General features: G+C 56.5%; 7 protein-coding genes and 1 non-coding gene across 30 annotated transcripts; 4 read left to right on the top strand and 4 right to left on the bottom strand.

Annotated features, from left to right (window-relative positions):
* Positions 1 to 1,597: 1,597 nt before the first annotated feature.
* Positions 1,598 to 8,420, bottom strand: ERF (ETS2 repressor factor). 3 transcript variants are annotated; one of them, XM_045838291.1, is made up of 5 exons: positions 8,249 to 8,413; positions 3,941 to 3,983; positions 3,688 to 3,851; positions 3,133 to 3,248; positions 1,598 to 3,025 (listed from the first exon to the last, which is right to left on the bottom strand). In XM_045838291.1, exons 2-5 carry the CDS (start codon positions 3,959 to 3,961, stop codon positions 1,743 to 1,745), a joined length of 1,584 nt encoding a protein of 527 aa, XP_045694247.1. In that variant the 5' UTR covers positions 3,962 to 3,983; positions 8,249 to 8,413; the 3' UTR covers positions 1,598 to 1,742. The 3 variants fall into 3 exon arrangements, with proteins under 3 accessions (XP_045694247.1, XP_045694246.1, XP_045694248.1); XM_045838290.1 differs by lacking the exon at positions 3,941 to 3,983 and having other exon boundaries at positions 3,617 to 3,851; positions 8,249 to 8,420; XM_045838292.1 differs by lacking the exon at positions 8,249 to 8,413 and having other exon boundaries at positions 3,617 to 3,851.
* A 7,785-nt stretch (positions 8,421 to 16,205) lies between these two features.
* On the bottom strand, positions 16,206 to 16,307 carry LOC123818269. The gene has a single exon (XR_006785601.1). It is a non-coding gene; the product is annotated as a U6 spliceosomal RNA (small nuclear RNA).
* A 683-nt stretch (positions 16,308 to 16,990) lies between these two features.
* CIC (capicua transcriptional repressor) lies at positions 16,991 to 43,529 on the top strand. Of its 7 annotated transcripts, none has more exons than XM_045838216.1 (21): positions 16,991 to 17,085; positions 20,277 to 23,081; positions 34,641 to 34,790; positions 34,875 to 35,109; positions 35,190 to 35,319; positions 35,415 to 35,597; positions 35,680 to 35,845; positions 36,654 to 36,856; positions 36,953 to 37,175; positions 37,600 to 37,703; positions 37,918 to 38,137; positions 39,225 to 39,412; positions 39,835 to 39,956; positions 40,054 to 40,220; positions 40,323 to 40,613; positions 40,704 to 41,029; positions 41,283 to 41,563; positions 41,662 to 41,816; positions 41,893 to 42,024; positions 42,314 to 42,445; positions 42,536 to 43,529. In XM_045838216.1, exons 2-21 carry the CDS (start codon positions 20,288 to 20,290, stop codon positions 42,901 to 42,903), a joined length of 6,570 nt encoding a protein of 2,189 aa, XP_045694172.1. In that variant the 5' UTR covers positions 16,991 to 17,085; positions 20,277 to 20,287; the 3' UTR covers positions 42,904 to 43,529. The 7 variants fall into 7 exon arrangements, with proteins under 7 accessions (XP_045694172.1, XP_045694169.1, XP_045694170.1 ...); XM_045838213.1 differs by having other exon boundaries at positions 37,918 to 39,142; positions 40,707 to 41,029; XM_045838214.1 differs by having other exon boundaries at positions 37,918 to 39,142; positions 41,665 to 41,816.
* Positions 43,530 to 44,424: 895 nt separating this feature from the next.
* On the bottom strand, positions 44,425 to 47,562 carry PAFAH1B3 (platelet activating factor acetylhydrolase 1b catalytic subunit 3). 3 transcript variants are annotated; one of them, XM_045838254.1, is made up of 6 exons: positions 47,531 to 47,562; positions 46,455 to 46,834; positions 46,185 to 46,274; positions 45,478 to 45,594; positions 45,277 to 45,399; positions 44,425 to 44,750 (listed from the first exon to the last, which is right to left on the bottom strand). In XM_045838254.1, the coding sequence occupies exons 2-6, from the start codon at positions 46,527 to 46,529 to the stop codon at positions 44,463 to 44,465; spliced, it is 693 nt and encodes a 230-aa protein (XP_045694210.1). In that variant the 5' UTR covers positions 46,530 to 46,834; positions 47,531 to 47,562; the 3' UTR covers positions 44,425 to 44,462. The 3 variants fall into 3 exon arrangements, with proteins under 3 accessions (XP_045694210.1, XP_045694211.1, XP_045694209.1); XM_045838255.1 differs by lacking the exon at positions 47,531 to 47,562 and having other exon boundaries at positions 46,455 to 46,545; positions 46,652 to 47,033; XM_045838253.1 differs by lacking the exon at positions 47,531 to 47,562 and having other exon boundaries at positions 46,455 to 46,545; positions 46,827 to 47,033.
* On the top strand, positions 47,507 to 50,903 carry PRR19 (proline rich 19). Of its 3 annotated transcripts, none has more exons than XM_045838250.1 (4): positions 47,507 to 47,640; positions 48,705 to 48,755; positions 49,688 to 50,312; positions 50,399 to 50,903. In XM_045838250.1, the coding sequence occupies exons 3-4, from the start codon at positions 49,694 to 49,696 to the stop codon at positions 50,854 to 50,856; spliced, it is 1,077 nt and encodes a 358-aa protein (XP_045694206.1). In that variant the 5' UTR covers positions 47,507 to 47,640; positions 48,705 to 48,755; positions 49,688 to 49,693; the 3' UTR covers positions 50,857 to 50,903. The 3 variants fall into 3 exon arrangements, with proteins under 3 accessions (XP_045694206.1, XP_045694207.1, XP_045694208.1); XM_045838251.1 differs by having other exon boundaries at positions 47,559 to 47,711; XM_045838252.1 differs by lacking the exons at positions 47,507 to 47,640; positions 48,705 to 48,755 and adding an exon at positions 48,998 to 49,064.
* Positions 50,904 to 52,739: 1,836 nt separating this feature from the next.
* Positions 52,740 to 60,529, top strand: TMEM145 (transmembrane protein 145). 3 transcript variants are annotated; one of them, XM_045838262.1, is made up of 15 exons: positions 52,740 to 52,900; positions 53,635 to 53,709; positions 53,825 to 53,902; positions 53,988 to 54,074; positions 54,167 to 54,268; positions 54,368 to 54,452; positions 54,564 to 54,635; positions 54,747 to 54,815; positions 55,105 to 55,185; positions 55,266 to 55,344; positions 55,494 to 55,587; positions 56,408 to 56,511; positions 56,980 to 57,100; positions 59,061 to 59,267; positions 59,754 to 60,529. In XM_045838262.1, the coding sequence occupies exons 1-15, from the start codon at positions 52,781 to 52,783 to the stop codon at positions 59,991 to 59,993; spliced, it is 1,614 nt and encodes a 537-aa protein (XP_045694218.1). In that variant the 5' UTR covers positions 52,740 to 52,780; the 3' UTR covers positions 59,994 to 60,529. The 3 variants fall into 3 exon arrangements, with proteins under 3 accessions (XP_045694218.1, XP_045694219.1, XP_045694217.1); XM_045838263.1 differs by having other exon boundaries at positions 56,339 to 56,511; positions 60,209 to 60,529; XM_045838261.1 differs by having other exon boundaries at positions 56,339 to 56,511.
* Positions 60,530 to 61,033: 504 nt separating this feature from the next.
* MEGF8 (multiple EGF like domains 8) lies at positions 61,034 to 101,724 on the top strand. Of its 5 annotated transcripts, none has more exons than XM_045838302.1 (41): positions 61,034 to 61,868; positions 67,400 to 67,563; positions 67,809 to 68,015; positions 68,887 to 69,067; positions 69,148 to 69,236; positions 70,036 to 70,451; positions 70,874 to 71,019; positions 71,151 to 71,273; positions 73,280 to 73,434; positions 73,751 to 73,870; positions 74,242 to 74,386; positions 74,467 to 74,630; positions 76,340 to 76,540; positions 77,268 to 77,468; positions 77,863 to 78,099; positions 78,865 to 78,983; positions 79,069 to 79,200; positions 79,310 to 79,423; positions 79,909 to 80,157; positions 80,657 to 80,856; positions 81,190 to 81,400; positions 81,492 to 81,741; positions 82,273 to 82,405; positions 83,828 to 84,075; positions 84,155 to 84,265; positions 84,420 to 84,538; positions 84,878 to 85,085; positions 85,592 to 85,772; positions 86,324 to 86,487; positions 87,261 to 87,405; positions 88,160 to 88,391; positions 89,510 to 89,633; positions 89,764 to 89,977; positions 90,242 to 90,456; positions 94,286 to 94,493; positions 94,647 to 94,806; positions 95,137 to 95,329; positions 95,822 to 95,992; positions 96,084 to 96,214; positions 96,693 to 96,825; positions 98,992 to 101,724. In XM_045838302.1, exons 1-41 carry the CDS (start codon positions 61,682 to 61,684, stop codon positions 100,258 to 100,260), a joined length of 8,370 nt encoding a protein of 2,789 aa, XP_045694258.1. In that variant the 5' UTR covers positions 61,034 to 61,681; the 3' UTR covers positions 100,261 to 101,724. The 5 variants fall into 5 exon arrangements, with proteins under 5 accessions (XP_045694258.1, XP_045694257.1, XP_045694262.1 ...); XM_045838301.1 differs by having other exon boundaries at positions 89,761 to 89,977; XM_045838306.1 differs by lacking the exon at positions 76,340 to 76,540.
* A 3,860-nt stretch (positions 101,725 to 105,584) lies between these two features.
* CNFN (cornifelin) lies at positions 105,585 to 107,866 on the bottom strand. 5 transcript variants are annotated; one of them, XM_045838266.1, is made up of 5 exons: positions 107,728 to 107,837; positions 107,008 to 107,189; positions 106,457 to 106,567; positions 105,893 to 106,029; positions 105,585 to 105,798 (listed from the first exon to the last, which is right to left on the bottom strand). In XM_045838266.1, exons 2-5 carry the CDS (start codon positions 107,042 to 107,044, stop codon positions 105,709 to 105,711), a joined length of 375 nt encoding a protein of 124 aa, XP_045694222.1. In that variant the 5' UTR covers positions 107,045 to 107,189; positions 107,728 to 107,837; the 3' UTR covers positions 105,585 to 105,708. The 5 variants fall into 5 exon arrangements, with proteins under 5 accessions (XP_045694222.1, XP_045694223.1, XP_045694221.1 ...); XM_045838267.1 differs by having other exon boundaries at positions 107,008 to 107,186; positions 107,728 to 107,777; XM_045838265.1 differs by having other exon boundaries at positions 107,008 to 107,221; positions 107,728 to 107,765.
* Between the last annotated feature and the right edge of the window lie 7,551 nt (positions 107,867 to 115,417).

Below are 115,417 nucleotides of genomic sequence, written 5' to 3'. Positions count from 1 at the left end.
CTGTGTGGCTTTGGGGAACTCCTTCCCTCTCCGAGCCTCAGGCACCTCACCTGCAGTGGAGTTGGGCTGTCATGAAAAGCACTTCCACTCAATTTCTCCAATTTTTTCCATCTCTGATGGGAGGTGCCCAACCTGGGATTTGAGCTTGATGAGCTCACCTAGATCCAACCATCCTGACTTTGGGAGGAAAACTAAGGTGAAGAGCTTCCAAGACACACCTTTTAAAGTCCTGGCTGGTCTTAGGACCTTGGGCAAGTAATTAACTGAATCATTGGCTGCTACCTCATTTGATGTTTGGGATCAAGAATCACAGTTCCTAACTACTAGGTCCTAGATACAGTGGGTACAGTAGGTCCACCAATAGCCATTCTGATTAAGCCAGTCTTGTCTCAACTTGGTGAAGGGTAGTCCCACATGGTTCCATGGGAAGATCACTAGCGTCCCTTGCAAGGTCTACACTTCAACAGACTGCAGGCCTGTCCCCAAAGGACTGGAGACTCAAGTGCTATAAGGAAAGTGATGTGCTGGAAGGCCCTATAGTACACAAGGAGGTCCAGGTCTTTACCAGAGCCTGGGAATGTGGATAGGAATTCAGAGGCAAAGAGGAAAGTCATTTCAGGCAGTAGGTGAAGATTCTAAGTGCTTTCAAGGACAAGCAGCCCCCACACGATAGGAAAGCAATCACATGGTTAGAGTATGCCCAACTTTAATCAGGCCCTGGGGGCAATGTGCCCATCAGGTCAAAAGATCACTTCCCAGGCCTGGATTTGATCCATTCAGGTGGGGTTAGGCACTCCGGCCATAGATGCATTGAGGAGTCAGTGCAGGCCCATCCTTCAGAAACCTACACAGGCTATGGCTCTGCAGTGAGAAAGATCACTCCATCCAAAGGTCCAAAGTTTTATTGTTTTGAATACATTCTCCAGCAGCCCCCAACTTTCCTCCCCCCACCCTCCATCCCCAATACAGAATAAGGCTTGACCACAGACCCCCCCCACCCCAAGGGGCCCCAGCTGGGAGGCAGAAGGGGCTTCCAGTTTGGTTTCAGGGTACACCCTTCCCACCCTCCCACCCGCCTGCCTATGGGCTGGTCCTAGGAGCAGCTGGGGGTGAAGGGGTTGGACCAGTGCTGGGGTGAGGAGTGGAAGAGGGATAGCAGGCACTTGTAGAGATTTGTGGCCTATGGTGGCACCCCTCACCCTCCTCTGACCCCCCACCCCCCCATACACATGGAATTTTTGGTTCATCATAAATGTCCATCCCTCCCATCGTAACCCTATGAGGTTAGAAACCCAGGCACTCATGGCCCCTGGAGGGGCAGGGAAGGCTGGATTTGGGCTGAGAATGGCTGGAGGTGGACAGGGAGGCGTACAGGAGGCACAGAACAGGGAAGGAGACAAGGCTTTACTTCCTAAGTGATTGTAATAAAAAAGTTCCTGGGCATCGAGGCCAGAACCTCAATTGATATATAAATTCCCCAGAATGGAGCTGGCCCCCGTTCCCTCCCCACAACCACCACTTTGCCTGGAGCTTAGAAACCCACAGAGATGGGACAGCCCCCAGCCCTGGGTACCCACCCACCCTCACAATTAAAAAGAAATTAAGTTTATACAAAATACAAGGAAAGGAAAGGGAGGAGGCAAGGAAGGGACTAGAGCTGCCCTCACCTCCAGGACACTGGGGAGTTAAGGCAGCAAAAGAAGCACTGGGAGTGGGGGAACGGGGTCCCCTGCCCATAGCCCTCAGGAATCTCGATGCTCCAGAGAGAGCTGGGCTGTGGCATGCTGGAGGTCAGAGCTCACCCTCCTTGGGGTGAGGGGACCCCCAGCCTCCCCGGGTCCCTCCCCACGCACCTTCTTGTCCTCACCCTCATCCTCAAGGCCCCCAGTGGGGGCCCCACCACCACCCTCCAGGCGACAGTCTTCACTCCAGCGCCGTTTAAAGCGCAGCTTGAGAGGCATGCATTGCGCAGGCCCAGGTGTCTCGCCGGGCTCAGGCTTGGGAGGTGCAGGAGGAGCACGAGGTGTCTTGAACACCTCCCCGTCTTCCTCATCCTCATCGCTGATGTCAGTCACCTCCACCTCCTCTGACTCGCCTTCTGAGATTGGCTCCACCTTGATCTGTGGTGGTGGAGGTGGTGGGGCCAGTGCCCCTGCCCCCTCAGCCAGCCCACCTGTGCTGCCAGCACTGCCAATGCTGCTGCTCGTGTCAGCGCCTGCTGGAGCCTTTTCCCCAGCTGCCCGCTGCCGACGTCCCAGAGGGGGTGGCTGGAGCTTAAACTTGAATGGGGAAGAAGAGGAGGACGAGGCCGAGGAGGGGACCGGTGGGGTCTCAGGTGCCATGGGCGGCAGCGGGCACTTGTCAGGGCGCTGGGGCTGGGGCACCACCAGCCCAGGGTAGTGCAGGAAGGCGCGGGGACTGAGGTGGTAGTTGTAGACGCTTTGGGTGTGGGCCTGTAGGTACCGTTTCATGTCCTCAGGGCTGAAGGAGAAGTGGGAGCCTCCCCCTGAGCCACTGGGGCCCCCGCCACCACTGGGATACATAGGGCTCAGCGTAGGTGAGGGCGTGTAGGCCAGGTGGGTGGGCGTCATGGGCAGGGCCGGTGAGAGCTGAGGCGGTAGCAGAGAACCAGGCCCGGCCAAAGGCGAGACAGGAAAGGGGCTTAGGGGCTCAGGGCCACCCCGGGGCCGGGGGTAGACACGGAAGACACCTGGGTCATGGGGCAGGCGGGCCAGTGGGGGCCCACGGAAGGCACCCAGCTCCGGAGGGCCTGGAGGTCGGGTGCGGGGGTCCTCTCCCAGTGGCTCCTCCAATTCTGAAGTGCCATCGCTACAGTCACTGACTGAGCCACGGCCCAGGCGTCGGGCCACCACAGCCGAGAAGAGGGAGGATGAGGACGAAGGGCAGGCCGACGGTGAGCGGGGGTCCTCAGTGGGGGACAGCACCTCAGAGGGTGTTGAGGGAGGGAAGCGGAAGTGGCTGCCACCCGATGGCACTGGAGGGGCACTCTGGGGCACTGTACCCCCTGATAAGAGAGAGGAGACATGGTGTCAAGGCCACTGGCCTAGCCTGGACATACAGACCAACCCCTCCCCTCCTTCAGAGGCCATGCCTGCCAGGTCTGGTACTCACCAGCCAGCCCCACATCAATGAAGGGGTAATTAACCAGCACCAGTTTGTTGAAGTTGAACTTGTAGGTGAACCGCTTCCCCTTGGTCTTGTGCAGAATGCGTTTGTTGTAGTAATAGCTGTGGGTGTAGAGACACCATTGGGTGGTCAGTCACAGAGGACCCAAGTCTGGACCCCCATATCATGACATGCCTTAGGTGCTGCTCATGAAGGGAGACTGAGAAACCTGGGCCACGAAAGAGAAATCAAGTACCCAACTCCCTTTAGATCTGGGGCCAGACTAGAAGCCACACCCAAGACTGCATTCTCTCCGCAGGACACCTCTGTGTAACAAACAGGTTTAGAGAAGGTTTAGGACTTGCCCAAGGTCAAACAGGTATGATTTGGAAGAGCCAGGAGTCAAGCCCAAAGCTTATTCCCACGGGTCAGGGGCTCCCCAACTGGCAGGGAGCTGTCCACATGTGCCCAGGGGCTCCGTCCTCCTCACCGCAGGGCCCGGCTTAGCTTGTCATAATTCATCTGGGGCTTGCACTTGCGGACACCCCAGAGCCGGGCCACCTCGTCGGGATCCTTGATGACAAATTCCCCGTAGTCCCCCTGCCAGGCGATGACACCCTGGTACTCCTCCTTCCGCAGCAGCTCCAGGATGAAGTGCCACAGCTGGATCTGCCTCGAGCCAGGGGACGACTCGGGCTTGTAGGCCCAATCCGGGAAGGCAAACCCTGGGGACAGGAGGCAGGGAAGCGGCCCTGGGTGAGAGCGCCAAGTCCAGGGCTCTGGGTCCCCTCCCAGGGTCCACCTCCTATCCCACCTTCAATGTGGGGAAATCCATCTGCCTTAAGCCAAGTCAAGACCTGTGTAGGCAAGGGAGACAGTGTGTGTGTCTGTGTGTGAGGGGTCTAGATGGGGGGGGGGGGGGGCGGGGCGGGTAGGGGGGAAGCTGGAGCCTGCTCCAGCGACACCGGGAGAAACAGGAAACCGACGGCGGCGGGTCCCGGGGCCAGTGCCAGGGGGCCAGGCACCAAGCCAGGCCGACGGGCAGGGCTGCCAGTGGGGGAGGGGCAGGAAGGGGCACACGTGGCCAGACTGGTTGGGGCAATAGCCCCCCAGATCCCTCTCACTGCCATTCAGGGCCAGTCATACTGCCCCCCCCCTTCTGCAAGTTCCTCTGGTCCCCTCCTAGAAACATATACTGTCTCCCTCCCAAGACCAACCAGAGCCCTTACTCCCACCCCAGGACCCGAGAGGATTTTTTTTTTTTCTTAAAAGGACCAGGAGGGGTGGGGTGGCTGGTTGACGATGAGGTCAGCGCTTACACACACAGAAGCTTCTGTCTTCCCTGGAGAGTGAAACCCAGACTGTCTGAGACAGGCCCCCCAAGCCCGGACCCTCTGTGCTGTACTGCCCTCCCCAGACCTGGGCACATGGGCCCAACCTGGCTAACAGGCCCCAACCCAAGCCTCAATCTTGAACAAGCACTGCTCAAGCCTTTCTCCTCTTCTGCCTTCTCATCTTCAGCTTCTTCCCTGCCCACCTGCCCACCCCACCCCCAGCATTAACCTTGGATAGAGGTTGGTGGTGGGCTGGCAGGTCCCTGGAGGGGGTGGGCAGCCTTGGGGGGGAGGAGATGGGGGGCTGCGGTTGTTGTCATTTCCCAAACCCCCGGGTAATCAAGGACCATCAATAATTCAGCACTAGGCAGCCGGTAATGGAGGGTGGGAGGAGGGAAGGGAAAGAAAGGAAAGGGGTGGGGGGAGGCAGGACAGGGGCCTTGGTGCCACTAGAGGGAGAAGGCCAAGGTAGACAGCCAAGAGTGGGCGGGGTCCCAAGCCCTAGTCAGGCTGTGTGGGTCAGCCTCTCTCCAGACTAGCCCTGGCTCAAGCCCCAGCTCAGGCAGGTACCAACCAAGCCTGGGGCAATGCTAAGACTCCACCCTAGTCTGGAATCCAACAGGGGACTCCTCCTGGGGACACAGGGGATCAGCAGTTCCTGCTCCCACAGGGATCACCTCTCTAAATCCAGAGCTGACTCTCCCCCACAGGGATACAGCTCCCCCTCTCTTCACCAGCATTCTCCTCAGAGTCCTCGCCCCATTCAGAAATCCCAGCCTCAAACCAGCCCCTCAGGGCTCCAGGGATATAACCAACAGCAGACACCAACAGACACTGCTCCATTCAGAAGTGACAGCCCCTGAAAACGGTTCCCTGGACCCCTAGCATCCATAGCCCCATCCTTCTCTCAGGAATCCAGGTATTCACTCCATTATACTCACCCTGCTAGAGAACCCAGGCCCCAGAAACCCTTGGGAACACAAGTGACCAAATCACTAGCTCCATGGACCCTCCAACCTACTCCAAAAAGCTCCTGGCTCCACCAGGGCGCCAAGCTCCATGTTCCTCCCACCTAAACTAAACCCCAATCTGGCTTTCGAACCCAGGGCGGGGGGGGGGCAAAGTCCCTGAGACATCAGTCTGGGGTTGGAGGGGTGTGCTGACTTCCACCCTGCCCCCCAAATTAAAGCCACCCTTTCCAACCCACCCACCCCAGCCTCCTTGTCCCGGTAACCAGGCAACGTGTGTGCAGCGACAGTCCTGGGAGCGGGGGAGCAGGAGGCTAAAAATAAACTTTGCAGAAGAGAAGGAGTGAGAGAGACTATATGCAACACAAAGGAACTCGGAAAGGAGGTGGGGGACTCTGGAAAGGCCTCAAGCTGCATACAAGGGGCTGTCCCAAGCCCCCTTGGGAAACACCCCCCCCCCACAACCCTGTTCAAGGGCCAGGACCCTGGTTCGCACTCCTGGCAGAGACCCACCCCACTGCCAGGCCCACCCCTATACCAGCTTTCCTCATAGGACATGGCATACATGAGGGCCTGTTCCCAGCTTTGGGGGGAGAAGGAAGAAGGGAGGGTGACGTCAGGGTGTTTTCAATGGGGCTCTGTTCCCCAGGCCTTGGAGCCAGGAGCCAGGCACGGGCAAGGGGAGTAGGGAGCGTGTGTGACTGTGTGCTGTGTCTGAGTCCACGTGCTTAAATCAGAGAACCACCAGGCCTGTACCAAGAAAGCTTAGGAGTGCAGGACCTCTGGAGCATGGGGGGACAGTAGCGGCAGGGAGAGAGCAGCTGACACTGAGAGGGGTTCAGGACCTTGTGAGACAGGGTGGAGAAGCAGCAGCAGACAGACAGGAAGGGCTGTTATGGCGGGGTCCCAGAAGGCACACCTGGGTCCCACAGAGGCGGAGTAGAGATTCTCCCTGACAAACTGGAAACCGGGGGAAGTGAACTCCCGGACACTCCCCCACCACAAGTTCACTTGACTGTCCAAACTTTTTTTTTAAGGGACTAGGGGGATCGGAAGGGAGGGGTAGTGGTAGAGGAAGAGCATGCTGGCCTCCTGGGGGGGGCCCCACCACCTCCCCCACTCCAGGCAGCCCTCAGTGGCGCCAGAGCCGGGAAGAAAACAGGAAGTGGGAAACAGCCGCGGCAGGAGAGAGGGGCCGGGATAGAGAATCGGATGGAGGGGCTAACAGTCGCCGACCAGGAGGCAGAGGAACCGACGCACCGACAGACGACCAGGAGGCCATGCCAGGCCCCCATGCCAGGCCCCCCGCCCCTTCCCCCAGCTGGAGAACCCACACCCGGCTCGGCCCCAAGACAGGGTTGGGGGAGCAGCCCAGCCGGTCCCACCAGAGGAAGGCCCGAAGCAGGGAGGGAAAATGAGGTGGGGTTGTCTGTGGGCCTGGGCCCACTCCTGGAACAAGGGGAGTCTCCTGCTGCCCCCCAAAGCCCAGCGGCCCTGGAGCCCGTGAGAGCGGAGAGATGTGGTTTGCACGTGACTGACCCTTACAGCACTCCGCACCCCTGCCCCAGCCCCCCTCCTCGGTCCGGATCCCTAAGGGCCATCCCTGAGCGCCACAGCCCGACTCCGAGCCCTTTAAGAGCCGCCCCCACCCGCCCTGCGGGGGGGGGGGCGGGGTGGGTGGGCCGGTCGGGGCACACACCCGCACACAGGAGCAGAGCCGCCGCCGCCGGGGGAAGGAAACAAGTTTGAACAGCGGCGCCCGGCCCCCTTCCCCCTCCCCCGTCCCCGCCCGGGGCCGGATTCCGACGGGGTAGACGGGCGGGGGGCGGCTGGGACCCCTCCCCCCAGCACGCCCAGGCGCAAAGTCCAGCCCGCTCTAGCCCGGGGGCCGCGGGGGAGGGGAGGGGGGAAAGTCCGAGTGGGAGGGGGGTTAATCCCGCTGCCCCCCGCCCGCCAACCGAGCGGGGGAGGGGAACCTTGGCCCCTTAAGGAGGAGCAAGTTGGCGGGGATGAGGGGGGCGGAGGGATAAGACGGCCGGTTGAAAGAGAAGAGCTGGGTGAGGGAGGGGGTAAGGGGGGAGCCTCCGTGTCCACACCACCTTCCCTACTCCGCTCAACCCCCAGCCCCCCTCGCGGCGGGAAGAGGGTACCCAGGTCTCTCCTGAACCACCTTAAAGCCGCGCGTTCTAAGGTCGGAAACAAAAAGTTCCTTTTTCGAACGTTCGGGCTGCGCTTTGGAACTTTGCGACTCCGCGCGGGCGGGGGAGCGAGGAGCCGGCGGAGACGGACGGGGGAAGGGCAACGTAGCCCGAACCCCGAGTACGGGATCCTCACTCACGCCCTCCTCCTAAGGCCATCCTTGTCCCACTCTAAGCCGGTGCAGGGCACGCACTGCGGTGAAGGTCACGGGCCGGACCGCGCAGCACGGAACCAGGGATAGCGGGCCCCGTGGACATCCCCCCCCCCACGCCCAGCACACGTCCCGGCCCCCAGAGTGCAACGTGACAGAGCAGCGGGGAGGGACCCCGCCACCTCGGTTATCCCGGGAGTGGGGAAGCCCAGCTTTCGGGGTCCAGACACGGAGAGGACCAGGACTCGCAGTACGTAAACCACTCCGCCCGGAGCCAGAAATTGGGGGGTCCCATGCAACAGCCCCCCGCTCACGCCTTGAGATGCAACAGGTCTCGCGTGCTTGGGGGTCCCCCAGAACTAGGGATCACTCGGGTTCGTCCGGAACCCTTCAGCCCCCCCCCCCAAAGTTTCTCCGCCTGGTTTCCCAGGGCAACAAGTCTCCCCCACACGTGCTGCCCCCGCCCCCACCTGTGTCCGCCGGGGTCTTCATGCTGGGGGACCCGGGGCGAGGCGCCCCGACTCCGGGCCGCAGCTCCCGGCGCCCGCGCTGCCCCGTCCCGTCCTGTCCCACGTCGGTCGGGCCGCCCTCGCCGTTTCACCCGGCCTCGCCTCTCAGAGCCTCTCCCCTCCCCGCCGCCGCCTCCCGGGTTAATATCGCACTCCGGGGCCGGGACGCCCACGCCCCCCGACCGGCGACGTCACCGCCGCGTCGCCATGGAGACACTGCTCCCGCCCCCTCCCAGCGCACTCACACACTCTCTCGCGGGCGCGCAGCCACTGAGGACTGGCCGGCTCTGGGCTTAAAGGGGCCGCGCGACAGGGGAGGAAGGAAGGAAGGAGGGGGTGGTGGTGGGATGGGGTCCCGGGGGTCATAACCCTTCTTGGAGACTCCAAGTCTGCAGATAACTTAAGTCCTCGACACTCGCGACCTGCTGCCCCTCCTCCTCTCCTGCCCACTGCGGGATCCAGATTTTCTTTTGGGAGCCAGTAAGAGGAAAGGTGGTACCTTCTCAGGAAAGGGGTCAACAACTCTTGTAGGGAGGAGGCAGAGACCTTTCGGGAACAGGCAGAATCTTTTTTGCTAGGGGGATGGGGACGACCGGGACCTCGGAGGATGATCAAGACCACATTTCCCAGTCTGGCTTTACCCTGCCCACCCCCCCAACCCTGAGTCTGAATGGGGGCAGCTTCCAGAGGTGGGGTGGGATTGGTAGGAAGCATTTCCCAGCATCGGAAATGGGGAGGCGGCTATTCCCTCCGCTCCTCCGGGGATGGGGTCTTGGCCTTCCAGATAGCCCCAACCCCAGCTGGGGAGGAAGTGACCGAAGAGAATGCATTCGGGAGCTCCCTCCTCCATCCCCAAGCTGCAGCTGTCCTGGGGACACGGCTGACACCGGAGGTACCCCACCTCCACCCTCAGGGCCGGGGGTTCCGGGGGTGGGACCAGGATGCGAGGGGGCGAACCAAGTAGGAACAAATGTGCTCCCAAGGGGCACTGGGGGGTCGCCAAGAGAGAGGAAGGCAGGGCTTAAGGATGAAGGCCAGCGCGTAGGGACGTGTTAAGTCTCTGTTCTCCGCAGCCGGCAGCAATGCATGGAGCCTGAGGCTTAGGGAAGCAGGAAATCAGAGATGATCAGATGGCTAGCCGGAGCTGGCAACAGGGTAGAGGACACATAGAAGCAATACTCATAGGCCAAGCCTGGAGGCAGAGTCTAAAAAAGACTCTGAGGTACCAGAAGACGGGAATATGGGGGACAGGGTTGCTCAGAGAGGCTGAAATCCAGAAGATGGGCAGGGAGAGACAGGCTACAGTGAGGGAAGGCCTGCAGGGTCTGCTCTGGGTTCTTAGGGCTTCAAGTCTAACCTCTGTTGCTGGGTTCCTAGCTGTGTTACAGCAGTCCCTCATGGGTGCCTCAAAAGTCTCAGGCCTCTTCCTTGGAGAGACCAAGGACTCCAGGGAAGTTCGAGCCCCTGGGGAATTAATTATGTAACCGCGCCTAAGGCCAGTGCAGCTCCCCCAAGGATATTGTAACCCTCTGGGAGGTGTGTGGTCCAGCAATCATCATCATCACTTTTTATTTATTTTCAGAGAGAGAGGAGAAGGGAGGGATAAATAGAGGGAGGGAAATATCAATCTGTTGTGCCTCTCCCACCCCCTGCTGGGGACCTGGCCAGTAACCCAAGCATGTGCCCTGACAGGGAATCGAACCAGCAACCCCTTACTTTGTAGGCTGGAGCTCAATCCTCTGAGCCACACCAGCCAGGGCCATCATCATTGTTTTTATAGCAGCTCTCAAATTCCTGGGCTCATGATGTTGGCCAAACACTGTCTGAGGCATCATCTCATTTAATCCTTACAAAAGTCCAAAGAGGGGAATTATTATTGTTATAACCATTCACAAATTAAGAAAATGAGGCTCAGAGTGGAAGTCAGTCTGCTAAAGTCCTACAATCAGGAAGTGTTGGAGCTGGGATTCAAATTCAGATCTATCCAATTGGAAACCACCACCCTTAACCACTAGGCTTTAGTACCACCTTTCCTGCTCAGCACCCCCCCCTTAAATAAATATGCTAAATTTCAAAGATAAGAGCCTTACTGATCCCTGCCCTCCCACCAGCAAATCAGACACCTGGGTTGCAACCCTAACTCTGTACTTCCTGTCTATGACAGAGCCAGTGTACCTCTTTGAGCCTTAACTTTCTCATCTGTAAAATGGGGATATTAACAGAGCCTACTGGACCAGGTTGTTGTGAGAAATCAGGACATGAAGTAAGTATGCAATAAATACTGGTTATAATTATTAGTAGAGTGAACTATATATTCCATGGATAGTGTAAGCACCCCTCACCTTACACTCCAGCCGTGCACACTGAACACACAGCATTGACAGTGGGAGACTGCTTATTGATGGCATAATCCCACCCTGACCCAGTTGGGTGACTCAATCCCAATCCCACTGCTTCTGTGAAATACAGTCATGGATATTGGGCATGCCTCATGGGAGTGTCTGAACCACCACACACAGAGGATGAGAGTCCCTGGTGAAAATATCCCCTGGGCAGTGTGACCTCTGGTGGCTGGTGAAAACCTGTCCACAGATATTACAACCTCTTAGAGGTCCATGTGACTTCCACATAGAAGTGTGGACCCTCTTGGATAGTTCAGTTACTTCTTGAACACAAAGAGTCACCCCCAGGGAAGGCAGACCCCATCATTACTACATGAACACCCACATATTGTGAACTTGTGTTTAAAACTATTCGTCACCACTGATTCCTTGAAGACATACCATGCAACCATGGCCATATCAACTCCAGTGACCAAGGGGACCCCATCCCCAGTTCACTATGGAAAGCCTCCACGAATCCCTCTGGGGCTGGTGAAAACCTCTCACAGACCCGGGACTAGCCTGTGATGAAAAGTGTAACACTCCATGAAGAAAACAACTCTGTCTGAATAGCAAGGACACCCCAACCTCCCACAGACCTAGCAGTCCTTGTTCCCATTTATTGTCCTGAAACAGATAACATTTACCCTATTGTCAGGCTAAGGCATGGACAGAACCTGTCCCCGCAGAAGTTGCAACTATTCAGACTTCACTCCGGGAAATTGTGGGGACCATAAAAATCATAGTCACAAACCACCCACCACCCCTGTGAAAGATAATGAAGTGTTACCCACTCTATGAACATTGAAATTCCCTTAGAAATAGTGTGACCCATCCTATAGAGAGAGTATAGCTACCTAAACAGGTGTGACCACTCCAAACAGAAGACATAAACCTGGGATGGTCTCACCCTTCTGCATCTCTCTGACCTGAAAAGCTGAAGGGCTCCAGGACTCAGTCCCAGGTCCTCTTCTCGTTATGTACAATCTCTATGCTGATTGCACCCAACTGTCTATTCAGGACTCTCCCCTAAACTCCATCTCACACATGGAAGTACCTCCCCCCACCCATTTTGCTGGTTGCTCAGGCTGATGAGGCTGAATACCTTAGAGTCATGCTTGACCCCTTTCTCTCATCTGACATCCAATCTGGAGGGAAGTCCCATCAGCCCTATCAGCAGCCCTATCATCAGCCCCATCAGCCCCGATTTTAAGATTTCATTTATTTATTTTTAGAGAGGGGGAAGGGAGGGAGAAAGAGAGGGAGAGAAATATCAATGTGTGGTTGCCTCTCATGTGGCCCCCACTGGACCTGACCTGCAACCCAGGCATGTGCCCCAACTGGGAATTGAATCAGCAACCCTTTGCTTTTCAGCCTGCATTCAATCCACTGAGCTACACCAGCCAGGGCTGCTTTCAGCTTTTTAAGAATCAGCTACTTGCCACTTTCACCACCATACCTGTGGTCTGGGGTCTTCTCACTGGTCTCCCTGATGCCACCAGCCCCTATACTCTGTGCTCCGCCCACAGCCAGAGGGGTTCTAGTAAATCAGAAGCTGTCCAAACCTAACAGCTGTCCCTCTGACCACTAGGAGTAAAAGCCAACTTCTTGCAGTGGTCGACAATGCCTTTCCTCCCCCACCTCACTTCTTACTTTTCCCTTCATCTCCAGCTTCTTGGCTATTTCTTTTATTTTTAAAAATGTTTATTCATTGATTTTGAGAGAGAGAGAGAGACATCAATTCATTGTTCCACTTATTTATTCATTCATTGGTTGATTCTTTTATGTGCCCTGATAGACCAGGGATCAAACCCAAAACTTTGGTTTATGGGGATGATGCTCCAACCAACTGAGCTACCCAGTCAGGGCTTGGCTATTTCTTGAACATGCCAGACGTATTACTGCCTCAGGGATTTTTGCCAATGTTGTTCCATCTGCCTGAAAGGCTTTTCCCGCAGGAGTCTGTATAGCCCTGTCACTCATCCCCTTCAGGTTTTTACTCAAAAATCACCTCCCCAATAAGATCTTGCCTGACCTTCCTAGACCCCAAGCCCCTTTTATTCCCTATTTTTTGCCATAGTCCTTATTCTCATCTGACATGTATTTCCACAGTGCATTTGTTCATTTGAATCTCTCCTCTTTAGTGGCAGTTCCAAGAGGGTAGGGATTTTTTTGCCTGTTTTGTTGCCTGAAGTATCCTCCAAGCCTGGCATGGTGCCTGCTGATCTATGAGGGAATAAGCTCATCTTTGGACAGTGAACTCCCTACTCCCTATACCCCAATGTGATACCATGAATGTAGCCCCAGACACACGGAGACACCCTTGTGGACAGCTGATGCCAGCACAGCCCCCAGAAGTCTGAACCCGGATGTGAATCACATAAATGGGGTATGCTTACCCTACTGAGTGTCAGCTCCACAAAAACAGGGGTTTGGTGTGTTTTCTTCACTCATTCATCACTGGTGCTGAGCCCCTGGTCTGCCATAGAACAGGCTGGTGATACATATTTGCTGACATGAACTGAGTAGACACACAGCTGGTATCACCCCACATCATAACCCATACAGACAGTACAGTGTCCATAAATGATATAAATGCCCACATACAGTGTGACTCTCACGTGGACAGTGTAAATCCCAAATACACAGTGCTCAAAAACAGCATGGCCCACAGAAAGCTCATACAGATGGGGTAACCCTCATAAATGACATGAGCTCCATGTAATACAGTGCAACGTTCATAAAATGTGTGAACATCACATAACAGGGAAACCCATATAAATGGTGTAGACCTCAGGCAGTGCGACCCTTGTAAGCAGTGTGAGCCCAATAGGTGGGGAGACAGCAATAAACAACATGTGACCCCTCGAGGCATATTCCCTCATTCGTGTGCTCTACCACACAAACAGCATAACTTCTTCAACATTTTGTGAATTCCTCTGTTAATAAGGTCAACTCCCATAACATGGGTAACACCACCCCCACAGCCATATAAACAGTGTCACTTCCATCAGCAGTGTGACAGTATGACTCTTCATGTGAATCAGGGAGCCCCATGGTTGATACAGCCTCCTGCAGTGTAACCCATGGACATTGTGCCCCCTGCTTGGGTGGGCCACTCGGTGAGCAGTGCGGACTCACCAATGAACGCAATAAACCCTAATGTCACTATGTCTGTTTTTTCCTTAACTTAAAAAAAAATGATTTTAGAGAGAAAAGAAGGGAAGGAGGGAGAGAGAGACAGAGAAACATTGACTGTTGTTCCACTTATTCCGGCATTTACTGGTTGAGACTTGCACTATCCTGAATGGGTATTGAACCACAACCCCAGCACATGGGGACATTGCTCTAACCAACTTGAGCTACCCAGCCAGGGCTCGCTATGTCCATTTTATTAATTCCTGGATAATGTAGCCCTTTCCCATAGACAGGGAGAAACCCTACCTTCCATGTAAACCCCTGGACCTTTGTAACCTTCAAAAATTATTCCCCCCCCAAAAAAATCTTAGTGCTCCCATAGAATAAGTTACCCAATTCCCCTTCAACACAAATATATTAGGACAGATGGCTCCCTGAAGGGTGGTATAGGCTGCTATGGACAATGAGGCCCTGAATAAAGGCAAACAAATGGTGAATTCCTGAATGGCAGGGATTTCCCAAGGCCCATGCAAATCAGCACTCTCATTCATTTGGCATCTACTCTATGCAGGGCCCTGGATTCACATCTCATGTTATCCTTACCTCAGTTTTATGGGGAAGGTACTCTAAGGTTGCCCATTTTACAGGTTAGCAGATTAAGACTGGGAGAGGTTACAGGCCCAATATTACAGAACTAAAAAAAAATCTTTACAGCTAGGACATCAAGCACTAGACTATAATGCTTCCTGATGGATTGATAAGTGCCCCACAGATATGCCGAACCCCAGAATCCTCCCAAAATACAGCACTACCACAACTACCATGGCACAAACCAACTAGGACAAGGTTATGAGTAAGATTGTCACAGCATAAACTTTCTTTTTAGAGAGGGAGGAATAGAGGGAGAAAGAGAGAGAAGTAAACATCAATTTGTTGTTCCATTTTTATTTATGCATTCATTGGTTGCTCCTGGTACATGCCCTGACCGGGGATCCAACCTGCAACCTTAGCATAATGGGATGACACTCCAACCAGTGGATCTACCTGGCCAGGGCCAGCACAAGCTATTTAGGTAGCAATAAACTCCTTATGAATAACAATAATTGCAACAACAGCTAATATTTTTGAGGATTTATTCTGCTGGAGACACTATACTAAGTGTTTTACATTTGTTAATTCACTACATCTTCATAACAGCCCTAGGCCATAGGGTTTTTTATTTTTATTTTTTTATTTTTAAAAAATATTTTATTTATTTATTTTTTAGAGAGGGAAGGGAGGGAGATAGAGAGAGAGAGAGAAACATCAATGTGCGGTTGCTGGGGGTTATGGCCTGCAACCCAGGAATGTACTCTGGCTGGGAATCGAACCTGGGACACTTTGGTTCCCAGCCCGTGCTCAATCCACTGAGCTACGCCAGCCAGGGGTTTTTTTATTTTTATTTTTAATTATTCCCTTACAGATGTAGAAATTCAGGTACAGAGGGATTAAGTGACTTGCCCAAAATCACACAGCTGGGAAGAAGCCCAGCTGGATTTGACCCCAGCAGCCTGGGTAATCCTGCGTTACCCTGCTTCCTGAAACATCACCCCCCAGCACCACAAATGACTGTGATTTCTATGAACTGTGTAACTAAATTAAGAATATTTTATCTTAATTTTCCAGAGTCAGGGGACAGCTCCCTGTGCACACCTTTCCTAAATGACAGGGTAAATAGGCCTTGGACAGTATGAACTCCCATGGATGGGTCTCCCTCATGTATGGTGAAACTCACCTGAGCTGTGGGGATCTCTGGTGGACACCATAAATACACCACAGCCAGAGACAATCTGAACAGCTATCAGAGGCCCCCTTCACTACAGCAGAGTGCTTCCTAGGCAGGGTTAGTTCCATGGTGGACAGTTCAGACCAGCCCACTAATAGTCTCACTCTCCTTCACACCTGATGCAAACTGGGTAACACAAAACACCATCCTAATCAATGGAAACCTCTCCCACAAGGAAAGCTTCTATAGGCATTTTGAACCCTTGGCCCAGAATGTATCTCCCCATGCATAGTATAATCTTTCATACCCATGACAAAGTTACAGGAACAGTACATATCACCATGCATGGGGAACTTTCTGTGGCTTCTGGGAGCCCCTTTTGTGAAAGCACAAACCACTGCCTCCAAGGGTCTACCTTAGTGGGCAGTGGGAACTCTCCAATGAGTGTGATTTTCCTCAGACTCAACACTACCCAATGTGCACAGTACACTCTCTCATGGGTAGTGCTAATGTAACAGACAGTATGGATCTGCAACAGGGCTGGGTGCATTTTCTTCACACCTGGTGTGAACCCCGTGTTCATACTGGGAACCCAACACAGGCAGCAGAAGCCTCCCCCACGCCCAGTTTTTTTTTAAGTATGGAATGCTTCACCAATTTGTGCACCATCCTTGAGCAGGAGCTAATCTTCTCTGTATTGTTCCAATTTTAGTATATATGCTGTCGAAGTGAGCACCCGAGCCCCAGTTTTTATTGCTCTCCATACCGTCTATCCAGGACAAGTTCAATTTGGAGAGAGTATGGATGTGCTACAGACAGGTTCACACCTGGTGTAAAACCCATATCTGGGAAGCAGGAATCTACTACTGACAGGGCATACCCTTTGCCTCCCCAGTGTGAACCCACCCTTAAAAAAATATAGCTCCCGCAAGATGTGAACACACACAAAGTGTAGCTCTTCACGGAATGGAATGCGGTGTGAAGCCCGAGGAAGTGCTGCATTTCCCCATCTCGTGACCCCCATGCGTAAGAGAGCCGTCAGAAAATTGCACCGTCCTTAAATGTCGAAGTCTTGGAGGGAACTTGTCCCCGGGAGCCCCAAGTCTCAGGCCGCGTGCGTTCACTACACGGCAGCGCGCGCCGCCTAACACACATACGCTCTCTCCCCTCCCGGTGGCAACAGGGCTTTCTGCGGGGCCGCGCCAGACTTTCTGAGGCTGTTGATTGGTCATAGTCCCGCCAACCAACAGCCAATCAAGCGGGAGAAAGGTGACATCACTCTTTCTCCTTACCTCCCCCCACCCCAAACTTCCCTACACCCGACTACCAGCAGCAACAACCCGTGGGGGAGGGGCAAGAGAGTAGAAGACGGTGAGGTCATTGCACCGCCCCGGCCACTGCTGATTGGTTGCAGGGCTTGCGGGTGGCGGTTGGCTGTCCCTCGCACCTCCCCCTCGTGCAGCTACCGCCGCTGCTGAGAGGAGCTACCAGCGACGCCAGAGCCGGCAATCCGGGTGAGTCAGGGCCCTGGGTCTAAGATGCTCCTGGCGTCCAGTGAGAGTCACGAAAAACTGCCCTTTGCGACTTTTTCTCTTCCCCTGGGTTCTTTGGTGCTTCAGGCACTCTGTCACATGGGAGTTGTAGTCTGCCTTTTACTGTCGACTATGCGCCAGAGACGTAAGAAGACTACCATTCCCATCAGGAATTGCGACGAGCCGGTCAACAAATGCTCAGGCCACGCCTTCTAAGCCTGCTCATTGGAGAGCCCGTCCATTGGCCCCTCCTTTTTGCATTTCATTGGCTACTGTCCTTAAGAGGGGCTGGGTTCCGGCTTAGATTGCAAGGCGACTGGGTACTGTATTCGTCAGTCGGCACTAAAACGGCTTTTAATTGTTCAATGCTGGTGTCCATCACTTGTTGTGGGGCAGGGCTTTAGGCCTATTAGGCAGTCGTAGGCTCAGGTTGGTGTCGGTCCCAGAGGGAGGCCGGTCTTGGGCCTTGGCTCCGCCCTCTAGCGCTGCCTTGTGGGCGCGATTGGTCTTGGGAAGCGTCGCTCGTTGTGGAGAGGTGGAGCTGGCCAGGCTGCGAATATCTATTGGTGTAGGACGGCGCCGGTCAGCGGGGTTGTGACCGCTGATTGGCTGGCTGCTCCAGCTGTTGCAGGTCCATTCACCATTTTGTGTGTTGGAGTAAAAAAAAGGGAGAATCGAGAGGGAGAGCCGAAGGGGGGGCGGGGAGGGACCGGACCGGACCGAGCCGGGGGCACGGCCCCCCGCCCCGAAACCCTGCGGAGCCCAAGGTGAGGGGCAGGTCCAGGGCTGACTTGGGCCGGGGGTGTTTGGGGTACTGGGGGCCGAGAGGGGACAGGTGGCAGTAACAAGGAGGGGGTGTACAGGGGAAAAAAGGTGGGTGGGATGGTGGGGAGGAAGGACAGAGTGGAGAAAGTGGTGGGTAGGAGTCAGGACAGAAAAGAGGAGAGGGTGGTGGGCAGAGAATGGGTAACAGGAATGGAGGGGTGACAGGACTGGATCAGGGTGACAGGGAGAAGGAGGGGACAGAGTTGGAGGGGATGACAAGGAGAGGTGATGGGGAGAGAAGGTGGCAGGTTCAGAGATGGCTGACAGGAGAGTGACTGGAAGGAAGAGGTGACAGATAGATGAAGATGGCAAGGTGGGGGGTGACTAAGGAGGGGGCCTAGGGGCTTTTGAGGAGAGAGGTAGGCATAGAGGTGGTGACAGGATGGGAGAGAGAATGGCAGAGAAGCTGGTGCCAGGAGGGCTGATGGGAGCAGAGGGCATGAGACCCTGAAGAGCCAGGGCCTGGGCTGGCCTGGGCTTCAGGAGTTAGTGCTCAGATTCTGGGGTAGGTGGTGGTGGGAGGTGCCGGTGAGGGCCAAGGGTGGGAGTTATCCAGAGAGGAGTGGACAGGGAGAGAGTAGGCCCCAGGGGAAAGACAGGGGCTTGACTTCTGGGGTGGAGAGGTTGGGCAAGGCAGCAGGGTCCAGGGGTACTAGGCAGTGCTGTTGTAGGCCCAGATCGAGTATGCAGAGGTTTGTGTTTGGGCAAGGCTGGGGCTGGATTTCAGTCCCCAAGTTAGTGGTACAGCAGGTCAGTGGACAGAAGGTGGAGGTGGCTGCCCAACTCTTGGGCAGTTGGGTGCTTTCCTCAATGTGAGAAAACCTGGCTTCTCCAGGCTCTGCCTGTGAGGACTACAGGATTGGCTCGGGGAAGAGTCAGCCTGGAACTACAGGGTCCACAGGAGCAGCAGGCCTCAAGTATGAGGTCAGAAGTTCCTAAAGACTTGAGTCAGGGGTGCCTTTGATTATGTTTGGTTTATGGTCCTGGGTTCCTTCTAAACCCCACTTCCCCAGAGGCCCCCTTTCAGCTTTTCAGGTTCTCTTAGTCACTTGAGAGTAAAGTTTTTTCCCTTTTCTTTTCTCAGGGCAGCTTGAAAGGGGGCGGGCAGTAATGACTGTTCAGGAAGTGGGTGAGGTTGGCCTGCTGGGCTTGTCCTGCTTTCTTTGACCTTCTCCCACTTACCCCCACCCCCCGGAGTCAGGGGACACATTTTGGGGTCAGGGGGACCTGGCTGGCTCAGCCACCTTGCCAGAGCTAGCCCAGCCAGCCCAGCGAGGGTGGGGATGCAGATAGGCCAAAAGAGGGGGCTGGGCTTGTGGGTATCACGCTGGGTGCTATGTGGGGAGGAGCAGGCTCCCATCCAGTGGGGCAGCGAAACCCTGGGGTGTAGCTCTGTGTCCCACTGTGTGATGACGTGTGTCTGTGTGTGTGTTTGTGTGTGTGCTCATGCGCAGCCCCATGGTAGTGCTTGGTAGGAGCTCTTGCCCCAGACGTGCCCCTGCCTGCTCTGTGCCAGGATCTGGAGAGATGGCTCCACCTGGCAGTCCCAGGGTACAGAACAGACTGGGCAGCCATTCCTCGGGACTCTCAGCTGCTCACTTCATCCCACAATGCCTGGACATACCAGGCTGCTCAGAGGGGTAGAGTGGGGGGGAGGTGGAAAGAGGCTCACATCACAGCCCAGTCACCTCCCTTTCTGTGACTGTACCTGTGCTTGTGCATGTGTGTGTGTGAGTGCGTGTGCTCCCTGGCCGGTGACAGTGCAAGGAAGCATGCCCTCTGGATCATGTGACAGGCGGCACACTGAGATGGTTAGGAGGACAGACTCTGGAGCCAGGTTGTCAGGGTTTAGAACCTAGCTCTGTTTTATAGCTAGATGAATTTGGACGAGTTGGGTGATCTCTCTGTGCCTTAGTTACCTTAAGTGTGAAATGGGGTTGTTAGTAGCCTTTACCTCTTAGGGCCATTGTGAGGATGAAGTGGGTTAATAAAGGCAAGTTCAGCCCAGGAGTGGCACAGAGTGAGTGGTCCATTCGTGTGAATCGTTCCTGTTTCTTGCATCCCTTTGGGGCAGTCAGAGTATGTGCCTGTGCATGCTGTGTTATCTGCAGAGGGAGCAGGTGTATGCGGGTGTCCCTGAGGAGCCACAGTGAACAGCTCAGGGAACATGGGTGCCACTCTGTGTCTGGGTGCTGGCCAGGGGCCCATTATGACTTGGGGATAGCCAGGAAGGAGGCCTCAGGGATCATGGAGGCAGGGGCCTCTGCAAGTGGAAACTCTTGGGGGTGCCAAGTCTGAGGGATTCCTGAGTTGCTCCTGATGACCACTGTCTGCCTTCCACCCTGCAGGTGGAGAAAAGATGAAGCCAATGAAGAAGGCATGCACTGGCCTCCCAGGTCCTGGCAGTGGAGGCAAGTCCCCACCAGCTACCAGGGCCAAAGCCCTGAGGAGGCGAGGGGTTGGGGAGGGTGACAAGCCAGAGGAAGAGGATGACGAGGTACAGCAGCAGCCGGGCCCAGAAGAGGCTGAGGAGTGTGAAGAGGAGGAGGAGGAGACCCAGCAGGGCTCAGGGGTTGAGGGGCTCCCCCCAGAGCTGCACCCTGATGACCTAGTCCCAGGCCCTGCTGAGGACCCCAAGGCAGAGGGTGAGATAGGTCGTTGGGAGCCCCCCCTCAGCCGGAAGACAGCTACGTTCAAGTCACGAGCACCCAAGAAGAAGTATGTGGAAGAGCATGGGGCTGGCAGTGGCAGTGGTGGAGCAGCTGGGACCCCAGATGAGCCAGCAGGGACCCCTGAGGATGCCGGTACCCTGGGTGTTCCTCCACGGCCACTCACCTCTGCCCGCTCCTCCTCCACTGACACAGCCAGTGAACATTCAGCTGACCTGGAGGATGAGCCCACTGAAGGTTGTGGGCCAGGCTCCTGGCCCCCAGCTGGCACCAGTGGCAGCTATGACCTGCGGCAGCTGCGGTCCCAGCGGGTGCTGGCTCGGCGTGGGGATGGCCTGTTCCTGCCGGCTGTGGTGCGTCAGGTACGCCGAAGCCAGGACTTGGGCGTGCAGTTCCCTGGGGACCGGGCCCTGACTTTCTATGAGGGGGCACCTAGCAGTGGTGTCGATGTGGTTTTGGATGCCACGCCGCCACCAGGTGCACTAGTGGTGGGCACGGCTGTCTGTACCTGTGTGGAGCCTGGTACAGCTGTCTACCGTGAGGGTGTGGTCGTGGAGGTGGCTACTAAGCCAGCTGCATATAAAGTTCGCCTCAGTCCTGGCCTAGGTTCCCAGGTGGGCCCACCAGCCACCCTCCCACAACTGTCACAGCCATCACATCGTGAGCCAGAGAAGGCCATATGGGTGGCCCGCTCCAGCCTGCGTCTGCTTAGGCCCCTCTGGGAACCTGAGGCCCTGTCAAGGAAGCCCCCCATGGGCCCTGAGGAGGAGCCGGCTGAACCAGGGGCTACCCTGCCACCCTGCCCTGCTGCCCTGGACTCCAAGCAGCCTGAAGATGCTGAGGTCTCCAAGATCAGCTTTGGTGGCAACCTGGGGGCTTGTGAGGAGGGTGAAGAGAAGCACCCACCAGCCCTGGGCACCCCTGCCCTCCTCCCACTACCCCCACCCCAGCTTCTTTCTCCACCACCCAAGTCCCCAGCCTTTGCAGGCCCAGGCCGCCCTGGTGAGCAGCCTTCACCTTGCCAGGAGGGGAGCCAGGGCGGCAGCCGTAGCAGCAGTGTGGCCTCTCTGGAGAAGGGCGCTGCTCCGGCCACCCGTGCCCGTACTCCACTGACAGCCGCCCAGCAGAAGTATAAGAAGGGCGATGTGGTCTGCACGCCTAATGGAATCCGAAAGAAATTCAATGGCAAGCAGTGGCGGCGGCTGTGCTCACGGGATGGCTGCATGAAGGAGTCTCAGCGGCGGGGCTACTGCTCTCGCCACCTATCCATGCGAACCAAGGAAATGGAGGGCCTGGCGGACAGTGGCCCAGGTGGGGCCGGGCGGCCTGCTGGTGTGGCAGCTCGGGAGGGTAGCACTGAGTTTGACTGGGGTGATGAGACATCGAGGGACAGTGAGGCCAGCAGTGTGGTGGCCCGTGGAGATTCACGCCCACGCCTGGTAGCCCCTGCCGACCTGTCACGCTTTGAGTTTGATGAGTGTGAGGCGGCAGTGATGCTGGTGTCCTTGGGCAGCTCCCGCTCAGGCACGCCATCCTTCTCCCCGGTCTCCACGCAGTCGCCCTTCTCGCCAGCGCCCTCACCCTCACCCTCGCCACTCTTCGGCTTTCGTCCTGCCAACTTCAGCCCCATCAATGCATCGCCAGTCATCCAACGTACTGCTGTTCGTAGTCGCCACCTGAGCGCTAGCACCCCTAAGGCAGGCGTGCTAACGCCACCAGATATGGGTCCCCACCCACCGCCACCCGCCCCCCGAGAACGCCATTCCTCTGGCATCCTACCCACCTTCCAGACCAATCTGACCTTCACCGTGCCCATCAGCCCTGGGCGGCGGAAGACAGAACTGCTGCCCCACCCAGGGGCCTTGGGAGCCCCTGGTGCAGGGGGTGGAGGAGCCACCCCAGACTTTCCCAAGAGTGACAGCCTGGATTCTGGCGTGGACTCGGTGTCCCACACACCTACACCCTCTACACCAGCCAGCTTCCGAGCTGTATCACCTGCTGTGCCCTTTTCCCGCTCCCGCCAGCCCTCACCGTTGCTGCTGTTGCCCCCACCTGCTGGCCTGACCTCGGATCCTGGACCCTCTGTGCGCAGGGTGCCTGCTGTGCAACGGGACTCACCTGTTATTGTTCGCAACCCTGATGTGCCACTACCTTCCAAATTCCCTGGAGAGGTGGGCACTGCTGCGGAGGCTCGAGCTGCAGGACCTGGGCGGGGCTGTCGAGAGACCCCAGTCCCCCCTGGGGTAACCAGTGGGAAGCCTGGCTTGCCCCCACCTCTGCCAGCCCCCGTACCCATAACTGTGCCTCCAGCCGCGCCAACTGCTGTGGCCCAGCCGATGCCCACCTTTGGCCTGGCTTCCTCGCCCTTCCAGCCAGTGGCCTTCCACCCCTCACCTGCTGCCCTGCTGCCTGTCCTGGTGCCCAGCAGCTACACCAGCCATCCTGCCCCCAAGAAGGAAGTCATCATGGGCCGGCCTGGAACAGGTAAGGAGTGCAGTGGATGGGCTGGGTGAGGGCTCATTTCAAATAGAGTTGCTTTCCAGCTGGCTCTCGAGAGGTGGGCTTCTGCCTTGGGAGGGATGTAAGGGGAGGCTGGAACATCCCTGCACAGATGTTCCAGTGAGAATTCATGTGTCAGGCAAGGGACTGGACTTTGGAGGCTCAATGTGGCGTTAACAGGCCGCCTGTTAGGAACATACTCTCAAGGGTCCCTTAGTTATGGAAGCAGTCCTGAGGGGCTGATGGGGTAACAGGATAATCATGATGACAGCTCCCAGGTCTGGAGGGCTGGTGGGGGTGTCACCATGATAAGCATGTATGGGGGTTATCTCGCCAAACCCTCATACCCACCCCATGATGTAGCACTGAACTTATGGGCCCTGCTCTAAGCCCTTTTCAAATATTAGCTTCTATAGTCTTCACAATAACCATAACAGGTGGGTGCTTTGATTATGCTCCTGTAGAGGAAACTGAGGTCAGGTTAGTGACTTGCCCAGGGTCACATGGCTAGTAAATCCTGGAGCCAACCTTCAAACCCAAGCAGGCTGGCCTGTGACCATGGGGCCATAGTGTTGGTTACAGGCAGGAAGACTGAGGCTCCAACAGGTCCTTCTGCCAGGAGTTGGTCAGACTGGGACTGGAGCCCTCACCTTCACTGTAGCACCCAGTAAACACCACAGGTGCTGTCATTGCCCCGGAAGGGACCTGGGGGTGTGAGGACACTGTGCCTTGTTTTGAATCCAGGTGTGAATCTAGTGTGGTTGCCCATGGGACAGGGCGCCTAAGCCAGGAGTTGAAGTATGAGTTGGAACTAGCATCCATGGATGGAAGAGTTTCCAGGGAGGCCAGTGGGAAGGCAGACTCCAAAGCCAGAAGGAGCACAGCTGAGGAGAGCCGTTGTGGCTAGAGGGCTGAGGCCAGGTGTGGGGAGAGTAGCATTTCTGAGATTGTGCTGGAGAGAGAAGGGCCCAGGCCAGGCTGGGCCTTGTCAGAGCCACTCCCAGGGAGGGTGACAGACCCATCACCAGCCCCTTCCCTAGCATCTTTTTCTTGCTTATGAGCCCACTGCTTACTGAGTACTCCCTCTGTGCCTGGTCCTGTACTGGTTGGTGCTGAGGACACTGCCCCGCTTTCAAATTGTGCCCAGACAGTGACTGTCCGGAGAGGTCACAGCAGGGATAGGGCCAGCCCAGGAGGCTGTGAGGAGTCAGGGAGGACTTCTTGGAGAAGGGGCTAGGGACTTCTAAAGTGAGACCTGAAGGGTGTGCAGAAGTGAGCCTGCCATGGTCAGCAGGAAAACATGTAGGTAAAGGCAAGAGTTTCTGCAAAGGCCTTGAGGCAAAAGCAAGTATTTGAAGGAAGTTACATCAGCAGTGATGGGTTGCAGATGGCAGGTGAGTGCTTAGATGTGTGACTGTATTGATGAGCAAGGGCCAGATAATATAGCATCCTTATGAGACTTGTGAACTTGATCCTAAGGGCACTAGGGACCCATGGAAGGTTTTGAGTCTATCTGTCCACGGCTGTACTAGAGGTGGGGAGATGGAGAAGAAGGAGCCACTGTGGCTTGCGCTGGGGCAGAGGTCAGTATAGGAAGGAGCTCCAGCCTGGAGCCAGGCCACGGGGACACAGGGGCTCTGCTTACCCTCTGTGCTCATATACTGAGGTTGTGACCTGGGTTTTTTGTCTCACTTCCAAGTTTTTACATTTATTACTGTAGTTGATATGATCAAAATTCCACAGAAGTGGGCATAGCAGGGGCTTCTGTCCTTAGGTAGATGAAGAAACTGAAGCAGAAGGACTCTAACCCTGCCTTACCTCCCACACACCTACAGCCCCAGACATGGTCCGACTCATAGCATCATCTCAGGTTATCTTTACTGCTGCTGTGTGGGGAAGGATGGCACTGAGGCAGGTGACCTGAAGCCTACCAGGGCAGGCCCAGCAGGGGTTCCTGCCACTGTTTTCCAGATGAGGCAGCATGAGGCCCTGACAGAACAAGAGTCCTGACTGAGTTTACGCAGCCAGGGAGGAACAGGACTAAGCCTCGAATCAAGTCTGACCTTTAGATCACAGAACTCCTTACTATCAGAAGTTACAGGAATATTAATTTATTGAGCACTATTCAATATGTATGCCTGGCTCACTGCTCAGTAAGTGCTGAGTATTTACTTACTGAATCCTCACAATCTGTCAGGTCAGGATGCTTATTGTTTCCAGCAGACAGAAGAGGAAATTGCAGCCCAAGACTTGCCCAAAGTCATCAGCTAGGATAAGGAAGAAGCAGGTGGTCTAGCTCTGCAGCCCAGGCTCTTAAGCACTCTCAATAATAATGATGAAAAAATAATCATAACCCCTCCTCATTGAGCATTTACCATGTGCCCAGCCTCAGGTATAGGGCCATGTCATGTAATCCACCCAGTGCTGTCAAGTAGGAATTACCAGCTCTGTTGTCGGGGAAACCTGAGGTTCAGTGGAGGAGGAGGCCTCTTGCTGGAGGCCACCTGGTCGTCAGAACTTGTCCAGTGCCTGTCCTGGCGGTTCTGAGCCGCACCTCTCTGACAACACCCATGCTGAGGTATCCAGGTTGCCCTTAGATTCTCAACCAGCAGGCCTTTTGTTCTTCTCCCAGAGGCCTTCCTAAACCCTTGGGAGGTAGCACCTTGGGGCCTTCTCTTTTGAAGGCCCAAATAGGGCAGAAGTGCCCAATGGCATAGTGAAGGCGTAGTCCTGTCCATGGCAAGTAGGACTCTGGCTCAGGGCAGCAGGTGTGAGGGGGCTACAGGATAGCCTTCCTGCTCCTGCCCCCCACTAGGCATTTGCTTCCGCTGGGGGACATGCCGGGGCAGGCGGGAGGCATTCTCTGCATTCTGTGCATGGTCTGGCCAGCCAGCTGCCATTGCCACCTCCTGTGACTCTTCTTGCCTGCTGCCCAGGAGAGGAAGCTGCCCCAAGGCCTGCAGCCCCAGCCCAAGAGGCCAGATGTCTCAGCTCAATTCATGGCACAGCCTCCTTTCCAGCTTCATGGGTCAGCCTGGCTTCCCTGTATTGACAGGCAGTGCCCCTTCTCCTGAGCTTGTCTGCCCATCTGTCTCTATCCCTTGGGTTTCTATGTCTGTTTCAGAGCTCTGTTTCCATTTCTGGGCCTGAGTCTCTCTCTCTGGACTTGTCTGTCTCTGAGTCTGGCTCTCTACATCTCTCTTGGTCTGTTTCTCCTTAGACACCAGTTCTTGTTTGAGCTTTCATCCCATCCTCTTTCTCTTTTGGTCCCTGGTCTTGAGATCCTGTCTCTCTGCACCAGCCTTAGCCCCTTCCTCCTCTCTCTCTCTTTTTAAAGATTTTATTTTTAGCGAGAGAGGAAAGGAGGGAGAAAGAGGGAGAAAAACATCGATTTGTTGCCTCTCACATGCCTCCAAATAAGGACCTGGCCTATAACCCAAGCATGTGCCCTGACTGACCGGGAATCACTTTGCAGGGCGATGGCCATCTCATTGAGCCACACCAGTCAGGGCCCCTCCTCCCATTCTTTAGACAGACTTTATGCCTCCATTCTAGCCACCCACCCTCACCCTGTGTGTATCAGGCGCTTTGTTCCTTGAAGTCAGTGGACAGTTGCTAAGCACCAAGTCCCCTACTTCCTTTCTGGTTAGTGTTAGGAGGTTGTCCAGGCCTGGGACAAATTAACTGCCTACTACTGTCCCCAAACCCTGCTGAGAGGTATTAGGAGCCATCTGTAGACCCCTCTACATCCAACCACCTGTTTCCAAGACAGGCAGGAAGGCGGGGGCTGTGCAGACCAAGCTAGGAGATCCGGCTGTGGGGGAGCAATAGGAAAGCAGCTCCTGTGCCCACCCACCTGCTAGAGGTCATGACCTAGATCACCCTATGTCCCCTCTCCACCGCCACCTTTCAGGAAACACATTTAGTGCCACCATTTGGTGCTCCATTTAACTTCCCCACATGTAGTCCACCCCAAAAGGTTGGACCTCAGAGATCAAGCAGTGCCCTCAAACTGCTTGGGCAGGTGGGGAAAATGAGGCCAAGAGAGAGGCCAAGGTTCTCCTGGCTCCCCAGATCCAGATCCAGGTTCTATGCACCAGAATTTGTTTTGCTCAGACAGTGAACTCCATCTTACTACCTCATCCTCCTCATCCTTCCACCAGGCCCAGGCTGAGCAGTCCTGGGGTATGTGGGTGGGGAAGGCAGATGTGGCTGCAGGCACGGGATTACAGAGGGAGATAAAGCATCTGGGGGAGCCAGAGGATAGAAACAACTCTGGCTCAACACAGGGTGATGGGGGTGGGGGCAGGTTCAGGAAGGCTTCTCATTCGAAGGGACATTTGAGCTGAAGCAGGAGGAATGAGTGGATTTCAGGATAGTGAAAGAAAGGGAAGGGTGATCCAGGCCAAGGCAGCCATGGGAGCAAAGGCCAGAAGGGTGAAAGTGCATGACCTCTGAGTGGCTAGTTGAGGCTGAAGCTGAACTAGAGCCTAGGCTTGGCCGAAGGGTGCCATGCAGGACAGGTCCAGTCAGGCCAGGGTTGAATGCCAGCCCCTGAAGAACCCAGAAAGGGTTTAGAGCAGGGGAGGGGAAAGGTTGCACCTGGGTGCCAATGATCCGGGAGACTGTTCTGGGACGGAAAGAGACCTGTGCTTGGAAGAAGATGACTTGCGGGGAGAGGCATTTATGAGGTAGCAGGAGTGATTCTTGGAGATTTCGTGGAAGAGTCTCCAGCAACAAGAGCTGTGAGGGGTCAGGCTGCCTCCTGGCGGCGGCTGGCGGCTGGCCTGTGGAGCGGCTGGAGCGCGCATGCGCAGCGGTTGGGGTTGGGGGAGGGTGTATGTGGCCGGGAAACCCCGGCGCCGGGCGCCGGGGCATTAATGGCTCCATTAGTGGCCGGGAGGGAGGCGCATTAGCAGCACCGACGGCGTCTGGCATCCATTACCACCGGCGGCAGCGACTGCACCGCAGGCGGCTGGCCCCTAGCCTGCCGTGTCCCTTCCTCTGCCCATACCCCGTTCCCTGTCCCCTGTTCCTGCTCCCCGTGGGAGCCTGAGCCAGGGAACCCCGTCTCTCCTTTTCCGCGGAAAAGCAGACTATGAGGCCAGGCAGACCTGGGTTCAAACCCCGACTGTGCCTCCTCCTGACTGAGAGATCCTACCCCCCTCTGGGCCTGTTTCTTGTGGCCCGAGGCTTTGTAGATCCGGATAGGCACCCCTCGTGGGCCGCACCTAGCCCCCGCTGGCAACCGGGGCACAAGTTCCCGCGCCTTAAGGAGTAGCCCCTCCAACCCCGCCGTCGGGCTTTCGTTCTTCCTATTGGCCGCCTTCGCGCCTGCTGACGCCTATTGGCGGAGACTGCTCACCCCCTCAACGACTGTGCCATTAACCCCTGCACAACAGCGCCCTCGGGTTGGGGTAGGACGCCCCTCCCTCCCCGACAGCTCGGGTGCCAGCTGGCCCGCGCCCCACCGCAGCCCGCGTGGGTGTCAGGCTAGCCGGGCGCCCGCCCGCCCTCCCAGCACAAAGCGGCTTTGTGGGGCCCGCCGGGGGCTGGCTGGGGGCCAGCCGGCGAGTGGAAAATCTCGTGAGCTCGAGGAGGGGAGGAGAATGCAGGGCGGCGCCCCCTCCTCTCCTGGGCACCTCCCTCATCCCGAGCCGACACCCTACCAGGCCCGGCGCCTGTACACTATCCCCTCTTCCCACCCCCAAACCCACATCCAGCTCTCGGTCCTATCCTGCCCATCTCCCAATCCCTGGGGACCCTCCCCCACACCTCTCGTCTGCCTCTCTTTCCCTCCTGGTCCCCCTGCCTACCCTAGCTCCACTCACACTGACTCACCCTGGCGCTATTTTTAGGCTTCCATCACTTTCGAGCTGCACCAGCCCAATCCTGGGCTCGTTCCCCAGGCAACCCTGGCCGTCGCCCACGCCTCCTGGAGTGGGTGGGTGGGTGTATATGTGGGGAGTGGATGAGGGGATCTGGGGACACTGGGTTGGTGAGCCAAGGCGGGGTCCCAGGCAGGGTGGGGCGCCGTGGGCGGTGGGGGCAGGGGCGGGAGCCTCTCAGGCTCAATAAATAGGGCCCGTGAGTTCTGAGCGTTTAGCTGTCTCTGTCAGCATCCCCAGCTTTATGCCCTAGGCCTCTGGGCAGGCCTCTGCCTGTGCCGCCCTGGGTGTCACTTGGTGTCTTTGTCTGTGCTTCATGTCCCCAGGCTGGGGTGGGGTAGAGTGGTGCTTTGGGGGCCGTTTAGGACCAGCCCTTTTGTGGAGTTGGTTATGGGATGGTACAAGGGGTGGCTGCACCATAATTCTTTCCCAGTACCTGCCTTGGGTGAAGAAGGATGGTGTTCCCACTTGGTCTCAGATGGGGCTGGGGCCCTAGTTTGGGGAACTTCCTTAGCATTTTATAACTAGGGAGGCCCCAGCTGGAGAGATGGGGTGGTGTGGATATAGGGCCTGCTCCCTCTCCTCTACCTCTAATCACCCCCACCCAGGGTTCCTCCACTCTGAACAATGGAAGCTAAGTATAGGGCTGGCCTAGTGCCCAAGGCAGGGGGGCCCTTCCTGCCTGGATTCCGGCCCCTCCCTGCCAGGCTGGGCCCCCACTTGGCTGTACCATACCCTGTAAGGGGCCTCTTCCCATCCCTCCTATGTGGGCACTGTGTCTTCTACCAGATGTGTAACCCTCCCAGATGTGTGGGGCCCGCTTTCCCTGCTGTGCCAGGCCTAGCTTTTTTTCTCACCCAACAGAAGTTGGGGGTGGGGGGGCAGAGGACAAGGTTCCTCTGAGCTCTGTCCCTGGGCTCCACTGCAGTGGGGAAAGGGTTAACTTGCCAATAGGTGACTCACCCACAGAGAGAGGAGGGGGCAGTGGTGGGGAGATAGTGGCCACATTGATTTCAGCCTTGGTTTCTGCCTCACATTGCAGTCCCTGGGGCAGTGATGTAATGGAGGGTCTGAGTCTGGGGCTGCATAAGGAGGAGGGGGCAGTCACTTAATAGTCCCTCTGGTGGCCCCTCCAGGCGCACAGTCAAATGTCAAGCCCTGCAATCTCTGGAGGTCAGAGGGCTACAGATGTCTCTTTCCCCTCTGGGTTCTAGTTACCTGGTTTTTGCCCCCTCTCATTGCTTTCAGCACTGTCAATGGATGGGGCAAGCTGGGAAAAGGGTTTGTCTGCTGCAGTCTCCCACCCCACCTGTGAAGGAGCCCAGTCTTGGTCCATCTGAGCTCATGCAACATTTACCAGCTCAGGTGTGACCCCAGGGTCCCCCTTGAGTGATCCAAGGCCTCTGCATCTCTGCCTTGTGGGCCCTAGACCCTTGCCTGTGTCTCTGTGTGTGCCCTCTGACCTTTCTGTAGTTAACCAGTCTCTTGGTATTGTACTTGAACCGTGTTCCTGGATCTCAGGGGGTCTGTGTCCGTGTCCACCCTGAGGTTAAATTTTCAGTAGTAGGAAGAGCACTTCAGTTGGAGCACTGGGTTGTTCCATCTGGCTGCATGATCTTGCACAATTCATTCAGTTTTTCTGAGCCTCATTTTTCTCATTTGAACAATGGGCATAATACAGTGTACCTCCCTAGTGGTTGTGAGGATTCAGTGAACAGGATCACGAATACAAGTTCCCAGCACATATCAGCCTCAGTGTTAGTTTCCTTTCTTCCTTCTGGCCATTTTTTTTTGCAAGGGGTGACTGTCAGCCTATGATGGTGGGGCCAACACGTGGTGGTGTTCTGTGAGTTACAGGGTTCTGGGTAGCTGCTGAGTGTTAGGAAGCGTAGTGTGAATGGTCGTGGCACTCTGTATACCTGCTAGGCCAGGGTATTGAGGTAGTTAGCACTCACCAGGGTACATTTATATGGTGTGTGGGGTCACTATGATGGTGTTTGTGAGAGTTAGCCTGTGTTGGGGATGGGAGTACCTCAAAGACTGTGTGAGTGTGTGAAGAAAGAAGAGCTTGTATGGTTGTGTGGGAGGGATGTGGGCGTGTGTGATGGGGTGTGCAGGATCACTGTGCCTGTTTGATATATTGTGTGTACAATGATTCAGTGGATGTGTGGTGAAGATATGTGTTGGTGAAACATGTATGATAGGACATGTATGAAAGGGGTCATGTGAAGAGGATGGGTGAAAATGAGTGTGTATGATATGAACCATGAGTGTGAGAAGTATATGTGAGCAGGTGTTAGAGATTTGTGACTTCGTGTGTGACAGTGAGTGTAAGATCAAGGGTACATGTGAACGTGGGGTGTGTATGAAATAAAGGGTGTGGCAGGAAAGTCTGTCTATGAGGGGGGTGTGTGTGCTGGCGTGAGTTGGTGAGGGCTCAGGGTGGCTCCTCTAACCCTACGCGCAGTTCATCTGCCCTGCGAGACCGGTGGGCCGAGCGCACATGAGCGTGTTCCTCGCGTGGACTAGACACACACACACACACACACACACACACACACACACACACACACACACACACACACACACACACACACACACACACACACACACACACACACACACACACACACACACACACACACACACACACACACACACACACACACACACACACACACACACACCCCCCCACCACCACCACCACCACCACCACCACACACAAGCCCCGGGCCTCTGCAACGCGGCGCTCGGAACCGCCCCCTGGCTCGGCGCCTTTACTGCAGTGCGCTCGTCCTGCCTCCCTCCTTCCGCGGTCCCGCCCCCGGGCGGCTTGAGGCCAACCGGAGCCCGCCCCGCCCTGCCCTGATTTGCATATGACTGACGTTCCCCCGGGGCGGCCAATGGGGGCGGACGCGGCGGGGCCTGACCCGCGCGCGGCGGCGGCAGCCAATAGGCTCACGCGCGGGGGGCCGGGCTTGCGCGGAAAGCCGCGGGGGAAGCGGGGAAAGGGCGGGGGGGAGGTGCGGCGGCGGGGGGAGGGGAGCGCGTAGTAGTGGCGGGGCGGGGAGGCGGCGGTGGTTCGGCGCGGGGCTCGTTCGGAGCGCACGAGCGCACACACGCTGGTCCGTCTGTCGAGCCGGAGGTCGACCCAACGCCGAGTCGCCGGCCGGGGACTCGGAAAGGCGGGGCGGCGGTGCTGGCAGCCGGGGCGCGCGGGGCTAGAGCCGTTACCCGCCGGAGCTGCGAGGGAGGGAGGGAGCAAGCAAACCAGGGAGCGGGGAAAGGGAGGGGGCCGCGCACGCGCATCCGCGCCCCGCCCCGCCGGGCTCGGTGCTTGAGGAGGGAAAGGGAGGGGGCGGCGCCGATGGCCCCGGTGCCGCGCGCCCCGTGACGGCCCCCGCGCGCGCCGGGGGGCGGGGCGGGGCCGGAGCGCTCTGACCTCCCCCGCCCCCCGGGCGGCGGGAGGCAGTCGGCGTTGTGCGCAGGCGCTCCCGGCGGAGACCCCCGCGTGGGGAGGCCGGAGGGGGGCGGCCGAGGGGGGGGGCATGCGGCGACGGCCTCCAGCTGCCCCTGGGCCGGAGCGGCGGCGGGCGAAGCGGCGGCGGCCGCTGAGGAGGAGCGAGCCCCGGCCGGGCCCCCCGGCGCAAGATCATGTACTCAGCCCACAGGCCCCTGGTTCCCTCGTCCAGCGCGGCCTCCCGTGGCCTCGGAATGTTCGGTCAGTAGTTCTTGGGCCCTGAGACTGTAGGGGTCAAGGTGTCGGGGTGCTAAGTGCAGAGCGACGGTGATGGGCATACAGTAGAATGGTAGAGCCCGAGTAAAGGGGTGACGGGAAAGTTACTGAGCTCTGCTGTAGTGGTTAGTAACGGCAGGTGGGAGTGTAGCAAAGTGATGGGAGTGGGGAGTAGCTGGGGTAGCCGTAGTGTTTAAGTGATGGGGTGAAACAGGTCTGCTGTCATTGGGGGTGAGAGGTGCAGAGTAACTGGCTTGGGAGCATGGATTAGAACTGGAGCAGCCTGAGACCTGCTAGAGACTAGACAGAGGGAAGGGGCAGTGACTGAGTAGTGTAGGCATAGGACAGGGCTTGGGAAGTGAGTGAGGCACTGTTTGCTTAGAACAGTTTTGGGCTGGAGTGGTGAGCTTTGCAGAGAGAGAGGGAGAGACCCAAAGACCCTGAAGGATAGTGCACTTGGGGGCGAGTTCAGGAGGGGCAGGACCACAAGACTGTTCCCCCATTGTCTGTTGGGCCCCTTCTGCACCCAGCAGATGAAAAGATCCTGGTAAGAAAGATCTTTGTGAAGATCTTTGAGAGAGGGACAGGTTCAGGTCCCTGGGGGCTGTTATGGGGTTGGAGGACCTAGAAGGCTTATGTGTCCCCAGGGGTAGGGGATAGGGTCTGCATAATATCTTCAGTAGCTTTCAGTGCTGACCTCCTTGTTCCTCTCCTGTTGCCTTGATGTCTATTTTTTCTTTTGTCAGCTTTTTGCAGAATCAGGTCTTGAGGCCAGTGCCTCACCGAGGGCTCCCTTAGGCAAGGCTTCTGTAGGCATGGGTGGTCACTCCAGGTTAGAGTGGTCTGGGTCAGGGGAAGGCCTGGAATGATGGAGACTGGGGCTAGGGCGTTCCCCTTCTCCCTTTATCGTCTTCCCCTAGCAGGGGCCTCTGCTGCTGGTTCCACTTCCCTCAGGGAGCCAGCAATGAGAGGGAAGCCCACTCCTAGTCTCCGCCTGCCCCAGGAGTCAGGCCAGTTACCCAGCTCCTGGGGCTGAAGGTGGGACCTCTGGGACTGGCCCCTGGTGAGGGAAGTGCCTTCCTGTGTGTATTCTCAAGGAAACACCTGGCATTCTTGCCTTCTCTGGGCAGAGACTTATAATAGTTCTCTCATCTGCCCCATTGTCTGTGCCTTTTCTTCCAAGGAGGTTTACCACACCCTCTTCTCTTTCTGGGCTTGGGGGCTGGGCCATGCTCTAAAGATGAGCTTGGGGTTTTAGAGGGAGGGAGGGTGGGAGGTCTCTTCACAGGCAGTAGATTCTCTTTAGGGGTAAGGGGAAAGCTGTTGTAGCCACCTGTGCCCAGCCTGGGAAGGGCAGGTCTGGCTCTCTAGGGCCTGTGTTAGGGGGAGGGAAGCAGAGGGACAGACTCAAGACCCTATGCCCTATTGGTAATGGAGGGTAGAGGAGAGAGGACACAGGGCCATATGCCCCAGGAAAGAGAAAGGGAGTGTGAGGCCAAGGTAAGAGGCTATGTCAGATGGCAGCATGGGTGCTGGCAACATGCCATGCTGGGGGAGGGTCTCCAGGCCTGCTGAGGTCTTAGGGCCTTCGGAGTGTAGGATGGCAGTCTATCGTGGCCTGGTTTGTGACAGGAGCCAGTCATTCCTCTGGCTTGGTCCCTGGTAGAAGTCAGGGAGGGAGTGGGATGTGAGGACTCTTTTCCTTCTCTGCTTCTGTTTTCAGTTTTATAAACCTTAGAAATCTTTCAGGCAGGAGTTTTTTTTCTGAGTGATATTACATGCATGATGTCGAGATTCAGGGCTAGGAGAAAGGAGTGTAAATGAGAGGTGGAGCTTCCTTGTCCAGGGTGGAAAAAAGCTTGGGTTGAGGGTCAAGGCCAAGCTCTCCTGCTGCAGAGCTCATCTGGCTCCTTCCCACAGTGTGGACGAATGTGGAACCTCGCTCTGTCGCTGTGTTCCCCTGGCACTCCTTAGTCCCCTTCCTGGCCCCCAGCCAGCCAGACCCTTCCGTGCAGCCAAGTGAGGCCCAGCAACCTGCCAGCCACCCAGTGGCCTCCAACCAGAGCAAAGGTGAGGGGTGGGGGGCTGTGGGAAGGCATGGGGAACAGTGCTGAGGGAGCCCATGAGCTCTCTGATCTGCCTCTCTGTCCCCAGAACCTGCTGAGTCGGCGGCTGTTGCTCACGAGCAGCCACCAGGTGGGACAGGGAATGTTGACCCTGGGAGGCCCCCTGGAGCCACATGCCCTGAGAGCCCAGGGCCTGGACCCCCCCACACTTTGGGGGTGGTGGAACCTGGAAAGGGCCCCCCTCCTACCACTGAGGAGGAGGCCCCTGGCCCTCCAGGAGAACCCCGGCTGGATAGTGAGACGGAGAGTGACCACGATGATGCGTGAGTGCCCTGAGTCCTGAGACTGGAGGGGGTGGCCTGGCCAGAGACATGGTCCTCACTGTCCTTGCCGCTCCCACCAGTTTCCTCTCCATCATGTCTCCTGAGATCCAGTTGCCTCTGCCACCTGGAAAACGCCGGACTCAGTCCCTCAGTGCCCTGCCCAAGGAACGAGACTCATCTTCAGAGAAGGATGGACGCAGCCCCAACAAGGTGCCTTGCCTCCACCTGTCTCCAGCTCACCTTGTGGCTGTCTAAGCCTGTTTCCTTGGTTCTAAGTATTGTACTTGGGTCTCTGTCTGATCTAGCGGGAGAAGGACCATATCCGGCGGCCTATGAATGCCTTCATGATCTTCAGCAAGAGGCACCGGGCCCTGGTCCACCAGCGTCACCCCAACCAGGACAACAGGACTGTTAGCAAGATTCTGGGCGAGTGGTGGTATGCCCTAGGGCCCAAGGAAAAGCAGAAGTACCATGACCTGGCCTTCCAGGTAATGCCTCCTCTTCTTGGCTTCTCCCCAGCTTCCTCTAGTGGGTGGGTGAGTTAAGGGTCTCCCTGTCCTCTCCTGCCAGGTAAAAGAGGCCCACTTTAAGGCCCACCCAGACTGGAAGTGGTGCAACAAGGACCGGAAGAAGTCCAGCTCAGAGGCCAAGCCCACGAGCCTGGGGCTGGCAGGAGGGCACAAGGAGACTCGGGAGCGGAGCATGTCAGAGACGGGTACTGCCGCTGCCCCTGGAGGTTAGTGAGCTCCTTGGCTCTCTTGTCCTGCCACCTCCCTCCCTTGAGAGCCTCTGGTACCCTCTTGCTTGCTCGCTCCCACCCCTAGAAGCTCATCTGTGTCCTGTCACTTTTATTTGAGGACCCTTACCTGCAAAAGAGTCAGCACTTGTTTCATGTGAAAGATCCAGGAAAGTCCAGACAGATAAAATTTACAAATGGCAATCTCATTATCAACTGTCCCCTAAACTGAGCGTTTATTCCACACCAGGCACCAAGGGGAGTATAATTTCTGGGACTCAAAACCATACCCTATTTTTTAGATGGATAAACTGAGACTCAGAGAAGCAAAGCCACTTGCTTGAAGTCCCAGGAAACAGTAACTGGCAGACCCAGAAGTTAAAGCCCTGCTTGGCTGGCTCCCAAGGCCATAGTTGGAGGCCCCTCACTGCTGCTTCAACTGACTGTAGATGTGAGGTGTGCCTCCCGCTGTGTTGGTGTTGAGGAGCTTTTCTGGAGCAGTCCTGTGGGACTGGGCCTACAACTCTGAGGGCAGGCTTGCAGTGCGGGAGCAGACCAACAGTTATTAGCTTGCCAGTGCCACACAGACCTGTCTCCAGGCTTTCTTACTCTCAGAAGGGCTGCCCTCTGGGCTCCAGAGGGCAGGAATCAATGGAAAGGAGGTGCTGGGCTTGTGAGTGGCATCTCTTTTCCGCTTGGTGGCCTAGGAGTTCCAGCCTGCTTTTGCCCAGTACCTAGAAATATTGCCCAGGTGCTGGTAAGAGGCTTCTTGACTCTGTAGCACTTCTCTCCCCCTTCCACTCTCCAGTGTCCTCTGAGCTTCTGTCTGTCGCAGCCCAGACACTCTTGAGCTCCGACCCCAAGGCTCCAGGGAGCAGCTCTTGTGGGGCAGAACGTCTGCACACAGTTGGGGGACCTGGTTCGGCCCGGCCCCGAGCCTTCTCCCACAGTGGGGTCCACAGCCTGGATGGAGGAGAAGTAGACAGCCAGGCACTGCAGGAACTGACTCAGGTCTGGGGTACAGACCATGGGAGTGAGGGAGACGGGCAGGGAGGGCTGCCCAAGGTAACAGCCCTAGCTGAGCTCTTCCTTGCACCTCCCCTGCAGATGGTGTCTGGCCCTGCATCCTACTCTGGCCCAAAACCTACACAATTTGGTGCTCCAGGCCCCTTTGCGGCTCCTGGAGAGGGAGGTGCCCTGGCGGCCACTGGGCGCCCTCCCTTGCTGCCCACCCGAGCCTCTCGTTCCCAGCGTGCGGCCAGTGAGGACATGACCAGTGATGAGGAACGCATGGTCATCTGTGAGGAGGAAGGAGATGATGATGTCATTGGTGAGCAGTGGCAGGGGCTCAGATTCCTGCCAGTGGGCAGCAGGCTGAGGTTTGGACAGTGGGCACAGATTATATTGAGGCCCTTGGGCTTCTTTTTTTTCTTTCCCTTCCATATTTGTTCATGGTTGCAGGCATGTTGAGTTTAGGCCCTTCTGGGTAAGCGTAGCCCTTCCCTTGGGCAGTCCCTGTTTTGACAGGCAGCCAGAAGGATCCGGGCATGGGTAGGCCATGGGCACAGTGTTAGGTGCTATTACCTGCATGGTCAGGTAGGTAGGCACACTCTAGGCCAAGGAACTGCATTTCTGGACAGTACTCACTGCTGGCTTGGGGCAGAGCTGAGGCCAGAGGCAAGGCCAGCTTCCAGACTGCCCTTCCTGCTCTACACTCAGTCCTTTTGACAATACTGTTTCCTCTGCTCCCTCAGCTGATGATGGCTTCAGTACCACTGACATTGACCTCAAGTGCAAGGAGCGGGTAACTGACAGCGAGAGTGGAGATAGCTCTGGGGAAGACCCAGAGGGCAGCAAGGTGAGAGCTTGGGACTTGGTGCTATCTGGTTCCACTTAACTGCAGCAGTGAGGATAGCTTGGCCTGTGTGTTAGTAGAGGGCCTGGAGAGGGAAGCTGTTTGGCCTTTGGGGAATTGTGTCACAGTCTGGATGAATTGAAGCCTTTTGATGGCCTGGCTGGGGTTGGGTATCCAGGCTCCCTGACACAGTTATGTCACTTCTCCTTCCACCCAGAGCTATGGCAGGAAGGTGTTCTCGCCTGTGATCCGTTCTTCCTTTACCCACTGCCGTCCATCGCTGGACCCTGAGCCCCCAGGGCCCCCGGATCCACCTGCAGCCTTCGGCAAAGGCTATGGGCCCACCCCATCTTCCTCATCCTCGCCAGCATCCTCCTCAGCCTCAGCAGCCACCTCCTTCTCATTGGGCTCAGGGACCTTCAAGGCCCAAGAGTCAGGTCAGGGCAGCACAGCAGGCCCACTACGGCCCCCACCCCTTGGGGGCCCAGCGACACCTTCCAAGGCCACCCGCTTCCTCCCAACGGATCCTACCACCTTCCGGCGCAAGAGGCCTGAAAGTGTGGGGGGCCTAGAGCCACCTGGCCCCTCGGTTATTGCAGCACCTCCCGGAGGGGGAGGAAGTGTCCTGCAGACACTGGTCCTGCCTCCAAACAAGGAGGAAAGGGAGGGCAGCGGAGCCCGCGTGCCCTCAGCCCCAGCCCCATCGCTGGCCTATGGGGCTCCAACAGTCCCCCTGTCCCGCCCAGCTGCCACCATGGTCACCAACGTGGTGCGGCCTGTCAGCAGCACTCCTGTGCCCATTGCCTCTAAGCCCTTCCCCACCTCTGGCCGGGTGGATGCATCTCCAAATGACATAGCAGGTGCCAGGACTGAAACTGTCACTGGGTCCCGGGCACCTGGGGGCTCTCCACTGGGCGTCAGTTTAGTGTATTCAGACAAGAAGTCAGCAACAGCCACCTCACCAGCCCCACATCTGGTGGCTGGGCCCCTACTGGGCACTGTGGGGAAGGCTCCTGCCGCTGTCACCAACCTGCTGGTGGGCACCCCAGGCTATGGGGCTCCTGCACCTCCTGCTGTCCAGTTCATTGCCCAGGGAGCTCCTGGCAGTGGGGCCACTACGGGCTCAGGAGCAGGTGCTGGGAGTGGCCCTAATGGGCCAGTGCCCCTGGGTATTCTGCAGCCAAGTGCCCTGGGCAAGGCTGGGGGAATCACTCAGGTTCAGTACATCCTGCCCACGCTGCCCCAGCAGCTGCAAGTGGCGCCTGCCCCAGCACCAGCCCCTGGGACCAAGGCAGCGGCTCCCAGCGGCCCAGCACCCACCACCAGCATCCGTTTCACCCTCCCACCGGGCACCTCCACCAACGGCAAAGTCCTGGCTGCCACTGCACCCACTCCTGGCATCCCCATCCTGCAGTCCGTACCCTCTGCCCCGCCCCCCAAAGGTGAGGCCTGGGCCGGGCAGCACAAGTAGCGGGGCTACAGCCCTGTTCGGCTCCCTTTAATCTCCTGTCTTGCCTCTTGCAGCCCAGTCGGTTTCTCCTGTGCAGGCCCCGCCCCCGGGTGGCTCAGCCCAGCTATTACCTGGGAAAGTGCTAGTGCCTCTGGCCACCCCTAGCATGTCAGTACGTGGTGGAGGGGCTGGTCAGCCGCTGCCCTTGGTGAGCCCCCCCTTCTCAGTACCTGTGCAGAATGGCGCCCAGCCACCCAGCAAGGTAAGGGCATCCTGTCCCTCTTTCCTCCTCGGTATTGTTGTCCATGTCCTGGGGTTTCTGTCTGCCTTTCCTTTGGCCTCTCTTTTCTCTCTTGTCTGTCCTTGGTAGTGTCTTACCATCTCCTTAATGTCTCTGTGCATCTTGATTCTAGCCTTGGTGCCTGCAACTTGTCCCTTTTCTGTGTCCCTACCTGTTTTTTCCCAGGTATAAAAAAAATAATTAAAAAATTTTTTATTGGTTTTTAATTTTTTGTATTCTGTATTTTTATTTTTTCCCCCTATCTCTTGCTGTCTTCTTTTCCTTTGTTCCAATCCCAAGTTTTGTGCTCTCTTGGTTGAGATCCACCCTCCTAGGCCTTGGTCCTCCCCCATCCCACTCTGGGTCCTCCACTCACTGCAGCTCGTGGGTACTCTTGCCCACAGATCATCCAGCTGACTCCGGTGCCTGTGAGCACACCCAGCAGCCTGGTGCCACCCCTCAGTCCAGCCACGATCTCTGGTCCCACCTCACAGCCTCAGAAGGTCCTGCTGCCCTCTTCCACTAGGTAATGGCAGTTGAGCCCTTACCCAGAGGCCAGCCCAGGGGAGGGGGTGTGTGGGGCGGGGCCAATTCACTTCACTCCCCTGTTCTTCCTGCGGCAGAATCACCTATGTGCAGTCAGCAGGCGGGCATGCGCTGCCTCTGGGCACCAGCTCAGCATCCAGCCAGGCTGGAACAGTCACCTCATATGGCCCCACGAGTTCGGTAGCTCTAGGCTTCACCTCACTAGGGCCCAGCGGTCCTGCCTTTGTGCAGCCCCTGCTTTCAGGTGAGGGGCAACCTGGCAGGCAGTGCTGGGATCCAGGATGGGGCTGAAGTGGTTTAGGCTCTAGCTCAGGCTCCTGCCTCTCCTCTGTTTTCCTCTCTGTAGGCCAGACACCACTGTTGGCTCCTGGCCAGTTGGGCGTGTCACCTGTGCCCAGCCCCCAGCTGCCTCCCACCTGTGCTGCCCCTGGAGCTCCCGTCATCACAGCATTTTACCCTGGCAGCCCAGTACCCACCTCATCAGCACCCCTGGCCCAGCCATCCCAGGCCACCCCAGGCCTGGTCTACACTGTGGCCACCAGTACCACCCCACCTACTGCTCCACTCCTGCCCAAGGGCCCACCGGCTCCTCCCACTGCCACTGCCACCCCTACTAGTCCTTTCCCTAGTTCCACAGGTGGGTATTGGGCCAACCCAGGGTAGGGTGAGTTCGGGAACCCAGGGAATGGGTCAGACCTGGCTCAGCAAATACTCTTCTCCCCACCAGCAGGCTCCATGACTTACAGCTTAGTGGCTCCCAAGGCCCAGAGGCCCACCCCCAAAGCCCCCCAGAAAGTGAAGGCAGCCATCGCCAGCATTCCTGTGGGCTCCTTTGAGGCAGGTGCCCCTGGGCGGCCTGGCCCTGCACCCCGGCAGCCCTTGGATCCTGGTTCAGCTCGTGAGCCTGCTGCCCCTGAGTCTGACCTTGAGGGACAGCCTACAACGCCAGCTCCTCCACCTCCCTCAGAGACATGGGCTCCCACTGCCAGGAGCAGCCCCCCACCACTCCCACCTGCTGAGGAGCGGACCAGCACCAAGGGCCCTGAGACCATGGTGAGTGCCCAACAGGCCTAGAGGCTCCCATTGCTGCTGGGCTCTGTCCCTTAGCCCACTGTCTGCCTTCCTGTCTTGCCCTCTTCCCTGCATGCATGTCTGAGCCGTACCCTTGTCCCTCCTGCTTGACCGTGTGACTAGGCCTTTTCCAAGACTGTATCAGGCAATCAGCCCCCATCTCTTTGTATTTTTGGGTTTTGCCTCAGCGATTCTGAACCCATTGTCCTCCATCTTCTTGCCATCCTCACCCCAGGCCAGCAAATTCCCCAGCTCCTCTTCAGATTGGCGCGTCCCTGGGCTGGGCCTGGAGAGTCGAGGGGAGCCTCCCACCCCTCCCAGCCCAGCTCCGGCCCCAGCCCCAGCCCTGGCCCCAGCTCCAGCCCCAGCCCCTGGTAGCAGCAGCAGCGGCAGCAGTGAGGGCAATAGTGGCAGGGCAGCCGGAGACACCCCTGAGCGCAAGGAGGTGGCTGGTACCGGCAAGAAGGTGAAGGTGCGGCCCCCACCCCTGAAGAAGACCTTTGACTCTGTGGACAAGTGAGTATGGGCTGGGGGCTGTGGTGTTGCCTATGGGGTTGGTGGGAGAGAGGGTAGCTGCAAGCCGGGCAGGGGAGGTGACTCTGACTGCTCTCCAGCAGGGTCCTGTCAGAAGTAGACTTCGAAGAACGCTTTGCTGAGCTACCTGAGTTTCGGCCTGAGGAGGTATTGCCCTCACCCACCCTGCAGTCTCTGGCCACCTCGCCCAGGGCCATCTTGGGCTCCTATCGTAAGAAAAGGAAGAACTCCACTGGTAGGCAAGGGGGGTCCCTAGGGTAGGTGGGGAACAGACTGGGGCCGCCTCCCCTTATCCTCCTCCTTTTCACCAGACCTGGACTCAGCCCCTGAGGACCCCACCTCACCCAAGCGTAAGATGAGGAGACGCTCCAGCTGCAGCTCGGAGCCCAATACTCCCAAGAGTGCCAAGTGCGAGGGGGATATCTTCACCTTTGACCGCACAGGTGCTGGTGCCTAACTGGTAGACTTGTAGGGAACCCAGGGCCTGCAAGGGGGTGGGATCTTGGGAATAGGGTAGAGGTGGGTGTCACTGAGAGAACAGGTCAAGGGTGGGCTCTAGACTCCAGCAGGTCATTAAGCTGCCACATGACCTTTGGCAGGCTTCCTCTTCGAACGCTGCTGTGAAATTGAACTCAGTGAGGGCTGCTGGGTAGACACTCAAGACAGTGGTGTGGGTGTGGGATGGCCAGGCTTCTGCAGGAGCCTTCATCGTGCTCCCTGCCCCGCTCCCAGGTACAGAAGCTGAGGATGTGCTCGGGGAGCTGGAATATGAGAAAGTGCCATACTCATCACTGCGGCGTACCCTGGACCAGCGCCGCGCCCTGGTCATGCAACTCTTCCAGGACCATGGCTTCTTCCCATCAGGTGAGCATGTCTTGGAGTCTTGGGGGGCATGTGGGAAGGATCTGCCTGCTTGTCTCATCCTCCCTTCCCCCACTGTCCTTCTGTCCCCAGCCCAGGCCACAGCAGCCTTCCAGGCCCGCTACGCAGACATCTTCCCCTCCAAGGTCTGTCTGCAGTTGAAGATCCGTGAGGTGCGCCAGAAGATCATGCAGGCCGCCACTCCCACAGAGCAGCCCCCTGGAGCTGAGGCCCCTCTTCCCGGACCGCCCCCCACTGGCACCACTGCTGCCCCTGTTCCCACTCCCAGTCCTGTTGGGGGCCCTGACGCCACCTCACCTGGCTCGGACTCTGGCACAGCCCAGGCTGCCCCGCCACTGCCTCCACCCCCAGAGCCAGGGCCTGGACAGCCTGCCTGGGAGGGTGCCTCCCAGCCCTCCTCCCCACCCCCTGGTCCCTCCACAACTGCCACAGGCAGGTGAGGGGCCCCTGAAAAGATCCCAGGAACCACAGTACCCCCCTCAGGAATGGACAATATGTAGGTGGCAGGAATAGGGGGGCAGGATGGTTACCTCCTCCCCAGTAAAGCCATTTCGTCCTTTCTAGTTTGGGGCAGAATGAGGCCTGCTCCTCTGTGTGTCCCCACCCCCCTACAGCTCTCTCCCAGTAATGGGGGGCAGCTGAGGGAAGCAGGGGCACAGTCTCCCTTCACTGAGCCCCTGTACATAATAACCTGGAGTGTGTTACCTTCAGATCTTTTCACTTGTACTTTATGCAAAATGGCTCACGTGAGGGCTGCAAGCAGAAAGAAGTGAGGGCCTTGGGCCAGAGGGAGGAGCCTGTGGAGTAGGGGGAGTTCATGTACCCCTTTTTTCCCCAGAGGGGCTGGACTCAGGTTAGTTTGGGGGTGGGGGCTCCTGCACTTTGCCACAGGCATGGGGAGGGTTCTCTCCCCACTCCTCTGCCCTCCCAACTTGGGTTGTACTTTCTAAGAAGGTGATTCCCCCTACCCTTGTCCCCATCCCCAGAACAAAACATGTTGATCATGTGCAATATTTCTTACTGTGCCGAGAAGCCACAATGACCGCGATTAAAGCTGTTTAACACATCTGTGTGGCTGCCCACTCAAAAGGGAGAAGGGTTGTTGGTTGTGCCAGTCATGTCTCCAAAGGGCATGGTGGTATATACTTCACACCCCCCCCCCTTCCGCCCCAGCCCCAGGGAGGTGAAGGGAGCAATGCCAGGACTACCCCTCCCAAGGGCAGAGGGACACCTGTGATCTGAGGTCCCTGATCAAGCATGGGCCCAACAGCCTTTCTGGGCCTGGTGCTCATGGAGTTGTGCTGCCGGCTCTGCCTCTCTCAGCCATGCAACATTCATGGATTTGGGGAATGCCTAGATGTGCTGCAAGGACAGCAAACGCTCCAAGTCTTAGTTGGACCTGAGGTCTCTCTCCAGAGGTGGCACTGTTCCAAGTACTGTGCTGTCCTGAGTGACTCCTGCTGCCCCCATGTGGCTTGAGCCAGCACTGCAGCCAGGCCAGAAACCTCTCCTGGGTCACACCGCTTTGGGCCAGTGAATAGTGCCCATTTGAGAGAGATCTGTACCATGTGGAGGGATGACTGCTGGGGGTGGGAACATCAGGAATCTTCCACAGGAAATGGCATCTAAGCTAGGCATAGAACACCACGCAGGGGAATAGCATGTGCAAATATTGGAGGACTACTTTGGGTGAGCCTTGACTAATAAGCCACTTTGTTCCTGGAATTCTTTTCTTGACACTGATCCTGTAGGGTAGTGTTGGCAAACTGATTTCACCTAGTATTACTGGTTGGTAGTGCCTTCCTGGAACACTGTTGTGCTAGAAATTGGCCTTGCTCTACAAGAACAAGAATTCTTCAATAGATGGATGACCCTACAGAGTTGCAGGGTCACAGAGACGAGGCCTGAGGCTGAGCTACTTAGATAGGCATGGCCATTAAGCAGAAAATAGGACAGGAGACTCAAGGACAAGAATTTAATGTTGTAGAAAAGTGGATGCTTAGAGTGTGGGCTCTGGCAGAGGGACACCCTGGCCCTGGTCTTGGGCTAGCAGGCGCAGAAGCAGAGAGTGCAGGGTCCGGCAGACAGGTGTATAGCCCAGGCGGCTCAGATGCAGGTAATCATACATGTCATGGTGGCTTATGGTACCATCTGAGTGCACAAACCCAGGGTCAGCATCCAGGAAGTGGGCCCGTGGATGGCCAGCCAACGTTGCCCGTACCAGCTCATTCACCTGTTGGTTTTTCTCACGAAGTGGGTTAGGGTGCTGGCCCCTCGGAAGCAGGCCCTGAGGAAGGGCACCAAGAGTTGTGAGGAAATGTCCTATCAACATCTGGGTCCTACCAGCATCTCTGTGCCAAACTCTTCTCCAACCCCATCATGAAGTCCCCAGCTGAATGCATTAGGGATGGGAAATGGGGATTGGAAGGTTAATTCCTGACTTTTTGTCTGAGACCCCACCCAGCGACAACAGCCTTGTAAAAATGTTGACAAAATAGCAAGGGGTCACTCCCTCTATCAGGAAGAAATATGCCAGCTAGAAGTGATGTAGTATAGATTCACCCCAGGAATGCCTGACATATTCTAAATCTTGACACCCCAGAATCTCCAGTGCTGGGCAAAGGGACCTAACTGGTGCCTGCACAAGTCCTTATTCACAGCTGCTGTGATGGATGTAACAAGTGTCAATGTGAAATTTTGCTTGAAAGCCGCTGCTCTGTGCCAAGCTGCCCAGAACCGTGCCAGCTGTGGTTACACCTGAGGGGGTCCCTGAACACTGCCATTCTTCCTTTCCTGCTCTCCCACACTCTCACCAGCACCACGACACGGGCCTGGGGCTGCCGCTGGTTCACCAGCTGCACGATGGCCTTGATGCCGCCAGCCACCTGCTCTGCTGTGTGTCCATGGTTGTTGGTACCCACCCAGACCACCACGATCTGTGGAGAGAAAGGCATGGAGCAGTGGTGAGGGCACAGGCTAAGGGAGGTGTAGCTGCCCACCGAAGCCCTGCTCACCTTAGGCCGGATGTGTTCCAGCTCCCCATTCTCCAGCCGCCACAGCACATGCTGTGTGCCATCACCCCCAATGCCAAAGTTAAGTGCATGCAGAGGAGAGAAGAGCTCCCGCCAGATCTGTGGGCAAGAAGTGTGGGCACAGGGGCATTGTCAGCATGGACCACTACTCTGGGTCCAAATGTTAATCAAATGTCATTATGGAAAAGTCTCTCTTCATGGAAGCCATCTGGTTAAATCTCACCTAGAGCAAACCCCAGTATGGTCAAACCTCACTTTATGCAAACCCACTATACTGTTGGAACTCCAGTGGAGCAAGACTCACTTTGTGGAAACCATTCTGCTCGAGGCATGCACTGAAACAATAGTTAAATCTTACTTTGAGGAAGGCCACTTGGGTTAAATCTTGTTTAGTGGAGTGAAGAAGAGCTATTACAGTTGAAATCCATTAAACAAACAATAAAGAGCCTCACCTTAGGCAATATTGCAGGAAAGCTTCATTTTAAGTCTCACTATACGACCCTAGCTTGACAAAGCCAGGGCATGCATTTCCCTCTCAGTAGAATGTTGCCCTTACACTGAAATTCTGGGTGTTCGGCGCTATCTGAGACTATTTCAGGTACCCCATATCCGTCCTGGCCTGAAGTCTGGTCTAGGCCTGTCATTGAGGGCAGGCCTGGGTGGGGCAGGAGGAGGGAAACGGGCCTCACCTCGCACTGGTGCATTAGCTGGACCAAAGAGTCCCCGATGAAGACGACCTCGGGTTCTTTATCTTTGCTGTCAGCCACGAACCGATGGTGCTTCAGGGATGAATAAAGGGGAATTATGGCACTCTCGTTCCGGGGCCCGCCCGGCCCTGCTTCCTTAGGCAGCACCATTCTAACTGCCCTAAGTTTCCCAATCAGGTAGTAGGAGCCGCCCGAACCAGCTGAACTCCTGAGCCCCGGCCCCAACCCCTTATCGCCGGCAGGGTCGCTCACCAGGGACATCCAGCGTCCGTCGCCCTGAACGTCCTGCACCGGCGTGGGCTTGCTGGCTGGGTTCTCTCCGCTCATGTTGGAGTCGTAGTTTCTGCAGGATGAGCGAACGAGTTTGGCTACGGACTACTCCCGGAGGAGGTGGCTCCGCCACGCCCACCCCTACCCCTGGCAACAATGGAGGGCCCAGACGCTCGCACTTCAGCGGCGGATGAAGTCCGGTCCCGGGCACCGCCTCCTCTCCAAGGGCGGAAACCTTCACTTAGTAAGGGAGACGGATCTGGAACTTGCTTCCCCTACGGCTGCCTTGCAGTGAGCTCGTCCGGCGCTTCCCGCCCCGGGCTCCTTTCCACTCCGTGGCTGCGGATACATTACCCTTGCACCTGGGGAAAGGGGAAGGCGAGACCAACCGGCATCCATGGGAGGAGGCGGGAGTAACCACCCCACCAGCGTCACGGGGAGGGGCGAAGTATCAGAAAGGCCGAGAGTGGGCGGGGAAAAAAATCTAGCACCCTCCCTGGGGGAAAGAAACCATTTGCTGTAGGAGGGAAAGTGTGCGCAGGGGCTCGCGGGCTCTCGCTCTCTCTGTCTCCCCCCCGCCTCTCTCCCCCTCTCCCTCTTTTCCTTCCTGTCTCTCCCTCTCTCTCTCCCACTCCGCGTGTGAGTGTGTGTCTGGGTTCGGCCGCATTCACGTGATGGGGGTGGAGGGGAGTGAGTGGACGAGTCCATTCTTGGATCTCTTGAAGGGGTGGCTCGTAAGCACCTGGCTAGGAGGAGGCGCTCCCATTTTTTTTACGGTTGAGGGGAAGAAAAAAGGAAAATGGCAAAATGTGCAAATTAGAAGCTCAGTTGTAAGGAAACACTCTAAGGCGGCGCCAGGACTTTAGTGAGCCTATCTGCTCATGGGGCCCCCTACTCAAAAACACCAATTTTGTGGCATAAAATCTAAACTACACGTCTTTGCATTCCAGATATCACAAGCCATGCAAGGAGGTTAGAAGAAAGTGAAGAAAGAGAAAAGAAATTAGAGACGGTGCAAGGCCCAGGTCCAGCCTGGCAAACCTCCCACAGCAGCTCACCTTGCAGATCTGTGGCCTCTGCTCCCTTCCCTAAACCCACTGCCAACCAACAACTTCAGCTGGGTGTGTCTGGGCTGTGAAACCTACATCCACAGCCAAGGACACCTAAGGTCGATCCTCCCCCCACCCCCATCTTAATCTCAGATCTCGTCTTCTAGATCTCCCGGTTCTCGGGGAACAGGTGTGTGTGTGTGTGTGTGTGTGTGTGTGTGGGCCCACACCCCCTAAACCTTGTGGCCATATTACTAGATGGGACCTTCCCATCTATTTGTTCCTTCTAGGCAGGTTGATACTGAGATAGAGAAATGAGTCTATTGTTTATGTTTTACTTCAATACACTTGCCTAGTACAGAGCCTGACTCATAGTACCGAGCACTGTGGCTGTTCACAAGTACTTGCTGAATCAATATTACATGAATAGATCAGATCCTGGCCTTGTCCCAGTGTTGACAGAGCTGAGGGGTGGATCAAGGTTGTGATTAAGGGAGGAACTGGGGACCTCTGGGGATCAGACAGAGGACGACTTGATGGCGAAGGGTATCTTAGAAAGAATAGTATCTGAGTCAGGATTTGAAAGATCATGAAGGTTAGCCAAGCAATATTTCACAGATCACACAGCTCATTGGGGGATGGGGAATACCTTGACATAGTCTGATTTTAAAGTCTGAGGGGAGCCCTGGCTGGGTAGCTCAGTGGGTTGGAGCATTGTTCTTGGTGCACCAAGGTTGTGGGTTCAATCCCTGGTTCGCGTACATGCCAGATTCAACCAATGAGTGCATGGATAGGTAGAGCAACAAATCGATGATTCTCTCTTCCTTTCTCTCTCTCTCTAAAAAAATCAATCAATAATTTTAAAAAAAGTCCAAGCAGACGAGTGTAGATAGATAAATTTGAAAGGTAGACAGTTCCTGAAGCAAAGCTTAGTGAGAAACAAAGCTTCGAGGCTTTCATTCACCAAGGACCATTTTAAGTTGGATGTTGGCTCATCTCATACTTACAGCAACTCTTGAGAAGTAGGTACTGTTAGGAATCCCATTTTACAGATTAGGAAACTGAAGATCTGAGCAGTTACACACTTCTCCAAGTTCATACAGCTCAAATTTGCCAGTCTGGGCATTGGAACCTAGCCCCAGAGCCTAGCTTTGAATGGCGACTGTATACTGATTTTCTGCAGGTGAAATCTCTGACAGCCCGGGACTGGCTAGCCTGTTTCCTGCTCCAGACAGTAAGTCCCCTTATAGACGTGTAAACCAATAGGATTCGGGAACTGGAAGGCCTCCTCACAGCCAATTGGTGGCTGGGAAGTGCTCAAGCACAAATGGGAGATTTACGGATGTGAAGGCGGGGCTACAACCGGCGTTCACGTCTTCTGGCACGTGCCTTTGAGCCTCGCGCCTCTAAGACGCTGAAAAGTCAAAGGGCACAATAGGGGCACGCGCATGCGCAGGAAGTTCGAGGCCCGGAAGCGCACCAGGCACCTGTAGCGAGCTGTGGGAATCACCTTGGAAAAGAAGCCATTGTGCCCCCTAGGCAGGTGGGGTGGGCGGGGCTAGGGGGCAGGGGTGGGCTTTGTTGGAGCAGGAAGTGAAGTGCCCCTCCCCCACCTTTACCGCACCAACCGTACCTCCCTTTTCTACCTCAAGAGCTCCACCCTCCTCACATCCTCCACAGCCCAACTCTCCCAACCCCGTGACCAGGCCCCAGTCCCTAGTCCCTGATAGCTCTGCTGTCACCTTGTCTGTCCTACAGGTTCTTCTCTGTACAACTACTTCCCTCTGTCTCTCTTGCCTGCCTTTCCTTCTCTACCATCTCCCTCTACTTTTTGCGTTCTCCAGAACCATCTCTACCCCCAGGATTTCTCTTCTGTCCAAAATCTGTTTTGGTTCTCCAGATCCCTCCAGTCTCATGATCCTTCCCCCATTCCATCTTTTAGCTATTTCCTCATGTCCCTGTAACCCTTGTATTCCCTGACAGATATTCCCATACAGCAAGCCTCTCTTGATCCCACCCTATCCTTATGATGACTCTCTAGACGGCAGCCCTTTCTAATCCCTCTCTCATTTTGTCTATTTCACCCCAAACTATCTCTTCTCACTACTCACTTTTAGTTCTCTGGCTTATCTGCTTACTGATGACCACCCTATCTTTGTATTCCAGGACACTATGGACCCACGGGGACCAGCCCCCCAGTCTTTCCAGAGGACTGAGAAACCTGGTCGGGTCCGCCGTCGAAAGACCAGGAGGGAGCGTAATAAGGCCCTGGTGGGCAGCCGCCGGCCATTGGCTCATCAGGATCCTCTTGTGGCCAGTCGGAATCCACCCATAGACCTCCAGGATCCTGTGGCCTCTACTGCCCCCAAACTTGTGGTCATAACCCAAGGCCGGTTAAGCCGGGAGCACCGGGGTCTCTTCAGCCATGAGGTGAAATCTCTGGATGTGGCACGGCTGCTTAGCAGTGGGTCCCTGGAACCAGGCACCCCCACACTACCCACCAAGCTTTCACCAAGCCCAGGCAGGGCCCGAGAACCAGCCCCACAGTCAACAGGCAAGGAGAACCTGGTGCCTGGAGACTCGGGCCCAGGCCCACCTAGTCCCTCAGAGCTCCCTGGCTTGGGGCAGCTGCTAGGGGAGTTGCAGTGCCAGCTGATTCTACCACAGGCTTTCCCCAGGAGGAACCTAGTGCAAGAGAACAGGGATGCCATCGTGGGTACCTTACAGGCCTGCCATGGCTGTGTGCCCGACCTTACCCTGGTGCTCCGGGGCTGCCAGCTGCCCTTGTCAGGTAAGCCTACCTCCTGCCTCCTCTGCTTCCCTTCCCCTTGTCTGTTTTAGCTCAGCTGTCCCCCACGTTTCTTTCCTTTTTGTCAGGGATCAAGCCTGGGGACCCTGAGAGACGAAGGATCAATAGCCCTGAGCAGGCCCCAGGGGAAGGAAGGCAGAAGAGGAGACAGAGGACAAAGGAATTCGCCTTTGCTGTGCCTCACACCTCCAGCACTCCCACTACACATAGAGTGAGCCTGCCACCACCGAAAGGTCCTTGGCCACCCACATTGCCTTTGTTGTCTTCACCCTCTGCAGTGGCCTGGGGCCCCCCAACAGCCTTTGACCTGCTGAAAAGCATCTGGTTGGTGGCCACACCACCCCCACCCCACAACTGTGGGGTAAGCACACCAAAGCCCCTGCCTCAGCAGCTGTCCCCATTGTTGTCCCGAAGCTCTGCCCTGGACTGGAGTCCCAGCATACCTGTCCCACAGCCCAGCCTCTCCTGGGTGGTGTCCCAGAGTAGCCCAGAGGCCTGGTCCTTTCCACCCATGAGACTGTACTAAGGGGGCTAATGCTGGGCTAGGGGCAGCATTCCCAGCCACTTCAATAAAATATCTTCTTCATTGTCCTCTTGATTTTTAGTGAGTGGCTGACTCAGGAGAGCCGTTTGCCTTAGCTCTGAGTTCTGAGTCCAAAATGGAGGGGAAGGTACTATCACTTGTCTCCTTCCTAGGCCATGAGGGGCCAGCAGACTGGAGAAATCTGGGGCTTTAGTTAGTTCAGTACATCCACCCACTGAGGCCAACTGTGTGCTGGGCTCTGAGCTCGGGTGATGCTGGGACCCCACAGTGAGTGAAATAGACTCTGTCCCCAGGAGACTCCCAGTCCAATGGTGGGTACAGAGAGTCCCAGCCTCAGTGGTTATCTATGGGAGAGAAAGGTGGAGGGGCTGGGGGAGTCTGAGGAGGGAGTGATGACTCTGCTGCAGTGATGAGGGAGGTTTTCAAATTGGAGCTGACCCAGACCCTTGTGTTTCTTGAGATTGGTAGAAACTTGCTAGTAGAGGAGGAACACCACGTTTGAGCCTATGGGAACACCCTTTGCAAGACCTGGAGAGGGTGAATAGAGGATATGGGACCATTTTCATTCAGCCCCTATATCTGTGTGCCATGCTAAGACCTAGAGTGAGTCACATCTGGGCCCTGCCCTTGAGGGGCGCCTGGTCTGCTGGGCACAGGGACAGTGTGTGTTCAGGAAAGGCAGATGAGGCCTGAATCTCGCCCACAGACTTTTGTTTAGCTTGTGACATGTTTTAAATTTTTGAATCAACTGCCTACTGTTACAAATTGTACAGTTTGCTTTAAAGGATAAAAGAATTGCATTTCTACCTTCCTGCCTTCTAAAAAACGAAAAATGGAAAAATGGATGATAGGAGGCGCTGCACCTATCATCCCTCCTGGCAGCCATTGGCTCAAGCCAAGTATCAGAGGACCCTTTCATGGGATCCACACTCTTCCTTGAAGGTGTTCCACACACCCATGTTTCCTGCTTGGCCCCCTGGTTTAGAAAGTTTTTAAAAAATGTTATTTTGAGAAGCAGCAAGTTTTATGCAGTGGAAGGAGAGGGATGAAGCTAGAAATGTTTTGGAACCTGAGCAGGAAAATCTACCTGAAGGGCCTGGACCCTACTCTGCAGAGCTTTTCTATGGTTTCCCATTGCCATTGGAAAACTAGGGTTGGTACCGGAATGAAGGGGACTGGACCAGAAGATTATGTGGCTGTGAACTGGCCGAGGTCTAATGGGGAGAAAGTAGCTATACTGCAATCTGAACCCAAGCAACTAATTTCAGAGTCTGCTCATGGGCTTTTCACAGCAACCCCGTTGCACACCCTGGTAAGCAGGACAGGATAGGCTCAGGAAGGGGGGTGTATAGTGGTTGAGGTTGAGGGCTCTCTGCCACCTCCGTGTTGCATGACCTAGAACAAGTGGTTTGCCCTCTCTGTGTCTTCTTCACAGAATGCAAGAGGTGTAGAACACTGGTACCTTCGCTGGACCCAGTGGGGGATGGCTGGCATGGGGGTGGGGATGTGCAATCAAAGAACAATGAGGGGACTAAGTTGAGGGTATACCAAGACTGAGCTGGGGTCTGGGAATTGTTGGTCGTCCAAAGATGGTAGTCTGGAGGAGGCAGGGCTTTTTGGAATGTGAGTTCAGTTTAGGACACGGGGAGCCGGAGGTATCACCGAGACTCCCAGAGGGGAGGGCTGGGGCTGGGGTGAGGTGGAGAGGGTGGGAAAGGGGCGTCCCCTTCCACGCGGTTTGGAAAGAGGCCTGACCAGGCAGTCCCGGAGGAGGGGGTGGGGATCGCAGCGCTCTGCGGCCTCTTTAATCGGGAGCGTGCGTCCGCCGGCCTGCGCGTTCTCGTCGCCGTCGCCGGGCCGGAGCGGGAGCCGGAGCGGAGCCGGGGCTGGGGCCAGAGCCGGCGGAATGGAGCCCCCGCGCACGCCGGCTCTGCGCCGCCTGCTGCCGCCGCTGCTGCTGCTTCTGCTGCCACTGCCCCCCCGCGCCCGGGCCAAGTATGTGCGGGGCAACCTCAGCTCCAAAGAGGTGAGCGTGCCTGGCCCTCCCCTGCCACCCGCCGGGGACCCAGGGGAAAGGAGAGAGAAGGGACCACACTGTCCCCTGCCGCCCCTCACGGGAAGGGGAGGGGACCTACGAGCTTCGAAAGGAGGGGGCTGGGGGAGATGGAGGACTAGGTCAGGGTTAAGGCCAAGGGAGGCTGTGGGGTCGAGCGGAGACCTCGGTGGTTGTAGGAGGGTCACAGAAGTCAGAACTAGGTGGGGAGTGGGGACCGGCTAGGGAGGGTCGGAGTTTGGGGTGGGGGCGGGGAACCGCCGAGGTGGTGCTGAAGGGACAGCACTTTTTACTCCGCAGAGAGCCTGGAGTTCACGCTCCTGCACAGGACCGAAAGAGGGCCGTTTGGAATATTGCGCAGCACAGGGTGGTCTCTGGGACCGGCAGCGGTGTGTGGCTAACTGAGGGGGATGTCAGTCGGATGGTGTCTGGGACAGAAGGTGGCAGGGATGGGGATCTGGCCCTCCAGGGTCTTTCTCAGGGCACCTGGGGGATAAGAAAAGTGTTTGAGAGGAGGAGGAATCTGAGACAGGAATCCTGGACCCAAGGTGAAGGGATCACGGAGGAATTTGGCATGTGACTTGTTCTCCTTATCCTTGCTGGGAATCCAGGCACTGAAGGCAGGGAAGAAAAGCTGAGAGTCTATGGAGTTGAGGAGAGTTTCTCAAAGGACTGGGAAAGAGGGTTTGTTTGCACCCCTTTTCCAGGACTGGGTGTTCTTGACAAGATTTTGCTTCCTCTCGGATTATGGACGACTGGACTTCCGTTTTCGATACCCTGAGGTGAGCCTTTCCCAACCACTCCCACACTGAGGCCAGATGTTCCCTTGGCCTCCCAAGGTAAGGGCTACCCCAGCTCTCCATGCTTCTCCAATCCCCCAAATCTCTGGGCCTGCAGGCCAAGTGCTGTCAGAACATCCTCCTCTATTTTGATGACCCGTCCCAGTGGCCAGCTGTGTACAAGGCAGCAGACAAGGTGAGGGCTGTGAGGAGGGTGGACGGGAGGGGGAAAAGGTCAAGGCTGGCCAGGGAATGGCCATGTCCATCCCTGTCTCCCCCAGGACTGCCTGGCCAAGGAGTCAGTGATCAGGCCTGAGAACAACCAGGTCATCAACCTCACCACCCAGTATGCCTGGTCAGGCTGTCAGGTATGGGTCCAGCCTGGGGGATTAGGCAGGTGGTAAAGGTCAAGGGCCTAAGGATGGTGCAGACAGGCTTCAGCCTTCTTGCTCCTCCCCAGGTGGTATCAGAGGAGGGAACCCGCTACCTGAGTTGCTCCAGCGGCCGAAGCTTCCGCTCAGTGCGTGAAAGGTGGTGGTATATTGCGCTCAGCAAGTGTGGGGTAAGGGGCTGTGCTGGCTACTTGGTACTTTTCCTCTTTGCCTTCCTGCCAATACCCTACCTGCCCAGGGCCCTCCTTAGGCCTCCACACTCCCCACAGGGAGATGGGCTGCAGCTGGAGTATGAGATGGTCCTCACCAATGGCAAGTCCTTCTGGACGCGGCATTTCTCAGCTGATGAGTTTGGTGAGTCTATGGGAACCCAGAAGCTAGGGTCTTTGAGGTACCCTGGAGCTGGGTGCTGGCTGAAAGACGCCAGTCTGACCAAACCATTTCTTCCTTCCACCTAATCGGCAGGGATCCTGGAGACAGATATGACTTTCCTCCTCATCTTCATCCTCATCTTCTTCCTTTCCTGTTACTGTGGATGTGAGTCTGACAAATGGTGGAGGGAGATACGAGGGGAGGAAAGACTGGGGGAGTGAGCTGCTCCCCCTTCCTGTCTGTGAACAACCTTCCCTTACACCGCACCCCTTCTAGATTTGCTGAAAGGCCGTCAGTTGCTCCACACGACTTACAAAATGTTTATGGCTGCAGCAGGAGTGGAGGGTGAGGTTTAGAGTATCTCAACTTTAGAGTTCTGTGAGAGGAGGGACCTCAGGCCCAGACATCTGGGGTCTCATGGTGGAGGGGCTGGAAAGCTGGACCCCTGGGTCTGAGGGAAGAGGGAGCTGGAGGCCTGGGCTCCTGGGTCTCCTAGGAGGTCAGTGGAAGTAAACTGTCTGGAACTCTGATGGGGGCGGAGGAGGGTTCTGGTCACCTGGGTCACAGTGCTAGGGGTTAGTGATGCACTGAAGCCCATTTCTGTCCTTTTCTTTCTCTGCCCATCCTTCCTCAGTTCTGAGTCTCCTGTTTTTCTGCATCTACTGGGGCCAGTATGCCACTGATGGCATTGGCAACGAGAGCCTGAAGATCTTGGGTGAGAATGATGGGGGCCAGGGTGGGCGTTTGGGTTCCTCTGCCACCGTGTCTGAGCCGCCCTCTCTTCCCTTCTCCCAGCCAAGCTGCTGTTCTCCTCCAGCTTCCTCATCTTCCTGCTGATGCTCATCCTTCTGGGGAAGGGATTCACAGTGACACGGTGCCCAGGCTGGGCTGGGAGGGAGTGCTGGGGATGGGGAGTAGTGGGGCTGGGGAATGGGGTGGGAGAAGGAGTACGGTCTGGGGGGTGGCCACCCCTCCTCCCTGACGGCCCCACCCCTGCCATCTCCCCTCATGGCCTGTCGCCAGGGGCCGCATCAGCCATTCAGGCTCTGTGAAGTTGTCTGTCTACATGACCCTGTACACTCTTACCCATGTGGTGCTGCTCATCTATGAGGCCAAGGTGAGTCCCACCCACCACTGCCCAGGCCCTGCCCCTACCCTTAGAAAGCTTGCATGTTTTCCTCCACCTGTCTGCTAGCCCTTCTCCACAGGGCATTCCTCCTGGCTCTCCCTCCCCCACTCTGTGATTTCCTGTCCCCCCAATCTGTCTTCCTAAGTGCATTCCTCGTCTCTTCACTGTCTCTGAGTGGCTTCTCCCTCCTCCCTCTGTCTCTCACTGTCTGTCATACTTATGCTCAATGTCATGACCAAGAGTTCAGGAATCACACAGACCTGGATGCCACTCTGGCTGGTCCACCTCCCAGCTGGCTGGCCTTGGACGATGGCCCGTTTCTTTGGGCCTGTTTTCTTCAGTGTGAAATTAGGAAAGTTTTACCTACCACAGGGCCTCCTTGAAGGCTTTAATATTACCTTGGCTTTGACTTCAGCCAAAAGGCATCTCTCTTAGCCTCAGTTTCCCCCTCTGTGAAGCGGGGTGATCATAAGACCTACCTCAGGGAGTTGATGCAAACTGATGAAAGCTTCCACATGTCAGTGTTTACCCCTGTTGGGCCCATGGTAGCAGATGCATTCTCTCCTTGTCTTTGTCATTCTCTCTTTACCTCTGTATGCTTCTGTCTCCGCCCCTCACTCTCGTGTTGCTTCTGTCCTGACCAAGTGCCTCTGTCCCCTGGGTGGCCACAGGTATGCTCTGGGGTCCCAGTGTGGAGGGCAGGAGACCAGTGCTATGACGAACCTTTTCCTTGGGTCAGTTCTTTGACCCGGGCCAGGTACTGTACACGTATGAGTCACCAGCGGGCTACGGACTCATCGGTCTGCAGGTGGCGGCTTATGTGTGGTTCTGCTATGCTGTGCTCGTCTCCTTGCGTCACTTCCCGGAGAAACAGCCCTTTTATGTGCCCTTCTTTGCTGCCTACACCCTCTGGTGAGATGTGTGGGGCCCCCAGCATGTCCTCGTGTGATCTCACACAAGTCAATTAACTTCTACCTTATTTTCCTCACGTGTTTAATGGAGGTGGAAATTGTACCTGCCTCACAGGGCCACTGAGAGTTCAGTGAGCTTATAATGCTTAGAAACAGATCTGGCATGCAGTAGGTTCTCAGTTGTTACTGAAATGTTCATCCATTCATCAGCTCTGTTGATTTCCCTGTCAGGTGCTGGGATGTGGTGTGAGGTGGAACTGAGTTCACTTCGACCTAGTGCTAGGTCCCCAGAATTTCCCAGGCCAGTGGGGATCTTGCCCACTTTTAACCTCTGGCTTCTGAAAGTCACACAACTTCCCTCCAGTCTGGGACCCACCTGGGGCCTGTGTGTGTGTGTGTGGCAGGGGAGCTGAGCCAGGTGTGGAGGGCATCAGGCAGTGTCTCTACCAATCCACTTCCTCTCCTTCAGGTTCTTTGCAGTTCCTGTCATGGCCCTGATCGCCAACTTTGGGATCCCCAAATGGGCTCGGGAGAAAATTGTCAATGGCATCCAGCTGGGCATCCATTTGTATGCCCATGGCGTGTTCCTGGTGAGGATGGCATCTCGTGGGATGGGGAACCAGTGGGCAGAGAATGTATGAGGCTCTCACCCTGACCTGCCTGAACCTTGTGTTCTGAATGCTTGGTCCACATCCTTCGCTTCATCCCTTCAGTTACTCAAGGGACACTTAATGAGAGCCTGCTGGGTTCTGCAGGCTGCTCTGCCATGTCCCCCAGACTCCACTCTCGCCTGTCCTTCTCTCCCACCTTGTGCTGGCCTCTTCCCCTAGCCTAACCTCTTTCTTTGCCCCCTTCTTCATTCCCATTCTTGACTCTGTCCCCACTGCCTATCCCAATCTCCTTGGTCTCTACTCCACCCTTCCCCCATACATTCTCCAAATCTGCCACTCCATCATAGGCCATTGTTTGGGCAGAGGCAGCTGGGGTGGGCCAGGCTGGGGCTCCAGGGGCCTAGATCTGAATGGCATCCAGAGGGTACCAGCAGCAAACCTCTTCTTTGCTCTGGTGTACGTCCTATCCAGCCTTCTGGGTGACAGTTTCTACATTCATCAATCCACCCACCACCCATCCATCTACCATTCAGGAGGCACCTGTCTCAAACCAGCCTGTTTCATGCCAGAAACACCCATATGCTTTTATTCCTACCCTCTTTTTGAAGTGTCAGAGCAGTCCCACATAGTGGTCATTGGACCCATTATACAGAGAAGGGAAGCTAAGGCCCAGAGGTGGGAGGTTACCTGCCAGGGCTTCATGGCCCTTGGTGGCAGGACAGGTACTTCAAACCTAGTCCTTCTCCAGCAGACCAGAAGATGAAAGGCATGAAAGGGAAACAGATATCACTGAAGGCCCCAGCTCCTGACACCAGAGGCCCACCACGTGCTCTGTGTAGGAAAGGTACTCAGCTGAGGGAGGCGGCCAGGTCCTTGATCTGCTATCCCCCAGCCCGACTTAGGTACAGACTCACCTTCCTAGGAGAGTCCATCTTGAGGCTCTGCAGGAAGTCAGAAAGGGGCAGAGATTGAAGAAACGCTGAGAACTCACCATGGGCCAGGCTCTGCACCAGTGGTTTTCATTTCCGCCCTTTCCTCACCTTTCGGAGTAAGCACTGCGATTCCTTTCCACCAGTAAGGCTTGGAGAGTTTAATCAACGTGCCCCAGACCCCACACTCAGTGAGCTGTGGGGCTGAGAGGTGAGGTGCAGGCTCGGAATGCCAAACACTGTGCCCTTTCTGCTATTTCACCTTGAGCCAGTTTCATTACTAAAAATGCTCAGGATAGCTTAGCACCATGGACATCCCACTGCTGATTGGTTTCAGCTCCTTCCTTTATTGAGCACCTTAGAGGGCCATGCTGGGCTTCCCAGATGCAGTTCTAGAGTCATACTCAGTTCCTGCCTTTCTACCAGACTAATGGGGAGACAGCCCTACATTCAACCAGTACTTATTGAGAGCTTCTCTGTACTAGGTACCCTTCTAGGAAGTACTGGGGATTTAGCAGGGAACAGAACAGTCGAGTTCCTGCCCTCAAGGAGTTAACATTGCAGGGTCTACTAGTTCAATCAAATTTTGTGTGTTTACAAAAATATTCTACGATTTTTTTCTGTCCAATATGATAACTACTATCTACGTGTGGCTATTGAGCACTTAAATGTGGCTAGTGTAACTGAGAAACAAAAAATTTAGTTTAATTTTAATTGAACACAGCCACATATGGCTGGTGGCTACCATACCGCACAGCGCAGGGCTCTGGAGCTTAACTAGTCAGTGGCAACTCAGTGATCAGGGCTCTGATGGGGGAAGCATTGGCATAGTAATGAGTTGTGATGGAGGAAAAAGGTCAGAGCCCAGGGCACTGTGAAAGCCCATGAGAGGCGCCTAGTTCCATCTGAAGGGTTCAGGGAGGGGTGGGGGATTCCAAGTGAAGGGGGGGGGTCCTTAGGCCTGAGTCCTGGCCAGTGCTTCTTCAACCTGCACCTGGCCCTCACTCCAGATTATGACACGCCCCTCGGCGGCCAACAAGAACTTCCCCTACCACGTCCGCACATCGCAGATAGCCTCGGCCGGTGCCCCGGGACCCGTGGGCAGAGAGTCAGCGGACAAGGCCTTCCCGCAGCACGTCTATGGGAACGTGACGTTCATCAGCGACTCGGTGCCCAACTTCACGGAGCTCTTCTCCATCCCCCCGCCCGCTTCCTCCGTAAGCCCCGCGCCCCTGGCGCCCGAGGAGCTGCTGGCGCCGCCCCTGGAGTACCTGACCCCGCTCCCGGCCCCGCCGCCGCCCCCAGCGCCCAGGCGCCTGAGCCCACCCCTTGCCTTTCGCACCCCTCGCGCCGCGATGCCGCGCCGCGACCATCTCCCGGCGCCAGCGCCTACCCTGCCAGACTGGGTTCTGGCGCTGTTGCGCACGCCCCCGCAGACGCCACGCGCCGTTCCCCCGCCGCTTGCCTTCCGCAGCTCGCCCCCGCCTCCCCGGCCGCCGCCGGAGTTCGCCCCTCGCGCCCCGACGCCGCCCCTTGAGTATCTAGCCCCGCTGCCCAGGCGCCCCTCCACCCGCTCCTTCCCTGACTGACACGGGCACCCACACCTCAGGAGGGGGTTCTCCAGCGGGAGGGGGACGGGCCTTCGGGGCCGCATCTGCCCCACGTGGGTCCCGAACGGCCTCTGACCCTGACCCCCCTCCCAGGCCGGGAAGCAGGTGGAGGAGACGGCGGTGGTGGCCCCGAGGGGCCGCGTGGTGACCATGGCCGAGCCCGGCGCGGCCTCCCCGCCCCCTCCCGCTCGGTTCCCCAAGGCGGCCGACCCGAGCTGGGATGGCCCGACGCCGCCCTACCAGCCTCTGGTGCCCCAGACGGCGTCGCCGCACACCGGCTTCACCGAATACTTCAGCATGCGCACGGCCGGGGGCACTGCACCCCCGGTCTGACACCCCTGCCCACCCTTGCCTCATGGGCCACGAGCCGGGTCCCGGCCGGGCTCCGGACCCTCTATCCCAGCCCCTGGGCTCGGCCATCCCAGGCCTTCCCGACCCTCCCCACCCCGCGTGCCCAGGTAGGGGTGCGAGGTGTCCCGCTCCCCCCACCCCCTGACTCTTGTGCCAAACGGTCCCGCGGGAGCCGCTCTCCCCGTCCCCTCCCTCAGCCCCTGCCCCGAGCGGCGCCGGATTCTGGGCTCCCGCTGTTCCGTGACCTCCGGCCCCCTGGCCCCCTCCGAGACCTCTGACCCCATCGGACCCCGGAACACCAGTGAGGATCGCCGGGACCCTGCCCATGGGACGCTCCAGGAGGACTCTACGACCCTGTGCCACTGCTCCCGGGACGGATATCGTGAAGCTCGTCTTGACTCTGAAGCCTCCCCTTAGACCTCTGTGACTTCGGACCCGTGCTGTGTCCACCCCCATCTCCACCCCAGGGGCCTCCCTCAGGTCCCCAGTAGAAAGACTTTTTTTCCCTTCTTGCCAAAATAAAGGAGATTCGTTGAGTTTTTATCTATAAGATGGCCTCTTTTACACTGATAGCGCTCTGAGACAGGGCTGAGAAAGAACTGTTCCCGGCTGGGGATCTCAGTGTGTCCATCTGTGAAATGGCATTGTGGGAGAGGTCTGCATGATCTGACCGTTATGTTGATCCAGAATTTGAGAGCACTGAAGATATGAATTATCTAGTCCTCTTACTGCACTGCTCTTTTCTTTTTACCTTCTTTTCCCGAGTCAGAGGTAGAGGCGCCCTCAAGTGGCACATACTTGTCAGCAAGCTGCACCCTGAGTTTGGGTTACGATTTTAGCATTGCGCATGTGCAATTCTCCCCCTACCCCCGCCAAGGAGGTTAATGCTGCACATGCGTTTGGGAACAACTGGGCGGGGAGGTTTCCGGAAGTCTCCATTTGTGGAGGGGTGGGGTTGAGTGTTTCGCAGTCCTCCCAGGGCCGCTCTGACCTGCTGCTCCGCTACTTCTCGCCTCCTCTCCCGGCCCCAGTTCTCCCACAGCGGCCCCCCCGACCCCGCCCCCTCGCCCACCAAGCAGTCGTCGTGGGACCGCTCTGGCCCGAGCGTCCCCTCGACTCTGTGATCTAGCCTGTCCAGCTCTGTAGGGAGTCGAGGTTGGGTGAACGAGGGAGTGAGTCTTTGCGGTCCAGACCCAAGCCCCTGAAAATGAGCTCCGCCCCCGGCTAGAGTCCCTCCGGGACCATCCCTGCCTGGTTCGGCCGGGCCTGCATCCTCTATGGAGCGCTCGCCCGGCTGCAGGATTCTTCGCCCCCTGGGGACCCACCCATCTCTAAAGTCCGTTTCGGCCTGCAGTGATCCGCGTCTGTAGTTGCTGGACACCGTTTACAGGGTCACCCAGCCTATGGGGGCCTGTGTCTATAAGGGACTCCCACAGTCCCTAGGGCTTGGCCCCGCCTATAGCGACCCCATTTTCAGGGCCTATCATGGGTCTCTAGGGCCCACCCCTCGACTTCCAGAGCCCGTCGACAGCGGCCGTTCCCTTAGCAGGGACTGCGCTCCTAGACCTCCCTGGTCTACAAGGCTATGCCTCGTCTGTAGAGGTCGCATTCAGGGCCTCACACCGGTGGAGGGTCCGCGCCGCCTGTAAGGGTCAGTGCCGGAGGCAGCGATGGCCCTGGGCCGGGCTCTGGCCGCCACGCTGGCCCTGTCTTTGGCTTTGCTGGGGCCGCTGTTCCCTGGAGCCCGGGCCGGGGACTGCAAGGGCCAGCGGCAAGTGCTGCGGGAGGCCCCAGGCTTCGTGACGGATGGTGCGGGCAACTACAGCGTCAATGGCAATTGCGAGTGGCTCATCGAGGGTGAGTAGGGTGGTGTGGGTCACACACCCTGTCATTTGCTAATTCATTCATTTGTGCAGTCATTCATCCATTCACCACATCCCCAGAGCCCAGTTCTGGTGCAGGCCTTTTGCTCTGAAAAGCAGCGCACTTGGGCCCTGCCCTGCAAGGCCTTGAAGTCTGATGGGGGAGTTGCCTCCACACTCAGTTGGACAGTTGCAAGCTAGGAGCATCAGTGAGGGGTATTCTGAGTAATTGTTAGAAACCTCAGGCTGTGAGCTCAATCGCCTTACTTCAAATTTGGTTTCTACTTCTTACCAGCTTTGTGAATTTGGCAAGTGGCTTCCTTTCCCTGAGATTCAGCTTCTCCTCCCCTCAAGTGGGGATAAAATAGTACTTACCATGGAAGAAGGTATAGAGGGAGGATAAGCGATAATGGAAAAAGTCCTGGCCAGTGTGTCCCAGTTGTTTAGAGTGCTGGCCCCATAACTGAAAGGTTGTGGGTTTGATTCCTGGTCAGGGTATATATCTAGGTTGCAGGTTTGATCCCCCTTCTGGGCACCTATAATCCCCAGTCCAGGCTTCTACAGGAGGCAAACCAATTGATGCTTCTCTTTCTCATTGATATTTCTCTATCTCCCTTCCTCTGTCCCTTCCCCTGTCTCTAAAAGCAATGAAAAAGTGTCCCAGGGTGAAGATAAATAAAAAATACAAAAAAAATACCACACCAAAAATATTACTGATCTCATAGGGTTGTTGGAATGAAATGAGAACTGGTATTTTTAAAAAGATTTTATAAGGGAGAGAAAAAGAGGGGGAGAGGAACATTGATGCAAGAGAGAAACATCGATCGGTTGCCTCTCGAATACCCCCAACCAGGGATGGAACCTGCAACCCAGGCTTGTGCCCTGACTGGGAACCGAACCAGCAACCTTTTGCTTTGCAGTAAGATGCCCAACCAACTGAGCCACACAAACCAGGGCATAAGAACAGGTGTTTAATGTGCTTGGCAAATAGTAAGTGCTCAGTAAATGGTATTAGGATTATTATTGTTGTTTGTTTTTAATATTTTATTTTTAGGGAGGAGGGAAGGGAGGGAAACATCAATGTGTGGTTTCTTCTTGTGTGGCCCCCTGGGGACCTGGCCTGCAACCCAGGCATGTGCCCTGACTGGGAATCAAACAGACAGCCCTTTGGTTCGCAGCCCACATTCAATCCTCTGAGCTACACCAGCCAGAGCCTGTTGTTATTTTTAAAGTACTTCAATAAAAGCATTTTTTCAATCATTCATGTACTGCATATTGCATTTGGTACTGAGACATAGCAGAGACCAAGGCAGTCCCAGCAGTCCCCATTGGCTTGAGGCCTGGGATCCAGTGGGGGAGACAAACACATTAATAGATGATAACAGTCCAGAGTGATTGGTACTGTGATGGAGAAACCCCACAGATGTAGGGAATCCTAGAGGAGGTGCCTGACCTGGGGACCAGGGAGAGCTGAGAGGTCCTCCTGGAGGGGCAGATGTCTGAGCTGAGGCATAAAGGACCAACTGGAATCAGCCAGGAGGAGGAGGAAGAGCAGTAGGGAACTGTGCAAGTGCCCCAGTCTTACTCTTATGGGCTCCCAGTCCAGTGGGGGAGACAAATTCACCCCCAAGGAGTGGGGAGCCCAGAGAGATAGTCTGACTTGGCCTGGGCGACATCCAAGGCCAGAGGCATGTGTAGCAGGGAACAAAAGGGCATTCCAGGCAAGGAGAACAGCCTGTACAAAGGCCTGGATGCAGGAGGGCATGGGTGCTTTGTAGGAAGCAGAAATGCAGTGCTCTAGAACACAGAATACAAGAAGACCAATCATGAGCCAGAAGCTGGAAGTTGAGGGGAGGCAGAGGGCGTAGCACGGTCCTGGGGGTGGTAGAGAGGTAGAAGAGAAATCCAAGGGCAGTCAGAGGCCAGAGAAGTCCAGGAAGGTCTCCCTTGGGTGGTGGATGTAGGAGCTGGTTGCCTAGGAGAGGTGGGAGTCCCCCAGAGGATGTCCTGGGCACAGGCCAGAGATTCAATGGCCTGGATCACGCGGGGCCTCCCTTTGTGGGCTGCAGAGCTTGGCCTTTATCCCGGGGCACTGGGAGCTGTGCAGGGGTTTTGAACAGGGGAAGGACATAATCTCATTTATGTTTTATGTGTTATTTATTTATGGCTGTCGTGTGGGGTACGGATGAAGCCTGTTTCTTGTGTGTCTGAGGATGCAAGTGTGTGTCCGTCCCCAGCTCGGGGGCCATTTCTGTCTGGGGTTGAGAACAGAATGGGAGGTATGTGTATGTGTTGGGGGTGGAACTCATCCTCTGGCCCTGAAGAGCCCCAGCCTGGGTGGGGACACAGTGTGCCTAGGTTTGAAACAGAAGGAGGGCCAGGGTCCGGGCGAGAAAACTACAGGGGCATGAGAGGACACTGCTGGGGGTCACAGAAGAGCAGCCACTGGAGCAGGGTTTTGAAGCAAGCTTAGGAGTTTACTGGGTGAGAAAAGGGAGCAGCCTCCATGTGTGTCAGGAGTCGTGTCTAGGTTTGTCTGGCCAGTTGGCCAGGAGGAGAGGAGGGCACCAGAAGCAGGGGAAGGAGGACCTTAAGTGTCCCTCTGAGCAGCTTGGCTTTGCTCTTGGGATTGAAGAGGAGCCACAGAGGATTTTGAGCAGGGGTGGGGCTTCGCTCTCAGGTTGCGTGGGGGCGGACTGGGGACCTGGTGTGCCAGTCTTTTGGGAGAGCGTGAGTTCTGACTGGGGCAGGAACTAAGGAGGTGGAGAGGCGCAAAGAGTACAGGGAGATGTTTGTGAAGTTTCACCCGTGAGACTGGGGGACCAGCTGGCTGGACGCTGGGGTAGGGAGGAGTCTGGGAGACTTCTAGACCCCCCTTGATCTCGCATTCTTCCCAATGCCTTGAGCCTCTGAGAATCAACACGTTCCCCTATCTACTGAAGAAAGAAACCACTGCATCACTTAATTTTGTGCCATGTTCACACTCTGTTGTACCTCGTCCTCATAACATTTTCATGAGTAAGAGGCTTTTGCTTTTGAAAAGCAGGGGTTTTGTGGTTGGGTCTCTGTTCAGGATGGCATGGGCATTGGGCCCATGTTGAGTTAGGAGAAAGGAAACCTTGAGCTTAGGGAGGAACTTGGGGAAAGCAGATGGTGAACCTATCTTTGGCCAGCAGTTAACAAAGATATACTTGTTTTAAGCTTTATAGTTTGGTTGAGGCTGGTAAGGCTGGGAGTTCTTGTCTGGTCTGACTGAATGGTTCTTCTGCGTCCTCTAGACTATGGCCTAGTCTGCTGTGATGTTCTCCAGGGCTCTGGTCGGAGCCTGAGGGAGAGCTGCCAACTTCAGCATTCTGGCTTTTGTGGGTTTCCTCTTTCCTTCATCCAGAATTTCCTGAGCCCTTGCTCAGTGCTGAGCAATGTTGAGGAGGGACCCCAGGTGAGTTGGGCCCAGGCCCTGCCCTGTGAGCCTCCTAGGTTGCAGGGGAGACAGACCTGGACACAGGTGATCCCAGAAGAATGGAGGATATAATGGGAGGTGAGAACCCCTGAGAGGCATACCTAACCCAGCCGGGGGGTGTCAGGGAAAGCTCCCTGGAGGAGATGGGGAAGCTTGCTGGCAGGAAGGGAGAATGTGCTCCAGGCAGAGGGAGAAGCACGTGCAAAGGCCCAGCTGCTGGTAGAGCTGCGAGCAGTGGGGTGATATGAGACAGGGTAGAGAGCCAGACTTTCTCCTGGGGATGGTGGGAGCCATGAGAGCTTGTGAGCAGGGGAGGGCCGGGGCCAGATGTCAAGTTGGGAAGATCACTCTGGATCCATGTCAGGGCAGGATGGAGGCTGGGAGGCCAGGAAGGAGGTGTTGGTCAGTGGTCCTGGTGCCAGGGCACGGCCTGGGCTGACACCCTAGAGCCACCGTCTGAGAGCTCCGCAGGACCTAGTGGATGCAAAGACTCATCCCCATTCTGCATGAAGGAAACTGAGGCCCAGAGAGCCCGTGACAGTGGCCTAAGACCCCACAGTGAGCGAGTGCAGATGCGTCTACCCGGGAGTGTGAGGGAACGGCTGGTCCAGGATCTTCCAGCAGGTCAGGAGCAGAGGTGCAACTCAGGCCTAGTTTCACTGGCCCAGAAGACTTTCCTGAGCCCTTTGTGTGAGATGTGGGATGAGAGAACCTTCTGGAACCAGGACCTGGCAGAGAGCAAGAATAGTGACAGTGCTAGGAATAGTGGCACTTAGGAAGTGCCAGGCCCCATTAAGTACTTCGTGCGCATTATCACCTCTCATGCAGTCAGGTGTACTCGTGTGTCAGTCAGCTGGGGCGGCAGGCATCTGAACCCTCACTCACCTGGGCTGGACATCCAAGAAGGCTCCTGCTCAGGGCTGTCAGATGTTGCTGGCTGTCGGCTGGGATGCCCACATGTGGCTCCTTCATGTGGCTTTGGCTTTTCATAGTGTGACAGCTGTGTTCTGAGAAGGAGAATTCTACATGGCCTGGGTAAACACTGCAAAGCTTTCTCTGATCTAGCCTCAGAAGTCCCAGAATGCCACTTTTGCTGCTGTGTATTGGCTAAGCTAGTCTCTGAGTCTCTTCCCAGATACAAGGGACACGGCATTAGCCCTCATCTCTCAATAGGAGGAGTGGCCAAGAAGTGTGAATCTACCACAGTGCCATTATATCCTCACTTATAGAAGAAGAAACAGATTCAGCCCTGGCTGGTGTGGCATGGTGGACTGAGCTCTGGCCTGTGAACCATGGGGTCTCCAGTTCGATTCCCAGTCAGGGCACATGCCTGGGTTGCGGGCCAGGTCCCATTTGGGGAGTGTGCGAGAGGCAACCACACACTGTTGTTTCTCTCCCTCTCTTTCTCCCTTCCCCTCTCTAAAAGTTAATAAATAAAATCTTAAAAAAAAAAAAGAAAAGAAACAGATTCAGAGAGGTTAGGCAACTTGATCTAGGTTACACAGCTAATGGCTAGTAAGTGGCAGAGCTCAGATCTGAGCCCAGGCAGTCTGGCTCCAGAGTCTGAGCCCTTAGGTACCACAATAAACAGAGGTGAGACCCCAGGTGGGGCAGACAGGAGCTGCAGTGCTTTAAAGTTCGGCTTTCCTCCAGGGAGAAGAAAGGCCCTTTTCCATCTGGGAGTGTGCTTCTCTGCCTGGGCCTGGGCCCTAACGCCCAGGCCTGGGTGTGTCTGAAGCTCCAGAGTAAATGGAATGGCTCTGTCTGATCAATGGAATGGGCTTCCTCTCTCAGCATGTCCATTTTCCCATCTGAACAGTGTGGGGGTGGGGTGTTCAGCCTGATATCAGGAGCCCTTTTCAGGGCTGATACTCTAATTCCTTGTCTGAGCCCTGACCTCCCTGGGCTATGAGACCAGAAGCCCATCTGGCCAAGGCAGGGCCCAGATCAATTCATCTTTGGGCCTCCTTATTATGCAGAGCAGGCTTTGGTGTTTGTGGGTGGTCTGCATGGAGGTGAGGAGAGGGTCCACATCAGAGCCTGGCCCCTCTGTTTTTACCACCCAGCACCGAGCCCTCAGCACCGGATCCTCCTGGACTTCCTGTTCCTTGACACGGAGTGCACGTACGACTACCTGTTCGTGTATGACGGTGACTCCCCCCGAGGGCCCCTGCTTGCCAGTCTGAGTGGGAGCACCCGGCCCCCACCCATTGAGGCTTCCTCGGGCAAGGTTGGTGGGGCTGGGCTGTGTGTGGACTGTGGCTGGAGGATCTCAGTGCAGTATGGGGCAAGGGGGTAGATGCACCTAGGGAGGGAGAGAGAGGCAGCAGGAGGGACATGGCATCAGACAGGACACAGGGACAGAGAAAGGTGGAGAAAGACAAAGAAAAGAGATGGAGACCTCCAGGGTGGGGTCGGACAGGAGTGGACCACCTCCTAGTCAGGTCCCTGAATCCTGCCCACCTGTGTCCACAGATGCTGCTGCACCTCTTCAGCGACGCCAACTACAACCTGCTGGGCTTCAATGCCTCCTTCCGATTCTCCCTGTGCCCCGGGGGCTGCCGCAGCCGTGGGCAGTGCCAGCCCCCTGGGGTGTGTGCCTGTGAGCCAGGCTGGGGGGGCCCTGACTGTGGCCTGCAGGAGTGCTCAGCCTACTGTGGCAGCCATGGCACCTGCGCCTCGGTGAGCCTGCCCCCAACTGCATCCCCCTCAGGCCCTGACCTGTGTCCACACTTGCTACTCCCATCTTCTGGATCTAACTCTGCCCTTGTTTGACTCCACCTGACACCCCACCCTCTACCATGACACTGACCCCCCCCCACCAGCGCCCCTGCTCTCATCCACAGTCCTGTCCTTGCATTCCAGATGCTACCCCACCTGTAACTGCAGCCCCACCCCACCTCTGCCTGGGACCCCTCCTTTGCCTGAGTCCGCTGCTGTTCTCGTCCACAAGGCACCACTCTCCTGTGAACCCACACTGCTTCCTCTTGCCAGGCCTGACTCCACCCACCCACCCACCCACCCAGCTACTCTGTCTGGCCTTGGGCCCTGAGCCATGACTTTGACTTTCAGCCACTGTCTTTGGCCCTAAGGCATGCGTGTCCATCTTTGAGACTGGATCACACCTAGAGCCCTCCCTGCCTTGACCTCCCCAGATCCAAGCTCTCCCAGCTCAGGCTGACATGGGCCTCCCCATCATGGACCTCACCGTCTTTGCCAATCTGTTTTCTGTCTATCCTAATTTTTCTCTCTGGGCCTTTCTCTTTTTCTCTTGGTCTGTCTTCTTTCCTCCACCACCTCTCTGCCTCCTCTGGTTGTGTTTCTGTATTGCTTTCTTCCTCTGTCTATTGGTTTGTCTCCTTCCTGTTTCCATCTCTCTCTTTTTGCCTCTCTGTCTCTCTTTATTTATTTATTTTTTTCCATTCTCTCTTTCCCTGTTCATCTCTCTCCTTCCTTCCCGCCCTGCGTGTCTCACTCGGGCTCTGGCTCTCTTCCCTCTGTCTCCCTGTCACTTTCTCTGACTCTGTCCCTTGCCTGTGTCCCTTTCCCCCAGGCCCTAGGACCATGCCGATGTGAGCCTGGCTTCTTGGGACGTGCCTGTGACCTGCACCTGAGGGAGAACCAGGGGGCCGGCTGGTGGCACAACGTGAGTGCCGGGGACCCTGCCTTCTCTGCCCGTGTCGGGGCGGCTGGTGCCTACCTGTCTGCACCAGGACTGTTGGCCGTTTTTGGAGGTGAGCAGATGGGGTGTGCGCCTGCAGTCTGGAGGCCTGGCAGCCTGTGGCCAGGGCTCGAGACCACCCACCTTCCACAGGCCAGGATCTCAACAGTGCCTTGGGTGACCTCGTGCTGTATAACTTCTCTGCCAACACCTGGGAGCGCTGGGACCTGAGTCCTGCTCCGGTATGGACCCCACCTCTGCCCTGTCTGGAGGCACCTGCCCACTCTGTCAGTCCCAGCAAGGGCCCTTCAGAGCCACCTCTTTTCCCCATAGTCGCCCCAGCCTGCAACTTGATAGAGGAACACCTACCCCTTCATTTCTGCTGTCTCAGATTTTCTTTTCTTTTTAAAAAAATTATTTATTTATTTTCAGAGAGAGGAGTAGGGAGGGAGAAAGAGAGGGAGAGAAACATCAATGTGTAGTTGCCTCTGGAGCACCCCCTACTGGGGACCTGGCCCACAACCCAGGCATGTGCCCTGACTGGGAATGGAACTGGTGACCCTCTGATTTGCAGGCCGGTGCTCAGTCCACTGAGCCACACCAGCCAGGGCTCAGATTTTCCTTTGTCTTCCTTTATATCCCTTTCTGCAACTTATCTTTCTGTGTGTCTCTTGCCTCTCTCAGTCCATCTCTCTGCTTTCATCTCTGACTCTTGGATCCTTGGGTCTCCTCATGTCTGGATTGTATCTCTGTTTCTCTCTGTTTTTCTCTGTCATTTTCCCCTCTACTCTGTCTCCCTGACTCCACCTTCTTTACTGTGTTTCTCTGTCTCCTCTCTGCTCTTACTCACCTGTGTCCATCTTTCTGGGTCTGTCTCTCTTCTCTCTGTGCATATCTATCTTGACTCACCTTCTGTCTGTCTGTCTTCCTTTCTGTGTTTCTGTCTTTCTCTGTCTGTGTCTGTGTCTGGCTCTCTCTGCCATTCTGTGTGTCACCCTCTGTTTCCCTCTCCATCTCTGTCTCCTCGTCTCTTCCTCACAGGCTGCCCGTCACTCCCATGTGGCTGTGGCCTGGTCCGGCTCCCTGGTGCTGATGGGCGGTGAGCTGGCCGATGGCTCCCTCACTAGCGACGTGTGGGCCTTTAGTCCACTGGACGGGGGCCACTGGGAGCAACTGGCACCACCTGCTTCTAGCTCCTCAGGGCCGCCAGGCCTGGCAGGTCATGCAGCTGCCTTAGTGGATGACATCTGGCTTTACGTGTCTGGTGGCCGCACCCAGCACGACCTCTTCTCCTCTGGCCTCTTCCGTTTCCTCCTTGACCGCACCAGTGGGGGCTATTGGGAGCAGGTGATTCCAGCAGGTGGGCGACCCCCTGCTGCCACTGGCCACTCCATGGTGTTCCATGCCGCATCTCGAGCCCTGCTGGTCCACGGTGGACACCGGCCCTCCACTGCCCGGTGAGTGACCTGCCTGCCCCACACCCTCTGCTCTGCGGGGCCAGGCCCAGCCCAGCCCCTGTGCCACTAGTCGTTGGTGGTCTTTGCCTGCTGATTCCAGGCACTCCTTCCTTCATTCAGTCACGCTCTCGCCCAGTTGTGCACCCGTTCTCCCACTCAGTTTCTCAGTCCCTGCTGCCCCCCACACTCCCACCATCTGTCCATTCCACCAGCCCCTGCTTGGTGTCCAGCCCTGGCTGGATTATACAGGGAACCCAGATAGGAGCCCAACCTGGGTCCTGCCACAGGAGCTTCTAGTTCTGAGGGGACATAAACCCTGTCACAGCCGGTCTCAACCCTGAGTGAGCACACAGCTCTTAACAGCCAGAGGCCCCTCCTGCCCTGAGCCCTTGCTCTGCGCCCTTGCTCTGCCTCCTCTGTAGGTTCTCTGTGCGGGTGAACTCCACTGAGCTGTTCCACGTGGATCGGCGCGTGTGGACCACCCTGAAGGCCCGGGATGGGCTCCAGGGCCCGCGGGAGCGGGCCTTCCACACGGCCAGTGTCCTGGGCAACTACATGGTGGTCTATGGTGAGGAGGCTCCCTGCTGGCCTGCCTGCCTGCCTGCCAGAGGCCCAAGGCAACCCTGAGCTAAGGCTCCTTGTGTGGGTGGCCCCACCTCCCCCAGGCTTGCCAGCTATACCCCTTTCCTCCTTTCCCAGGGGGCAATGTGCACACCCATTACCAGGAGGAAAAGTGCTATGAAGATGGCATCTTCTTCTACCACCTGGGCTGCCATCAGTGGGTGTCGGGGGCTGAGCTTGCACCTCCAGGAACCCCTGAGGGTGAGTGGCCCCTCTGTTTCCCTGAGGGGCTCCTGACGGTCATATTCCCCCTGGTCCCAACAGTGAATCTAGAGCCACCTTAGTCCTTGTCAGGGTGAGCCAGCCCTCCTGTTGGAGCTGTCCCAGGAGGCAAGCCTGTGCAGCACCCGGGACTAGGGCGTTGTTGCCATGGAGATGGGAGGTAGTTACAGCAGCATGAGATCTAGGCTCCAGTTCAAGTTTGCCAGTTTCTAGCTGCCCCAGGGAAATGCCCATGAAGAGGTGTCTTTTTCAAAGTCACACTGTGTGGGCAAGTGGCAAAACCGTGATGGGTGGCTGCAAAGAACTATCTGTACAAAAGCCGTCATTTAGTTTCTATGCCTCGACCTCCCCGTCTATGAAATGGGGATCATGGTAACACTTAAGCCACTGGGATGTTGTGAGAATAAACTGAGATCATGCTTGAAGGCTGAGGACAGCCTGGTGAAGGGCTCCACATGGCGTCTTTCTGACAGGAACGACAGCCCTACCGGAAGGGGGTGCGGAGAACCTTTCCAACTCCTTAGGTCAGAGACTGCTTTAGGAATCAGAAGAAAGCCACAGGCCCCTCTCTCAGAAAAACATTTGTATATGCAAAGTGGACATATCATTCAGGGGCCTATGGACTTCCCCGAGGCCTCGCTGTTCTCCCCACCCCATCAGGAGTAGAGCCTGGGCCTGGCCTTCAAGCTCTCCAATCCAGGACTCCTCTGCCTGCCCCTGTCCCTCTTTTAGGACCCTTTGTTGGGCAGGCGAGAGTGTGAGGTTTCTGGAGGCCTCTTCCACCTCTGTGGTCTGTGACTCCTTGGGCCGAATCCCATGTGCCTATGGAGCGTTCAGGTTCAGTGAGAGGGTGGGGGAGTCGCCAGTCACTGACCACCTTCCTGTTGGTCAGGACTCTTGTTTATTTTATTCATTCATTTTTAGAGAGAGGGGAAGGGAGGGAGGAAGAGTGGGAGAGAAACAATGATGTGTGAGATACATCAGTCAGTTGCCTCTCGAGTGCCCCCAACTGGGGACCTGGCCCACAACCTAGGCTTGGGTCCTGACAGGGAATTGAACCTGTAACCTTTTGGTTCGCAGGCTGATGCTCAATCCACTGAGCCACACCAGTCAGGGCAGGACTCTTGGTTTTAAGTGACAGAAATCCAACCCAACTAGCTTAAGCAAAAGGGAGAATTTCTTGGCTAATCTGAGTGAGTTCTGGCTGGGCTGGTTCCAGGTGCTCACATGGCCTCAGCAATTTCTCTCCCCAGTTCTCGGCTGGTTTACTTAAGTCTCCGGCAGGCTTGCCTTTTGTAGATGGTCCCCAGCGGTTCTGGGGTGATATTCCACCCTTTCAAATGCCCAGAGGGAAGAGAGTGTTCTTTTTCCCAAGGCCTGTAGGACTTGAGTTACATCCCTGAACTAGTCACTGACGCTGATAGGCCTGGGCTAAAGCCCCACTTCTGCTAGAGGTAGGGGTGGCTTGGCTTGCGCCTTGTGGCGTGCTCGAGGGAGAAGGTGGTTTTCCGGGGGAAAATCAGAGGCTGTCCCCAGAAGGGAGGCTAATGCCAGGCAGACAAAAACAGGTGAGAGCCAAGCAGCTCCCCCAGGGCAGGGAGATGGTTCCTTTCACAGAGGAGGGGATCCAGACTCAGAGATGTCCAGTCTCTTGCCCAAGGCTACACAGCTAGTTAGTAGTTGATCCATGATTTGAACCCCAGTAAATGTTAAACCCAGCATTTAAACCCAAGTTTTTCTGAACCAAAGATCGTGCTCTGTCTGAAAGGTAGAGTGGCTGGGGCTGTGGGAACCTAGGAGAGAAAGGACTGTAGCTGGTGCAGGGCCAGGCCACTGTGAGGGCTTCCATGGGCAGGTGGGTTCAGGCAGGAGCTAGGAGTCTGGGCTGCTACTAGGAGAGCCAGGGGTGGTAGTCTCGGTGGGGGAGCCATGAAGGTGGTAGGGGGTTTGGGGGCCCCGTGTCCTAGGGGTCTGTATTCTTCCAGGCCGAGCAGCGCCTCCGAGTGGTCGGTACTCACATGTGGCAGCTGTGCTTGGTGGCAGTGTCCTGTTGGTGGCTGGTGGGTACAGTGGCCGGCCCCGTGGGGATTTGATGGCCTACAAGGTGCCTCCTTTTGTGTTCCAGGCGCCTGCCCTGGATGTGAGTATGAGGTGATAGGGAGAGGGTCGCATGGTTCCCACAGATGAGGGAGGAAGTTGGGGGTTCTTGGGATAAGCACTGGGAGTCCCTAGGGCCATGAGAGGAGAGATGTTGGTTCCCAGGTTCAGGGGAGGAGGAATGGAGGTCCCTGGGGTGGAGGGCGGAGGAGCAGTGGTCCCTGGCCCTGGAAGAGTATTAGATGGGGTCCTTGGGGTGCTGAGCATTTGGGGTTCCCCAGGATGATCAATATGAGTGGGAATATGGGAAGCAGGCCCCTGTCTGAGGAGCCCCTGTGTCCACCCCCCTCTCTCTGCAGTACCACCTGGACTACTGTTCCATGTACACGGACCACAGTGTCTGCTCCCGAGACCCTGAATGCAGCTGGTGTCAGGGGGCCTGCCAAGCTGCACTGCCTCCTGGTACCCCCAAGGGGGCTGTGAGTGGCTGCCCCGGCCCTGGCCCTGGCCCCTAGCACAGAGACCGGCTCTCAGTGTCTCCCTCTGCCGAAACCAAGTGGAGAAGGGCTTCCCTGCACACTGGGGAGACTTGTTTTCACCTCTATGATCAGCATCCCTGAGTCCTGACTGCTGACCCCCTGAACTTTGACCCTCTCTCAGGCCCTTTTCCAACTCATCTGTACCCACATCCCCAGGCCCAGTCTTTTGATCTTTCTTCATTCAAATTGGCTTTCAATGCTCTTCTCCAACTTCCTGACCCCTTCTACCCCTAAACTCCTAAATTCACAGCCCTTCCCAGATCCCTTAAGCCCCAGTGCGCACTGATACCTGTTCCCTTCTTTCCCTGCAGTGTCCACCTGCCAGCTGCCTGGGCCTGGGGCGCCTCCTGGGCGACTGTCAGGCCTGCCTGGCCTTCAGCAGCCCGGCAGCTCCTCCCGGGGGGCCTGGTGCCCTGGGCTGGTGCGTGCACAACGAGAGCTGCCTCCCTCGGCCGGGTGAGTGACCAGCGGCAGTGTGGGAGGGGATGGTGCTGCATCCCACACTGACCCTACCCCCCACCCTCCTGTCCTCACAGAGCAGGCCCGCTGCCGAGGAGAGCAGATCTCGGGCACCGTGGGCTGGTGGGGGCCCACACCTGTCTTTGTCACATCCCTGGAGGCCTGCGTCACCCAGAGCTTCCTGCCTGGCCTACACCTGCTCACCTTCCAGCAGCCGCCCAATGCCTCCCAGCCCGACAAGGTGGGGAGCTGGGGGCAGGACCCAATGCAAGTGTTGAAGGGCCGGTCCTAGGGTTGTCGTTTTTTCAAATAGGTCTTCATCACGCTCATGTTTACCCCGTAGGTCTTTACATTCAAGGGTTTGATTTTCCTTATTGAGTTAAAAACATTTTTAAAAGTTGTGGTAAAATACACACAACATAAAATTTACCATGAGTGACATTTAGAACATGCACAATATCGTGCAGCTCTCACCACTATCTAAGGCAGGGGTGTCAAACTCATTTTCACGGGGGGCCACATCAGCCTCTCGGGTGCCTTCAAAGAGCTGGATGTAATTTTAGGACTGTGTAGATGTAACTGCTCCTTAACAGTTAAGCCAGAGCTTGGTGCTGCCGCTGGATAGAAACAAGGTGCCAGGCTGGATAAAACAGAGTGGAGGAGGGCCTGTGAGCCTTGTGTGTGCCACCTGTGAGCTGGGATCAGAACATTTTTGTCACCTCAGAAGTTACCATGAAGTAGTCCCTCCATCCCCTCTCTTCTGGCATCTGGCAATCCCTCATCTATTTTCTGTCTCTGGAGTTGCTGGCCGTAGATGTGTCGTATAAAGGGAATCATACAATGTGAGGCCTTCTGTGGCTGGCTTCTTTCACTGAGCGTGATGGTTCTGAGGCTCAGCCATGCGTTGCGTGCGTCAGAATGTCCTTCCTGTTCATGGCCGAGTCATCTTCCATTGCATGGCTACGCCAGACCCATTCATCAGGGGATAGACAAGTGGGTTGTTTCCATGGTTTTGCTGTTGTGAATAGTGCTGCTGTGAACATTCGTGCACGTCTCTCCCACCTACCCCACTCCCCACCTCCTCAGTGTGGGAAGGTGGCTCCCATACCCCCCAGCTCAAGGCCACCCTACATCCCCCCAGACCTGCTTGGATTTCTTTTGTCTCCTCCCAGAGTCTACGTATTCCAATACAAGTAAATGCGACTTTTAATCATTTTTCTTTCTTGCACAAAAAGTAGTATACTACCCACACTGTATTACTACTTCCTTTTCTTCTTCACACATCCCGGCAATCTTCCCGTCGGAGAACTGAGGAAACGTGCTGTTTATTTGAGCAGTCTCCCACGAGGAACACTGGGTCCTTCCATTCATTTGCAATTACAAAAACACATACAAGCAATAAATCATGTCACATGTCCATCACTTTGAATGTTGTATCTGGGATCTCTTTAAAAAAAAAGAACCTTGCATACTTGGTTGCTGTATCATGGAGAACACGGTACGTAGGGTGTGGTGCAGGGGCTCTGAGCACAGGGCCTCCTGTCCCCGTGCAGTGGGGGTGCCACGCCCTTCCGACACATGGGTGTGTTCGCTAACCTGGAAGTTTCCCAAACCCCACGGTGAAGTGATGCTGTTTCATTTTTTTTGTCTGGACTCCTGAGGGCCTGGGTGGAAAGCTGGGCCGTTTGGGAAGAGGATCTTGATGTTTCCTGAGGGGTGGCGATGAGCAGGCCTGGGATCCTGTTGTTTGCTTTCTGAGTTGGCACCCCAACTCTTCTCCCAGAGTGGCCCTGGGTGAACAGCCTCCCTTCCCCAGCCTCAGTCTTCCATTCCATCAGCTAGGAAGGAGGTGGAGTTGCCTGGTCGTTTCTGGCTCTGCTGTGGCCTGAGGGTTGGGGACTGTAGGCCACGCAGAGAGCTCTCATGCACACCTGTCCCTGGCTGGCACAGGTCTTGATCGTCCGCAGCACAACCATCACCCTGACACCCAGCCCAGAGACCGACGTGTCCCTGGTCTACCGTGGCTTCATCCACCCGCTGCTTCCGGGAGGGCCTGGCGGGCCAGGGGCCGAGGACGTGGCCGTGTGGGCCCGGGCCCAGCGCCTACACGTCCTGGCCCAGATGGCTCGTGGCCCTGACACAGAGAACATGGTGAGGGTGCCTGGGGCACTCATGCCCCAGAGGGCTGTTTATGGTCAGTCTGGGGGTGGGGTGTGTGGTGCAGGGGGACGAGGAGAAATCAGAGCTAAGAGACGTATCCTCAGTGGAGGGAGGGCCCTGGGGTGTTCTGTGGACACACTTTGGGGGGAAGGTTTTATTTTATTTTATTTTATTTTAGTCATTGTTCAAGTACAGTTTTCTGCCTTTTACTCCCATTTCAGCCCACCCACCCATCCCTCCCCACTTCCCTCCCATTACCACCCTAGGGGGAAGGTTTTTGTGTGTGTTTTTTTTTTAAGATTTTATTTATTTATTTTTAGAGAGAGAAGGGTGGGCAGGGAGAGAGAGAGAGAGAGAAACATCAATGTGCAGTTGCTGTGGGCCATGGCCTGCAACCTAGGCATGTGCCCTGACTGGGAATTGAACCTGAGATGCCTGGTTCGCAGCCCACGCTCAATCCACTGAGCTACTCCAGCCAGGGCAGGGGGAAAGTTTTAAAGAAGGTGGGGAAGGTCTGTCTTAGCAAGTCAGACTCCCCTGAGGAGGAGGAGGGTGACTGGTGGCTCTGGGGACACTTGGAGATTCTCAGAGTCTGAAGAGCTGTGCCCCTCTTCTTCCCAGGAGGAGGAGGAAGGTGGGTTTGAAGTGCTTAGAGCTTTCTGGGGTCAGGGGCCGTGGAAGGTCCTGAGGCCCCTGTCTGTCCTCGCCCCTGCCCTAGGAGGAGGTGGGGCGCTGGGTGGCTCAGCAGGAGAAAGAGACGAGGCGGCTACAGCGCCCAGGGTCTGCTCGTCTCTTCCCGCTGCCTGGCCGGAGCCACAAGTATGCAGTCGAGATCCGGGGCCAGCTCAACGGCTCGGCAGGCCCCGGGCACAGCGAGCTCACGCTGCTGTGGGACCGGACTGGCGTGCCTGGTGGCAGCGTGAGTACTCAGGCCCAGGCCTCAGGTGCCCTGGGCTTTCTGAACCCTTTGCCACGAACCTGGGCTTCTGAACTCTGGGCTCACCTTGCACCCTCCACACCCCACTGTCTGACCCCTAGACTCTGATCTGATCTGATACTCCAGCCTCTGCCCTGCCCTGACCCCACCGCTCCTGACTTCTGCCTTCCATACTTTGACCTCTGATCTCTAGATTGTTTCAAACCCTGGTCCCCCTTTTGTCTGCTGATGGCCTAAATACTGACCTTGTATGTGCCTGAGTTCTCAGCCCTGTCTCTAAACATCGAAGTCTTTAGCTCCAAACTCTGACCCAAACCTCTACTCCTGACCCTGACGCTGGGGCACAGACCCGTGACCTCCAATGCTCCTCCCCCAGGAGATCTCCTTCTTCTTCCTGGAACCCTACCGCTCAGCCGCCTGCGCCTCCTACTCCTCTTGCCTGGGCTGCCTGGCTGACCAGGGCTGCGGCTGGTGCCTGACCAGTGCCACCTGCCATCTGCGCCAGAGTGGGGCCCACTGCGGGGACAGTGGGGCCGGTGGGTCCCTGCTGGTGCTGGTGCCTGCCCTCTGCCCCCTCTGTGAGGAGCATCGCGACTGCCACGCCTGCACCCAGGTGCCTGCCAGGCCACAGAGGGGCACTTTCAAGTTGGAGGCAGCCAAAGCAGGGGATCCAGGGGTCCGGGAGGGCCCCCCAGGGCTGACATGGTCAGACGAGGGGCCCCATGGGTGGCGGTAGAGGGAGAGAGCTGGGGCCATCGTCTTTGATCTGCAGGCAAGAGCTCACTGGGGAGCAGAGGAGAGGGCTGGCACTCAGGACCCTCCCTGTCGTAGGGGCCGGAAAACCCAACTTGGTGCCCCTTCACCAGAGGGGCATTTATGGGCTCAGGCTGCAGCGTCCCAGAGCAGGTCTTCAGGCCTGAGATGCCCGGCAGTTCACACTGTGCTTTCCTGGAGGGTCAACGCCTGGGGGTGTGGCGAGGGAGCCACAGGCTCCAGACTTGCATCCCCCCCACTTCAGCCAAGTGGAGAGAAAGCACCTTTCTGTCCCCACCCCACTCACCCTCCAGGCCAACAGACGTCCCAGGAGAGCATTTTCCTCACTCTGGTTCGGTCCTGTGCCAGCTCTAGGACCAGTCAATGAGGCCGGGATTGAATTGGCCCCACCCTGACCATACAAAGGGTGCTAGTGCCCAGAAGGGAGTGGGTGCTGGGCAGGCAGAAGCCATGGGTGTTGTTGGCTGAAAGGGAGTCTTGAGAGGCAGGCAGTTGGGGAGGGAGGGGGCTCAGAGGGGTGGTCTCAGGGGTGGAGCAGGTGGGGGAGGCAGGACACTGGGAGCTCAAGGGACCGAGCTAAGCTGGGGTCTTCTGTAACCCCCAGGACCCCTTCTGTGAGTGGCATCAGAGCACCAACCGCAAAGGGGATGCTGCGTGCAGCCGGCGGGGCCGGGGTCGGGGTGCCCTGAAGAGCCTGGAAGAGTGCCCCCCGCTCTGCAGCCAGTGAGCCCCTCTGGCCCGGGGAGCAGGTGTTGGGGGGTGTAGAGACCAGCCACGGTGTGACCCCAACCGTACTCCTCACCCCCAGGCGCCTGACCTGTGAGGACTGCCTGGCCAACTCAAGCCAGTGTGCCTGGTGCCAGTCCACCCACACCTGCTTTCTGTTTGCTGCCTACCTGGCCCGGTACCCATATGGGGGCTGCCGAGGCTGGGACGACAGGTGCGGTCAGGGTGATGGCTGGGTGGCAGGCCTCACAGAGGGAAAGGTGGAGGTAGGTGGAGGGGCTGGGCTCTGACACCCCCCGCCCCCCCACACTGTTGCCCTGCAGCGTGCACTCTGAGCCACGGTGCCGGAGCTGTGACCGCTTCCTGACCTGCCACGAGTGTCTGCAGAGCCATGAGTGTGGCTGGTGCGGCAATGAGGACAACCCCACACTGGGACGGTGAGGCCTGGGAGGTGGGGCAGGTGGATGGGTGGGAGGGGGAGGGGGTAGCTCTCCATGGCCCTGATTCTAACAGCTGTTCTGTTTCTCTGCCCCTCTCTGCCTTTTCCTGACCATTGTCTCTGGTTTTTCCCTTCCCTTTTCCCTTATTTCTCTCTTCTCTCCCTGTCCATTCTTTTCCTTTTCCTGTGACTTGTTTTGTTTCATCTTCCTTTCTGTTTCTTTATTCTTGACTTTTTGGTTCTGTCTCCTTGTCTCTCCCTTTCACTATATCCCTGTTTCTGTCTCTCCTCTTTCAAAATCATTTTTGTCGGACTTCTCTTGGTGTCTCTCCATCACTTCCATTTCTCCCCCTGTTTCTCTCCCCATGTTCGTATCTCTCTCTCTCTCTGATTGGCCTCATCTCTCCCCGTCACTGTTTCTGTCTCTGGTTTCTTTGTCATCTCTCCCGACTCCACCACCTTCTTGAATCCCCCACACACCAGGTGCCTCCAGGGGGACTTCTCCGGGCCTCTGGGTGGGGGTAACTGTTCCCTGTGGGTGGGGGAGGGCCTGGGGCTGTCTGTGGCCCTCCCTGCCCGCTGGGCATATGCCCGTTGTCCAGATGTGGATGAGTGTCGCCTGGGCCTGGCACGGTGCCACCCTCGGGCCACCTGCTTGAACACGCCCCTTAGCTACGAATGTCACTGCCAGCGGGGCTACCAGGGAGATGGCATCACATATTGCAACCGCACGTGAGTGGGACTGGGTTTCCATGGAGATGTTGCTCTGGGCTGGGATGTGCGGAGATGGAGGGAGGAAGAGATCTCAATGCGGTAATCCCTCCCATGGACCAGCACCCCCAGTGAGCTGCAGGTTTCTACCTTGCAGACTAGGTCCTTGTTACAGTGATAGGGCCCCCAGCGTAACACCAGTTACTGTGGAGACAGGGCACCCATAGACTGTGGGCCATAGTCTTCAGAGTTGCCATGGAGATGGAGGAGGACCAAGTTGAAAAGGGGTTTTCATAGAGAACAGATCACTAGTGGTGATATGTGGTTACTATAGAGACAGAAGTTACCACGTGTGATGGGGTTACCTTGGAGACAGGGCCACCCATGTAGTCCCGAACCAGTGGGCAGTAGCTTGCAATGGTGTTGCCATGGAGATGGTGGAGCGGAGTAGGGTGAAAGGAATGCCTTGGGGAGTCTGGGCCAGCCCAGCCCTTCCCCCACCCCTGCCATGGCCCCTTAGGTGCCTGGAGGACTGCGGCCATGGTGTGTGCAGTGGCCCCCCTGACTTTACCTGCGTGTGCGACCTGGGCTGGACATCTGATCTGCCCCCACCTACACCTGCTCCGGGACCGCCTGCTCCCCGCTGCTCCCGAGATTGTGGCTGCAACTTCCACAGCCACTGCCGCAAACGGGGGTCTGGCTTCTGTGATGAGTGCCAGGGTGAGCGACCCTCCTCCCAGACTCCCCTGGACTGGCCTCGAGGGATCCTCCTTGGGGTTCCAATTTCCTATTCTCTGCATGGGCTTCCGTGTCCTCTCACCCAGCTCTGGGTCCCCCTGCCCCTTTGCTTGCTCCTGGCCCCAGACAGGCTTCAGTGGCACCCACCCTTTGGCAGGGCCTGAGCACCCCCTCACCTTGTTAGTCTCCCAAGTCAGCCCTGGTTACCCTCCTTTGAAGCAGCCAGGTGAGGTCAGGGATCAGCTGAGCCAGCTGGACAGGCCCCTTCCTGCCCTCACCCCTGACTCTGCATCCTGCCTGCTGGGGCTTCCACAGACTGGACCTGGGGGGAGCACTGTGAGCGGTGCCGGCCCGGCAGCTTTGGCAATGCCACGGGCTCCGGCGGCTGCCGACCCTGCCAGTGCAATGAGCACGGGGACCCACGCCGTGGCCACTGTGACAACTTCAGCGGGCTCTGCTTCTGCCAGGACCACACTGAGGGTGCCCACTGCCAGCTCTGCTCCCCTGGCTACTATGGGGACCCCCGGTGAGCCAGGGGCCAGACAAGTGGGGTAGGGGTCTGGGTGATGTGGGATGGGATGGCACTGCTCTGACACTGGCTTTTCTCTGTCTCCCAGGGCCGGTGGCTCCTGCTTCCGGGAGTGTGGGGGTCGCGGCCTCCTCACCAACGTGTCCTCGGTGGCACTGGGCTCACGCCGGGTTGGGGGGCTGCTGCCTCCAGGTGGTGGGGCAGCAAGAGCCGAGCCAAGCCTGTTGTATTGTGTGTGGGTTGTCTCGGCCACCGAGGTGCTGCAGCCCTGTGCTCCTGGGACCCAGTGTCCTCCACTCACCCTCACCTTCTCGCCTGACAGCAGCACCCCCTGCACGGTGAGCTCCGAGGGCGCTAGGGTTCAGACCTGCACCTCCCCTCCCAGTCTGAGTCCTTAGACCTTGACCCCAACGTTCCCATGTTTTCATCTTTCAAACCCCAAACTCTGTTCCTGAGACCCCAGCCCTTCATTTCTAAGACCACAGACCCTCCTATTTGCCAGGTCACCTACTGTTTCCTGGAGTCTAAGTCTCCAATCCCCAGATCCTCAAACTCCCCTTCCTCAGCCCAGGCACGGTAAACATTTGTTCCATGTACCAGCTCTGACCAATGGTAGTGGCTTCCAGGAGCTGTGTATTGAGAAAGAGGCTCTAGGTGAGAGTACCTGATTGATTAGCCACGTCTGCTATCAACGCAGGAGGGGGACTGGTGGCTTCCAGGCCACAGTTTGACTGTCTTCCCAGGAGGTGCAAACAGCCCATTTCCCTGTCTCAGCTTGTCCTCTGCTCTTGAACTCCTCCTCCCAGACCCCGAGCGCCCCTCTTTGTCATCCTCAGCATCCCCTAACCCTCAGCTCTGCACTCCTCTAGCTGAGCTACGTGCTGGCCTTTGATGGCTTCCCACGCTTCCTGGACACCGGTGTGGTGCAGTCGGACCGTAGCCTCATTGCTGCCTTCTGCGGCCAGCGGCGGGACAGGCCCCTCACTGTGCAGGCCCTGTCTGGTATGGGGCCTGGGGAGTTGGGACCTCTGTCCTGGGCTGTGTATCTCTTGCTCCCCTGCAGCTTGCTGACCAAGGTGGGCTTAAGGCCCAGCCCAGCTCTGCCACTGACTTGCTGGGTGAGGCAATCTCTTGCCACCTCTGGGTCTCAGTTTCTTCATCTGAGAGGCAAAAAGAATATTACTGGGCTGCCTCTGGAGAGAAGGGCCAAGAGAGACATGTCTTTGGGATACACAGAAGGGCCGGTATGAGGGCCCCCGAATGTCTCCTCAGGCTGGGGTTCTCTTCCAGGGCTGATTATATCCTCAGGGGGCTTGGCTGACTGTCAGGATTGGGGGTGCAGCCCCATAACCAGGACTCATCTACAGCCGATATTGATGGCAATGCACTAGAAATAGTGCATGGCAGTTGCGGCTCTAAGGCTGGGGGGGGAGAGGTGGGGCTGTAGTTCACCCCCCGCAGAGCCCTCGCAGTGAGCATAGAACCTATGGGCCCTCCTTCCCTTCCACTCACCAAGTGTTTACTGCCCACCTGCGGTGAGCTGGGCCTGTGCTAGATGCTACCGGTGCAGCACAGGCTCCGCCTTTCTGGATTTAGAGCATGCGCGGGTGTGTGTGTGTGTGTGTGTGTGTGTGTGTGTGTGAGAGAGAGACAGAGAGAGAGACAGAGAGAGAGGCACTGAACAAAGTATACTCAGAATAGTGAGGGATAAAAGGAAATGGAAGAGAGAGTGTGGAGTATTTGGGTAGTACCTGACGGCTACTGTGCAGAGGTGCAGTTTCACTTGAGGCCTCTAGGGGGCAGTGTGGGCAAGGGGGACTCCTCCAGGTGGAGGATCTGTAGGTGTCCAGGCTGGGAGAAGCAGGAAGGGGGCCGGCCTGGCGCTGGAGCCAGAGTGTGAGAGGAGCAGGTGATGAGGTCAGAAAGCTTGCAAGGCCCTTTTTCTTTTTCATATAACTTTATTGAGACATGTTTTACATATCATTAATCCCCACCCTCCCGTCCTGGAACTCGTTCTAAGGAGACTTGGTTTTACAGAAGAACAGTAACAAGTCGTGGAAGGTGTGGAGCTTGTGAGTGACAGGGTCAGGTTCGAGTTTTTGAAGGTTCACATGGGATGCTGTGAAGGGCAGAGTGTAGGGGAGCCAGGAAGGCCAGTGGGAGATGGTGCTGGTGGCCAGGCTAGACTACTGAGGAAGTAGCCAGCAGTGAGTGAACATGAGAGAAATTTAGGCTTCAGAACCATTGGGGAAAAAGAAAAACCCATCAGAACTTGATGGGCTGGACCAGTGAGAGGGCGTGCAGTGATTATAGACAATTGGGTGCCTTGCTTCCCTGCCCAATGACACTGGTTTTTCTCAAAACCTGGGGGTAGAGTAGTGTCTGGACTTGGCTCTGCGACCTGCTTCTCCCCTCTCCCAACAGGGTTGCTCGTGCTGCACTGGGAGGCCAACGGCTCCTCGTCCTGGGGCTTCAACGCTTCAGTGGGCTCTGCCCGCTGTGGGTCAGGGGGCCCTGGGAGCTGTCCTGTTCCCCAGGAGTGTGTACCCCAGGACGGGGCCACCGGTGCTGGACTCTGCCGCTGTCCCCAGGGCTGGGCTGGCCCACACTGCCGCATGGCTCTATGTCCTGAAAACTGCAATGCCCACAGTGGGGCAGGGACCTGCAACCAGGTACGGGTGGGACGGGGTGAGCTAGGTGGGACGGGTGGTGCTTAGGGCTCCTGCTGAGCATCCTCCTGCTGTCCCTTAGAGCCTGGGTGTGTGCATCTGTGCCGAGGGCTTCGGGGGCCCCAACTGTGCCACAAAGCTGGACGGTGGGCAGCTGGTCTGGGAGACTCTCATGGACAGCCGCCTTTCAGCTGTGAGTTGTGGCGGGCTCGTGTCTGGGGAGGTGCCCCACAGCCTGGATCCTTCTCCTTCCTCCACTCCTGGGACCACCCCCCAGACCCTGTACTCAGCCTAACACTTTGTTGTGACCCTAGCCTGACCCCTCATGTCCTCACCCCCACCCTTAGGACACTGCTAGCCGCTTCCTGCACCGCCTGGGGCATACCATGGTGGAGGGACCTGATGCCACCTTGTGGATGTTTGGGGGCCTGGGCCTTCCCCAGGGGCTGCTGGGAAACCTGTACAGGTGAGAACTGTCCTGGGGAGGTGGGATACTTGAATGAGAGAAGTTCACCTCAGGGGATGCTGGATGTTTGTCACCCAAGAGTCCTCTCAAGGGTGCAGAAAAAGGACACCTCCAAAGGACACTGTGACACTTGTCATAGGAGGCTCACCTCAGGGGTGGACACTTATTTAAGTGGGTGGTGCTGCCCTGGGGGATGGTAAAGTGACTGTCTTTGGAGAGTCACCCCAGGGGATGCTAGGATGCTGGGATATCCACTGAGGAGGGCTCGGGTCACTCACGGGTTGCTGGGGTACTGGGATGACTGGATAGTGAGGCTGCTTTTTTGCATCTTGGTCCCAGGTACTCAGTGAGTGAGTGGCGGTGGACCCAGATGCTGGCAGGAGCTGAGGATGGGGGCCCAGGCCCCTCACCCCGCTCCTTCCACGCAGCTGCCTATGTGCCCTCTGGCCGTGGTGCCATGTACCTTCTAGGGGGGCTCACAGCTGGGGGCATTGCCCGAGACTTCTGGGTCCTCAACCTGACCACCCTGCAGTGGCGGCAGGAGAAGGTGAGCATCTCTCCCCACCCCCAGGCCCCATAACCGGGCTCTGGCAAAGATGACCAGAGAGCTCCTGCCACTTCGTCCCCAGAGGACATGGCTTACTCTCTGGGCCACAGCAGAAGTCCCAGAATTGAATTTTGTTGGCTACCCTGGGTCACACAGTATTCTGACCAAGGGGATATGATGCCATGGTTAAACAGGCTGGAATACAGCCTGTGGAGCAGGTAGTCAGCCCTCTGCAGCCAGAGCAAGGGCAGAGGGGCAAGGGCTTCCCAAGGGAGCACAGGCTGCTCCTAGCTGAAGAAGTGACACTGAGAGGCGGAAATGGCAAGAGGTCTACTGCACGCCTGCTGGGACCAGGGCTGGTCGGAGGGCCTGCGGTCTGACCAGCCCCAGGCAGCACCCTGTCCCCTTAGTAGTTCAAGAAGAGTGTGGGGAGTTCTGAGTCTCTTCTACCCTCAAGATGACCCCTGACTTCTGGCCTCCTGTGACCTATGCCCTCTGACCCTCAGACCCCTCAGACTGTGGAACTGCCTGCTGTTGCCGGCCACACCCTCACTGCCCGCCGAGGCCTGTCTCTGTTCCTGGTGGGCGGCTACTCCCCTGAGAATGGCTTCAACCAGCAGCTTTTCGAGTACCAGCTGGCAACTGGCACCTGGGTATCCAGCGCTCAGAGCGGGACGCCCCCGACAGGTGGGGCTAGGGACAGGAGAGCACAGCGCCTTTGACCTCCTGGCCATCCAGGGCTTTGTGTAGGCTCTCTGTCCACTTCCATACTCTGTGGTCACTGCCCACCCCTCCAACTTCATGTCTTGTTATCTCCCTGTCTTCCTGCTGACCCCTACCAAGATTCTCAGGGTACCATCTCGAGAACGAGAAGTTCAGTGTCTCTATTTAACACCCCTCCCTTTGACTCCACGGTAAGCTGCCCTCTTCCTGTCGAGTATCTCCCTCCCCCAGGGCCTAGATCACTGTGTCTCCTTCTGCATTCTTGGGTCACTCTCCTCAGGATATTCTGGCCACCCCAGTCTCCGTCTCCTCTTTCCCAGACTCTGATGGTTATCCTTTTAACTCAAGGGAGAGGGAGGGTTGAGGGGGTCTCCCAAGTTTGTGGCCTCAGGGCCTGGGGAGGTGTTGTGGTCACGAGAAGGGGAACTCAGGAAGGTGGCAGGGTGGGGGAGCTGTCTGCCTGATCACCAGACCTTGCCAGCCTCTGTTCTCACACTTCCCCCGACCCCCACCAGGTCTCTATGGTCATTCTGCCGTGTACCACGAGGCCACGGACTCCCTCTACGTATTTGGGGGTTTCCGCTTCCATGTGGAGCTGGCAGCTCCATCCTCTGAGCTCTACTCCCTGCACTGTCCTGACCGCACCTGGAGCCTGCTGGCCCCTTCTCAGGGGGCAAAGGTCAGGAAAGGAGGTCTAGGCAGATAGAGGTAAAGGGTGGGAGGGAAGGGGCCTCCCCATCCCAGTGATCCAGGGACTAGCTCAACCCTGGACTCCTAGTCCACCTCCTTCCCAGGCCCCTGAACTGAGCTGTGGCATCCCATGTCTCCCCATCTGCCGTCCCTGGCTCGGAGGACAGACTCCTGGACCAGGAGTTCAGAGGCCAGGGCTCTGCCCCAGCTCCATCCCACTCTTGGTGTAGCCCTGGCAGGCCCTGCCCATTCCTGGCCTCCCCATCTGGAACTCCCTGTCCGGGGACTGAGGCTCCTTACACTTCCTGCCCTCAGGGCCAAAGGAGACCAGTGGGTCTGTGGGAGAACGTGTAACCCTGGATCTGCTGGTTAGGGACAATTGCATTTTCTGTCCATCGACATATTTCCAAGCCCTTCCTGGACTGTGAGGGAGGAGGAAGTAAGAGACCCAGGCCTCACCCCAGACATCCCCAGCCCAGCTGGTGACATTACACAAATTTGTGGGGTGCATCTCCAGCAGTCTGGGCTAGGTTGCTGGGGAGCAGCACAGGGTGTGGGAGTTCGGGAAAGGAAGATGGCTCTGGGACTGCTGAGGAATGAGGGAGTTTTCCTGGAGGAGGGAAGTGAGGTCTGAGGAAGGTTTGGATGGGATAGGCTGGTGGGGCTCAGGTTAGGGGGGGTTCGGGGTGACCAGTGGACTGAGAGAGTGAGCAGAGGACTGAGGGCTCTGACGGGCCATTCTGCCACCTGTCTCCCCAACAGCCCCGCCCCCGACTCTTCCATGCCTCGGCCCTGCTGGGGGACACCATGGTGGTCCTGGGGGGGCGCTCGGACCCTGATGAGTTCAGCAGCGAGGTGCTGCTCTACCAGGTCAACTGCAACACTTGGCTCCTGCCCGACCTCACCCGTAAGTCCTTCGCTGTCCCTGGAAGCCCTGTCTTCCCACTCCCTCTCACTGGGAGTTACTGGTTCCCCTCAGGCGCTCCAGCACAGCTCCTGTCCCCTACACACCCAGGGGGACGCCCTCCTTCCTTTTATTCCCTTTGAAAATTTTATTTTGCTGCTTTTATTGGGATCCATGGTGGGGGCCTAGGGTTTCTGCTGGCTCACTCGTTATGGGTGAATTTAAAATATAAGAGCAGGAATTTAAAGGGTAGGAAGAGAAAACAAGTAGCCCAAATGGTCAGATGTTGAAATCAACCAAGTTCTATAAAACAAAGGAGCCCCAGCGGGGAACGCAGTCGGCTCTTCCCAGTCCTGCGGTCCTGCAGCTGCAGTGTGTCTGTCCATCCCAGGCAGCCTTCCTCGACGCATGTGCCTTTTGAAAAGGGTGCCTGGCAATCCGAGCTTCCGTCAGGCACTTGCGTTAGAAGAAGAAAAGAAACAACTCTTAGGGCTGTACTGCAATGTTTATCCCCAATCGTAATTTCACTCTGTTGCTTTTTTTCTCTATGTGTCTCTCCCTCTCTTGTTTCGCTATCTGTCTGGTTCCCCAGTCCTGTCCGGCTTTACCTGTGTGTCTCCCTGTCCTGCTGTGTCTGTCTCTCCTCAGACTGTCTCACTGTTTGCTTGGTGTCCCTCTCTGACTGGTTTCTTAGTGTAGGTCTCTTCCCCAGTCTCCTGCCAGCTTTCTTCCTGATCGCTGCTCTGTCTTTCCCTAGGCCAGGCCTCTGTGGGGCCCCCCATGGAGGAGTCTGTGGCCCATGCTGTGGCGGTGGTGGGCAGCCGACTGTATATTTCAGGGGGCTTTGGGGGAGTGGCTCTGGGCCGCCTACTGGCCTTGACCCTGCCCCCTGACCCCTGTCGCCTGCTTCCCTCGCCTGAAGCTTGCAACCAGTCTGGGGCCTGCACCTGGTGCCATGGGGCCTGCTGGTCTGGGGACCAGGCCCACAGGTAACTGTGGTGACTGACAGCTCAGGGGAGGGTGGTACTGGTGCTCTCTGAAGGGGCTTCTGTGCTAGGCCAGGCTGGGTGGGATATCATCTCATGTGGAAATGGGCAGCTCTTCACTGGCAGGGCGGGCTGGGGGCCTCGAGGGTGAAGCCCTGTGTGTGGTCTGCAGAGCCATCCCAGGATGCTTCCTGGAGGAGCTGGGTCTGCACTGGGTTCTAAACGACCAGGGGACTGGACACCAGCGAAGGTTCAGAAGTGGGGCTATGCGGGGCGTATTTGAAAGACCACCGGAGTCTGGGGAAAATGAGACTGGGAAGTTGGGTGGGTTGGCTCTGAAAAGACTTCTGGTGCTTGGCGGAGGCTCTGGGCCCCGCCTGGGTCCGCAGACCCCTCCCCTGTGGTTCTGGGAGCTGAATGTCTGGGGAAGCTGAAAGTGCTGGTGTGGGTTTAGCACAGACTCAGCTTCATGTGCCTGATGAAACATGCCACCGTCTTCCCGCAGAAATATTAAAGGGTTGGATTTACGGGGTGCTCCCCCAGCCTCCTCAAGGGTGTTATGTAACAGTCAATACACCCACTGCTTTTCTAAAATCTAGAAAGTTCTAAAGCACACTGCTTCCAAGGAGTTGGGGTAAAGGATTGTGGACCTCCACTGTGAGTGAAGGGAGCCACTAGGGTTTGTGCGGGAGGTGGCAGGGGCAGCCCTGGGCAGCAGGAGCCCTGGAGGCTGTTTTGAGGGAGGGAAGGCTGCAGGTAGAGACTAGACAGGAGGCCAGGGTGAGGGGCAGAGGCCTGAACTGCACAAAAGGCTGCAGAGGTGGGTAGGAGGGGACGGCCAGAGAAACTCAGGAGGCAGAAAGCCTTGGTGGCAGGGGGGCAGGAGGATGGTCGAGTGTGAAGGATGGTCGAGTGTCTCTGGCCTGGGTGGCAGGTGGACGTGGGGCCACAGTGAGTGGGCGGGAGAAGGAGCAGCCTTGTGAGCCCTATGCCGAGTGCAGCGCAGGCTCACACACAGGCTGCAGGGTGATGTTCAGGAGGCACAAGGGAGAGGCCGGGACCGGAGGAGGAAGGATGGGGCCTGGCTGGGCATGACGAGCTAAGGCCTCGTGCCTCCCCAGGCTGGGCTGTGGGGCTCCCCCCTGCTCCCCAATGCCTCGCTCTCCTGAGGAATGTCGGCGTCTGCGGACCTGCAGTGAGTGCCTGGCCCGCCATCCTCGGACCCTGCAGCCTGGAGATGGAGAGGTGAGTGGAGTGAGGTGGGGGCTTGGCTTGGGGACCACCATGCTCTTCAGCTGGGATTGGGTGGAAGGAGCTGTGCCTGGAGGGATGCTAGGGACCCTGAGAACCCCATGGAGCCTGTCCCCCCCAGCAGGCATCTGCCCCTCGCTGTAAGTGGTGCACCAACTGTCCTGAGGGCGCCTGCATTGGGCGCAACGGGTCCTGCACCTCGGAGAATGACTGTCGGATCAATCAGCGGGAGGTCTTCTGGGCAGGGAACTGCTCAGAGGCTGCCTGCGGGGCTGCTGACTGCGAGCAGTGCACCAGGGAGGGCAAGTGCATGTGGACGCGTCAGTTCAAGAGGACAGGTGTGCACCGAGGCTTGGTCCCTGAGAGGGCAGTTTGGGGGCCAGGACTCCTGGGTGTGAGGGAGGTGGGGCTGAGGGCCTGAACTCCTGGGTCTGAGGGAGGAGGGGCTGGGGGCCCAGACTCCTGGGTGTGAGGGAGGTGGGGCCGGGGGCCCTGGACTCCTGGGTCTGAGGGAGGAGGGGCCGGGGGCCCTGGACTCCTGGGTCTGAGGGAGGTGGGCTGGGCATGTGGCCCCGGGGTTAATCACTGTGCCCCAACCCTAGGGGAGACCCGGCGCATCCTGTCAGTGCAGCCCACCTATGACTGGACGTGTTTCAGCCACTCTTTGCTGAATGTGTCCCCGATGCCAGTGGAGTCATCGCCCCCACTGCCCTGCCCCACTCCCTGTCACCTCCTGCCCAACTGCACCTCCTGTCTGGATTCCAAGGGTGCAGATGGGGGCTGGCAGCACTGTGTCTGGAGCAGCAGTCTCCAACAGGTACTGCGTTCCGCCAGGGCTCCCGGGCTCTCTCCTCTCCACCCCTCCTCCTCCTCCATCCTGTCCTCCTCCCTCCCTCATCTCCCTTGCTCTGGTCTCACCGTCATGCTTCCCTCTTACCCCTACTCTCTCCTCCCAGCATCTCTGTCTTTCCCCCTTGCCCCTGCAGTCTCCCTGGTGTGTCTTCTTGCCACTCCCTCCAGTTCTCGCTCAGGCTCTCCCTGCTCCGTCCTTCCATGCTCTCACACCATCCCCTCTCCCTCCCAGACCCTTCCACCTCCCTCCCCACTTCTCTGTCTGCATTTGGAACTTCTGCTTTTAAGATACAGAAACACACTTGAGCTGGTTTTATTAGAAGGAACTGGGGGTATTTGATGGGGTGTAAGGGCAGGAACTACTGTGGCTCCGTGGCTCTCAGGCCACTCGGTCTCTGGGCTGAGCTGCTCCCTGTGCATCTCCTTCCTCCGGGTTCTCTCGGCTCGGTCATCAGCACACGTGGCTTCAGGTGGCAGCCCTGGCCCTCAGTCTGGGCGGCTTTCTAATTCCAGAGACCACAGTCTTCTCTGCTCACTGGTTTTCTGACATTCTCAAAGGGACTTCAGCTCAACTTAGGAGATGGTCCAGCCTTGGTCCAGGGAGACAGTCAGGGGCATGTGGTTCCAACGTGGCAGCTCAGACTCAGCCCTCCTCTGAGGCTGTGGGCTGGAGGGATGGTTCTGGAAGGTTGGGGGGGCACTGTAAGTGCCTTTGACAGCTTGCCCCTGGACTGCCCAGCATGCCCTCAGAAAGCCTGTTCCTAAGGTGCCTCTGCCTGGCACGATTTCGCTGTCCCAGTGACAGGTGACGAGGCATTTATGCCCCAGCCCTGCCCAGGGGGAGACAAGGAAGATTCACCTCTTGTTGTCATACCTGGAAGCAGCGTCACTGGGCCAGCATCCTGGACTCTGATTCCCACTGACGTCCACTCCCCATTCATATCCTTGTTGTGCAAGACCCAGGTGAGGTGTGACTACTCACCATGGCAACTGTCTTTGTTAAAATAGAAGTTGTCTCAACAGACCCCACATCTGAGGTGTTTCTAACACCAGTAAGCAATTCACCGATTCTGCAGACACAGCCTGGGTGTCCAGCAATTCCGTGTACTTCTGACACTCTCTCTCTGGAGTTGGCATCACATCCCACGAGTGCAAGGCTCCGCCCAGAAAAACTGCCCCCTCCTGAGACAGCAGGCACAAAGCCAGGGCTACGGTACTTCCGGCCGGCCAGCCATAAATCCAGTCCCCACCACCCCTTCTGCAGGCTTGAGAATTTGCTAGAGTGACTCACGGAACTCAGAGAAACATTTACCTACTAATACCAGTTTATGGTAAAGGACACAACTTAGGAAGAGCCCAGTGGAAGAGATGAATGGGGCCAGATAAGGGGGGCGTGTGGAGTTCCACACCCTCTCTGGGCACCAGCCTTGAAGAGTTTTTATAGAGCTCAGTTGTCAACCCTGCCTCCAGGTTAGTGGGTGGGGCTAAAAGTTAACCCCTCTAATCACCTGGTTTTTCTGGTAACCCTTGCCGAAGTCAAGTCACCTCAGTAGCATAAACTCTCGGGAGAAGGGGACCCCTTGTGAATAACAGAAATTCCCATCACTCAGCAAATGTAAAGCATTTTAGTAGCTTTGTGGCAGGGACCAGGGACAAAAACAAGTATTTTCTTGCATTGCACCACACCATCCCGTAGGCAGGCTGTACAGATTAAATGGGAGGATGTATTGAGAGCAAGGAGCAGAGCCTGCCATTAAGTAAAAACTCAGTGACGCCCCAGGTTCCACCCATTTTCTGGGACACACCTGGAGGATCACTGCATGGCAAGGGAGTGCGTGTCCCTGAGGGGGCTCTCGGTGTGGCCCTGTGGTGTCGGTCTGTGACAAGCAGAGGCCTCTCCTCCCCAAACCTGTGGGTCTGCCTGGTGATAGAAGTTACCCCTCAGTATTATTGAGATTGCCATTATTTGTCTTTGCGGGCGCTCCAGGGACCAGAGGCGTGTGCTGCTCCCCCAGCCCCTCTGCGCCTGCCAGGCTCTCTGGGCAGCTCCAGGTGTGAGGCGGGAGGAAGTGGCACAGAGCACAAAACTTAGCCTCTGTGTGATAGTGAGAGGGCCTTCCGTCAGATCTTCTGGTTTCTGTGAAATCTACTTAAAGTGTTGGCTCAGGTTTTTTGTTTTTTAATTAATTTATTTTATTTTATTTTGAAAAATATTTATTTTTAGAGAGAGAGGAAGGGAGGGAGAAAGAGGGAGAGAAACATCAATATGTGGTTGCCTCTCATACACCCCCCACTGGGGACCTTGCTTGCAACCCAGGCATGTGCCCTGACCGGGAATTGAACCAGCGACCCTTTGGTTCACAGGCCGGTACACAATCCACTGAGCCACACCAGCCAGGGCTTAGCTCAGGTGTTTAAAAGTCACCACTGCACAGATCAAACGTAACAGGTGTGCAGGCCAGACCTGTTATGATTTGGCTCAAGGGCAGCTGCGTTCCAACCATCCAGCATTGTTCATTTCAGTGGCTTTGGCCTCAGAGTCTGGCACAGGCAAGAGGGTGCTCCCTTTCCTGGCTGACTTCTTTCCTCCTTTTTCCCTTCACCACACTGTTTACTGCACACCTTCCTTGTGTCCAGGCACTTTGCTGGGTGTGGGCACATGCCAACAGATGAGAGGGGATCCTTCTCTCAGGACTTCACGTTCGTAAGTCTCTTCCAGGAACCTAGGAAGTGCAGTCACGGTGTTGGATGGCATCGCATGTGACCATTAGGGAGGTCACAGCAGGCAGCGCCGGGCAGCCTGGGGCCTCAGGCTTCTCTCCGCCTCCTCCCAGATTGGTCTGCCCACTGCCACCGGTGCACTAAACTTAGATGTGGAGGCCTAACCTGGCAGGGAATTTGGCAGTTGGGCCAGGCTCAGCTCACCGCCAGCCCTAGCCCTCAGCAGGCTCAAAGCTCTGGCCATGGCAGTCAGGTTTTTTGTTTCAGGACTGTGTGGCGGCTTTTCCTTTTCCTCAGTGCTGCTGGCCAGCCCAGACTGACGTCTCTCCTCTTATACTTTACTTAGGGCCTGAGCTGTAAGTGACATGCTCGTATACACTGAGGTTAGTTCCCAAGTGCCCGATCCTCATTGTCTGGGTCCCAGGACGGGACAAGCAGTGGCATGTGAGCTGCTGCTCAGCTCCTGACTGTGGACTCCTCAGCTTCCCAGACTGGGGGGGGAGCACCCTGTTGCCTCAGCAACCAGGTCCCCGTTTTTTCTAAGTGACTGTGGCTTGCAGCCTCCTCCTGATGCTAGTTTTTGTCTCCATCTGGGACCATTGCCCACTTTAGATTGTACGAAGCAGCTGTGCCCGAGCCAGGTGGGTGAAGGGGCCTCATTACACCAACTCAGTGGCACCTCGTGGAAGTCAGGGTGCAGAGTGCAGCCCGGTGTCCCCAGGGACTGGAGACGGAACTGGGAAGTGGCCACTCCACCTGTGTTGGGGGTGCGGCTCTCATCTCTGCTTCCTTCTGCCTCCACCCTCTTCCTGCTTCCTCTCTTCTCTTCATTGATGTCATTTGCTCACAAACAACCCTGCCAGCCCTGCTGTACATAATCTGGTTTCAAGGATGTCGCTAGTCTCAGTTATAGACGCTTGAGAGGGAGAATGTGGTGACCCCAGCCGGTGTTGGCTGTGGTCCACCAGCTGTGGCCGGGGTGGGTGAGACCTCTGAGAAGAGGGTGTGGTTGGGAAGATACCCAGGATGTGCTTCTTTGACCCAGTGAATCTGCATTTCCCCTCCCCCGACAGTGTCTGAGCCCCTCGTACCTGCCCCTCCGATGTATGGCTGGAGGCTGCGGGCGGCTGCTACGGGGGCCCGAGAGCTGCTCCCTGGGCTGTGCTCAGGCAACCCAGTGCACCCTGTGCCTGCAGCGCCCCCACTGTGGCTGGTGTGCCTGGGGGGGCCAGGATGGAAGCGGCCGCTGCCTGGAGGGTGGACTCAGCGGCCCCCGTGATGGTGAGAGGGGCTCAGAGGTGGGGTGAGGGGCTGGCTCACAGCATGGAGAGGAGCTGGGGGCTGTCTCAGAGGTGGGGCTTGGGAAGTAGGAGCGGGGGCCTGAGTCAGTGGGTGGTGCAGAGACCCCCAGTGAAGCCCTGTGTCTCGTGCCAGGGCTGATGTGTGGGCGTCCTGGCGCCTCCTGGGCCTTCCTGTCCTGCCCTCCTGAGGACGAGTGTGCCAACGGGCACCATGACTGCAACGAGACACAGAACTGCCACGACCAGCCCCACGGTTACGAGTGCAGCTGCAAGACAGGCTATACCATGGACAAGTGAGGCTGCAGCCAGACCGGGGCCTGGGTGGGCTGGACATACACAGGGTGGGAGCGTCTCGGGGAAGCAGTAAAGGATGAGGCATGGACCAGAGTAGGACAGAAGAAAACATAGTCCAAGGTGTGGTGGTGGTGGGGTTGACCGAGGGGGCCTGTGGCTGGAGGGCTAGGTCAAGGAGTAGCAAGGTTGTGAGTTTGAGGGGGCACCCCCAGAAGAGAGGGCTGGGGGCTGGCTCCTAGAGTGGGGAAGGTGCTGGAGCAGAGCAAGAAGAGGATGGTGTGTGGTGGGCTTGCCCACTGCCCTGCCTGACCCGCTCCCCGCCCCTGCAGCACCACGGGGCTGTGCCGCCCGGTGTGCGCCCAGGGCTGCGTGAACGGCTCGTGCGTGGAGCCCGACCACTGCCGCTGCCACTTTGGCTTCGTCGGACGCAACTGCTCCACGGAGTGTCGCTGCAACCGCCACAGCGAGTGTGCGGGCGTGGGGGCCCGCGACCACTGCCTGCTCTGCCGCAACCACACCAAGGTGGCCACCTGGGCCTCAGACCGTGACCTCGGGGCCCGGCCCTTCTTTGCCTTCAGCCCATGTTCAGGCATCCTAAGCCCCGTTCAAGTTCCAATAAACCGTGCATGGGGTGGGTGGAGATGGCATGATCCTGTCCCAGAGAAGTGTGAGAAGGCTTTGTGGACCCTGTCTGGGTTTGATTCACAGAGGGGCTGCCGTGAAATAGTGGACAGATTTGGTGCTGGGCCAGGAAGGGTGATCATGTAGAGGAGGATTTGGGATAGTTTAGGGGAGGGCTTTCTGAGCCAATAACTTGGGCTATAAGGGAATGAACCCTCTATCACTGAAGGTGTGCAAGGCAGAGGGGTAAATCACAGAGAGGCTGGGATTGCCCAAGCCAAGTGCCGAGCCTGCTACCCTTTTGTGAGGCTCTCAGAACCTGTGACCTCCCACTCTTGTGCCCCCACCCCATGATTCTCCAGCCCCTCTGACTGCCTTGTCCCCTGTTTCCAGGGCAGCCACTGTGAACAGTGCCTCCCACTGTTCGTGGGTTCCGCTGTGGGGGGTGGGACCTGCCGGCCCTGCAACACCTTTTGTCGAGGCAACAGCCACATCTGTGTCTCCAGGAAGGAGCTTGAAATGGCGAGGAGGGAGCCAGAGAAGTACTCGCTGGATCCAGAGGAGGTGACAGGGACTGGGGTCTTGAACTCGGGGTCTGAGGGAGCAGGGGGCTGGTCTGTGCTTTTTCCTGATCATCCTGTCCATCCCTGGCCAGATTGGAAACTGGGTGACAGAGGGTCCCAGTGAAGACGAGGCTGTGTGCGTAAACTGCCAGAATAACAGCTACGGGGACAAATGTGAGAGCTGCCTCCATGGCTACTTCCTCCTAGATGGGAAGTGCACCAAGTAAGTGGAAAGGGCCCAGGCCCTTTGCCCTGTTCACCAGGCATAGCTCTGGGAGCCAGACCCGCTCCCCAGCCCTCTGCCCTGGGTCAGGAGAAGGTGCAATCCCCAGGGAGCCCCCAGGCTAGGGCAGGGGTTGAGGGAAGGGCTGGATTCAGATGGGGGACCCCAACCTCAGAGGCAGTGCTGAAACGCAGGCTACAGAGCAGCCCTGATGGAGACCGGAGGGCAGAGAGAGGGCCGCTGAGGGAAAGGCCTCGAGACACCTGCCCCATTCTACCCCTTCCTTCTGAATGGTCAGTCCAAGCTGGGTTTTGGTCCTGACTCTGCCACTCACTGGCCCTGTGGCCTTGGGTAAAGGGCTGGACGTCTGAGAGCCCGTTTTCTCTTCGGGTCTGGATTGGAGCTCCCATGCAGCATCCAGCCAGAGCTCCTGTGGGTCACAAGAGCACTATCACCCCTGTCTGCCTCCCCTCCTCAGATGCCAGTGTAATGGCCATGCAGATACATGTAATGAGCAGGATGGGACAGGCTGCCCGTGTCAGAACAACACAGAGACAGGCACCTGCCAGGGGAGCTCCCCCAGTGACCGCCGAGACTGCTACAAGGACCAGGTGCGGCTGGAGAAATGAGTTATGGGCCAAGGGCCCTACAGCCCCAGGGGTCAGGGCTGGGAGGAGGCAGCCGGGCCCAGGCAGGACCAGCACTGTGGTTTTGAAAGGCAGCTATGCTCACCACTATACTACCAATGCCACACAACACTGTGGTTTTTGAACTCTGTGGTCATGGGATCCAAGTCAGCCTGATAGACTGTTTCTGAGCCCCTGTTGGTTTCAGGTCCTGGGCAGTGATCCTGAGGACCCCGAAATGAGCTTCTTAGGGGGCTCCTTCAGGCTGGTGAGGAGACAGACTCCATTACAGATAGTCACAACTTAAAGGTTACAAGTGGCAGAAAACCCATCTCATAGTAGCTTAAGCAAAAAAGAAAATGTATTGGCTCTCAAAACTGAGGTCTTGAGTCTACCTTCAGGAATGGCTAGATCCAGGTGTGCACACAAAGCCATCAAGAATATATCATTCTCTGCATCCTGACTCTGCTTTCCTCTGTGTTGGCTTCATTCTCAGGCAGATTTTCCTCCAAACAGCACTTTTCACCCCAGTGATCTTGGGCTAATAGGGGATCTCATATCATTACTCATACCTGTATTCAAATTCCCCTTGAGTCCATTTCCCTCTTCTTTGGCTGGGTGGGCTCCTGGTTGGCTGTCATGTTGCAAGCTTACCCACTGCAGAAGGGATATTCTGTGCTCCCTCCTTGGAGTACAGCTCCTACCACCCCACCCACTGGCCTTTTCTCCCTAGTTCGGAGGAGGGAAAATCCCTTGCTTGCCTCAGTCTCCAGTCTCCCCCACCCACTTACAGAAACATCATATCTGCAAAGATGCAACTCTAACCAAAATGGCAACAGAGCTTCACAGGCCTTATTGACTCCCGACACGTCCATCCTTGATCAGAATTATGTCTTTCTTGATTCACAATCAAAGGTCTGTTGGCCTTTCCAAAAAAAAAAAAAAAAGCCCAGAGAGTAATTCAGCCCTTCTCCTCCGGCAGCTCTGAGGCAGCTTTGAAGCAGCGGGTTCTGCAGGTTCTGATGGTAGCAGCAGTAGAAGCTAGTATGTGGGGAGTGCCTGCCACCGAGCCGGCACTGTGCTGTGGGGACAGCACGGATGTGGAGGGCTTGTCAGGGCTCTGCTGGGGCCTTGGTCAGGCATAGGCATAAGGAAAAACATTCTGAGTGAGAGGCTCGGATGTCCTATGTCCTGTCCCAGGTCAGACAGCCAGTTGGGTTTGGAGCCCACACTGACTGGTCCGACCCTAGAACCTGAGTGGTTTCCACTGGGCTGTGATCCATCCACTTGTTCAGCACTCACTGACTATGAGCGCCTGCTCTATGGCAGGCTCTGGGCAAAGCACTGGAATGCAGTAGGGAACAAAACAGGCCAAATGTACATTCTCAGGGAATTTATTTTCTCATGGAGGAGTCCAGCAGCAAACAAGTGAATAAGTCAGATACACAGTGTGGTAGTGATGAGCAGTAAGGAGAGGAATTAAGCAGAAAGGAGGGCTAAGAAGTGCTGGGGAGTGAAAATAGTGGATACTGTGGCTAAGGAAGGTCACAATGAGAAGGTGATGCTTGAGGAAGAGCCTAACGGAAGTGAAGATGCCAGACAAGCAGAAGGAGGTGGGGGAGGGTGAAGGGTGGGGGCAGGAGGGGGAAGGTAAGGGCATGTGGAGAGTGATCCAGGTTGAGGGCCAGCCAGTGCAAAAGCCCTGAGGTAGGATGTATCTTAACACAGCCCAGAAACAGCGAGGCTGGCCCACCCTGTGCTGTGCCTGTGATTTCAGCAGTCTGTGAGCTGGCCATGTTTACTGCCTGTGTACAGAGGAAGAATCTCAAGTTCAGTGAGGTTCAGTCACTAGTTCAAGGCCACACAGGCTAGTGAGGAGGTGGAGCCAGGATTCAGCAGAGCTTTTCATTGCTGAGCCTCAGAGACCAGAGACCTTCAGGGTGCTATGGTCATGGGGATGCTGGAGTGTACGGTCCTGGCAGCATCCACACTGTGTCAGGGAGGTTCAGGGGGTCACAGGAAGTTGCTGGGGCAACAGAGGGACCAAGGCCTTGGCTACTTACCAATAGACAGAGGATGTCAGTCCTGCCTGGAGGAGTGCTGGGTGTGAGCTCAGCCCTGACGGCTGCCTCCATCCTCCCCTGCCCGCAGTGTTCCAAGTGCCGGGAGTCATTCCACGGGAACCCAATAAGCGGGCAGCAGTGCTACCGCCTCATCTCTGTGGAGCAGGAGTGCTGCCTGGACCCCACCTCCCAGACCAACTGCTTCCATGAGCCCAAGCGCCGGGCCCTGGGCCCTGGCCGCACCGTCTTCTTCGGCGTGCAGCCCAAATTCACCAACGTGGACATCCGCCTGACACTGGATGTGACCTTTGGTGCCGTGGACCTCTATGTGTCCACCTCCTATGAAACCTTTGTGGTCCGCGTGGCCCCCGACACAGGCATCCACACAGTGTACATCCAGCCCCGCCCACCCCCACCGCCGCCCCCACCCCCTGCCGATGGTGGGCCCCGGGGGGCTGGGGATCTGGGGGGACTGGGGACTGGGAGTGGACCGGCCACTACAGTGGAGCCACAGGTGCGGGAGGTGTGGCCACGGGGCCTGATCACCTACGTGACAGTGACGGAGCCATCAGTAGTGCTGGTGGTTCGCAGTGTGCGGGACCGTCTGGTCATCACTTACCCACACGAGCACCACGCCCTCAAGTCCAGCCGCTTCTACCTGCTGCTGCTGGGTGTCGGAGACCCCAGTGGGCCCGGGGCCAATGGCTCGGCCGACTCGCAAGGACTGCTCTTCTTCCGGCAGGACCAGGCCCACATCGACCTGTTTGTCTTCTTCTCTGTCTTCTTCTCCTGCTTCTTCCTCTTCCTCTCGCTCTGCGTGCTCCTCTGGAAGGCCAAGCAGGCCCTGGACCAGCGGCAGGAACAGCGCCGACACCTGCGAGAGATGACCAAGATGGCCAGCCGCCCCTTTGCCAAGGTCACTGTCTGCTTCCCACCCGACGTTGCTGCTTCAGTCCCTGCCTGGAAGCCAGCTGGACTCCCGCCGCCCACCTTCCGTCGCTCTGAGCCTTTCCTGGCACCCCTGCTGCTGACAGGGGCAGGCGGACCCTGGGGACCCGTGGGAGGGGGCTGCTGCCCGCCAGCCATCCCTGCCAGCACCGCCGGCCTGCGAGCCGGGCCGATCACCCTTGAGCCCACGGAGGATGGCATGGCTGGGGTGGCCACACTGCTGCTCCAGCTGCCCGGTGGGCCCCATGCGCCTAACGGTGCCTGCCTGGGCTCAGCCCTCGTCACACTGCGGCACAGGCTGCATGAGTACTGTGGGGGTAATGGGGGTGCTGGAGGCGGTGGGCATGGGGCTGGTGTAGGCCGGAAGGGACTGCTGAGCCAGGACAACCTCACCAGCATGTCCCTCTGACCCGAGGCCGGGTTCTCAGCCACAGCAGTAAAGTGCCCTGATGGGGCCCTGGGCTTGGGGCACATCCACATGAGGGGCCCTAGACACCGTGTCCTCAGAGACCCCTGGTTCCTTTCCCCTGGGGGGTCCCCAGACAGGCCCTTCTTTGTTGTGCATTCAGCAGTTACTTATTGAGTACCTACTGTGTGCCAGGCACTGGTGAAGGCACCAGGTAAACAGGAACCAAGGCAGACGTGGTTCCCTAATCTTGTGGGACTGGTATGTCTGTAGGGACTGAGGGTAAAGTCAGCTGGGCATCCAAGAAGCTACACAAAGATTGAGAAGGAACTGGCTGTGGGAAGAGCTTTGGGATGTGGGCTCCTGGCAGAGGAAACAAGGTCCCTGAGGTGGGAAAACTCGTTTTAATGGAAAGGTCTGAAAGCTGGTCACTGTGACCCCAACTGAGTGTGGAGAGGAAGTAGAGCTGGGGTCAGGCAGGAGCTAGGTCGCTCAGGGCCTGTGGGCCCCAAATAGGGTTTGGGTTTTGTTCTCAGGGCAATGGGAGGCCATAGGACAGTTTTATGAGGGAGGATGACGGGATCTGAAATTTTTATTTAAGATGTCACTCAGCTGTGGCGTGGAGATTGGATTGGAAGGGGTGAGAGAAACAGCAAGGGGACAGGACATGCTGAGGGGCCCGATCAGGAGTCCAGGCCAGAGGCAGAATGTGGGCAGGGGAAGTAGGGGTAGAGTGGGTGTCAGGGTGAGGGAGAGAGGAACCCACAATGACACTTTGTGGCCCAAGCTGTGGGAGGATGATGGTGTCGTTTATTAAGATGGGCAGACAGGCTTATGGGGAAGATCAGGAGCCTTGTTTTGGACCCAAGATGCCCTTTAGACATCTGTTAAGTGAGGCCCAACTAGGGAAACAAACCACTCTGAGCCTTTCAGTGGAAGGACCTGAGTGCGTGGGACTGGCTGCACTGGTGAGGGACGAGGCCGACTAGAGGGAGGACAGCAAGGCAGCCCAGGGGCTCGAGCGAGAGCTGGGAGCTGATGCTGCCACCCTTGGCTGGAGGGACAAAGCTCTGGTGGTGGTACCTGACCCCAGGACTGGGGTCACAGGCTCAGAAGTTGGGGGAGGAGTGAATGCCAAGGTTGGAGATAAAAATGGTGGAGACCCCAATATACAGCCTTCTTCCCAGACAATGCTGCCTTGAAGATTTCTGGGCTCTCCCCAGGGGCTGCCCCCACCCTAGCCATCATCTTGGACTTCTGAGCCCCTTTCCACCTTGATTCTAGATACCTTGAAGTTAAGACTCTCCTTCCCCAAGAGCTCATCCTCCAGCTGCTTTTTTGGACCTTGCAAAGCTGGGTCCTGCATCTTCCCCTCTGCTGGGTCCACAGTCTAGGGCCCACCCACGTGTGCTGCTGGCTGAGACAGTGGGGAGTGTTTGAATCAACAAATAAAGAGTGTGGGGAAGACCATGTCCCAGTGCCATCTACATGCAGAGTCAGGCATCTTGGCTCTCTGACCCAATACCCACGCTCTGGGTAAAATCAGACAAATACCCTTATCTCAGTGGCCCCTCAAAGCCACATGGCCTGCACTCCTCTGCCCCTCCTAGGCAGGTGTCAGGGTGGTGCCACCATTGAAGCTCTTGTTCCCAGGAGGGACAAACCAGGGGGCCATGAGGGCAGTGAGACCTTTGACTCTAACCCCAGATCTCTGTCAGGGAGACCTCAGTTTGTTTCTTGAGGGAAAAAGCCTTCCTTGGTCCCAGGACTGGGTGTGATCCTGGCCTCTGCCATGAGAGGCGTTCAGGCATGGAGCCTGGAACAGGGCCCTAGCATGGCAAGCTCGCTCTAATTCAAGCAGATTCTCACAGCCCAAACCGAGAGGGTCCTGGGAGCCTTTATCAGCCCATCCCCCAGCGAGCAACAGCCCTCCCAGGCTAGGGGAGATGGGAGCTGGAGATCTCTGTCCACTCGGGGCCTCAATCGTGGGAGTCTTGCTGGAAGTGCTCACTCATGTACCTTTCTGTGCAAACCTGCCTAGAGGCCCCGGGCCAGCCGCCTCATCTGGTGTTTAGCCACAGACGTGGTGATGTGAACCAAGGAGCTGTGTGGGTCTCCATTGTGGTCTGTGAATATGATAGTATTAATATTTTCAGACTTTCTGGGCCATTGGGGATTTTCAGGGACTTATCTGCACACACGTAAGTTTTGCCTTTATGAGCTGATGGTAGCACCTAACCTCCAGGGTGTGACTGTGGACTTGTACTTACTGAGTACCAGTGCTGGACAATTTGCTTGGCTTGTTACTGCCTTTGATCTTTCCAACAGCCGTGTGAGGCAAGTACCATGTAGCCCCATTTTGCAGATGAGAAAACATTAAATAGGTTTTATTTAGCTGTTAAGTGATAGTTATCATTTGAACCCAGACCTCCTGACTCTCGGATCCAGGTGCCTGACCACCAGGCTCTTCTGCCTCCGAGGAAGGAGGCCACAGGCCGACGTAGCCGAGAGCAGGCCCAGCACTGAGCGGGCTCTAGGGGCAGGGTGTTCAAAACGGCCAATTTCCGCCAGGGGGCGGGGGAGGTAGAATTTCCCACCTGGGGAGCCAACCAGCTGTGGGACACCCTGCGTGACCAGGAGGGAGCAGAGTTGGTTCTTCAGGACTCGTCCGTGTGCTTGAACTCTGCAGTACAGATCTCTTGCTGGCTGGCACCCTGTGGCTTTTTCTTCCTAAGGAGAGCATTTGCACCATGATGGACCCTTTCTCTGGGAAGTGCAGGGCCACCCCTTCTCCAGCTCTCATCACTGTCATGCAGGCGTTTGTGTACAAATGCCCCAGACCATATGTTCCTCCTCCCTCTGTGTCGGCCCCTCGGCTGTCACCTCTCCCTGGTGTCCACACACCTGAAGATGAGAGGCTCATGGAGTGTGAGAGAAGGCCTGGGTTCGAGCCTGTGTGGGGCCTCCAATGCCCTAAGGATTGGCAGCACTCAGGAAAAGAAGGGGAAATGCTTTCAAGCACACTCCAGGCACTGCACTGGGTACATGGCAGGAGTTCTAGTCTCTTCAGCATCCCTGCTGGGAGGTAAGGTTTGTTCCCTCATTTTGCAGCTGCAGAAGCTAAGTCCCTTGCCTAAGAGCTCGGGACTGAATTATAGTCAAGCCCAGATTCCGACATCAGCCTGTCTGCCTTTCCACCGCCCCTCCCCATTACCTCTAAAATCACTTCCCTTTGCTAAACCAGTGTCTCATCTGTGATGACTTATTTTTTTTTTTTAAAGATTTCACTTACTTATTTTTAGAGACAAGGGAAGGGAAGGAGGAAGAGAGGGAGAGAAACACCAGTGTGTGGTTGCCTCTCACGTGTCCCCTACTGGGACCTGGCCTGCAACCCATGCATGTGCCCTGACTGGGAATCAAACAAGCGACCTTTTGGTTCACAGGCCGGCACTCAGTCTACTGAGCCACACCAGCCAGGGTCTGTGATTGCTTATTATCTCCACCTATGATGGGCCCCACACTGTCCGAGGTGCTGGGGACACAGCAGTGAACAAAATGCCTGTCTTCATGGAAATGACCAGCCAGCGGGGAGCCCGATAATACATCAGTAAATGATGGGGTATGCTGGAAGGTGGCCAGGAAAACGAGGTGGGGAAGGAGGGTGAGGGGGTCAGGCCTTGCTATTTAATACAAGGTGGGAAGGGAAGGCCTTTCTCATAAGATGACATGTAAGCAGAAGTGAAAGAGCGAGCCACAGGGGTATCTGAGGGATGAAACTTCCACTTTGAGGGAATAGCCAGTGCAAAGGCCCTGAGGTGGGAGTATGCCTGGCATTTTAGAGAAACAACACAGATGTGTGTGGTTGGAGTGGAGAGCATGAGGAGGAGACGAGGTTACTGAGGCAACAAGAGGCAGATCACAGGTCCTTGGGCCAGGTGAGGACTCTGGTTTTCACCGGAGGAGGAGCCACGAGAGGGTTCTGAGCACAGAAGGGATGTGACTGGACCCGTTCGTAGGGCTCCTCTGTGGGGAAGAGAAGAAGGGTTGGGAGTGGGTCAGGGAGCCCAGCGAGGAGCCACTGACTTCAGCTAATTCAGGCTGAAGAGGAGGGTGACCGGAACAAGATGGGGGTGGAAGAGTAGGGAGAAGTGAGGTTCTGGATATATTCTGGAAGTAGAACTGACTGAAGTTGTTGACAGATTGGGTGCCGCAGGGCGAGGAGAAAGTGACCGAGCACCTGGAAGGTTGGGGCTTGCTCGGTCCCGGGCTGTGGGAGAGCAGGTTTTGGAGGGGAACCAGGAGTTAGAGTTTGGACACGTTAAATTTCGGGATGCCTGTTGGATATTCCAGGTGAAGATGTCATTCAGTGATTGGATCCACAGGTAGAGAATAATAACAAATAACATTAATATTAGAATAGTTACAATGTTGTGCTATATATAAAACAATAATAGTGGCGGCTGACGAAATGCGCTCTTTGGCCTTCCCACCCGTTCCATCAATTGCCTTCCAGTGGCCATGTCACATGTTGGGGGTCATCCTCAGAGGAGAGAATGGGCTCATTCATTCACTAAGATAGCACAGTAGTGGCGAGAGTCAAAATTTGATCCCAGGTCTGCCCAATTTCAAGACCAGGATTTTTTTTCTTAAAAGTTATTTTAAAAATCATCACCCAAGGATATGTTCCTGTTGATTTTTAGAGAGAATGGAAGGGAGGGAGGGAAAAACATTGATGAGAGAAACATTGATTGGTTGCCTCCTGTACTTGCCCTGACTGGGAATTGAACCACAACCTTTTGGTGTATGGGGTGATGTCCTAACCTAACCAACTGAGCCACCCAGCCAAGGTGAAACCAGAACATTTTCTAGTCTGTAGTTGCTTTTGAGATACATAATGGATTCCTTCCTACTCCAGAAAGCCTTCAACCTGACATTCTCTGCTTTGGAAACAAAGGCCCTCTACCTGTTAGAATTGTGTGCAGGCTAAGAATCCATAGGCATTAAATGAGTGGGGCCTCTCCTAAATTTTTTCTTTGAACGTGAGTGCCTGGAGTTTACCAAGACGACCTTTCCAGTTTGCTTATTTTCAGAATCCAGGCAGAGCTTCAGATAGGCAGCTAAGGGGTGGATGATCTGACTTTGTTAGTGAGGACACCTGGCCTCCAGAGGAAGAGACTTGCCAATGTCATCCACAGCAGGTGGAGGTCAAAGATCCGACTCCAGACTCCTCCTTCCACACCTAGGCACCTTCTCTGTGTCCCCACCTTCCACACCAAACCTCTTTCTCCACCCAGATTCCTTCCCTGAGACAAACGATGTAGGCGGAGTTGGTTTTCAGGTTTTTATTGTGGGTGTATTTCTGGTGGCGGGATAGGGTGGAGGGGCAGGCCCTCCCAGGAGGGGGCAGAGGAGGCCAGGCATGGCCGAAGGGAAAGGAGGGTGGGGGACACTTTACTCTCGGATCTTCAGTTCCCGTGCCATCTGGCAGAGGGCGCAGGGCAAACAAAAGGTGAGGGACGCCCAGTCGTGCCCGACAGAGCCCTAGAGGGTGGGAGAGAGAGGTTAGGAGCCCTGCCTTGGGTCCCAGGCGGCCAGTCCCGCAGACCCCTACCCCTGGTCCCAACCCCGCGCGCACCTGGATGCGGTAGCGCTCGCGCATGCCGGTGCGCAAGGAGTGCAGGCCTCCGGGCAGGTAGGGCGCGCAGCAGCACTCGCCGAAGTCGTCGGAGATGCGACAGGCGAGGCACAGAGGGGCGAAAGTGCCACACAGACCTGGGACGTGCGCGGGGAGGTCAGGGCGGGGCCCACCGGGCCTCAGCCTCTGGGGGGGGGGCGAGGCTGAGGGGTCCCCGGAGCCAAGTCGAGGGTCCCAGAGGGAACTGAGTGTCAGAGGGAGGCCGAGGTCCCAGAGGAAATTGCGGGGAGAGGTTAGTGGTTGAGAAATAGGGTGTGAAGGGTGGTGTGTGTGGGGGGGTGGTGCGGTTGAAGTCTCGAAGGGAAGCTGGAAGGTGTGAGGTTAGGATCCTAGGGAACGTCGGGGGTCCGAGGAAGGCGTAAAGGTTAGAGAGTGGGGACTCAGGGTCCACAGAGAGGACCAGAGAGTGGGATTAGCGGGGTGTCGGAGGGGTTGGCGGTGACGTCCTCCGCCCCCCAACCCCCGGCTCTACCCGGGTCCTGGAGGAGAGAGGCGGGCACTCACAGACGGGCATGTCGTTGCAGCAGTCCGTGAGGCCGGTGTGCCAGTCACTGAGCTGGGTCTGGTAGCAGCTGCTGGCGCACTGGGGCTGACTGGTCACTGGGTAGGACATGGCTGCGGAGGTGGGAGACGGGGGTCAGCAGGTGGCCTTGCAGCGCCTCCTGGGGCCCCGCACCCCTGCCGCCCCTCCCTCTGCCGGGCAGTCTGGGCAGGGCCACCAGGCCGCCCATTGAGGGGTCACCACTGCGCCCCCTTCCCTTCGGCCACATCGGGGCATCAACACCCCAGTCTGTCCCATTGCTGCTGCCTCCTGTACATCTGGTTGAGCTGGGGGTGGGGCTCCTGCAAGTCTGGGAAAGGGGGTGCGCCATATGTGGGTGGCCGGGCTGACAGTGCCTCCTCCACGTCGGGGCCTGGGGTGCTGGGTTCCCGCATTTCAGGGACCTCTGGGGCACAAGCAGGCGCCGGTTGTCTTCGAAGCCAGGGTGCCCAGGGGAGGGAAGTGGCCAGGTTCCGGGGATTGGAAGGGTTGCCGGTCCAACGAGTGACCCCACCTTTGCCTTTCACGTTGTCATGCATCTCAAACTGCATCTTGCTGGCCCTGAGGAGGTGGTGTTGGGGACGGCAGAGGTGGCGGCGGTGACAGCAGCGGAGTCTGTCCAAGGGACACTGGATACTGAGGGAGGGGAGGCCAAGGGGCAGGGGCACTAGGGGCTGGGTTCCCAGGGGAAGGCTGCTGGGGAGAAAGAGGCCACTTCAGCCTGCTGGCTAGAAGAGACATGGAATTGGGATGGATGGGGTGGGGCGAGAAACTCGCCCATCTCTGTACAGCTGCCCGACAGACCCCAGAGGGCCCTCCTCATTCCAGAGGCAGAGCTAGAGAGAGAAACCAAGAGACAGACAGGCCAAGTCATAGACACGGGGAGGGAGAGATCAGAGCCAGGTGCCCAAAGAGATGCCATCAGCAATGCTCACGCCTGCCCAGCACTTTAACCTCTCTGCAAGCCCATTTCACAGACGGAACACTGAGACTCAGAGAGGTGAAGAGAAATGCCCCAATCCAATGGCCTAGACCAAGGGAGTTAGTAGAGGGGGTCCTTGCCCTCAGGACTTCCAGATTCAACCCAGCAATCCTCAGGTTGAGAAGGGTGCACCGGGAGCATTGAGAAAGAAAGAGAGAGAGTCGGAGATCCGCAAGGAGACAGAGAGCAGTGCGGTGGGAAAACAGAGCAGAGGCCTGGCCTCAGAGCAGAGGGGTGTGGGGGTGCTCCTACCTGCAGGATGGAGATGGTGGTGATGGAGACAGAGGTGTGGGTGACACCGGCACTGAGTTCTCAGTCTTGGGCCAGGAGCTGCTTATATCCAGCAGGCCACATGGCCCTGGGCGGGGCTCTGACACAGGTGCCCGGGGAGCCAAGCCCGTCAGGCTGAACCTCTTCCCCTCACTGGAACTTCCCCTCCCTCCCTTTCCACCCCCACCCCCAACTTCCCCCTCCTCCTCTACCTCAGATGACCAGGCAATGGTCGGGGAGGGGTCCAGGGGTGAGGAGCTAGGAGTGGGGACTGAAAGGGGAGTGGGCAGAGTGCTGGGACAGGAAGGTGGCAGAGCAAAGGCGCAAGGGGCACAGCTGGTTTCAGAGACCAAAAGAGAGGTAGAGACAGAGAGACGGGGAAGGAATGGGAGACACAGAGATGGAAGGGGAGATCAAGATCAGAGAAAGAGAGAGGTAGGAGATTCAGGAAGATGGAGGGAGATGAGAAAACATAGAGGGATGGGGAAATAGATGCCTAGACAGAGAGGCACAAAGATCCGGGGAGAAATAACAAGAAGGGGGAGACAGATTCAAGAAGAGACATGGGAAGGTGCAGGGGGAGGTAGGTGGAGGCAATGGCCACCGCTGGACTTAGAGGGCAGGGAGAGGGGGAGAAAAGAAAGGCCTGCAGTGCGAGAGAGGGTGCAGTGTGGGCTCCCTTTGAGGGTTTCTCCCTCATTATCCTTAGTGAGATCCCCACTTCCCTGGGAGAAGGGGCATTGTCCTCCCATTCAGGGCACTGAAGGGGGGGCAGTGTGTTTTGGCCCTGATTCATACTGGAACCAAAATAAATAAACACACCTCACCCCACCTCTAAATTGGGAAGGGAGGAGGCTGGGAACTGAGAAGCCTGGTTCCTGAAGGAGGTGGCTGTGGCCCAGGCCTCTTGGGTCTGAGGGAGGAAGTGGGGCTGGGGGCTGATCTCTGATCCCGAATAGAGGAGGGAGAGTGGGCTCAGGTTCCGGGGCTGAGGCAGGAGAGGCTGGGGTCCAGATTCTTGGGTTAGGCCAGGCTGCCTCCCCGAGTAGGGTAGGGGTCCTGGGATTCCAGACCTTCTGGGTTCCTGAGGGATGAAGAGCTGGGGGCCTGAATGCCTGAGTCACCAATGTCTCCCCCCAACAGGCCTGGCAGGGTTGGAGGTGACTCAGTGAGGGAAGCAGCATCAGAGCCGGGTGGGGTTCCCAGTACGTGTCACCCCAAAAATGTAGGAGGCACTGGAAAATTGGGGTGTCACCTGTAGAGAAGGTGGTGTTGTCACCGCACTGGATGTGGGGTTATGGCAGGTGGATCACCCTGTTCGCCTGGGATCTCAGCTTTCCCTCAACCTCCTGGTTCAACACATCAGGTCTCAAGCCTTGGTGTCCTGGCACCACCCAGATGGCTTGCTGTCATTGTCCCAGACTTGTGGGCAGCACTTGGCATGGCATCTTGCCTGCGTGTGCCCATCACTCAGTCCAGGAACCTGAGTGTCTGTGGGACATCTCTCCATTTCTGTTCTAGTGTCCCTGCGCCCCCATCTCTGTGTCTTTGTCTCCAGCTCTGACTTGCCTCTTCCTTTTCTCATCTCTACCAATCCGTTTCCAGGTTTCTTTGGCTCTCTTTCTCCCATCTCTGAGTCTCTCTCTTCCCATGCAATGTGTCTCTTGCCCTCCTGTGGCCTCTGCCTCCTGTCTTGGCATCTCTCCCCATCTTTAGGCCTGCTCCCTGGAGGCAGCCACAGGGCTCCATCCCCTAGCTCTCCAGACCCTGGGGTGCAGGTGACTCAGGGTCAGTCATTGCTGAGGACCCTAGGACTCCTGGTATGACAACTCGAGCTGTCCTCCTGTTTCCTCTCCCCACTCTTACACAGCCTGGGGACTGCAATTAGATACAGCAGCTCATGTAGATGAGGAAATCGGGACTGGGAAAGCTGTGAGGTGGCATGTTTAGGGGTGAGGAGGAGGGTGGAGGCCAGGAAGAGGAGAGGCCTTGGGGCTGAGGAGTGACCATGGCAGAGTCCCCAGGCATCTGGCATCCTCCCCCTCAAATAGGACTGCCAGATAAAATACAGGACGCCCAGTTAAATTTAAATTTCAGATAAACAACAAATGCTTTTTTTTTAGTATAAGTATGTCCTGTGCAATATTTGTGATATACTAAAGAAGTATTTGTTGTTAATCTGAAATTCAAATTTAACTGGGTGTCCTGTATTTTTATTTACTAAACCTGGAGCCCTACCTTTAAAGACAGAGAAATCCAAGTACCTTGGCCCCCTCTTTTCCCAGAACCCAGGATTCCAGGTCCCCAGCCCTCCCTCCTGCAGGACCTGAGAGCCCAGGTCCCAATCCTCCTCCTCCTCCTCTCCCCTAGAGTCCATGCATAGGACACCCATCCCCTACTCTCTCAGAACCCAGGAATCCAGGCTCCCTTTCTCCCCAGAATCTAGGAGTCCAGGCCAGGTCTGGGTCAAGTTGCCCAACATGGGTTTCATAAAGCGGGTGGTGCCATCATGACCCTGGTGGAACCGGTAGGACTGAGCGGACAAGTGAGGTGGCCCCCCTTTCCATCCTAAATCTGCTGCTTCTTTGAGGGCCAGCCCAGCGAGGCTGCGAGCAGAACAGGGAGCTCTGGATGGGTCTCCATGTCCAGGTTTTGGTGTGTTGCTATCTGTGTGCGTGCGTGTGTGCGCGTGCTTCTCTGGGTGCTGTGTATCTGTGTGGGGATTGTCTTAATGTGTGTCACTTTGCATGTCCCTGTGTTCTGAGGTGTGACATGTGAAGGGGTCTTTCCTATTTGTGTGTCTCTATTGGCCTCTTGTTATTCCACCCACTATGCGTGGGAGTTTGGGTGTGGCCTCAGCTGTCCAGTTTCTGTAATTCTGACTGGATTAAAGCAGGAATTATTTATTACAAGTTATTTACTTATTGTGTGATGGACCCAAAAACCTGAGTTTAAATCCTGATGGCCTCTCACTGGCTGTGGAACCTTGAGCAAATAACTTCCCTGGACCTCAATTTTTCCATCTGCAAAATGGGTTGTTGTGAATGGAGTTGTTTGGAGGATTAAGAGAGTTACTTAATGTAAAGTACCTACACTTGTGCCTGGCACAAAGGAAATATATTGTGTTTATGGTGATGCGGCTGCTGCTGATAACGATGATGATGACAACGATGATGACCTGTTCTAGTTGCTGGGGATGCAATGGTAAACGAAGCCAAGTCTTGCTCATGGTCCTGGTAGGGATTGGCTGGATGCCTATCAGTGGCTGGGCATGTAACTGCATAACGGGGGTATCTGTTTTGCATGAGGTGTAGGATATTCCTGGCTGTGTTGTCAGTGCAGTGATTCGTTGTGTGCCTACGTTTGTGTTTATAGGTGATTGCATGTGCTGTGCGTGTGATTCTCTGATTGTGTGGGTGTAAATGCAAGATTGCCTTGAGCACATGTTATAAGGACACATGTTTGACATATTCTTTCATTTCTGACTCTGAGGTGCTGGGAACGTGTCTGTATCTGGGGCCTTGAGAACCCTTTTCTCAGCTGCTCCTTTCCATGCCCTACAGGTGGCACTGGGAGGTTGACTCCTTCCAAACTGAGCCTCAGTTTCTCCCCAATGCGGGTGGTGGGCTGAATGGCTTTGGGAGAAACACCACGGTGAAAGGGAAGGTGGGAAGAGATAGGTGAGACTAGGGAGAGGCTGAGAAATGAAACATGGTGGGGAGCACAGGACAATGTGGATGTTTGTCCATCCACTCCATTAGCTTTGGCTGAGCCCCTGCAATGAGTGAACCAGGACCTGTGGCAGGCATTGGTTCAAGGTCTGGGGGAAAGTAGAAAGAATTAGAGTGAAGATCCTTCAGCAATGTTGTTGCTGCCCCAGGGTGGCTCATCTGTCTCCAGGAGGGACTCAGCAGCAGTTCCAAGTGATGGAGACTCAGCAGTGGACAGGGACAGAGAGGGCTCTGCCCCTCCCCAGTCCTTCCTGAGGTCTGATTTGTCCAGATCAAAGAGGCTGTGGGGGAAAGGCTCCTCCCAGGCCCAGGGCACCTCCATGAATCATTTTCTTATCATCTAATAGGATAATGACACAGCTGCTCTCCCTAATCATTATTTTTGACCCCAACCAGGCCAAACTCCCACAGCATGCTATGTGGGAGTCAGGAAATACCTGGGAGTCCCCATCTTTGGTTTTCCCTTCCCCAGAACTGCCCCCCCACCCATGCAGTGTCCTGGCTTTCAGCCCCTCCCCTTTTTTGCTTTTCTTTTTGCCCTTCTCTTTTCCCCTTGTCTGTCCTTTCTTCTCTCTCTGGGCCTGTCTTTATCTCTTTGTTCATCACTATCTGTGTTTTATGTCTCTCCTGTCTCTTTACATCTTGATTCTCTGTCCCTGGGTGTCAATTTTCTCACTTGTAAAATAGGGATTATAATAATAATCCAATCTCTTAAAGGCTTTATGAGGAAGACACGAGATAATTATGTAAAATGCTTAGCACAGACCTGGGCCACAGTAAACTCCATACGAGAGAGCTCTATTATTATTTTCAATATTTAATCTCTCCATTGGTATTTATGCTTTGCTTTTGGTCTCCACGTGTTTCAAGTCTCCTCCCACTCTGTTTCTTTTGCAGACAGCACCCTGCCCCTGGCTTCCTTTTAGGGAGGGGGAAAGGGTATTCTGAGGCCAGAGCTTCTCCTAAGCTTCTTCCTTGTCATCTCTAGTCAAGCTCTACTTCTAGAGTTCCTTAGAAGCCAGAACTCTTGCCTAGGGGCAAGCCAGGCTCCAACCCCATAAATAACCACATAAAATACTAAACTTCAAATCTGTCATCCCTGGGCAGGCCAGTGACTCTTGGGACCCAGGAGTCCCGGTCCCTAGACCCCAGCCTTTCAGGTTCCCAGTTCCTTCCTCCCTCAAGATCAAGGAGTCCAAGAGCTCAGCCGCCTCCTCCTCCTCCAGTCAGACCCAGAAGTCTAGGGCCCCAGTTACTCCTCCTCCGAGTCCTCAGTTCTCTCCTCCCTCGGGCCCCTGGCCTCCTCCTTCAGGACCAAGCAGTCAGGAGTCTCAAGTCCCCATCCTTTAGGACCCATGGTCAGGCCAGCAACAGCCCAAGTAAGTGCAGCCAGAAGCCCCAGGGATTACCCCTCCTCAGTTGAACACGCTCTCAACTACTTCCGGCGTTGTTTTTTCCTAAGGCGGGTCTTCCTCCTGAGGAGTCTAGCTTTGATAAGCTACTCATGACGTCAGTCACTATCATTCAATGAATAAACACTTTGCTTCCTACTAGCTTGGGCCACTCAGGGTGCCTTGCTTAGTAGGTGGGGCCCTTGCCCTAAGTCGGAGAGAGATAGGCTCTCGAAAACCCCAGTCACCGCCCATTCCTTCAGTCCGCCAATAGGCGGGCACCTGGCGGGTGGGAATCCCGGTGGGCTCGGCGGAAGCTGGAATCCTCTGGCGAGCGAAAAGGCTCTGCCTGTGCGGTTGGGTAAGACTTTTCCCGTCCAGTATTGGGATTCTTAACGAAGCTCGGATGGGAAACGGTGGGCTTGGTGAGACTTGAGGCGGACCAGGGAGCTTAGCCGGGCTACCGCCCGTTTTGTTTTGTTGGAGAAACCGAATCCCGAATGCACTCTCAGCTAGTCATTCATTTCATCCTCCTACCCAAAACCTGATTCTTGTTTGCATCTACCTGCCCTACCCACATTAATTCCCCCACTGATTTCCTCGTATAATCCCTCACACTCACTTATTCACACCTTCATCCACCCATTACTTAAACATTTCCTGAGGCTTCCGGTGTGCCGGGGTGAGTCAGGCCTGGGTCAGATGGGAGGATAGCCACATTCATTGATAGGCAGGGATATACAGAGGCAGGGGAGTCCGGAAGAGTCGTTTTTTTGGTTTGGTGAGTCAGGAAAGTGTTTCCAGAGAAGGAGCCATTGGAGCTAAAGGGAATGATGAAGCCATCCCTGAGATGGGGACAGGAAAGAGCATGTTGGTGATGATGGTTGTTTGGGCAGAGATGAATAAGGGGTCCTGTGAGCTTGTCAAGGGGAACCGTCATTCACAACAATGGGTCTGGATCTTCAGGGAGAGTTCTGGGCTATGGCTCCCTCCCCCATCACAGGACCTGACTCAAGTCACTGGTTGGGTGAATGAGGGCCTCTGAGGTGAGGGTCCTCTTCTTCCCTTCCCTTCAGGAAACTGCTTTCTTGTGTTTTTCATCTTCCGTCTCCCCCTCTCTTCCTTCCCTGGCAGTATAAAACATGTTCCATCTTTTCTAAACACACACACAAACATTGCATCATTCTGTTGGATTAGCTTTCATCCCTTTTACAGCTAAAGACTTGTGGTACCCACCTGCTCAATCCATTACCTTCCACTCCCTCCTTAATCCTCCACATCAGGCTGTGCACCTCCTATGACCTTGCAGGGACTCTGTACAAGGTCACCGAGGACCCACCCACTCATTGCTGAGGCCTGATGATAACATTTGGGTTCTCATCTGACATAGATCACTCCCTCCCGCCTAACATTCATTCCCTTTGCTCCATGTTCTTTTCTTTCGTGATCTTGCCTCTGCAGCTACTCCTTAGAACCTTCCCTGGCTCAACTTTCACTGCCTGCTCTTTACTGGGGGGCCATAGTCCTCAGAGCTCTGTGTCTGTGCTAGCCCTTTGCCCATCCCACCTGCCCCCTCTTCCTAGAAAGGTTCTTCTAGTCCCTCAGCTGCAGTCAGCACCCAGCCCACTCTCCTGCCCTCCTGCATGTCCCCGTGGATGTCTAAGACCGTTGATCTTTCCATGTGCATCCCCCCACCCCCCCACACCCAGACCTGAGCTTCCTCCCAGTAAAGAGATAGCCTCACTACCTATTGCCTTGGCCAGACTTGAGTGTCATTGTCCCCTTACTCTCCTGTCACCTCTGCTCTACCCTTAAGTCCTATTCATTCAACCTAAGTTACAGCCTTGGGTTCTGCTCCACCCCTACTCCCACTCTCTACCCTCTGCTCCTGCTCAGGCCTTGTTTTCTCTGGCTTCATCCTTGCCCTTTTCAGCCTGTCCCTCAGTGTCCCAGCAGGCTTTTCAGTGCTGCCAGTCCCATCCCTGCTCAAAGCCCATCTGTGGCCCTCACTGCCTTTCAGTTATAGTCCAAATTGCAATCCAGGCCCTTCAGGGTTTGCTCTTGTTGACCATTCTGGGTCCCTCAGGCCACTCCCCACTTTGCGCCTAAACTTCTGGCCATGCCAGAGGCCTGGATCATGGGCCACTGGCTCTAACCACCTTGCATGTTTCTTCTGCTTATCCTTTAAAGTCAAGCTTGGATCACCTCCTCTGTGAAGCCCTCCCTGACTACTATAGGTGTAGCCCTTGTAGGAGCTGTGTCTGCATCAATCTCACATCCTCCCTGAGTCCCTTGAGGGCAGACCCTGGATTGAAACCATCTCTGCTTCAAACTCAGGGCTCATAAAAGGGTGAGGAAACAGTCTTTGTTGAGGGACTGAGTGGCAGAGCTGGGGCCTCCAGAATTTTGGGTGAATAGTTTGTTTCTGGTGTCCTGTTAGCTTGTTCCAGTTATCTAGGCGATAACTAGGTTATTTGGGTTTCCTTCTGGTGGGTGCTGGGGTTGAGTTGATAAAAGGGAGTAGCTGGGAACCCGGAGTCCTCTGATGCT

The sequence above is a fragment of the Phyllostomus hastatus genome, unplaced genomic scaffold (genome assembly GCF_019186645.2).
Source record: "Phyllostomus hastatus isolate PE091 unplaced genomic scaffold, TTU_PhHast_1.1 phas_contig_277, whole genome shotgun sequence".
NCBI classification, from domain to species: Eukaryota; Metazoa; Chordata; class Mammalia; order Chiroptera; family Phyllostomidae; genus Phyllostomus; species Phyllostomus hastatus.
This window is presented reverse-complemented; position numbering and strand designations above follow the sequence as displayed.

Excerpts from the sequence above, each read along its gene's own strand:
- ERF (XM_045838290.1), bottom strand. The coding sequence starts at position 8,270 with ATGAAGACCCCGGCGGACACAG. Across the intron at positions 3,852-8,248 it reads GAAGACCCCGGCGGACACAG|GGTTTGCCTTCCCGGATTGG; the intron begins GTGGGGGCGGGG and ends TCCTGTCCCCAG. Across the intron at positions 3,249-3,616 it reads AAGCTAAGCCGGGCCCTGCG|CTATTACTACAACAAACGCA; the intron begins GTGAGGAGGACG and ends CTACACCCACAG.
- CIC (XM_045838212.1), top strand. The coding sequence starts at position 20,288 with ATGAAGCCAATGAAGAAGGCATGCACTGGCCTCCCAGGTCCTGGCAGT. Across the intron at positions 35,320-35,414 it reads ATGGACGCAGCCCCAACAAG|CGGGAGAAGGACCATATCCG; the intron begins GTGCCTTGCCTC and ends TGTCTGATCTAG. Across the intron at positions 40,614-40,703 it reads TCCTTTCCCTAGTTCCACAG|CAGGCTCCATGACTTACAGC; the intron begins GTGGGTATTGGG and ends TCTCCCCACCAG.
- PAFAH1B3 (XM_045838253.1), bottom strand. The coding sequence starts at position 46,867 with ATGCCGGTTGGTCTCGCCTTCCCCTTTCCCCAGGTGCAAGG. Across the intron at positions 46,275-46,454 it reads ACGGACGCTGGATGTCCCTG|CACCATCGGTTCGTGGCTGA; the intron begins GTGAGCGACCCT and ends TCATCCCTGAAG. Across the intron at positions 45,595-46,184 it reads AGCTAATGCACCAGTGCGAG|ATCTGGCGGGAGCTCTTCTC; the intron begins GTGAGGCCCGTT and ends TCTTGCCCACAG.
- PRR19 (XM_045838250.1), top strand. The coding sequence starts at position 49,694 with ATGGACCCACGGGGACCAGCCCCCCAGTCTTTCCAGAGGACTGAGAAA. Across the intron at positions 50,313-50,398 it reads CTGCCAGCTGCCCTTGTCAG|GGATCAAGCCTGGGGACCCT; the intron begins GTAAGCCTACCT and ends CCTTTTTGTCAG.
- TMEM145 (XM_045838261.1), top strand. The coding sequence starts at position 52,781 with ATGGAGCCCCCGCGCACGCCGGCTCTGCGCCGCCTGCTGCCGCCGCTG. Across the intron at positions 53,710-53,824 it reads TCCGTTTTCGATACCCTGAG|GCCAAGTGCTGTCAGAACAT; the intron begins GTGAGCCTTTCC and ends CTGGGCCTGCAG. Across the intron at positions 55,345-55,493 it reads AAGGGATTCACAGTGACACG|GGGCCGCATCAGCCATTCAG; the intron begins GTGCCCAGGCTG and ends GCCTGTCGCCAG.
- MEGF8 (XM_045838301.1), top strand. The coding sequence starts at position 61,682 with ATGGCCCTGGGCCGGGCTCTGGCCGCCACGCTGGCCCTGTCTTTGGCT. Across the intron at positions 69,237-70,035 it reads GGGACCTGAGTCCTGCTCCG|GCTGCCCGTCACTCCCATGT; the intron begins GTATGGACCCCA and ends TCTTCCTCACAG. Across the intron at positions 70,452-70,873 it reads CACCGGCCCTCCACTGCCCG|GTTCTCTGTGCGGGTGAACT; the intron begins GTGAGTGACCTG and ends CCTCCTCTGTAG.
- CNFN (XM_045838266.1), bottom strand. The coding sequence starts at position 107,044 with ATGCAGTTTGAGATGCATGACAACGTGAAAGGCAAAG. Across the intron at positions 106,568-107,007 it reads TGACAACGTGAAAGGCAAAG|CCATGTCCTACCCAGTGACC; the intron begins GTGGGGTCACTC and ends CCACCTCCGCAG. Across the intron at positions 106,030-106,456 it reads CTGCAACGACATGCCCGTCT|GTCTGTGTGGCACTTTCGCC; the intron begins GTGAGTGCCCGC and ends CGCACGTCCCAG.